Genomic DNA, 144179 nt, shown 5'->3' with positions numbered 1-144179 from the left:
GCAGACTTGTTGTATCCGGCTGGTCTTCCTTAAGGTGGTGTGTCTAGGCTCAACCAGAGTGTTTTTTTCTGATTGAGCTGGTTAACCAGCTTTGTCATACTGGTAGATTAGCTTGGTCAGTTGGTCAGACTAAGGAAAAAAAAAAAAAACTACACTAGTCGAGAGCTAAGCTGGTCAACCAACTTCTTCAACTTGAGCTGGCCAGCTTGTTGTTTCAGCAGGTGTTGTGTTTTTATATAGAAAAGGAGGAGATCTTTGATTATAATTGGACAGATTGGACAAGACCCTGTACATTTTGCCCATGTTCTGGTCAATGCTTAATTGAAACAATGCAATTGCAGAATGCAATTAGAAATGCAGTACACTAGATAATTCATAAATGTACTCAAATATGTAATCATACACATACACTATACAGTTTATCAAGCTGAAAGTAATCACTGTGCTTCTAGGGTTAAGCTGAAAACAGTCTGTCAACCAATCAGGCCTCAGCAGCCGTCACATTCAAGGCTGCATGAAGAAACACCACACAAAACAAAAGCTGCAGTTTGTCTTCGGCTTCAGACCAAGTTTGAGAATTCAGAGTAGCCCAAGTGGGAAAAAAAATACACCTCTCTCCGACTGTTTCTCTCTGCAATGCCGATATCATCAGCCATAACCAAAAAACAAGAGGTGAAAGAAATATGCTCGAGTTTGTAAGATTGCTGTCATGCCTGAACAGGCTTGAATTTCAAGAGACAGGCCTGGAACATCAAGACAATCTCAGGATAAATAATAATAAATAATACTAGGTTATTATTTGCTAAATGACTTCATTATGAAGGCTCAGCTTTGTTAGTAAAGTAATCGTGCTGGTTTTCTCACCGGTGCCGACCACCCCTGTGTGTTCATTAGATTGGCAGGCTTCACCTATTCCTCAGTATTGAATTTTGGGCAGGTTTCCCGAAAGCACAGCAGTACAGGACTGTTTGTTAAGTGCTAGAGCAAATATCAGTCTGAATAGCCTCTCTAAGAGATGGGCTTTGGGAAACTGAGCCCTGTGCCTTATGAGAAAAACATGATGTGAATTTGTGAACGCCACTTCAGATTCATAAACACGATACCGCAGTTAACAAACGTCTCGGAGGAATGGGAGCGAGTACGGAATGTAACCTCACCTCCCAGCTTAACCATAAGAGGCAGGAACACTTGTTTTTATCTCGGAGTAGAAACAAAGCGCTATGTTGTACTTTCTTATTGCAGCAGAGGTCGACGTCCTCGTCTATATTTAATCATTTGCTTCCAAAAGGTGCTTTGTGCCAAGACAGCATTGGAGAGCAAATTAAAACTCCTGCTTTTGAGTTTTAGTTGACTTGCAGTGGCAGACATGAGAAGAATTTAAATGGAATTTCATGCTGAATTATTCTCCTGTGCATTCCACAGAGCATTCCCCATTTGGAGAAGATCCAGGGAGTGGCCATGTTAGGATGCTCGAATAGATGCATCAGCTTTGCCATGATTTATTTTCCTTGACCTAAAAAAACCTTTGAGGAAACGGACAATCAGTCATAGTGCTCTGGACTAAAAGGCAGTGGTGCACTGTTCTACTGTGCAGCTAAACCTGCATGAATACGACCACTACAAATTTGCAGAGATGTATAGTAAGGAAGTAGAAGTACTTCTCTACTGTACTTAAGTACTAAAATACTGTATCTGGATCTACTGGAGGATTCTTTTTCCTCCTGCTTCAACTTTTACTTCACTGCATATTTTGGAGGAGTTTAATACTTTTACTCTGTTACATTGTTTGTTTATGTGCTGCATCGTTACTGGTTACAATTATAAAAATTATATGAATCATTTCAAACCCACTTTATCACCTCCAGAGCGCTAGATGGAGCTGTCAACAGGTTTGATGACTGCACACAGTGTTTGCTTAGTTACATTTATATTTACATTTAAGGCATTTAGCAGACGCTCTTATCCAGAGCGACTTACAAAAGTGCCTCACTGTTCACCCGAGAAAAACCTCAGCTAGTTTAGTTAGACTAATAATTCAAAGCTCCTCTAATCTTAGACTCTACTAAACACAAGTCAGTAAGAAGACCTCTCAGAAGAGGAGGGTCTTCAGTCTGGGTTTGAAGACAATGAGTGTTGGACTCTGCTGTTCGGACACCCAGGGGAAGTTCGTGCCACCACTTCGGTGCAGGACAGTAAAAAATCTGGATGCTCGTCTTCCGTGGATCTTAAAGGATGGCGGGTCGAGCCAAGCCGTACTTGAAGCTGGAAAGGGCTCTTGGTACTGATCGGCTTTTGACCATCGCCATCAAGTATAGAGGGGCTGGTCCGTTCTTGGCTTTGTAGACCAGAGTCAGGGGTTTGAATCTGATGACCTGGGCAGCAGCTACAGGAAGTTACAGTGAAGAGAGAACGTAGCAGTGGACTGACATGGCTGAAGTTCATCACCCTGTGAGTTTTAAAATAAGGCAGGACGACAGAACTGTGGTATTATTTTTGGGACGGTTTGGTGGTATGGAAAGAGACAACCCTACTTACTGCCCAGACAAAGAGAAAACTTTAGAAAACTAAAAACTGACAAAAATGGAGATGGATGTTTTTCATTGGACAGAAGTGAAGAAGAGAGAAAAGCGTTTGTTTTTTTTGTTTTTTTGGAGATTATTGAGTTTTGGATAGAGAATGTATACCCGTATATAACGTCTCTAGATTTTCACCCAACATTAAAAAACCTCTCTCTAATGACTGGCGAAAAAGGCAACACACACACATACACTCACACACACTTTACTGCACCAAGTCCTGCAGTGTGTTATTTTTACATATCTGCTGAAAAGATATACTGTTTATTTATTTGTTTGTTAAAATATTTGATATTCATTATGAATTCATAATTAGAGACATCATCAATCATCGCAGTGGGTGTTCAGTGAAGCATCACCACCAATGGTTTCATCTAATAAATTTCTATTATTGCCTTAAATGACAGTCGCAGTCTCTCTGCATTTATCATACTCACCTGCAAGGGGTATCTAGGCCTAATGGAGAATGACAGTGATTGTACACACACACACACACACACACACACCTTTGTGGAGGTAGAGTACATTACTGAACTACATTTTACTAAACATTTCTAATACAACTAAACTCTGCAGTTTATTCATGTGAAAATTATCATAACCTAAAAACTGCCTCTGCAAAATGTGAAATAATAATATTTGCCCCTGCCACAAGATTAAAGCAATGAACACACACACACACACACACACACACACAGCCAACAGAGATGTTTGTGCAAAGGATCAGCACAGAGAAGAAGCTCCAGACTGGGTGGGCTCCCGTCCTCTGGACAGTGCGGCGTGTGGGTTATCCTCTATTAAGATGCAGAGACATGGGGCAGAGCAGAATCTTGGCAGTGCAGCTATTTTAATTATGGCCTTTTGGTTAATGTGCAAATACCAGAGTTTGCAGCAGGTGCAGCAGATTTTAATCACATTCTTGGCCAGTTTAAACAGGGTGTGGACACCGGATTACCTTTCGTCTTTTGGATTATTTATTTATTTATTTATTTCAGACTTAATCATACAGAAAGACAAAAGAAATCTTTTTTTTTTCATTTAAATGTGTTACAGGTTAGTTTCAAGAGAAACCTGTTCTTCAGACTATCTCAAGATCTCACTACTTTCTAAAAGGAGAAACTCTTGATCTGGATATATGTTCACCTGCATCAGGCTCTGATAAGATCTGGAGCTTCTACAGTAATTAATATATATATATATATATATATATATATATATATAATTATGTGTGTTTGTGGATATAAATAAATAAATAAATAAATAAATAAATAAATGAGTGTAAAATGTGGCCAAAACCTGTAATTTGCAGAGTTGTCTCCTGAGTGTAGCACATGATCTGTATGGGCTACATACAGCTATTCTATATCCCAGCTATTCTGTGTTTAAATAAATGTCTCAATTCTAAAAACATTGACACATTTGTATATATTAATCTTGCTTGATATCAGAGTCATTATGTTTCAATTCTAAGTCTTTTAATTGTCCTTTTTTTACTAATTGTATTTCTAGTTTTCTTTAAGTTTCATCAGCTGTTTCCACAGTAAAAAAAACTTGTATTGCTGCAGAGAGAAATGATTGAAATAATTATGGAATTTAGGTGCATAAAAACTTACTTTATAAAGTAAGCAGTAAACTATTGAGAATTTGAGGAGGAAAATGAACAATTTATAAGTTAACAATAACAGCTGATCTGCATTAATGAAATTTGAAAAATGACGCAAAAACAGTTTCTAATGTACAAATCTGCATAACAGCAGTGTTGAGTAGACTGTGTCACTGCTTCTCTACTGCAGTATTTACACAGCACTGCCTCTTCAGACTGCTCTCATAAAAAAAAAGACCCTCAACACAGAACCACAGATCAAGCAGACTAATGGATGGAGGTCTGGTGCAGGACGAGGCCTGCCACTCAAATCAACAACAGCATCAGAAGACCAGTTTCTGAGAGTCAACATCTCGTGTGATGGGTTCTGGCAAAAGACAAAACTGATGGACTTTCAGAAATTAGTGGTGAACGACCTGCATTGAGGTCTGGTAGCGGTTCTTTCCTGAAAGCTCCCTTTCCGTCAGTCACATCTTTCTTCGGCCGAGAGTTTCCTGTAGGCTGGGATTTCTGCCACTGCTGGTAGACCTGTATGACCGTATGCTTCCATACACCCGCAGATTCAGCTCCTTCCTTCACACTAGCCTCATCATCCTCGTCCGGCACCATCTGCTGGATCCTGGAGTTACCACCACCTTGAACACGTGAGGTGGCTACGTTTTTGTTTAGGGAACTTAAACAATTTCAGGAATTCCTAAGTGGTGTGGGAGAGCCTGAAAGAGTAAAGCCCTGCTGGCTGCCAACAGTACTGTTTGAATGTGGATCTATCAACACTGTAATGTCATATTAATGAATTTGCAGGTGTGAAACGTATAGCTAACACAATATAATATCAATATAAAATATGAATCTATGTAAGATAATATCAATACAACATATCTGCTGTCCTAATTTCCTACCTGAAAGACCTGGTACCAAAGCAAAGAAGAAAAAAAGGTTTAAATTACCAGATAATTGATATAATTAAATGTAAAAATTCTTTTTGAGGACATTCAGTGATCCTAATCGGTCACCAAAGTCACCCTTATAGTAGCGGTGTACATTTATGGCATTTAGCAGACGCTCTTATCCAGCGCTAACAAAAGTGCTTCGCTATTTACTCAAGAATAACCTCAGCTAGTTTGAATAGACAAAAAAATTCAAAAGATACCTCTAATCCTAGACCTTACTAAAAACGTCAAAAGTCAATAAGGACTATGCACACCTTACACATATTCTGGGTGAGATGATTCTTCTAAAACCCAAAATCAGAATACACCCAAGAACTACCCAGTAAACCCCAATCCTGTGTATTTTTCACAGTATTTCACCTCGTTTGCACAAAAACGCCCCAAACCCACATTTTAGGGCCCAGAAAACAAGTCAAAAGTGTCCCACCCTTCCCCACACACACACAGATGCCTCAGCTGTGTGATAACTGAGGACTTCTTTATTGTGCATTTATGAGGTCCTGTAGCATTGTTATTGTTGAAAGCTTCTGTTGTTGCCGAACCACAAAAAGGCGCCACTTGCAGCAATTCCCGACTGGGGCTTTAACCAGCTAAATGACTGTCAAGGTCAGACTTTATAAAAGCGGAGTGCAGATTCTTGTGGACATTGGGTTAGTTTCAGAGTGACACAGAGAAAAACCATTTACACAGGATAAAGCCCTAATCCGCACAATGTGGGGATTAGTCCGATAAATGACCTCTATCTCGCCGTGTGGTGAAGACTGGCCAGCGTTCAGAAAGCTTAAGCCCTGATCTGAATGCACTTTCAAACCAATGCAGCTCACCTGTGATTAACAAACTATTCTAATGTTCAGACACACAACCCACACAGAAATCTGAATATATTGCCATATATAGACTTCATTTATATGACATATTAAAATATATAGAATTCTCTGATAACCAACACATTTTTCACATATTGAAAGATTTAAAACATTTTGTATAAATTGGCCACTTATTACAAACTATGGGCCATATGGGCATGTCTTGATGCTCACTGCTATCTTCCACACAGCCAACAGTCTATCTGCACTCCTTCCACCTGCGTTGTTTAAACAGCAGCGCTATTTGTGAATATCTCTATGCTGATGGGCGTGGTGGTCTCAAAATGAGGGGTGTTCAGGTCAATTTTTGGAGTTTTGCTGTGAATCTCAGCAACAGAAAACACGGCAGGAGCTCCACTGACTGAAAACAGCCTAGACAGACGTTCGTCAACGGTCAGACGGTCGTTGCTATCTTGGCAGTGAATTGTCAACACAGGCGCGTGCAGCCTGACTCTCGTACATCCCCCCACGCTTTACACCACTGAAATAGCAACCCGTCAAGGTCAGTCAGACCGCACCTGGCTCTTAAAGGGATGGCGAGAGACACGCTGATTGGTTTATTACTGCTCGTTAAACCCAAAACAAACACACCCATGATTAATTAAGAGACTCAGTACATTGAGTTTTACACATTTCAGGCCTGCACAGTAGAGTTATATAGTAGAGAGCAGAATAATTATTATATAAATAAACCGACCAATTGAGAAATATATGTATGAACATGTTTGATATTTCTGATCATTTCTGATCATACATTTTAGAATAATGAATAATTAAAAGATCTTTATTATCTATTATATTTGTTTATTGGTTTTCTGTGAGATTTGATTGTTTTATTATGCAATCTCTGTGTTAATTGCAATTTGTCCCCCGTTTTCTGAAAAAAAACTATTGATGAAAGGGACAGAGAATTGATAATAGAAAGATACAAAAGGTTAAAATGCATCTTATATAAACAAACTGAAACCATTAATATTGGCAATTAAATTATATATATATATATATTATATATAAAATAGAATTATTTTGGTATTGATATTATTGTTGTATTGATATTTCATTTGTCTACAAAATTAGAAAAACGTAATTCAGAGAAAGTGTAAGTTGAACATTAAGCTGAACTGAAAGTACCAAACTATTCCACCTTTAACAGTAAATGAACCCATTACAGTTACTTATTCCCCTCCATTATAGACCAGCTCAGTTCACAGCGCCTAGTTTTGGATCGCTTAACTAAAATCAGCCACTTCAATAAAGGAACAAAGTTCGGTGTTTAAGATAGAACTGCACAGTGAAATTATACCCCAGCTGGAAGGGCAGCTGGAATTGAAATGACACGATAGCAAGTATCTCCTTAAATACACATTAAGGTTAGTGGAATACAGAGAGTTAGAGGGATTTCACTTTGGGACTGAGTTAACTGAATCCAGTCTGCCATTGTTGGCGCTTTCAGTCTGAATAAAATTGTTCTGGCATATTGATTGTGTTAAAAATGGGCCTCCCATTCATGTGGCTCACTCCGGTTCCTTATTCATAATTTAGTTCAACACTATTCAGTTGTAAATGTTCCCTGTATGACTTACAATTCATTCTCATCACCACTGCAGAAAGGAGTGGCAATGTAAAGCTAGGTCCTCAGTTCAGGCCATAAATGTCAAAAAAAGAAGAACAACATTTCTATAATAATGCTGATTTCTGGTAGCATGTGGAGCATATATGCATATATATATATATATATATATATATATATATATATATATATATATATATATAAAAAAGCCAAACAGGAATATATATTTAATGAACTTCGATATATATTGAATGAACGCTGATATATCAGCATTCAAATCAATATATATCAATCAAAGTTTATTACATATTTCCTGTTTGGCTATTTCCAAGTCATTCAGCAACAAAAAAAAAAAAAAAAAAAAAAAAAAAACACACACACACCAAAAATAGATACACAATTTTTGCTGGACAGCAACACCGCATCACAAATATTATATTATGCATGTGTGTCCAACATATGATATGTACTTAATATACATTTACATTTATTTTGAAATGTGTGCCCAATCCTTTATGGGATTAAAATCCTTTATGGATATTTGTGCATTTATGACCATAGATCAGATTTCTATATGGGATGATCCCATTGCTATCCATCCATCCAACCATCCATCCAACAACTGACATTCACAATTAGTGACATATCCAGAAGGTTCAGGGGTCCTGGAGCAATGTTTTTCTCACAAAATTGGTCCCACCCATTGGAAATGAGAATGCAAATTGTTGTTTTACAGCCACGTCTTATTTATTCTGGTTGTTTGTAAAGACCTGTCTAATGGTAGGTTCACTTGGCTGTTTCTAACTAGATTTTTTATAAAGAAATCGTAGTTGGGCAACTTTTTGTTCGTTATTTCAGTAATTTTACCCCTTTTTTAAACAAAACTGAATGACGTAATATTATATTTGCAGAGTTTAAATACAAGCATGATCCTATGAAAATTATTGACATGTCCTTACTTCCAGAAATCTTTAGGATGTCTCTGAAGGCCCCAAGGGTTTAGATTGGTAGAAATGAAGACGAGTGGTCAAACATGACACTGGTAACCAATAAGAAATCTTGATTGTTTTTTATTGACAGTTTTATTCTTTTGGTCAGGAGCTTCCAAAGGGTCGTTTTTGTCTTACAGTCAGTGTGGGTTGAAATCTGGCCTGCAAATCCCTTCTCTGTTGGATTCCCATCCTATTTCGTCCTCTATCCCACCACAACTGGATGTTTTTTAGTGTCCACTTATTAAAGGCTTATTCTACCATGCAGGAGTTCCTGCAGCTGTGATCCCCACTGCTGTTGGTGTTTCATCTTGGGGGAATGCTTCTAGCATGAGGTCCGTTTTGATTGGACAGTAGCAGGCTGATGCTGTTGCAGCAATTCCAATGGTCAAGATAAAACTCAAGGAAACCTCTGAGCCCTGGGAGAGAAACACTGGCCCTGACAAAGACATGAGGAAGAATCTTCTCTGGGTAAAGCGCTTACACTAACATTCATCTTCCACATCATGTTACCCTGCATATCTTCATAACCATTATGTATTTAGCTAGGTAGGAGTGTCTAAGAGTGGACAGTGAGTGGACACACTTACATTTAAGGCATTTAGCAGACGCTCTTCTCCAGAGCGACTTCCAAAAGTGCTTCACTATTTATTCAAGAATAATCTCAGCTAGTTTAAATAGACCAAAATTTTAAAGCTTCTCTAATCTTAGACTAAACACAAGTCAATATGGAGACCATAATACTCGTCTTCCGTGGATCTTAAAGGATGGCGGGTAGAGCAGAGCCGTACTTAAAGCTGGAAGGGCTCTTGGTGCAGATGCCATTGCCATCAAGTACAAAGGGGCTGGCTGGCTTCATAGGCCAACATCAGGGGTTTGAATCTGATGACCTGGGCAGCAGCTACAGGAAGCCAGTGAAGAGAGGAGGAGCTGAACATGGCTGAACTTAGAAACGTTGAAGACGACCCGACCCGCTGCGTTCTGAGTAAGTTGCAGGGGCCTGATGGTGCACAAAGGGAGAGCAGCCAGAAGAGACCTCCAGTAATCAGTGTTTAAACACTCCAGCAGCACTGCTGTGTCTGATTCACATGTACCACCACAGCAACACACTCACCACCACCATGGCAGTCCATGTCACTGCAGTGCTGAGAATGACCCACCACCCAAAAAATACTACAGTCTGCTCTGTGGTGGTCAGTCCTGTGGGGTCCTGACTATTGAAGAACACATAATAATAACTAAGTAAGCAGAGAAACAGATGGATACAGTCTGAAGTTAAAGAACTACACAGTGCTCCTATATGGTCAGTTCCGATATCACAGTGTATATATAATTTCATAATGTGCTAAATTTATCATCATTATCCATCTCCTATGTTTAGACTTCCTTTAATGTATTTAGAAGCAGCACAATCGGCACTATAGACAATATACCAGCCTCTACTTCAAATAAAACTCAAAGGATGGCGTAATGTGCTTAACATCTGTGGGGGATGGCCCACTATTCTAGAGGCATCTGTCAAACTGATGGCTGCGAGAGAAAGCACACAAACAGTGGGCCGCTCAATCACTCTTGCGTAGAAAACTGGTCTTCTCAATTTCAAAAGCTCAAACAGTCCTTGTTTTATAGAGTAACTACAGACAGAAAATGTCCAAAAGGAAAAGGAAGGCAAGAGGAAAGAAATCGGATATTAGCCCGCTGGCATTCAAACAGACGAAGTAGCAAGAAAGTATAACTGAAGACAAGCCTTGGAAGGTTGCATTCCCAAAGGCCTACTGCAGCCCTTAATGGGCAATGGGTAGATGGTGCTTTAGATGGCACCCCTGTCCTTCAGAGTAAGTATGGGCAGCCTTGAGATGAGGAAAACGGATAACAAACGTAGAACCGGTCTGTAAAACCTGATGGAGATTCATTTGGTCAGCCACATTGTCTGTGTCCTGAAGTGTGGCTTTACTCGTTTGACCTTGCTGCAATGCCAGCAGTAGGCCCAGACTATAAAAAAAGTGCTTGTTACATGTTGCTAAAGTTGATCAAACACAATGCCAGTGTGTCTCTGAATGACAAGTACTGTGTTCTGTGTATTTCCGGTCCCAATTTGAGATGCAGAATCCTTCAGGTGGAAAAAAAAAAGTGTCTGGAGCACATTTATGGCCCAATAACAGTGGAGCCATGCGGCGCGATGTCTCCGACGAGCAAGAGATCACAGGACTATTGTCAAAAGCTTGACTTCATTGTGAGTCTTCCCCTTGATCTCTTCCTACACCTCTCAGTGCTTTTAAAGGCAACAGCAGGATCCAATTTCTCCAAATGTCATATTTCATCGCCAGGGCAACTGAGCAGGCCCGATCTGTATGTGCCTCTACTTTCTTTCTTTTTTCCTCTTCTTTCTGCCGGCTCTATACAAGAAGATTGCCGCTGTCCGTACCAATTAGAGCAATCTGGCCAAGGCCGTCTCCTCTTTCAGATGCAAAATATAAAAAGGTCCATCGGGGTGAGCTGCAGTGCCTATCGCAGCTTATTCTCTTGGCGATTAAGAAAAATTCATTAACATTCACAAGTCCCACATTTTTCTTGGGAACTCCAGTCGAGCTGCTTCATATTTAGGTACCTCGATTCAGTCCAAAAAAAAAAATAATAATAATAATGGACAAGCGTCCCAGGGTTTAGAGTTCCTATTACAATGCCGACCTCTTTATCGACTCTCTCTGGAAGGAGAGAGGATCACCATGGTTTCATCCGTCAGATGTGGTATTAAAAATAGGAGAAGACACTGAAGTATTACAGCAGACGTCAGTGTTGGTGGACGTTGGGAGAAATCTAACCATTGCTACGGCGTTCCTGGCATCTGCCGTGCTGTCCGGTGTCCATCAGAGGAGGACGGGTTCCAGCTCAGAGAGATTTTTCACCCATAGTCACCACTGGCTTGCTCAAAAGAGGCTCAGACCTGGATCTTTGTAAAGCTGCCATGTGGCAACAAATTCATCAAATATGAAATGAATTGAAAGCGGGTTATTACGGAGTGGCATGTGGGTGATTCTTCAGTTAGGAAAATACCAAAACATTATGTACCAAAATTAAGTATTAAATGTTTTGAACATCAAACCTCTCCCTCAAACCAGATTTTTTATAAAATAAACTTAATTTATTAAAATTATAAAGTGTGAATAAAGTTCATTAAAATAAGTTTCTCATTTTTTTTACATTAATACCCATCAAACCTTTGAACAACATATTCCCTCCCCCAACATTACCGCCATTACCACAACAGCCTGTGATTTCTGTGAGTAACACTTAAGACTGACAAGTGAGCACATCAGTCCTGAGAGATTCAGACATCTGGAAAAGTGTCATCATGTATTCCTCCTGATCATGGAGTAGATTTATTCAGTGTGATTACAGTGTACACTAATATATATATATTATATATATATATATATATATATATATATATATATATATATTTATATATATATATATATATATATATATATATTATATATATATATATATATATATATATATATATATATATATATATATATATATATATATATAATAGATCTAGTGTCCATTTTCCTAAAAAAAAAAAGGGTTATTACCACAACACATAGTCAACACAAAATATGTGATAGTAATAAGACCTGAAGATGGTAATGACTGCTGGTAATCAGTTTCACCATCAGTATCTTTTTAATTGATTTTTTATTTTAATTGAAAAGTTGGGCCCCAGGCAGCTCAGCAGATTAAGACATTGACACTGTGGCCCGAGGATCCGGACTTTGAATCCTGGCTCATGCTGCTTAGTCATCAGCAGCCGGAGCCAGAGAGAGTACAATAGGGTATTCTTGCTCTAGGTTGGTAGGCGGTGCTCTCCCATTGTGATGCTGGCCAGCACAGGTGTTTGTAGGCTGATGCATCAGAGCTGGGAATCTGGCGCTTTCCTCTGAGCGTGTGCCCGAGGCTGCCTACTGATGCTAAAGAGGCAGTGGCTGACTTCACATGTATTGGAGGAGGCATGTGCTTGTCCTCACCTTATTGGTGTCAGGAGCATTGCAAGTGATAGGGGGAAGTGGTAGTGGGTGCGTGGGTTAACTGGCCCAGCTAAATCGGTGGAGGATTTATTTGTATAGAGCTTTTTACAACTGTTGTCACAAAGCAGCTTTACATGATTAGTAAATAGAAAAATAAATTGAAGTGAAATGCAAACTAAATTTTCTAAAACTAATGTTGAATGTTTTGCAGTCAGTCAATCTGGCCATATAATCAAGGGAGTTCTTGAGAACTCAGAAAACTGCAAAGGATAAAAAGTAAGTGCAGATTTGTAATGACCTGGATTTCTACACACTAGCGCTAAAAATCTTTGTAAAGTTTACTTTGGTGATTAAAAAGATAATCCGTGCATTTTGGGGATATAGAGACATGTCTGGTGAGAATGTGTAACTGCATCAAGTACTTTTAAAATGTGCATTGTGGTCTTTTTTCAGAGCAGATGAACTTTGACTGTTGCAAGTTTACATTTAGTCAGTTTAAAGTGGCTGGACAGTGGGTAAATGTTATTATGATATACTGGTGCTCTTGGGGCCCCCTGGTGGTATTGGGGGCCCCAAGCAGCCACAAGCAATTCAAGTATCCCTTGGGCTGGCTCTACACACCGATATCATTTATTACAATATTGTCACCCTTCACCAATATTAAGGACAGCTGCTTTAAACATTGTTTTGACATTATGAAAAATGATTAAATTAAGAGTTATTTAAAAGTATTATTTATTATAAATAATGTATTATGTTTCAAAAGTTAAGATTGCAAAAAGAGCCTGTAATTAAAGATTACCCAAGTACATGAGTAAAATTGCTCCCTTATTATATATTCAGCTAAAGTTATCTACAGTTTATGGTTACATCAATAGCCATTCATATTAAGTAATTCCATCCCCTTTTTTGCGCATCCCAAAAATGTAAAGGACGACAGACCTAGTGTGCTGATAGAGCCTGGATATTCCAAGAAGGTGGTCAAGGTCATGTCCAGCTCCTTATGTATTATATTATTAGCTACTTATGTGTTTTTGTTTTGACCTACCTGATGCTAGCTAGGCTAACTTTTACCTCTTAAGTCGTCTCCTCACTGAATCCTCAATGCTTCTACATGTCTCTTTCCACCAAGTATATTAAAAAGTGAAGCTATTCTTCATATTCAGGTCTTAATCTGTGTTTACCTTGCCAACACCTCCCAATCGTAATCGCTTCGGGGTGTCTGAATGTTGGCAGGTGTGTGGGGTGCGAATGTGTGGTGGTGGTGGTGGTGATATACACACACACACACACACACATCTTCAGTCAAATCCCACTGGAGACGTGCTTGGAATCAGGCCTCGAGGCATGCAAATAAGCACAAGCACTATTTAGCTGTTTGTAGAGGAAATAATAATAATAGAGATAGCAAACACAGTCCCTCCAGAGGTATAAATTGAATCTTGATCAACATGATCTCTGAGCAAGTGCTTTATATGCACATAACTTGACTTTTCCCTTTCTGCTCTCTACTAATGGGTGAGCTTAGAGCAGCTTAGGAACCGAGCAAGAAAGCCAATACTCAGCAAAGACAATGTTCATTCGGCCGATGCCTCGTTATATATATATATATATATATATATATATATATATATATATATATATATTTTTTTTTTTTTTTTTTTTTGGTCAAAGCCGCAAGCTTGTGAGCACGGCCAAATGAGGAGTAAATTTCTGAAGCATATGTATCGACTGCCCTGGCCCCCGAATGCTGAGCACCTTGGCAATTAAATCAGTCGTGCTGCCTCCGTGGAAGCACTGATCAAGCAAAGAGGCTTTGATGCACATTTGATAGTGAAGTCGCAGCAATAAAGAGGGGATAAAGGGATTCTAAATCAAGCGTAAAATTGCAGATGGTGGCCCAGTCTACTCGGTAGAAGCGGTAAATGACTGTCATCATCACAGTCCGTCTCCACTCGACCCGTGGCATACATCATTACCTTATCAATGAGATGTAACTCGAACGCTCTTAGAAGAAAATGTTTTTTCTTCGGATTCCCAAACAACAAGCCGGCCTCCTCCTAATTCCACTCAATAGATCACTTCTTTTTTTTTTCCCCTTTCGCTCCCTTTATTAACTATAGACCTTATCGCAAGCCAGGAACAACTCATTACTTTGACGCAATGCAGATGGGCCCTTAATGTGTTGAACAAACGACCGATTGTCGGCCGTCTACACGCTGCCTTTAAACTAATTGGGACCCTGGCGTCAGATATGGCACAAAACGTACGATCATGCCGCTTAAAGTCCTGATAATCTGGCTTTAAGTCCTGGCTTTGAAGGGCAGTCCTCTTTCTTCATTAAAAGCTGCATTAATGACCACGGTGGAGAGCTGAGGTCATAGAGGTGGACTTGCCGGTTACGATGCTGACAGGATTACCCAATATGTCACTTCAGATTTAGCTCCAGAGACGACACGAGGGCCAGTGGGCTCTCCGAGAGCCAGCTGTGAAAAATGAAAAATGGCACTTTCGGCACGGAGCTAATGCAGACAGACCTGAAGCAAAAGCAGTAGCAGTTAACTTTTGCCCCTCGTCTTTGAATCCGGTTACCAGAAGAATCGGAGCTTAAAGGATCACCGCTCTACAAAGAGGGATCAAAGAAATAGTTAGCAGGACACCTAGAGAATACTGTTAGAAGTTGCTCGGAGAAGACCGACAAAGTAGTCCGTGCGAGTCCGTGAAGGTGCCTCCTCAGTGAACGTTTTCACCCAGAAAGGCCAAGTTTGCTAATAACAAATGGAAGCCACTCCTCTGAATGATGTTAAGAAATAACTAAATATCTGGGAGGAACATGTCTGAAGCACCTCCTACCAATTAAACGAGTCTTTGGCTGCGTCCAGAAACCCCAAAGGTTACCACTTTTTCCTACCGATACTCCTCCTCCACCTCCTCCTCCTCCGTGACCTGGAAACTGATTTTGTGGCGTTGTTTTCTTGCCGCCTGTCCAAATACTGAAGAAGCTGTTTAAAATTTCCCTTGAATTGGCTGGTTGGTGTGGTGCAACAGATAACACCACTACCTGCCATGGAGCTACCACACCATGTGGGAGACTGGGGTTCGATTCCCGGTCTGGGTGACTATGCTGTGCTACACCAATAAGAGTCCTTGGGCAAGACTCCTAACACTACATTGGCCCGACTCTGTAATACGAGTAACCTTGTAAGTCGCTCTGGATAAGGGCGTCAGCTAAATGCCGTAAATGTAATGTAAATTTACCCCTGGCCTACGTAGCTATATATTGGACCTGAGCTCAAATGTTCTTTATGCAGTTAATATTTACATTTAAGGCGTTTAGCAGACGCTCTTCTCCAGAGCGACTTACAAAAGTGCTTTGATATTTACCCAAGAAAAACCTCAGCTAGTTTAAATAGAGTAATCATTCAAAGATCCTCTAAGTTTAGACTAAACACAAGTCAATATGGAGACCATAATACTCTGCTATTCACCCAAGTCCTCTCAGAAGAGGAGGGTCTTCAGTCTGGGTTTGAAGACAGCGAGCGTTGGACTCTGCTGTTCGGACACCCAGGGGAAGTTCGTTCCTCCACTTCGGTGCAGGACAGTAAAAACTCTGGACGCTCGTCTTCCGTGGATCTTAAAGGATGGTGGGTCAAGCCGAGCCGTACTTGAAGCTGGAAGGGCTCTTGGTGCAGATCGGCCTTTGACCATCGCCATCAAGTACAGAGGGGCTGGCTGGTCCAGTCTTGGCTTTGTAGGCCAGAGTCAAGGATTTGAGTCTGATGACCTGGGCAGCAGCTACAGGAAGCCAGTGAAGAGAGAACGCAGCAGTGGAGTGACATGGCTGAGTTTTGGAACGTTGAAGACGACCCGTGCCGCTGCATTTTGGATAAGTTGCAGGGGCCTGATGGTGCGCAGAGGAAGACCAGCCAGAAGAGAGCTGCAGTGGTCAAGTCTTGAAGTGACGAGAGACTGAACAAGCACCTGGGCCTTTAGATTATACAGTTCACTGTATCTCTGCAATGAGCAGGAGTTTAATTCACAATTAACGCAGTTAAATGGACAGAATTGTCATAAATGTGCTGCTCTATCCAACAGCTGTGATTGGCTGGGCAGTACCAGGGGTGTGCTGAAAGCGAGTGTTGCGATTGGCTGAGTTCATCAGTGGTCAACATCATCTGAAAGAGATCAGCTGTTCCATTTCCTCAATTCAGTTACTGCACCTTCTCTTATCCATTCCTTTTGCTCCTCTCCTCGATTCCTCCACCTTCTTCCGGGGTAGGAGAGGAGCAGTAGGAAAGGAGGAGGAGGACGAGTAGCAAAAGTTTCTAGACGCATCCTTTGCAACCCTCCACCACCCAGTCACATCCCTTTTAACTCAATCATCTCCAATTCCTGGCTCCACTTACTAAAAAAAGGCCAGCTGAACTCCAGCCCAAAGTTCTCCAGGTTCTCTCCACTCTCCTCCCGAATAATCAAATGCTGATGGCGTGGTCTGAACTAGCAAACCTCTCCTTTTACATCCTAAAAAACATCCGAGGCAATGACAATATAAAATTAATCCATGTTATTTATTTATTATTTGCTCAGTAAGGTGAACGTAAAGTGAATATTTTGTCAAATTTTCACCACCCTGCTCCTCTGTGACGGTGTAGGAACATCATAATTTCTGGGTCCTTTAGCTGTCGCGTAGTCGTCACTTGGACACACAGAAGGCCACGCTGACATTTCCCTAAGGTTACCTCCAGGAGTGGAAACTGACAGCATATTGCAACAAATAATGACTACAACTACTGGAGGGAAATCTCGATTGGTGACAACAGCAGCAGTTGCGCCAACTTTCAGGACCATACGCTCAAACTGCCCTGTTGAAAAGTCCAGCTCGGATGGTATAAGCTGGTTTTTAAATGTCAAATTAAATACTGGGTCATAAAGGGAGGGAAAAAAGTACCTTATACTGGTAAGCCAATGAGCAATCCAGCTCTTCACTCTTGATCATCATCATCATCAAGCGCAGGTTTTCATTTGAGTGGAGTTGACCACTTTGGTCAAGATAGTCAAGTCAAGTGGGTTTACACGGTCGAACGAAATTGCATTTCTCCCAGAACAAAAAAAAGGTGCAACATGGAACCAAACTAGAACAAAACAGTACAGGACAGAATGCAGAAAGTGTAATATGCAGACATATGAGACATTAAACTTAAAACACAATACGATACATACTGAGTAGATGTAGTGAGTGTAAGGTGCATAGGTCATGCCGCTTAGAAAAAAGTGTGGTCATACTGGTTGACTAGCTTGCTAGGTCATGCTGCTACACCAGCCGTTGTGCCAAATTTCAGGGCATACTTGGGTAACATTTACATTTACTTTTATGGCATTTAGCTGACTCTCTTATCCACAGCAACTTACAAGGTTACTTGTATTACAGAGGTGGAGCAATGTAGTGTTAGGAGTCTTGCCCAAGGACTCTTATTTGTGTAGCGCAGCATAGTCACCCAGACCAGGAATCAAACCCCAGTCTTCCACGTGGTGTAATAGCTCACTGGCAGTGGTGTTATCTGTTGCGCCACACCAACCACCACGTGTCTAATTATTAGGGTATTAATTAGATACATTTAATGCCCTTCAGAAACACCCAGCTCAAGACCAGCTGGACTTTGATGGTCAAGTTGGTTGAAAAGTTAGTAATCCAAGCGCAAATACCCTATGCTGGTAACCAGCGTAGCATATACGTAAGTTTAATGGACTAGCCGGACACTCTCATCATGACCATTCTAGTTTGATAGACTGACCAATCAATCATAGTTGTGAACCAGCATGGTCAGGCTAGTCAATAAACTTCATCAGGGTGGACGACCATCCACATTCAGTTTGGGTAAAATGGTTACAGTGGTGACCCAGCATGGACATGACCGTCATGCCGGTCAGGTTGGTCAAGCTGGTTCGAACAGCCAAAACCTTCAAACCCGACAAAAACAGCCAAGCTGGCTAACCCGGCTTCACCAGCTTCTTTTTTTTTTCAGCAGGGTGGAGTGACGGAATGAAGGATGAAGTGATGTAAAATTATCAGTGATGGAAATCCATCCGTAAATCCTATTTGTGTGCCCCTTTTTGGCACGAACAATCCCATATAGGGGGAAAAAACACGTATTAGTAATGTCTAGAACTCTCCACTGCTCCAGTGATGGGTCTGGCCTTTTGATTTATTGTTCAATAAAGCCTAGACCTGTTTTGCTCAATTAGATCTATTTATCTAAGTAATAGTATTTCATTCAGCTTTGCCTTTTCTCTCGAGCTCCAATGATGTATGCATGTTTCGGTGAAGCTTGACTTCTCATTTTATTCAATTCCATTCAATTTTCCCATGAATCAACAGCAGAAGAGGAAATACGGATAAGCCGAAATATAAGATCATATTTTATCACTATTATTTTTTGATAGGGAGGTAATGAAATAATTGGATCGCTTTGTTGCCTAGTTATTTGTCACACAGTTACACGGCTGCCTGTTGACAGTGTTATCTGTATGTAATGCAGTGTGGTGTATGGCAGGGAATGCATAATACCGGCGTATGACATGCTTTTATTGGACTTATGGAGGCACACATGGCCAGCTGTCAGGAATTCCTCATTCCGTTCATGATGGAGCTCACCAAGGAATGTGTACGCTATCTACCAGTAGAGGCAGCATGAATGAACTTCATGCTAGCTAGTCTAGTCTATCAGCATATCAATCAATCAATAATACATTAGGCTTAAATTGCTTTTTTCCTCCCCTGTAGTTCCTCTGGGCACCACGGACAGAGTTACTTCCTAATGGTGATGCTGTCATTCAATGCAGCTCTGGAAACGCCAGCCCTGCCAAGAATCACCCAACGATCAGAGACTGATGGCATCAGTAATTGGTGTCTAAATAGAAACTGATTCCCCAAAGAAGTGTGTTTTGCTTCATGCATGGCTTAATCCTGGTCTACTGGTACTGTGAATGTGTGGACCTCCTAGCTTCTGAACATCGTGGTGCACAAGAGCGAACCCTTCGGCTAGGCTTCGCAGAGCAACAAGCGAAAATCTTCATCAAACCACATGCAACCCAAACCCCTCCCAGTACAACCAGAACACCAAGCAAATAAGCAAATTTGCATTTTGGGCTGCTTTCCGATTTCTCACTCTCCCTTAAAGCCACCCCCCCCCCAACTATTTCTTACTACACTATGTCCAAATGCTTGTGGACACCCCTTCTAAAAATGAATGCATGTAGCTACTTTAAGTTGCACCCATTCATGACACAATAGTGCAAATGCAGACGCATAACAGCTGGTCTAGTCCCTGTAGAGAAGTACTGCCAATAGAATAGGACTCTCTGGAGCAGAGAAACATGAACCTATTGGCACCATGCTGCCTAATAATGCCAGATGTGGGCTATAGAGAGGGGTATAAAGGCCCCAGCATTGAGCTGTAGAAATATATCCAACATCCTAACCACACTGACGCTGAGCTGAGTGATGCCATGGAAGAACCACTTTAGGTTCCATAGAGAGCCATGTTCGTAATAGAGACATGTCGGTGTGAAGATCCTTTATTGGTCAATTTCAAGTAATGTCTCTTTTGACCTTTAAAAGATTCTTTAAAAAGATCTCCGTTATGAACACGGTCCTCCTTTAGCATCCTTTATTTTTAAGACTGTGGCTCTGAAGAATGCTTTCTGCTCTCACAATGCTATTACAGGTTAGAGGTGCAGTTCTGTGCGTACTGGAACCCCTTGACCTGCAGTGGCTGATGTGAAGCTCAACGAAAATCCTGTCGCTCTTTGAGAATTCCCCAAGTCTTCCCTAGCCCTCAGCCATAGTCTGGATTTGTGGATGTTGGATGCTAATCTAAAATGAACCCCACACCCCCACGTGCACACACTCCATCTGTCAGTCTTCTCTGGAGACTCAGGCTACCTCTGCCTGCCCCCATGTTCCAGTCTGTGACCTACTTTCTAGACTCACCTGAGCTTTAGAAAAAAAGGTAGCATGTCAGGTTGGGTGACTCTCCATGGGCATCTCTGTCATAACTGCGGTCGAGAAAGATAAACAACATGCAATTGCTATATCCATGGCCCAAGGTTAATTTGCAAGGCCATCTGGCTTCTTCAAAGTATGATAAATATATCATTGTTGTAACAAAGCTTCATGTTGAAATGGTAACTTTATGGATTCCAAGTTATTCAGGCCTGTTTCTCCCGGTGCAATGATCACTACATGTTCACGCAATGTAAAGGACACCTGGAGTTTTCAAAAAAAAAAAAACAGCGCCATGATATTCAGATATGACTGCGAAGGAATGAATTAGATGGTTGCTGACCACTGTGATCACTTCTGAGTGAAGCCATTCTGACACTCAAGCCTTTCTGATTGCAAATAACCATCCCAGCCTAATGATTCTGTACCAGACTGTGGAACATCTGAAGAATACGGCGCTCAGTAATCATTAGTGAAGTAAACAGACTTCATCCAGAGTCATCAGGGGTATAAAGTCAACCACTATTCCCAATCAAAACACTGATGAAAGCTGACAATAACTGAATAGCCACAACTTCAGCCACAAAGACCAGTTTTCTATCCATTTGTTAGAAGCAGGAGCTCACTGGTGAGGCCACAGAAATCCGCAGAATACTTCTGAACAAATGAACATCGGTATCTTTTAAAAAGAGCAGAAAGTCCTTTCTGCTTTAAATATGGCTTGGCATGACCCACCATCTTTAGGTGGTGGAACAAATTTCTCACAAGTGTCCAAAATGCAGAATCACTTGCCATCTTCACCTCCTTCAAGAGCATTTAATAGAGAATTAATATAGCATCTATTGCAGCTTATACACCACTTATTTCAGTTATTGCATCATGTGGGGCTCACATGGGTAGAACTTGACAGGAGTTGGGTTTACGTTTTTGCTGAGATCCAGTTGGGTTTTCCAACTAGGCCCAATCATTACAGCCCATATGGTCCACATGTGAAGTGGACAACCCAAATGGGGCCCATATTTGACTCCTCTTAGACCAATCACTGACCCCGGTGGGCATCCATTTGTCAGACCAATGTGGAACCCAAGACAAAACTTTCTGGTTCCTAATTGGGCTACCCATACAGGCCCCACAGCGACAGGTTTTTGCATAGCTTTAGTTTTCTCTACATTCAGATTTCAGGAGAACTAGAAATTGGAGCGCCGGGGGCATTGCTAGTGAGGGGGTGGGTAATTGGTCTTCCAGGCTCAAAAACAGCATGTACACTTGACCAAACATACTGAACTCTCAGACAAGCGCTCCCAGGCCCAGAAAAGAAAATATTGTGAAAATGCTCCAAGTTGCCCTGGATAAGAGTCTGTTAACTGGCATAAGTGTAACTCGACCCTTCCTCTCTAGAGAGTCGCCCAGGTGCTAGTTCAGTCTCTCGTCACTTCGAAACTTGACTACTGCAACTTTCTTCTGGCTGGTCTTCCTCTGTGCACCATCAGGCCCCTGCAACTTATCCAGAATGCAGCAGCACGGGTCATCTTCAACATTCCTAAAGCCCAGGTCATCAGATTCAAAACCTTGATGCTGGCCTACGAAGCCAAGACTGGACCAGCCAGCCCATCCATACTTGATGGCGATGGTCAAAAGCCGATCTGCACCAAGAGCCCTTCCAGCTTCAAGTACGGCTCGGCTCGACCCGCCATCCTTTAAGATCCACGGAAGACGAGCGTCTAGACTTTTTTCTGTCCTGCACCGAAGTGGTGGACCGAACTTCCCCTGGGTGTCCGAATGGCAGAGTCGCTCGCTGTCCTCAAACCCAGACTGAAGACCCTCCTCTTCCGAGAGTACTTGGGCGAATAGCAGAGTGGTCACCTTACTGACTTGTGTTTAGTAGAGTCTGAGATTAGAGGATCTTTGAATTTTTAGTCTATTTAAACTAGCTGAGGTTTTTCTTGGGTAAATTGCAAAAGACTTTTGTACGTCACTCTTTGATAAGAACGTCTGCTAAATGCCTTAAATGTAAATGTAACTGTAAATGAATACACCAGCATGATCTCAGAGTTCACACACTGTCGGTAGGCCTCAAGAACAGAAAAGTCAAGTAACAGTTGGGATCAAGTCTTGTGGACAGACAACATGAAGATGAAACTGCAGCAGAGAAGAGAGAAGAAATGAGGAAAACATAGAGAAAAAAAAAAAAATCCTCCTGATCCGAAGCCCACCACCTCATATCTTTATTAATGATGTGACTGCTGGCGGCAGCAGAGAAAGATGAATTTTGAAGGCTGCAGATCCTCAGATCCTCATTGAGAAGCGCTTCACTTTGCAGCCGGGCGAAATGTCCTACCGAAGTAAGTGTGGAGTTTTTACTGAAAAGTTTAATGTTCTTGACTGGCCAAGTCAATCATCGAACCTGAAACCAACTGAGCATGCATTTCACTTTCTGAAGACAAGACTGAAATCAAAAAGCCAGTGAAACTTGAAGAAATTGAAAATGGTTGAGTTTCAGTCTTGGCAGGTCATCTGGGAATGATGCTCAGAGTCTAGTGCAGCCGAGGACTGAGAATTTGGGCAGTCATCAGGATTTGCAACCTAAATATGACTGTTTTAGTGATTTCATTTTCCAGTTACGCTCTTAAAAATGACGGTTCTTCAAAAGGTTCTTTGAGCAATGCCACAGAAGAACCATTTTTGGTTGCCTACATTTTTTGTTTGTAATGTTAATGTTTGTAAGAGATCCATGAGGGTGAGGAAACTTTTAAATTGCTTAAAGCATCTTCACCAATGGAAAAGGTTCTTCACACCCTCAGACGACTTCTAGAAATGCGGTTCTTCAGGGAAGCGAACAGGATTCTTCTATGGCATTGCTTGAGGAACACTATTTGGTTCCCTTTGTGGGCAGGGGTGTATAAAGGGTGCAGTGATTCCAAGGGACACTTACTTACCACACTAAATATCCAAAAGTTTGTGGACATCTGGACATCCAATGTATTCTCCACAAAACATAGCTGTGAAAATTTGATTGTGTTCAGCCACATCAGCATCAGCATCAGTGAAGTCTGGTACAGCTGTTGGAGGATCTGTTCGGACACTCCAACCTCATCCCAAAAAGGTATTCAATGGAGCTTCATCATTTCAGAGAACGCAGCTCCACTACTTCACAGCTCCATGCTGGGGGGCTTTATAACTATCAAGCCACCGGTTGGTGTTGGGCATGGCGAGCTTAGGCTCAAGTACAGCTCTACAAAAGCTCATCATTCTGTTGGTCAGTGCTTCTCTATTGATGTTATAGTGTATGTGGACACCATGGTAGGTGTACATTGTAGGCTTGTAGAGACTGGAAGCCATCGTTTACTCCACAGTTTATTGTTAGCAACACTCTACCCTATTATTTGGATAAATACAATAAGTGCCAAGTATGTACCAAGTACCAAGTATGGTTACACATATGGAATTTTACGTAGCAACACAAGTATGACATACACAGACTGTTAACAAAAGTATTATACCAACATAAACACTAAAAACAACACATAGAATAATAAGTTTAAAAAGTACTAAAAGTAATGAGAGCTATAAAAATCTGTACTCGCACAGTTATAAATACTGCATATTCATATATACCCTGAGTAGACATCTATATACACAAACTTATGTACAGATACAATGATATAAACATTTACAGAAAAGTAACATCTGTACAGCTTTGCAAATAATCCTAGTGCTGCAGTGAAGTGCGCTTTGGTTCAGTGAAGTTTAGAAGCTCAGTTCAGTTATAGATTAGGTTTATAGATTATAGTGTAAAGCGTCCACTGTGGTTCAGGAGCGCTACAGCTCTGGAAAAAAGTTTGCGTGCAGTGTTGTGCTGGTTTTGATGGTTCTGAGTCTTCTACCAGAGGGGATGTCCAGGATGAGAGTGCACTCCCTCTGCTGGTGTAGAGCTGAGCTCATACACTGTGTGTGTGTGTGTGTGTGTGTGTGTGTATATACACACACACACACACACACACACACACACACACACACACACACACACACATACATACATTATATATATATATATATATACACACACACACACACACACACACACACACACATACATACATTATATATATATATATATATACACACACACACACACACACACACACACACATATATATATATATATGTAAACATACATACATACACACACTATATATATATATATATATATTTATATATATAAAAAATGATACTTTGACACAATGAAAGGTCTGTGTGCAGCTTATATATGTAAATTTATTCTTCCCTCAAAATAACTCAATACACCCCTAAGAGACTACACTCCTAAATGTCCAAATTGAGCACTGCTTGTCATTTTCCCTCCAAAATGTCATGTGAACCGTTCGTGTTACTAGGTCTCAGGTGTGCATACGGAGCAGGTGTGTTCAATTTCATAGTACAGCTCTCACACTCTCATACTGGTCACTGAAAGTTCTAACATGGCCCCTCATGGCAAAGAACTCTCTGAGGATCTTAAAAGACGAATTTTTGTGCTACATGAAGATGGCCAAGGCTACAAGAAGACTGCCAACACCCTGAAACTGAGCTGCAGCACAGTGGCCAAGATCATCCAGCGTTTTAAAAGAGCAGGATCCACTCAGAACAGACCTCGCATTGGTCGTCCAAAGAATCTGAGTGCACGTGCTCAGCGTCACATCCAAACACTGTCTTTGAGAGATAGGTGCAGAAGTGCTGTCAGCATTGCTGCAGAGATTGAAGAGGTGGGGGGTCAGCCTGTCAGTGCTCAGACCATATGCCGCACAGTACACCAAATTGTTCTGCATGTCTGTCACCCCAGAAGAAAGCCTCCTCTGAAGTCTGTACACAAGAAAGCCCGCAAACAGTTTGCTGAAGACATGTCAACAAAGGACATGGATGACTGGAACTTGTCCATGGTCTGATGAGACCAAGATTAATTTGTTTGGTTCAGATAGTCTCAAGCATGTGTTGTAGCAATTAGGTGAGGAGTACAAAGATAAGTGTGTCATGCCTACAAGCATGGTGGTGGGAATGCCATGGTCTGGGGCTGCATAAGTGCAGCAGGTGTTGGGGAGTTACATTTCATTGAGGGACACATGAACTCCAATATGTACTGTGAAATACTGAAGCAGAGCATGATCCTCTCCCTCCAGAAACAGGGGTGTACTCACTTTTGTGATACACTGTGTACACACACACACACAGACACACACAGACACACACAGTATAGTATAGTAATGGATAGGTATTAGTTAGACTTAACATTTGCAACAGTTGAAAGGAAAAATGTTCAGAGTTTTGGACCAGAGGAACTTTAGGTTAAGAAGTAAATATATGTAGATACTGTCCTATGCTCTGATGATTTTGCTTGTTGCTCCATGAAGCCTATCCAGAGTGCCCCAAATGTTTGGACCTCCATGCACTCATTAAGCTGGACTCTGATATGGTCATGGTACAGTATGTGCTTGCTGGTATGACCATTTAAGGCACAACAGCATTGTCCACCACCCACATAACATCTAGGTCAGTAATGGGTTCTATGGTGGTTCCTTGTTATAGATCAATGAGGCCAAGGAACGTAGGTACAAGGTCTCTCACTGTGGAGAAGTTTAGAACAAAAACAGCCATGTTACTGTTGAATACTCAAGGTACAGGGGCATCACTAGAGGCATCACTAGAGGCTTCAATTCTGGCTACTTAACACCAAAACCAACAACATATTCGTGTGTAATAATCTTAGAATTTCAACCCTTTCCCATCGCTAAGCAGAACCTGTGAAAGTAGGTGGTGCTGTAGCTCTGTGAGCCTCTGTGTGGGTCAGTTGACTTCTTAACCATGAACACACGCCATCTACGCTCATTCACCATTTAGCCAAACTGCTTTTACATCCGTGGACACACACGGTTTAATGACTGGCTGGGTTTAATGAAGTAACAACCTATGACACAAAGTTTTAATGCCGTATAAGAAGAGTCCCGAGGCTAGTAGGCTTTGGCTAACATTAGTGGCATGGCTAACAGCCTTTTATTCCATTCTAACTGATGATCAGCAGAAGAGAACGGCGCAGAACTGTTCAGAATGAGCCAAAAGGAAATCAAACGTGGTTGTAATCCTCGCTGCCGAATCAGGAACCCACTCTGCCGTGATACTCGGCTCTATGGTGACCAAGCCTCCTAAAATCTTTATTGGGACGTGGTCATAGATACCAACCCAGCTGTACACACAGAAGGTTAACTTTTATCAACAGACACAGCCCTGACATCTGTTTATCTCTGGCTTATTCATACTGCAGCTTCACCATGGCAAGCCACGGTTTTCAAATGGATCCTTCACAATCTGCAACATAACATGCATTGCTTAGAATAAATAAATAAATAAATAAATATACAATCAAAATGAGGTAATTCAAATAAAACATCAAAGTATAAATTTAAGCGCATATATATTAATATTATACACACACACACACACACACACACACACACACACACACACCCCGTCTGCACAGCGAGGGTTCTTGCAAGTCTATATAGCCTTCTATTTTGGCCAGAATCTCAATTATGATGTATGGGTATTGCAGTATATTTATTCATTTTTTTAAGAGCAGTTCTAAGACTAGGTTAGCTTTCGCAGAGGTTAAATTAGCGAAATGGTGAAAATGATTTACTCATGTTTTTTCCACACTTGTAATGAAGATGATATAGGTGTTAAATGTAGCATAGAATGCTCTTATTGGGGATTTAAGTTATGATTTGATGTATAAATAGCAAGTGCGAGACTTGCTGAGATGCACTTAAACAAGCCCATTTACAACCCTGTTATTTGACCAAAGAACGGAAAAAACACAGAGGCCAAAAAACAAAAGCGCTGCAGTTTTTGGCTTGTAGACGGGACATCCTCTAATATTAGACACTACCAATAAAGGTGACCACTCTACTATTCACCCAAGTACTCTCAGAAGAGGAGGGTCTTCAGTCTGGGTTTGAAGACAGCGAGTGTTGGACTCTGCTGTTCGGACACCCAGGGGAGGTTCGTTCCATCACTTCTGTGCAGGACAGGAAAAAGTCTGGACGCTCGTCTTCCGTAGATTTTGAGGGATGGCGGGTCGAGCCGAGCCATACTTGAAGCTGGAAGGGCTCTTGGTGCAGATCAGCTTTTGACCATTGCCATCAAGTACGGAGGGCCTGGCTGGTCCAGTCTTGGCTTTGTAGGCCAGCGTCAGGGGGTTTCAATCTGATGACCTGGGCAGCAGCTACAGGAAGCCAGTAAAGAGAGAGAACGCAGCAGAGGAGCTGAACATGGCTGAATTTAGAAACGTTGAAGACAAGTCAAGACTGATGTAACAGTTTTGGGGTTTTGGAATCGACCCGTTTAACAGCTCTGTTTCTTTTGAAGGAGGAACAGCAGTATTTCGCTACAGTATGTCACTTCCAATAGGTCATAATTCATTAGTCAACCATGACAAGGTGCATACCGTTTCCATTCTAGGGCCCCTAGCACTAATATTTGGGTCTCAAAAAGGTCCGACTGAATTAAGTTTGGAAAAATAAAGCTGCTGCTCCTACTGTAAATGTGCTGTATAATGCATTTCTAAAGTACAGTACAGCCTAGGCAGAATAATCTTCATTATTTGAACTTCCCCAAAGCCCCTTTGCCTCTGGTAATATAAAATATGCAGTGCTCCGTATTTGTACAGTAAGTGCTTGTGTAGAACAGTGCATGACTTATCCGCTCTATAGCCCTAAAATCCTTAACAGTCAACGTGCTTTCCAGCTTTCGCTTCCTTTTAAAAGTTTCTCTCTCTCTCTCTCTCGCTCGCTCACTCTCACAGCCTCTCTATGTCTCTCTATCTCCCTTCACTGCTAAAAGTTGCTGCACACAGTAAAGGGGAGGGGTAGGGAGCAGTGATGAATGAAGCCTTCATACAAAGTGAATAGCTGACAGCTCCTGAGACTCTGGGACCAATTCATTTGCTGCGGAGCGGCGATATGCTGAGATCATTCCCTCAGATGTCCCTGAAGCGCTGTGGAGGAAGGCCTTTGACGAGGTGGCGCGAGCTCAGACACTGGAATTTTTTGCCCACATGGCTAATCACCCTCTTTCACTTCTGCATCCGTCTAGGCTGTGTACAACACTGCGCCTCAAACAGGCTGAAGACAAGGCGGGGAAATAACATCTGCACAACCCCCCCCCCAAAAAAAGGGACACTTTTGGAGCTGTTTATGGAATAATGAAGTGTAACTTCAAGGTCTGGCAGCGTAGCAGCGCAGCATCAGAGAGCTGCGGAATCACTTTTATGGCAATTCTGAAAAAGCACAGCGTTTCAATGAGATGCCACCACTTTCCAGAGTTCCTGCGACCCTTATGGCTGAAGATGAAGAGGTTTTCGCGATTCTCTTACTTCATAGACGCCGGCGCCTCTATAATGGACTGCTGTTCTTCTTTGTATTGAATCCATTTGTTTATGCCTGCGCTTGGCCCGTGGAGGAAAGAAAGAGTGTTGAATTATTGATATGGTTCTGGGTGATGCGCACATGAACCGCAGCTAGAGTGCTTTGTCTGGATGTGTTGTGGCATGTCGCTATGCTCCCTCAACTCACAGTGGTTGACCCAGCCTTGCGTATCACATATTGCCTCATTTTGAACAGTGCTAGAACAGTGCTAGCTCTCCCGGCCCATGCAGAGTCGCTCCACCACCGTCTTACAGCCTGATCTAAAGAGCGGTATATTGAGTGCATGGGGATTGCTTGGTAAACCATATAGAAATCTGAGGGGAATTTATTGTGAGGGCAAATGAAGCAGATGAGGCTCACACACACAGTGCTCTTTTACATGCTGCCTCCTAACCATCTTCTCGAAGAGAGTCGGCTGCTGGTGTTTGATAAGGAAATTTCTGATTTTCGGCATCTTCGGGAAGCAATCCCTGCAGTAATTCATTAGAGAGAACGCACAGGCCTTTTGCCAAGCTTGTAGACGCTATATGGACAAAAGTTTTGGGACAACAGCTGATTCATTCATTGTTGCTTCTACTTGTTGACTTCTACTGTCCAGGGAAGGCATTCAACTAGTTTTTGGGAGTTCAGGAGGTCAGAATGTTGGATGATCACCAACCCACACCAACCCCTCATCCCAAACTCATTCCAAAAGTACTGGATGGAGCACCACCATCATTCCAGAGAACACAGTTCTTCCACTGCTCCACAGTTTAATGCTGGGGGGCTTTAAATCACTCTAACCCACGCCTGGCATTAGGCAGCATGGTGCCACCATGTTTATCTGCCCATAGAGTCCTACTCTACTGGCTATAATTCTTTACAGGGACTAGACAAGCAGTGTCCACAAACATTTGGACTGTGTACCTTAAATGATAGAACAGTTATGGCATAGCCATAAGCACTGGTGTATTATATTAGGCTCAGCCCAATTACTGCTATTAGAGCTGCTGTATATAGGCAGGTTTTACAGTACCCAGTGAAATTACTTTAAAAATCAATAGTTAAATTATTGTAAACTATACCAATGTTACCGTATCAGTAATACCACATACTTTCCACAGAACCCATTTATGTCAGTAGGTCATACTCTCAGATTGGATTTGAGTGAGCTTAGTGATCCATGTCACAAGCACTCATATTTTCCACTTGTCTTCAAAGAGTTTCCTACACCTTAACCCCCCCAAAAAATTGTGGCCATTTATCATATTACTTTCTTATTACAACTCAGGATTAATGGCACGCTGCTGCAGGGCAACGGAAATGTAACTGTAGTTTTCAAGGACAAGGCATAATTCTCTCAGTTCTTCCGGGGATGCAAACCCACAATGTCCTGGTTACTGCACCTATAGTTTATGGTCCCTGACATATTATTGCCATTATTGCACATCAGTGTTTCACAGCACTTCCAGTGCACAGCTCAGAGAACTACATGAACTGTTTAGTATCTAGGATAAAAGAAAAGCTCAACAAGCGACCACCTGGTTGCATGAGCTTTTTGATTAGAGTGCTATAATGCTGTTTGGTGACTAGCTTTAGCATTGCATTCATTATTTTGGGTCTGCCATTTTCATACAGTCTGGAGGTTAAAAATTCATGATCTAAGGAGGAGAACTCTGGACTGTTAATCCAGGTCAGAATTGATCCTTAAAAATCACCAAAAAAAGTAGATTCAGAGGCAGAAAGTAAAAACTCTCTCCAGACTGGGTTGGGTTTTTCTTCTCCACAATTTCACCAACATCACACTTACAATTGGGGTCAAATCTGCTGATTGTTTTGCCATAACATTACCTCACCTTCCTCACTTCTCACATGTGGAGTGTGGTTGGCAGCCGGCGTGATAGTGATGCTTAAGCAGAAGTAGCAATGCTGGGAGAGGCCAGAGCACCATGCACAAACACCAAAGTAGTCTGAGAAAATCTCTCAGAGGGGAACAAGAGGCAGTCTTTGTGCTACCTCAGCCGGTCTGTAAGTAAAATGGCCTCTTCTAGGCCAGTCCACTAGACAATCCAGCAAAACCACGATCAAGTTTCCAGATTTGGTGTTTTTGGATCAGAGTTTTGAAACACTTTATGTAGACTAAAGCTTAAAAAAAAAAAACACACCCACACTTGATCCCTCAATCATGAGAACACTCTGGATGTGGCAAATTCGGATCTAGAGTTCCCAAGATTTTGTTCAAAACAGCCTTGAAAGCTCCATGTCGTTCAAACCCACAGCAAAGCATTTTTATGTTTATGATTTTTACCTTCTAAAATCTGAATTTGACACTTATGGTAGCCAGAAGGAATTGCTTAAGTGATGGGTTTTGTTGGTGTGTATGACAACACACAGCAAGACTGGCTAACAATATACTTTGTAGGCCATATTGACCACTTCATTTTTTTCCATTTATTATTTTTTGTCTAAAGGAGCTGCTTCCTAAAAACGTTCCTCACTGCTGTCCACCAATCTCATCCCCTAGACTGGGTTGGGTTTTCCTTTTCTACACATTTCTCAAAACACAGTCCGTCAAAATCTCAATGGGCTCCAAATCTGCAGATTGTGTTACCATGATATCGCCTCCCCTTCCCCACCCAATCACAGGGTTCTTCATTCAGTCATGGTTTGTGGTGTTGCGGGACATGGAGGGAAGGGCGTGGTGGACCGAAGAATCGAGCCCTTGGGTTATTTAGTCTGTTTCATTGATCTATTGAATAACGAATGTAGAATAAATGAAAAAAAAAAATCAGGAAAGTAAGGGAACGCTTTTGGGTTGGAATTATGAAGTTGCAGGAGCTGGGATTTGAACCAGCAACCGGCAGAACTGCACTACTGTGGAGAAGTCAGGCGGGAAAGACAAACAAAGGAGACAGCAAAAATGTCCCGAAAACAAAGAGGGATAGTAGTAGAGGTGGTGGCTCCCTGGTTGGTGCAACAGGCTATTGAGGACAGGGTTGTGGGTTCGATACCTGGGCTTTGCAAGCGGCCACCGTTGAGCCCTTGAGCAAGACATGTGTCAAATCTCTGTGTTTGATCATGGATGGGTTAAACGCAAAGGCCAAATTCCATCTACGGCCAACACTAATGGTAATCATGGTGGTCTTGTCTACGTAAACTATCCCACCATGACTCTTGAAGAAGAAAACACAGTGGTGGCTCAGCAGTTAAAGCTCCGGACTATTGATAACAGGGTTGTGGGTTCAATTCCCAGGCTCGGCAAGCTGCCGCTATTGGGCCCTTGAGCAAGACCCTTTACCCTCTCTGCTCCCTGGGTGCTGGAGTTGGCTGCCCACTGCTCTGGGTGTGGGTGTACTCACTGCCCCTAGCTCACTAGTGTGTGTGTTCACTACCACAGATGGGTTAAATGCAGAGGACACATTTCGCTGTACATAGTAAAGCAAAGACTGTCAACTAAGTTCCTCTTGGTTCTGCTCACACACTTTTCACTAATCAGCTTTCAGCTCGAGTAACAGCTGAACTTTTCTTCTGCTGGAGACTTTCTTTCTCTTTGCATCAGTTTCAGACCTTTTTCTGGTCCTTTGAGACTCATTTATCAATCACAGCTTCTTCTTGATCTAATTTCACGTTCCTTGACAGTTCCTTTCCACTTCAACCCTGCCCACATCACCATACCGGTCACCCCTCTACAAAGGTGCAACATCGGGCGTCTGTTTGGAGTGAGCTTTTAAGCAGAGCTCAGCAGGTGTGAGCAGTTAGTGCTGATTAACGCTGGGGCTTCTGGGAAATGAGTTTTGGGAGTCTCTCTTAGCAGTCCTTCTCGTATTTCGCTCGCTCCCCCTACTGTCAGCCGGTGGTGCCTGCTGACTCCTTCCAGTTTGAGATTCCCCAGCAAAAAAGAGAGCCTCTCAAAGCATATCCCACACATCTCAGCCCCTGTTGCCGGCCAGTGTATTATCTTTAAACTCAATTTTGTTTTGTTTTTTAATTTACTGTATTTAATTCTGTGGTGTAAAAGTGATGCTAAGAAGCACATCAACAGTTGTGAGTGACTCACTGAACCCAAAATGAAGAAAAGTAATAAAATTTAATGTCAAATCTGCACACAAACGTCATTCAACAACCATAGACATGCAAACACAAACAGGTTGGTACAGAGAAGCTGCCCGATGCCGCTCAGACATGTGGTTTGTGGGTTTAACTGAGAACGTTGAACAAATTAGACGTCATTACATGATCTGTAATCTGTTAAAGCAAGGCAAAACATACACACGTCCAATATGGCACTTAAACATCTTGTTTAGAATTGGAAAGCTTACCAGTAATAAGGAGGCAGTGCCTAAATACGTGACCATACTGGTTTAAGGTCAGTCTGAACTGAGTCTATAGAAAAATCACTCTGGTGGTTTTAACCCTGAGGTGGATTTGCACTTAGTCATGTCGTGTTAAAGCCCCGATTGATGAAACTGGACACTGCAGCATATCGTAAATGCTGTAAATTTCCATTTAGTTTCAATAAACTGGTTCTTTACATTGTGTCCAGAATCTGTGATGAATGGACCAATAGAAATGCTCCGAAATGACCTGGAATGACTTTAACTTGCATTCATTGCTGACATACATGTGCAAATGCACACATAGAATAGGACTCTCTGTAGCAGATAAACATAAACCTATTGGCACTATTCTGCCCAATGCCACGTGTGGGCTAGAGGGGCGGAAGAACTGTGTTCTCTGAAATGATGGATGATGGAGCTCCATCCAGTACTTTTGAGATGAGTTGGGTAGTTGGGGATGAGGTGCGGTGGTGATCATGCAACACCCTGACCTCACTAATGTTCTTGTCGTATTGCTGAATGCAATCAAATCCTCCTAGTTATGTTAACAAAAGCAGTCGCCTTGATTTCAGAAGAAACAATGAAGCAATGAATGAGCGATACTTGGTGTCCCAATACTTTTGTCCATGCTTATATATACAGCTCTGGAAAAAATGAAGAGAACACCCTACATGATCAGTTTCTCTGGTGTCAGTGTGTTTAAGGGAAATTAACATTAGCATTGTATTTCATAAACCATGGACAACATTTCCCCTAAATTCCAAATAAAAATATTTACTATTCAGAGCATTTATTTATTTATTTATTTGCAGAAATAACAACTGCTTAAAAACACCTGTTTAAATAATGCAAAGAATTATTATAATAATTATAATGCATAATAATAAGTTATTTGGGTTTAAACAACTCAGTACTAATATCTGAACTTCAGAAGAGCATTCAGAAATCCCTATGCTGAAATAACCTCGACGGCCAATCACAGCTCTCATGTCTCAGCCGGCTCTTCACTAGTCTTTCACATTGCTGTTGGGACTTTATGCCGTTCATAGTCTGCAAATTCAGGTAACTCAGCTCTGTTTGATGAAATGTCTGGAATAAAACGTCTGCCGTACACATAGAGATGCAGATTAAGTGGTCTGTTCATTTTTTCCAGAACTGTGAATTTATATATATATATATATGGAGAAATATAGCAGTGAAAATCGGTGGTGTAGCTGTTTTCTATAGAATCTAATAATTCAATAATTCAATGTTTCAATTAAGTCCAATTTCTCAATAATTCAACCCTCATGTTTTCTGTCTTTTTAGAAACAAGAAATAACTTAATGAACAACTGTGTCGTACACATATCAAACCACATTTAATGAATGCATATCCGTATATAAAATGGTCAATAATATTTGCCTCGAATGAACAGAGAAGATAAAGAAGAAAAGAAGCCAAAAATACACAAGGTTCAAACCCTCACAGAAACGTTCTTCAACAAGAAAACGGATGTGAAAGAACACGGCGACCTCACAGAGCATAACTAATCAAGACAGGAGTCTTTCCCCTTCCTCTCTCATCCTCCAAACTCCAGGATTACAAACATATGCCGCATTTACAGAAAGAAAAGAGAGGGGGAAAAGAGAGCCGGCGGCTCCCGAGTCTCGACAGATTTGCAGCAAATACAAAAAAACACCCGACGCAAGTATTTACAGCTGAAAATGATTGATCTGTTACAATATGTGTGAAACTAAGCCTCATAAAATAACACGAGCATGACAGTGTGGATGATAATAAACACATTAATTCTCACATTAAAAAAAAAAAAAAAACACTTCGGGTGGATTATGTCGGGATTTTTTTTTCCTTCCCTTTTTGTCCCTCATTTCTGCCAAATTTCTGTCCAATAGCATTATCCAATAGAATTTGTCCACTGCAGTCTCACGCCGTGCTCTGATTGGTTGCTTTGATTTCCACGGAGGCCCTCTCCTTGCGCCCGCCATACTCGCCGATGAAGGAGCCGTCCTCGTTAAAATGGGCATCCTCGTCACCGTAGTCCACCATGCTGTCCCCGCTGTCCCCTCCCTTCATGTCCCCTGTTAGGGAGTGCTGGCTGCCCTTCAGGGGCTTCTCATCGTTGTCACTGATACAAAAAAAAAGAAGGGGGTTGAGAAAGGGGTTGGGGCGACTGAGAAGGGCTGCTTCTGGTTGAGGTTAAAGCCGAAACCACCCCCTCCCAACACACAAGGCATCACAGTGAAAGGGATAAGTCAGTTAGCAATAATGCAAATGAGATCATGCTAACTGTTCCCCACCAGAGTGTGTTTACATGCAGAGTGAGACCCCGATTATGGGCAAAAATCTGCTTATGGCAAGTGCTGAAGGTCATGGAGTGTTTACATGCACAGTGTGATTACTCTAAACGTCCCGTTTACATGGGCTCAGTGGACGAGTATTATTTGTGACATATTTGGAGCCAAACATGCACATATTAAAAACCAACCAATAATAATAATAATAATAATAATAATAATAATAATATTAAGAGGTAACGCTGTTTACACACCAAGGTTTATGAAAATATTGAGGGGAAAATTTAGCTCTGGGTTTTGTTTACTTCTAATTAAGACTCTAATCCAGTTAAAGCAAATCACAACAGACAGAAATTAAGATTTTGGTCTTATTATTTTTGTGAATATTACTGAATAATTAATAACATGTATTCTCATAAACTGTACGCATAAAAATGTGTATAAAAAAAAAGGTTATATTAGCGCATTTGGTCAGTTTGCATCCATTCTTGTTTACCTGTATTATTTTTTTTTTTTTTACGTAACAACAACAGCAATCCCACAAACAATGCAACCAATGACCTCACTTTCAAGGATACCTGCATTAACTCATTTATATTTTACAGAATTTTTGATTTTCAGATTCTATGATACATAAAAAAGAATAATCTATTGTTCTATTACTCCTAAAATTATTATTAATGTATAAAGAACAATCACCAGATTTGAATTATGTCAAAAGGTAAAGATTAAAAACAAACAATGAAGATAAATGTGGTTTTTTTTGTTTTTTTTGGGGGGGGGGGGCAGTGTCACAGGGACTATATATATATATATATATATATATATATATATATACTTTCTCTACATGTAGGTTACCTTAACATGTACATTACATAAAGAAATACCAAAAAATAAATTATTATAATAAAAAATTATATATATATATATATATATTACAATAAAAAAACATTTTTGGTAACACTTCTGACTTCGGTATTTTTGATTGTATTCTAAATAATATTCTTTTCAGTTTTAATATTCTAATAATTAATATATACACATAGAAGATTTTATTTCATTATATCTTTTTTGTGTTAATGTGTGTGTAATTTTTTATCTAATAATACCTTTCTGTTTTTTTGACACACAGAAAAGTGTGTAAAACAATGTATGATTTTGGCAGCAGGGGTGTCAAAAAATGTCTGTTAAAAACGATAACCCCTGAGGCCAGATAATTACCCATTTTTTTGTAACACACATTTTCTGGCACCCTGCTGCCAGAAACACACCAGTTTTTACACATTTCCTTTTTTTTAATCAGTGTATGAAGTAAGAACAGTAAAGAAGAACTACACGTTTTCTCTTTTTAGTCTGCGAATGAATCATCTGAAGTACAGTGCACTGGAGGACTCCTCATTTCTTTCACTACCTATGGGAAACTGCAGGTGTGCGAGAGCTCACAGCAACACCTGCCTTGGACTCGATGGGAGGCTTAATTTAGCTTGATTTGTGGAGGGGGAAAAATTAAGACAGAAGATTTCTGGAAGTGCTCGGCACAGTGTGAACTGCTGTGTGCAGTTATTTTTTCTTTCTTTCTTTCTGTCTCAGACCCGTGCGCTACATTTCTCCACCCTCAACATCTACCCTTCATCTTCATCATCCTCCATCTTCATGCGTTTGTTTCCAGCCTTAGATAATCTACAGCTTGGAGGGAGTGCATTGGCATTGCCCTGTTTGGGACTACACACAGAGAGCTCAGAAGAGGCTGTTATGAATTGGATCACTGAAAGATTAATGAAACGAACATGGATATCGCTGCCCCAGAGATAAGTGCCTTTCAATTAAACCAGATGCCCCCCCACGCTTTACCCTCCCCCTCCAAAAAAATCATCTCCTGCCGAGTGAGTGTTGGGCAGACTCCATTTCATTCCATCCCAAAACCCCCCAAAAAACAAGTGTTTTAATTTAACAGTGATGCAATTACTCCTAATTCCTACCACAACACTCTAGCTACCCACAAAGCACTGCAAAATAACAGCACTGCATCAGCAAGGCCGATGCATGAGCAACGGAGGGGTCCCTGCTGTTGCTTTGGCACGTACGTGTGGTCGTTACTCAGCTCGTAACGTGTCCTGAGCTGGAGCTGGCCTGCTGGTCCACGTTTAGCTCATGTACATTAGGCTCTCTTTTGAACCGCAAGAAAAGGACAATAGAACAAACACAGTGACCGTTACAAGAGAAGAGTACAGAGACATCGAGGACTGTGGTCAAGCAACAGGACAGAGGCTGTGAGCTACAGTGAGTTACCATACCATACGGTAGAGCCTTGGGTGGCTCATTACTTTCATAGAGGGGCAACTTAATAAAATACAGCAATATGCAATGCTGAATGTCCTGCTGCCCTGGTTCACAACCACTGAAGTGTAGTTTAACCCCTTAAACAGCCAATGGCCTGCCAAACAATAGTTAGAATATAATAAAATATAATATAATATAAATCAAATTTAATTGATCAGTAATTTGTAAAAAGACAAAAGAATTTACAAAGAAAACCTAAGACCCCCCAGTGAGCAGCCAAAGACCACAGTGGCAAGGAGAACCTCCCTCAGAGCTGGAGGAAGAAACCTCGTGAGGAACCAAGACTCACAAGGTGGACCCGACCCACCCTCCTCTGATCAGAACTATTTATTAATTATTGATTAAAAAATCACCAAACCATCTATAGTGTTGAACTGCTCAGGTGTGCAACATATTCATAATCATAATATAATAATCATGGTGTAGAATAACTTAATATAGTCATGGCAGTGATGGTCAGAGTAATGAGAGTAATGATGGGTAATAGTGGTGATGTTAATAGTGGCAGATAGTTCAGATATAGGTAACAGTTTCTATAGTCTGTTGTTACTGAGTCTTGCTGCATTAAGGGGTTAAAAAGAAAATGTCTTTTTGAACATATTTAAACATCCAGCTGCAGATGATCAGAACATGGTTGGAGAGGATTATTCTGGAGGAGTCTGGGGTCTTATTTAAGCCTTAGACGTTTAGTCTGGTCTGATCTTGATGATTGAAGTGAGGGGTGAAGAAGATCACCATGGCCAGATCCAGAGAGCTCTCTGAGGCCTTCAGAAAGAAGGGTGGAGATGCAGATGGAATTATTGGAGATGTAATTATCCTGTGAGGACAAAGTTCGAACCCCCTCATATTTATTACTGCTTCAAATGTGTAGAATTAGAATCAGCTGCAGATGATCAGAACATGGTTGGAGAGGATTATTCTGGAGAAATCTGTCTTGTTTAAACCTCAGATGTTTAGACTGGTCTGATCTTGATGATTGAAGTGAGTGAGGGGTGAAGAAGATCACCATCATGGCCAGATCCAGAGAGCACACTGAGGCCTTCAGAAAGAAGGGCTGGAGAACATGGTTGGAGAGGATTATTCTGGAGGAGTCTGTCTTATTTAAACCTCAGATGTTTAGTCTGGTCTACTCCTGTGGTTGGTTGATTGAGGTTTTTTGATTGACAGTAAGGGTTTCCGGGTTTCCTCCATGCTCTCCTCCCATGAAGATCAGACCTGTTCAGTCTCTTTCTGATGGTAGATGCTGGCTGTGGAGCTACCTGCTACCGACATTTTGAATGGTTGAAGGCTACTTTACTCATCTTGAGGTTCTGCTTTTGGGCTGAACTTTCTAGGAGGGTCTGTCCTGAACCATGTTGGTCTTTTGTTGCACTTGTAAATGATTTGGCGGACAGTGGAACGTCTGATTGCAGAGAGCTCTCTGGATCTGGCCATGGTGATCTTCTTCACCACTCACTATAACCATCAACAGCAGACCAGATTAAATGTCTGAGTTTTTTCTTCGGTTATGTGAGTCCATCTATCAGTATTGATCACATGATGATCAAATGTCCAGATGTTCCAGATGTCAAATGTTTGGACACAGCTGGCTGAATGTGTACACTGGAGATACACGGGTATACACCGTAGTTAGGATGTCGTGGCTGGGGGGGTTTCAAGAAGGCCTAAGTTGCTGAACTGTGGCAGTGTGTGTATGTGTGAGGCTACAGTATGTTAATGTACATTGTTGGATATTAATGCATGTGTTGAAGTGTATACGTTTAACCTCTGGGAAATAACTGGAACAGCATTTGCAGTTTAGGTATTTTTGACAAGATCTGACCCTTGGAACAGGGTGCTTATCAGGGTTGTAAATCCATAGGTTAAAGGTCAGTAGGCAACAACTGGTTAGGAGAGTTGACCATTGACCATCACAACAGGATACACCCTCTTTGTATATATAGATACAGATACTGACTTAATACACACACATTTACTCAAAATTTACGCAAAAGCCCAATAAATAGCCTTACTAGCCTATATGACCCAATCAGCTCCTTTCAGTTCACTTTACAAGTCAGGCTTACTTGAAACCCCCAAGCCACGACATCCTAACCATGCTGGATATCCGTGTCTCTCCAGTGTCCTCTTTTTTTTTTTAATATGGTCACCCTGGCATTTGGATCAAATGGTTTTAAACATTTACCCAGGTGTGTCCAAACTTTTGACTGGTACTATATGTAATCCTAAAAGTGTACATTAAGTACACAGTAGCCACAGCCACAGGTTCTCATCCAGAGCTCTACATGTGAATGATGTTGCACAGGTATTATTGTAGTAGTATTGGTGTAGAGTGGTGTGCTTGGCCAGTTGGGCAATCGAAGCCCAGTCTGCCAAGAGGGGGTCAGTGTTGTTACCCACCACACTACACCAATCGAAGCCCAGTCTGCCACGAGGGGGTCAGTGTTGTTACCCACCACACTACACCAATCAATTAAACCTACGTTCCTGCTTTTGACAGCTCCAGCATTTCTGTCTGGGAAGGACTGAGACTTCGCCCTACCTGTATTCACAGAAGGTGTCATCGTTCATTCCTTGAGACTCCAAGTCTGGATGGAGGTCTTCCTTCTCTTTCACTGAGGGAAGAGGAAGAAATTAGTCCTTACCGCAAATTTTCATTACCGCAGTCAGCTCCTAAAGCAAATGAGCCAATAAATGAAAAAGGAATCACATGTATGTGAATGGATCCATCCTATAGAGTCATTAATACCGCCTTGATGTAAACACTGTAATGAAAACACTGAGATCAGATTTTAATAAGTTATTAAAATGAGAAATTAGGAAGCTGAGGTTTTTTCACGTTCCTCAGGTTTTTCACACAGTGCTCTGACAGTACTTCCAGTTCTGCTAGTGGCAGATTATCCAGCGCCCATCTCCTTTAACAGGAAATTGTGAAAAAGACATTCTGGGACAAACACAGGAAGAGCTGTAGCATTTCTAACGCACTGCCTTTGCAGCTTTTCAATCATTCGCTTCTTTGGCATCGACGTGTCTGTGTGAGCGTTTTGCATGCCAGTCCCATTGTGAGTCTGACTCTATTTGCATCCTGTAAATAGAATGTGTTAGACATGTTAAATATAAACGCACCACTTCATTTTCCACACCAATGCAGCCTTCAGTGGAGTATAGCAGCCAAAGCAGCCATTCACTGATTCCATTCTTCCCTTTCTGTGGTTTTGTCTGCCCTTATTTTCCTTGTTTTCCTTTCCTTTAACCCCTTAAATCCCAGGAGTCCCATAAGTGCTATGTACACTTTATGAACACATCCTATGTACAACGAGTCCCTCTTATAAGTAACATCACTTACATATAACCTTCATAGAAGTGTTGAATAATTAATAGTGTAGTGTAGTATAAAGTTTAGTATTAATTATTTAGTATTTTCACTGCATTCTAGCCTCCTATTTACACATAAATAGATACAGCTCTGTTTTTTGTTTTTTTGTTTTTTTTTTAATGAAGAGACCACCCTACATGACCAGTGTCACTGGTTTTATTATTTATAGACAGTGTGTTTAGGGAAATTAACATTAGCATTGTATTTCATAAATCATTGACAACATTTCCCCTAAATTCCAAATAAAAATATTACTATTTAGAGCATTTATTTATTTGCAGAAATGACAACTGCTCAAATAATGCAAAAAAATGATATAATAATTATAACGGAAAGAAAGTTATTAGTGAAATTTAAAAATCACAGTACTAATCTGAACTTTGAGAGCATTCAGAAATCACTATGGTGCCAATCTGCCAATCACAGCTCTCATGTCTAGGCCGGTTCTCCACTAGTCTTTCACATTGCTGTTGGGACTTTATGCCATTCATAGAAAATTCAGCTCTGTTTGATGCAATGTCTGGAATAAAACGACTGCCGTACACGTAGAGATATAGATTTAAAAAAAATAATTTAGTGGTCTCTTAATTTTTGTCCTGTATATATATATTTATATTTAACATTTTTAAATATAAAGATGCCAAAAGGGTTTATTGTATATATATATGAATATAATTTTTTGAATATAATGAATATATATATATATATATATATATATATATATATATATATATATATATATATATATATTTTTTTTTTTTTTTTTTTTTTTTTTTTTTTACTGCCCACTAAAAGATTCTTTAGGTCCTTCTATAGCCTCACTCCAAAGAATTGTAGCACTGTAGCACTTAATATTGTCATAATTTCCTAATAATGTAAAAACACCCAGGAATTGTGCTCTTAACGTGGTCAAAACTGCAGTGAAATCTAATAATGTATTACTAATTTAAAGAATGTAATAAAATAAGGTTGACTGTTGACTGTTAACATAATACCACTTTTACGAATAATGTACCTGTAATACCTGAAATTACATTTAATACATTTCTTACAACTTTAGGTTGATATTGAGATTAAAAGTTTATTATTTTTTGGACTGAGTTAAGTGCACATTTTTTCCCTGGATGTTTCTTTTTACATTATCAAGAAATTATTACAATATTAAGTACTATAGCACACACACCGTGTTGTCATTCTTAATTGTTTTAGACATTGCCACCTTCTCTGCACCTTCTCTTTTCTATGTTTTTGTAAAGGGTAAATGGCAGATATTACAATGGAACATTTATACATAATACAAATCTGAATAAAAAGCTATATAACTCAGTTGTTGCGTTTTTGGAAGCAGTTGGACTGGGGCAGAAATAAAAACATACTTTTATCTGATAAAATATGAAAACATACCAATATCTTCTAAAGAATATTATTAAATTAGTTGTTGAGAAAGTCCGAACAGAACGTCATGGTCAGATTCATGATTTTGAGACCTCTCTGGTGAGAATGTTTAACTGCATCGAGCATGGCGGAAGTTTGACCATTGCAAGTTTACATTTAGTCAGGTTCTTTGGCTGGACAGTGGGAGAATGAGCAGATTAAGGCTGAGTTTCTCATATCTCCATATCTCCACATTCTCATATCTCCATGTTTACAGTGGCTCTCGCTGTAGCCATTCTGTTTGCAAACAGTGCAAACAGTGCTGGGTCCATTTTTAGAGGCTGTGCGTGTAACATATGTATGTAAAAGACGAGGCATGGCCAGGAAAACTCTTATGACGACCTACCAGACCATATGTCTGTTTTTAGAATAAATATATTTATGAGGGTTGGGCAGGGACGGTCACACAGCACACTGATACCATTTATTACAATATTTTTTCAGAAACAATACAGCTTTCAGTTAAAATCTTAAAAAATCTTAAGTACTGCTGCTTTAAAGAGCAAATTTGTTCACAACTCTGCACATATAATCATTGATTCCATTGCCATCATAAACTGAATTAATCCCTAATAAAAAAAAAACACTGGAGAATGTCAGAGCCTTGTGAAAACTGCTTTAAAAGTGAGTTTTAATAGGAAATAACTTTTTTTAGGATCAGTTGGTGAGTTAGGCCCATTATTATTAGGCAGTAAAGGCGCATAAGAGCTGTTATGTTAGCCAGAGCTGATGGGATAACTTAAATTATGGCTTACATTTAATTCAACATCTGAACAGAACTCTGAACTAATGCACTCTAGGATTCTTAAGGAGTTTTCCTTAAAAGAGTGCTGTCTGAAATATCTGGAAACGTGGACCAGGCCTGAGAGTACTTCAAGAACTTGCTGTGCCCTATGGGGTAAGTGGTTGTTGAGCCTTGACAGCGAGTGAATTCGAATGGGTCGATAGAGCGTCCGGCACATTTAGAACCGAGACAGCAGGCGCTCACCTGAGTACTTCCCTCCTTTGTTCCTGTTCACAAAGCAGGCAATGAGCACGATGAGTGTGAGGAGGGCCACGGCACACATCAGCCCGATGAACCAGCCCTGGTTGGAGATGCCTCCGTGGATGCTGGCCAGACCTGCGGGACACACAGGCGTTTGTTCACAAACTCGGGCTCGACCTTCCCCACCACGAGGACACCTGATTGACTGCTTACATTGACAAAGCCGGGCCGACGGCATACGGAGCGTCTAGCGTCCGAATGGAAACGTAATTAATATTAAACAGCCGACCTGCTTGTCTAATTAATCAAGAGGAGACGCCGGTAAAGCATCATTCCTCTGTATCGAGTTTGGTAGCAGAGCGCGTTCTGAAAGATGAACAAGGAACGATGTCATGCATGATAAGTATGTTCAAGGACAAGAACTTGTGGACGGGACAAGATGGAAAGCTAACAACAACAACACTGACCCATCACCACTGGACACCTCTCCCCGCCCTCACCTTTAGCCCTGGTCCTGATAACGTCTTCAAAAATGCTAGAATTATCAAGCCAGCTTTTAGTCATAAGCCGTACAGTATATTCTGTCCCGGGCTCCAGCTCCTCAATGACCAGGAAAGTCTTAGAGGAGTTAACCGCCTCGGATATCCTCCAGTTACCTTTACCTAAGGGAGGTGCATAACCAAGTAGGTGTTAGTAAACCAGGAACATGAATTCCTACAGCCACAATCATTAGTTAAGACATATAGAGTTAGTATTAGCTGACAACAACAAAAGCTGAAGGGTTTACTTTTACTAAGACCTGCAGACCTGCAGTGATACCATTGTTTCCTGCATAACTGGTAATACCACATAGGGACTTCATAACACATTAATAAGCACTGCGTTATGTATTATATGTGTATGACATGTTGAATAGTATTTATGAACAGCATATGTCATCAACTACAAGAGGTTTTAAGAAGTAAATGATATTGAGTTGACAGGACAGAGCATTTATAAGGCCTACATAAGACCTTTGCCTACATTAACACTACATAAAGGCTTATTCCATCAAGTGTTAGTTGTCACAAATGCTGAAATTGTCATTCTTGCAGTCATTTTACCTGTCATTTCACAAGTGTTTATAAGCCTTTGTAGCAGTTTATATAGGTGTGCATCAGTTGTCCTACAAGGCTTATGTATGCGGGTATGAACGCTACCCTTTATACACATTCATAGTTGCTTATAAAGATCCATGTCAGTTTTCTGAAAGGCTTATCCATTAAGATATTGTATACCATAGCCTTATATACTTTATCCTTTATAAGCCTTTATCGATGTTACATATACTTTCAGTTTTCCTGAAAGGCTAATGTACTGTAAGTAGGTATTGTGCAGCTTCATCTTCAACTCTACCCTTTATAAGTGTTTATAGTTTTTTATGAAGATTTGCATCAGAATGCATATCATTGAAGTATATTGCAGCCTTATTAACGTTACCCTTCATAAGCCTTTAATGATGCTTTTAAAGATTCTGTCAATTGTCCTGAAAGGCTTATGTACTATATGTAGGTACTGTGCAGCATGAACTCTATCCTTTATAAGCATTTATAGTTTTTTATATAGATTTGCATCAGTTGTCATGAAAGGCGTTTCTATGAAGTATTTTGCAGCCTTATGAATGTTACCCTTTATAAACATTTATAGATGCTTATTAAGATTTGCTTCAGTTGTCCTGAAAGGCTACAGCAGGTTACTGTCTGTAAGGACTGCGCAGCCTTATGAATGCTACCTTTATAAGCCATTATAGATGCTAATATATTTTCTGCCAATTGTCCAGAAAGGCTTATGTACGGTATATAAATATTGGGCAGCCTTGTAAGCACTAACCTTTATAAGCCTTTATAAATGTTGATATCTTTTCTGTCAACTGTCCTGAAAGTCTTATGCACTGTATATTGAGATGATGTAGCTTGATGAATGCAACCCTTCAGTAAAGCGTTACCAATTACAGTAACAGGCATTTGTTCCAAGCTTTAAATGGAGTTTATAAAGCTGAGGCCTAGTTAAAAACATCATTTATCAGTTCTATGAAAGATTTATAATTCTAGACTGATGTATTTTCACAAGCATTGAGTGGAGCTTGTGTGGAGACTTCAGTTTAAGGCTAAGGCCCCTTGTGTGAATATAAGGTCATCTTACAAATACAGACAGAGGTGTTGTCCATTAAAATGAGCTATTCAGTGCTTTTCATGCATATGAATGTCCCTATGCAGGTATTCAGTGCAAAAAGGGTCACCACATAATCACTAGATCACACACTGCTCCTAATTTGGCATCACATGACTAAATACACAGCAGCTGTTGCAAATGACCCAACAGTGTTAGCCTTGTTAGCTGTATAGTCATGGTAGGTGAAGAATGGAAAGATGAGCTTACGGTTGTTCATGTATGCAACATATAACTCTGAATCCGTTTGTTCCTTCCCCGGAATCCAGCTGATATTTGCAAAGTTGTCACTAACTGAGGCGCTAACGTTCAAAGCGGCCGGTACTGACAGGAGGGAAAAAAAGAACCAAAGGAACAGAAAGAAAATGGAAAGAGAAAGGAGAGAGAGAGAGAGAGGGTTAGTGGGTGAGGAGAAAGATCTGTGTTTGAGCAACAGCTCGGTTAGTTAGGAAGAGCTTCTGGAGGAGAGCAGGTCTGTTTTCATCTCCGTTTTAGCATACGGCTCTATCAAAGATCTGACCTGAATAAAATATTGCTTATTAGCATAAGTGGAGCACCTCTGTCCAATTGAAAGATTTCTTGCCATGGAACATTGTGGAGTAGAGTAAACCTCCGAAATAGCCACCGGAACAGAAATACAGAATGACTGCTTTTTAAATGAAATCGCTAAGAGAAAAGATGGCATTATAATGTCCAGGTGAATTTGTAAGCCCTATGCCAGCCATGCCTCCTCCGCACATCATTCAGGAGGTCCATTGCGTTGGCAACCTGCTGAAAGTTTTAGCCTCCTGTTGCTAAATGACTAATTGATGACCTGGCTCAGTGAGGTAGCCGTCGGATTGGTTGTGCGCCGTAAAGGCGATCGCAGATTCAAACTGATGGGTACCTCATAAGCCATACCATGCCTGAATACTACTGCAATAGTGAAGGTATGAGGTACACTATGTGTCCAAAAGTTTGTGGACACCCCTTCTAGCGATTGTATTCAGCTACTACTTTAAGTTGCACCCATTGCTGCTGACACAGATGTGCAAATGCACACACACAGCGTGTCTAGTCTTTGAAGAGAAGTACTACCAATAGATTAGGACTCTCTGGAACATACAGGCCTATGAACCTATTAGCACCATGATGCCTAATGGCAGGCATGGGCTAGAGTGGTAATATTAATATTAACTGGGCTTTTGATTCTAATAAAGAAATATATAAGAAGATAACAGATACTGTATATGGATTTATAAACTTTTTGGACTTTTACATTTTACATGGAAAAGGAGGCGCAGTGAATGATGGGTGCTGCTCCATGAGGTGGGGGTGGTGATCATCCACATCCTGACCTCATTAACACTTTAGCAACATCTAGTAGAAAGCCTTCTTTCCTGGAGAGTAGAGACTTTTCATTTATGTTTGTTTGAATGAATGAGCAGGTGTCCCAATATTTTTGTCCATATAGTGTATAATCATAATACCTGGCATTGACAGCTCGGTTTACTGACTGTACTATAACAATGGGTTTTAAACCTAAGGTCAGGAGCTGTTGAAGGGTCATGATGATGTTGTACACAGATGTGCAAAATGCTAGCATTATTAGCACTGTCCAAGGGTAGCACTGTTAGCAATACCAGCACAGTGCATCCAAACACCATGAAAGGATGTAGAATAAGAATTACTGAAAAATCCTCAACTGTCCTGAGTGAATGCTGGGTTGTGGGTTTGGTTCGACCATGGTTTGATCATGGCATCCTTGAGTTTGAAGTTTAGGCACCACAGCACTGCGAGCCACAGGCACTAGTCTGCAGCAGTACATCGGCTAATTGTTTTCACCCCTTTCAGGTGTTCCAATTAGGCAGAGTGTCTCGAGCTGTCAGCTCGCCTTAATGTACATCTCAATCATGGAGCATCTTCTCCTGAGGGCCAGACGCTCTAATCACATCCATCGCACCCTCTCCTTAGGTGAGGTTTCTTGCCGACACGTCTGCAGCCAGGGCCGCCAGCGTCTGCCCTGCCCGATCACAAGGCTCGGAAATGTCACCCTCTAATTGAGGACGTGTTTCTTTTCTCCCTGTCACATCAGCGATCGCGTAAAATCGGCGGCTTGCTGTGATGCTTTGGTGTCACAAGAAGGAGGGGGAAGAAATGGTGTGGGGGGGAAGGGGGCTATAAATATCGAGCGCTGCCTGGCTGGGGCTTTGTCACTTCGCCTGCGTAGAGCGGGATTAAATGCTACAGGAAGCATCTGCTGGCGCAGCGGGAGAGGAGTGGGCCCCCACGCCATGCTGTGTCCTGCAGGGCCTAGAAAACCCGAAAAGGAGCCGGAGGGGGGGGGGGTGGCAAGGCGGCGAAAAACGGTCTGATCCACAGCTTTCAACAGCCTCCACTTATCCACTTAAGTAGTGCCAGCTGACTCTCTATGCAGACCCCCAACCCCTACCTCTCTTTTACCCCCTCTCTCTCTATTTTTCTCTTGCTCTCTCTCTCCTAAAGCTTTTACCTTCAGCTGCTACACATCAGTACTACCTGATCAGACCCTGGTTGTTTTGGTGTGAATGTGCTGGTAAGGATATTACAGAGCATCGCCAATCGATGCTGCATATGGGATCTGTCTCAGACACTGGGAATGTAATACCATGTGGTTTCTCGCCTTAAAGCAGATAACCCAGAAGGTAAATAGCACACATCTTCTCATCACAGTCCATCTGTCCATTATCTGTTATTTTAGGGGTCAACTAATATGGAAGGTGGGTGCGCTGGTGGGCTGGTGCTGAACACAGTTTGGTCTTTTGCTGGCTGCAGTCGCGTACCTAGGATCTTATGGGCCTTGATCTGAAGGTATACCACTCCAGCCTCTATAGTCTAAGGATATTTACATAACAATATTTACATTATTATTAATAATAATAATAATAATAATAAGAAGAAGAAGAAGAACTGTACTGTGTCATATTGCACCTGCTCATACTTTGAGAAGAGTTTATCCTGCTTTTGTTGGAGTAACTCTTTCTACTGTCCAGGAAAGACTGTGATGATTTGATTGCATTCAGAGTGTTGGATGATCACCACCTCACCAACCCCTCAAGTCTAGGATGGAGCACCATCATCATTCCAAAGAACTGATCCACAGCTCAATGCTGGGGGGCTTTATACTCCTCTATACATGCCTGGCATTAGGTATAGGAGGCTTTTCTACTGGGACTAGACAAGCTGTGTGTGTGCATTTGCACATCTGTGTCAGCAATGGGTGCAATTTAAAGTACCAGAATGCAGGCATTAGGAGGGGTGTCCACACACTTATAGTGTATGTGATACACCACTGCCCAAATAAAATGGTTATATACACACTCTTAATAAAAAAGGTGCTGCAAAGAGTTCTTCAGGCGATCCCATAGAAGAACCACTTCTGTGAAGTGTGAAGAACCTTCACACTGACTTTTTTAAACCTTTACAAGGATCTTCACACATATATGAATTATTGATTTTTACAAAATGCTTCTTTATGCAACCAGAAGTTCTTATATGGTATCAAATAACCCTTAGTAGCAGCTTTCTTTTATAGTGCACTTATTGAGCAATTTATTAGGAACATCTACTCATGCATTTATCTACTCAGCCAATCATGTGGTACCAGTGTAATGCATAACATTATGCAGATTCAGGCAATGTTCACATCAACCATCAGAGTGGGGGAAATGTGATCTCAGAGATCATGATTGTTGGTTTGAGTATGTCAACATCTGCTGATCTCCTGGGATTTCAGCTCTACAGTCCCTAGAGTTTCTCAGAATGGTGGAATAAAGGAAACACATCCAGTGGGCGGCAGTTCTGCAGTTCTGCAGATGGAAATACGTTCTTGATGAGAGAGGGTCAACAGAGAATGGTCAGACTGGCTGGAGCCGAAATAAAGGCTACAGTAACCCAGATACCCACTCAGAATGAACAACACCTCCAACCTTGAGAAGGATGGACTACATGTCCTACTGGACTACTAGATGGATTCTCTTTATAACCTACACATTTTGGTATGTGAATGGAATTACTTAGAATGAATGAATATTATAATTAATATAATGATAAATTAATACATTTCTTATCATTTACTTTACCAAGGGTCAGATGGATGAAACCAAGAGAGGGATAAAAAAAGGTGTCAGGGTGAAGTGTATAGTGTTAATTAAAGCTAAATGATGTTGTTGAGAAATTAGATTGTTCTGTAGGCCACAGCTGTGCAGTGGTGTTAGTATCTATATGAGGGGCCCAGTAAAGATTTTAGAGGTCATTATGTGTGCCCACAACCCCTACAGAGGTTATGCCACAGTCCTGATCAAATACACCCACTAAACCAGGTAGATAACAGCTAGACAACTGACTTAAATAAGGTGTGTTCAAGCACAGAAACCATTCAACTTTGCTGGACTAATGCCTTGCAGGACAGAAAATGCTGACCCCTGCTTTACTGGGTAGTTTAAATATATGCAGTGTGCTGATTTACATAGTAATGATGGTTCGAAGGCTTTCTGTATCCTAAGCCATATATAGTCCAGTGGGTTTTGGGCTATGCACATTTCGATATAGACTCGTGTTAATACCTATGGAAGATAGAGTGGCTTTAGCCACAGGGGAGACAGTAGATGTTCTTGGAGGAAAACGAGTTCTGGACTGTCCTGGAAAGAAAGATGATAGTTTGAGTTTCTCCACTGCATTGTCATAGCAAACTAAAGTTCTACATTTTCAGAAACCTATGTAAGCCACTCTAACTCTAACCCTAGACTCTACTGAACTGAGGTACTACTGAGCACAAGACAAATCTAGACTGTAGATTAGGAAAATGGACTGTTTGCAAAATATTGGTTGGCATGCTTCTCAGCCATTAACAACTGACACAAATCAATAAAACTCAACAACAAGCCTGTAGTAAGTAAGAAAAATAAAGATGCTTAAAATGGTTCTTTAAGTGATTCCATAGAAGACCCACTTATGTTTTCATAAAGAACCATGTTTGTAATTGAGATAGCGAGAGTGTAAAAAAGAGTGCTTGATCTTAAGGTACTTTCCCAATTTAAAGAAGTATTATGTAAGAATTAGTATTCCATGCTCATGGGCTCCCCCTACAGTTAGGAAGTGTAAATCGACATAACTTAAATTTAGGTTGAAAATCAAAGTTGCACATCCGTCAAAAAACAAGACTAGGTGGACCTCAAGCTCCAATGTTAGACAGATCTCAGCTAATCATGCTCATAAGGGGCTCTAGGTAGAATCCAGATGGGCATGGGTTCTGAGTTGGTTTGTACATACTTGGGCTTCCCAAATGGGCCCCATTGTTGCAGCCCACCTTAATCAAGGTGGGAACACCAAGTCCCATGTTCAGTGTACAACCAAAATGATGCCCATCCATATGTGGGTCCAACATGGAACCAGACAATAAGACTTTCTGGTTTCCAGTTGGGCTACCTATACAGGCTCCATATGGACGTTGGCATGTGACTTCTGGAGGACGCTTATTTTGGTTACTTAAAATTTCAACTTAAAACCAACAAAATCAGCCGTTGTCTCTATTCTTTCTAACTTTGATCAACTGACAACACAACCTACATTCAGCCATATTCCAACATCTATTGATGTTGGTGCACAACTGGGTATACTTACTACAAGTTGCCTTTGTACCACTGAGCATTTTACATAGCCTGAGCTGAATGTTTGATGGACATAACAATTACGTCTAACTTAGCAGACATAACTGGTGACTTAACAGAACCGGAGACTTAACCAGAACTTTGCAAACAGTCAACTAAAGGAACACAGGACTACTACTATCTACTGCAGCACTACATAAACACTGTGTTAGTTGATAGACATCTAGTAGCATATGGTTTGTTAATACTGGACACACTGAATTTAATGGCTTCTCTATTCTGTGAAAGTAGCAAAGTAGCAACAGTACAAAACAGACATCTACGACTGCTATCTACGACTGTCCAGCAGTGGACTTGGATTTTACTATGACCAAGGAAACAGCAAGCAAACAAATCTTGTTTACTACTTGTGTGCTCTAGCCTCCATAGCATGAAAAAAAACTATGGAGGAAGAACTACATCTCTAAATTAGTATCTTAGCGTAATCCATAACATCTGCTGCATTAAAGCAATACTATCCCAGTGTGATCTACAGCTATACGGAAAGTAGAAAACTTCATACTGATGTTGAAAGTGGGCACATCTGTTGAAGCTGGCAAAACAAAAAAAAGAGAAGGCATGAAAGAGGCATCTTGCAAACGATGGCAGACACAGAAAGCAGAGAGCATGTACTTTCTGTTGAAAGCAATGCAGACTACTAGAGCATCGTGAGGATAAAGCACCCTAGCAGGCAGCATTGGAGAAATGCTCAGCTCGTGGAAACTGGGATGCTGCATTTTGCATTCCTGCTAAAGAGCGAGAATAAGCTAACAGCGTGTGAGATGGATTTATCCTGTGTTCTTCTTCTATTGAGTCCCACAGTGTTTCTAATGGTCTGTGGTTGATAATAGAAGGAAAAAAAGAAAGATATCAACCTACATATCAAAGAGGCAATTCATTTTCCTGCCTGTTTTCTATTACTGTGCAGTATATTAATGTGACGCTACGGGATTCTGACTTTGATGCTATCTTTTGTGTAGCTGTGCGAATCCCCAGTCAAGTAAAAAGCATGCCCTGCATTTTATCAATCATCTTCTTTTTGTATTTAGAGATTAAAAATTGCATTGCACGGACATTTAGTTGATTATCACCTCACTATCACATTCGAAATGACCATCCACCATTTCCCTTTCCAAAGGTGACGTATTACTTCTTTTTTCCCCCCTTTATAAAGCTTTCATCCTCCTCCTGAATCAATAAGCACTTGGTCTTCCTCGACAATGACAAATGAGCAGCTCCCACTCTGCTGTGATATTGTTTGGCCATAAAGAACTGCTTAGATGGGCATATGAAAAGCTTGGTGGGATGGGAGGTCGGAATAATGTCCCCTCGCATTCCCTGGGATCGATGCCCAGAACAGCAAGCGACTCGGCCATCCATGTCCATCAGAGCACCAACGGGGCTCTGGCCTGGCCTGGCACGGCCTCCAAAGTGGCCTCCCGAAGCCAGGATCTCATGGATGTCCCGGGTGAGGGCCGCACGAAGCCCACACAATGCCCTGGTTTCCACTCACGTGCTTCGGGGATGGTGGTGCACTCCTCGCTGGCCGGAGGTCCGCAGCCTACTCGCGTGCAGCAGCGCAGGTAGAACCTGTAGCGGCTCACCGGCTCCAGGTCCTGGAGGAGCCACTTAGTGGTGCCGGCACCGGTGATGTTCACAGATTGGAGAGGCCCCAGTTCCTCTGTGTTGTTAACTAGACAAGAAGATGGAGAGAAACTCGTGAGACACTGATGTTCACCAGACAAGATGGCTTGTGTTTTTTATTAGACATAAGACAGTGACTGTGTTTCTCAGCCCAATGCTTAGGGCTGCCTGATGGTTCCACATTCCACATGGCCCTAACCTATGCTCTAAGCAAAAAACGATCGTAACAGTCTGTGAAGAAGACCCTTAAAATAGAGGTTTTCCATCACAGAGAAGAACCATTTAACCGGACAATGAACCATTTAGATACTCCAATGATTCTTTGAGTTGCCATGGTTCTATAAAAGACTGATTTCCACTCCCTTTCTTACTTTTAGGAGACTTTCTGTGATGGGATCTGGGATTGAAGGTAAACGAGGAACACACAAGTGTAGGCCTCAAGGACTGAGTAGATAAACTTTGGTTTCCATTGTTTTTTATTTTTACATTAATGACCTCCCTAAAATATCCTCATCTGCTCTGACTAGCTCCAGTGATAGATTTAGCATGAGCTTCAGCATTATCTAATCTGAATTGGCAGCTTTATTAGCTCCTTAATAAACTAAATATGTTTAATGTAGTGAAAAATCTCTGATTTGGTTAATGTAAACATATGTTATTACATTTTAACTTGGTATAACCAGCAGGACCTGGACTCTAACATTGTATAGACATTGTATTTATTTGAAAAAAAAAGTTTTGTCAAAAACCCAGCATTATACAGACCAAATGGAATTTGGTTGGAAATCAGTCATTAAAATCCAACACTGGGTTGAGATCAAGCTCCAACATTAGACGGATGTTGAATTATGGTAATTTTGGACCTGCCATGGTAAAGTTTTTTTTTTTATTTTAAACCATTTATTGTCCAGAAAAAAAAAAAAACATTGCAAAAAACTTTATTGTTGTAATTTTATGATGCTGCTTTAATATTTTAAGCCACTGCTATAATGATAATATACTAGCATATTAATGCAATTACACCCTCTTAAAGAGCAATGAACGTTTGATAATTATGAATTTACCAACATTGAAACTGGAATATAAAAATGGTTAAATATCATAAATAAAATAAATGAAATAACCATGTTTTTTAATCAAAGTGCATTCTCATCACATGCCTCTCCTTGCCAAGTAAACACAATGGGTAATACTGAGGTCCATATATTTATTCAATACATCGATGACATAATTATCTTGATAGACCTAAACAGCAGACCTAAAACTAACAAGGTTAGAATTCCAGGTTGTGTGGACATTGACATTAATAAGTTTAGCTGGGGTTTTGGCCAGAAACCCTCGCAACTAAATGTTGATATTTAATGTCAGTATGACACTGAAGTAGTCCTGTCCTGCATTATTTTATTATTCCATTAATCTGATCAACTACTCAGCTATTTCTAAAGCCCTTCATTATTGGGATCAGGTGTGTCATGGCAGGGAAGAGTTGAAACTGTAGGGTATTGGGTCACCAGTGACCTTTCTACATACAACTGCTTACTGTTTAAGAATAAACAGATACATTTATGTCCCACCAGACTGGATATCATTTGCTGTTCTGTTCCAGAGTACAAAAATGGGGGCAAAATGGGGGAAAGCATCTTTTTTACAAAGACACCTCTGAAAGCTGACATTGGGTAGGCATCCTATTTAGGAACAATGAAAAGAGCTCTGAGAAGTTCACCTCACTATTTAGGAGCTAAAACTTTATAATGAGGCTTCACACACACATGCACACACACACTTGGATGTCCATAACCTAGTTTGAGTTGCTTTTGGAGACTAAGCACTACACATGATAAATCAGAGGACTCTTAAAACGAAAAAGGTGCTTCACATAGTTTTTTGAGTGATACCGTAGAAGCACCACTGCTATAGCATCACACAAAAGCATGTTTGTAATGGAGATGTGTGTGTGTGTGTGACCTTGTAAAGGTCTAAAGATCCTCCCTTTGTTGTAAACCTTGTTTTTAAGAGTGTACTACATCTGTTAGACAGTCACTGTGCTTTCTGCTAGATTGTGTGAATGCACATATGGCAAGAATGTGACTGACTGGGCCACTGCCATCAGAACACCAAGCCTGAGCTGCCTCAGAGCTCCTGCACACTCTCCAAGGGGCTGAAATGCTCTACACATGTTGTTGCAGACCAGCCCAGCATGGGTCGGGTCGGTGGAGGGTGAGACGTGGCTGGCGATCGCTGTAGGCCAGCCTGAGGAGGCGTAAAACCAGCTCCATGGCACAGAGATGGAAAAGTAGCAATGTGGGCTAAAACACCATCTGTTTTGAACCTATTTGGATAGATATTTCTCCATATTTCCCTCTGAAGACTGTTTCTGTACCATAAAACCCTCAGTTTTCATGCTAGCTATGTTTAACTGCTCCCGAATTTACTCCGATATTATTTGAATCTCCTCTTGGTGGCGTAATAGAGCACCATTTGGAAGCAAATTTTGAAGCAACAACTCACTGTGAGAGCTAGCTAGACTGAAGTACAGCCTGCAAACATGGTGGAAGTAGTTTCGGACACTATTACTGTAACTGGACACCCTTTTCTAATGAATGCATTCAGCTACTTTAAGGTGCAACCATTGCTGACACAGATGTGCAAATGCACACTCACACACACAGCTTGTCTAGTCCCTGTAGAGAAGTACTGCCAACAGAATAGGACTCTCTGGAGTAGATAAACACAGTGAACTTATTGGCCAGGTGTGGGCTAGAGGGGTATGAAGCCCCCCCAGCATACTTTTGGGATGAGTTGGGGGTGAATGAGGTGAGGAGGTGATCACCCAACATCCTGCAATCACATTCTTGCAACAGATCTTCATAATCCAGTATAACGTCCAGTATAAAGTTATAATTTATGTCACACTAAACTGGACACAATTGCCTGTTTCCAGTGTGCAAAAATGGAAGCGAAATGGGGAAAAGCACCTTTTTACAACATCCTGACCTCACTAACTTAGGGCTACCTGATGGTTCCACATTCCACATTGCTTTAACCTATACTTTAAACAAAAAGGGTTGGTTGTATGACTCTGAAAAGTGGCCAACTGACAGTCACTGTGTTTTTTGCTAGATTGTGTGACGCCACATATGGCAAAAATATGATTGACTGGGCCACTGCCATCAGAACACCAAGCCTGAGCTGCCTCAGAGCTCCTGCACACTCTCCAAGGGGCTGAAATGCTCTACACATGTTGTTGTAAACCAGCCCAGCACGGGTCGGGTCGGTGGAGGGTGAGACGTAGCTGGCAATCGCTGTTGGGCCACAGCTGAAGGCCAGCCTGAGGAGGCATAAAACCAGCTCCACGGCACAGAGATGGAAAAGTAGCAAAGGAGGACAGCCAATTTGCTGCTTCCAGAGTACAAAAATGGAGCGAAATTGGGAAAAGCACCTTTTTACAACATCCTGACCTCACTAACAAAAGAAAAGCAATTAAAAACCCCCTCAAAAGGGCTTCATAATGTAGGATAACGTCCCAATACTTTTGTCCATAGTATATCATCGCTGTTAAGTTATATTAATCCTTCTAAAATTCTCAGAACACTTCATATTAGCTGATGACAGCAAATGTGAAGCATGTGAGCAGGGTAAACACCAAAACTGGGTAGCAGGGTGTCGTGGAGGACCACTGGACTACAGTACTTCAAAGACAGAAGTCAACAAACTCATTCACTAATATTCTGCAATACGAGGATTTGCTTCTGTGCTCCACTGTTGTGCTGTGTGTGAAGGAAGATGGCACTCTTTAGCGAAGCACCCAATAGAAATTCAGTAGTAACAGCAAACGGAAAACGTGCCAAAACATTACATCAGCTGTCGGCGTCCATTAGACAGGTTTCGCTGCTCTGCCCAAGTTCAAATTTAGTTCATTCACTTCCAAGATGAGTCGCAAGTCTCTCGTCTCCCCTCGCGACGTGTTAAAAACACAACCACTGAATATTCCCACCAAGACACGCAGCAAGTGTGAAATACTGACTGCGGAAAAGCTCAGAGCAGCCATGCTTAGCTCGCAAGACATCTGTGTGCAAGTGTTTTGAGATCCAGGAGCCGCTGCTGTGTGCCACACGGACAGCTGGGTACATTATCTCCAGCATTTCATACAGCGAATCCTTCGAGGGGACTTCAAAAAGCCCACTTCAAAGGGTGCACGGTGGCTCTCGCGCTCTTCCCCTGATAAAAATGTCCCGCCTTTTAATATGTAGCGTGGCACTTGGCCATAGCGATCAGCTGCATCATCAAACACAATTAGCTAATGAACCCTCCCAGGCAGTGCATATTATAACCAGCTTCATCATTATTCGCACTTGAAGGCCAGGAGCGTGTTGAGCAATATTCATGGCCTGGCCGCTGATCCGTGCTGAGGAAGGGTCATGAAGTGAGAGAATGGTCTGCTTGACCCAAAAACGGCAAACATGAATGCCAACGAATGAAAGGGGCCTGTTAGCATGATCTAACTTTTTAAAAACGCCAAGTGCCTCCCCATAGACTCCGTTTATTAAGTGTGTTTACATTCACGTCAATAATTATACCATCATTATCGGAGTCTGGTGCTTCTCTTTTTCGAGTGGTTAAGCAGTCAGCAACTCCCTCGATCAAGCTTCTCACTTCTCATCTACGCTACACGTACAACAGTATTCAGACACCCCCTTACTGCACCCATTACTGACAGAAAGATAGATAAAGGGCAAATCTGACAAATCCTAAATACACTATGTGGACAAAAGTATTGGGACACCTGCTCATTCATTGTTTCTTCTGAAATCAAGGTTCTTAAAAAGAGTTGATCCTGCTTTTGCTGGAGTAACTGTGTCTTCTGTCTACTAGATTTTGGAGGCGCATTACTGTAAGGATGTGATTGTAGTCAGCGACAAGAGCGTTAGTGAGGTCAGGATGTTGGATGATCACCACCAACACCACCACCACCACCAACAACAACAACTCCTCAACCCATCCCATCAAAAATACTGGATGGAGCTCCACCATCCATCATTCCAGAGAACACAGCTCTTCCACTGCTCCACAGCTCAATGCTGGGGGGCTTTATAATACCCCTCTAGCCCACACGTGGCATTTGGCAGCATGGTGCCGATAGGCTCATGATGTTTATCTGCTCCAGAGGGTCCTATTCTATTGGCAATACCTCTCTACAGGGACTAGACACACTTTGCTGTGTACATTTGCACATCTGTGTCAGGTGCACGTTTAAGTAGCTGAATGCATTCATAAGAAGGGGCGGCCACAAACCTAGACTTTGCGCATATATTAACATATATTTTCATATATGTTCTCATTATCTTGAGCTAATAAAGTAGCTTGGGTGGTCCGAAAGACAGCGCATGCTTTGTTATTGATCAGTTAGGTCCATTTCTCAACCAGTCAATGCTTTAAGGGCACTCATATGCTATGAAGAGTAAGCATGGCTTGAGTCTGACGCTAATCCACAGGCAAGTACGCTTCTCATTGATGTTCTGGGCTGACGTCCTTTCCTTTTATGTAAAATTATTATTCCCACATGAGCTTGAAGATCAAAAACTGCATTATTCTACAGAACTATATGGGGCAAAATATGCAGCTCGCCTGATTTATCATCATTAAGCCCTAATTTACCACCAAACCAGGCGTTGATCTGAGGAGAACTCTAAATAATACTAGACTCCATGAGGAGAACTTTGGAGATGTTCTAATGATGAACACAGTGATGGAGAACCACCACCCACACTTATCAGCGATTTACTGAGGAAATAAACTCAGTACTGTATATATATATATATATATATATATATATATACACTAACATGTTCATGTTGCTGTTTCTCTTCACCTCAGCCACCATCCTCTACAATTATCCCTGCACTATCCCATAATCACTAGCATTACGCAGACTGTTGCTGCTGTAACCTGCACTGTGTTTGGTGTTGTCTAGGCTCATGTGCAGATGTCTCTCCCCACAAAGCTCCACAGAGCAGACCCTGATGCCATCCTCGATGGCGATGGCACAATGATATCTCCTAGTGGCGAGACACGGGAAGCACTGGGTGAAGCAGAGAGCAGCCGGAGGCTTAGTGGAACAGCAGCGGTATTGACGTACTCAGCTGGTATTGCAGGATGTAGCCAGTGAGAAATCCGTTGGCCTCCACTGGAGGAGACCAGGCGAGTGTGACTGCATGCTTCTGAATATCTGTAGCCCTGAATGCGGCAGCCTGGTCTGGAACTGCAGGCGAGAGAACAGAAGGTACATTGAACCATTTTGGAGATCAGATGTTCAGACACTGTCAGAAACAAATGCTACGAGAAATGGTAGAGTTTCTGCACCGATGTCGAGATAGTGTAAATTGAGCCTGAGAAACTAGAACACGGTCCTTTAAAATATTTAAAAAAGAAAAGTTTACTGAGTTTACTGTCCCATGAAAAAAAAATCTTTTGTTTTTGTTTTTACACAAAAACCTTGCATCTCCATTTTAGATTTTTCTTTGATTTTGGGGGGTTAAACAATTAGATAAATAGTAAATAGGGTGAGGACCACGTTTAGGGTTACGGGAAATTAAGGTGAACTTAAAGGAGCTGTATGTGATTTTCATTCAAATTAATACATTTTGTAAAATTTAGCAAATTTTACGTGCTGGGAAAAGGTTTAGGGTTCGTACTCAGCCCAGTACGAACTCAGCTCTGTACATGGGAAACATGGGCTCAGGTCGAGCCACACAACACTATTCCAGCCAATCAGCAACAGGGGGCGTTTGTGCTTGTGTACAGGACAGACGAAAGGGAGGGGCAGGGGAGACTGTGTATCTGGCACTTGGCTCCACGCCCTGGTACACGCCCTGAGAAACGGCCAAAAAGGAAAAGTCCCAAAATCTGACAAACAAAATCCAAGAAGAAGAACATGGGTGAAGACGTGTGTAAACACCGGGACTGAGAATGTTGCTCTCTACCTGCTGGACAGGAGAAGAACGTTATTATTATTAATAATAAGTTAGTACTTATTTTTGCTGTTTTACAGAAATAGGTCAGTGTTATTTTGCCCCGCTAGCAAATATTTGTGATTACTAATCAGGAGCAACTGTAGCAACAGCTTACTAATGCTAACCTAGCTAAAGCTAATAACTTACCATGTCATTGCTCCCTCTAATGTTATATCATGGTATTTGATCACACAAAATTTGTAAAAGATTGATTTTATGGCCACAAAGATCTAAAAACATGTTTGCTAGCACAGCAAAATGAGTGTAATTCATGTATAATTCAAAATGCTACGTTAGGTAGCGTCGCTGGAGGAGGCCATTAGCCGGCGTGTTAACACTGTGGTAGCGATGCAGGACGAGGGTGTTAGCTGGCGCCAACATCGCAATAATGATGCTGGATGAGGCCGTTATAGCTAGAGTGGGACACTGCGGTAGTGATGTTGGATGAGGCCCCGTTAACCAGTGTATTTTGGATGTCGTGCTTGCGTTTGCTGTTTTTTAGTCTGAAAGCCTAGTGCTGTTACCTTGGCAATGCGCATATATTGAACTGGTGGGTGGAGCTTCTGAAGGAGCACTAAAAGGAGGGGTGTATTTGTGTATTGGGGTGTATTGTATGGTTTTGCTGCTGAGTTTAAATATCAACAGCCATCTCCAAAATCCTGCCCAGCGCCTTATAGCCCCAATAGATATTTAGTTAAAAGTAAATTAACGGTAAGTTAAAGATCCAAATTTCATGATGAAATTGGCCAATAGAAATGACTTCAATTACTTATAATAAGCTATTGGAGATACAAGTGACACAAATACACCAAAACACACAAACAAAAAATAGCACAAAAATGTCCCATGATTAAAGGCACTGAACTGAGTTTATATACCAAAGTACAGTTTAGTCCCTTTTTCCTGAAAACCACTAAAAGTGCCTCTAATAAGTTTGTTTCTTCGTGCTATAAATTCAATATAGGCATTCCAGCATCTCCTACCTCCCTCTGGCGTCTTAAAATTGACTGGGTGGCTCCCTGGTCCATTGCCTCGCCCATTGAAGGCCATAACAATGAGGCTATATTCAGAGAAGGGCCGGAGCCCTGGGACCAGAGCATGATTTCTGTCCCCAGGAAACATCAGCATGTGTTTATCGCCATGAGTCTTCCTGGAGTCCAGTAGACTGCGCAGCCGCCACCAGTTCACCTGCAACAATGAGACCCAGCAGTTTGATATGCAAGCAGAGTAGATGTGATCATCTAACAGAACATCAGTCAAACGCTGTTTATTACTGAATGACCTTTATATTAATGAATACACTTTATATATCACTTTATAGAATTGTACAACTGTATAAATGTACAACTTAAATCTACCTAAATCTCAGTTCTCTTTCTAATGAAGTGACTCTGGCTCCTCAGGGCCCCCACTGTAAATGTACAAAGCATGTCTTATAAAGATCTTCCCAAAGTCTAATAAACGTCTGCTGTATTTCACCAGTATCTTTTTCCTCTCCATGTGGAACGGGCGGTCCTCAAAATGTGGGTCATGTTTACATCAGCATACCGCCGACCAATCACGAGTATAACATGGCTCGGCCCTCTCTTTAAGTATGAGCTACCTGAAGAGTTAATGCTAAAGCTAAACCTGGTGAGCTAAAGCTCGAGCCGCAACTGGTGCCCCGTCGTCCCACCCATCGAGGCACCCGTCCCCTTACCCCTTCACTGTGGAGTCTAGCAGCTGGGTGCTGGGATGGACAGGAGGTGCCGACCCAGAGCAGTAGCCGGGGAGATCCGTTAAGCCGCTGCCCACCCGTACCCTGGCTTACTGGCACAGCGTGAGTTAAAACGGGGCAGCCGCTCCCCAAGTCGCGGTTTGAGCTTCTATCTATATATGGGCTGGTAACTCGGTTCCAGATATTAGAACCTCAGTAAACCCTGAAAGATCTGTGAAATCACAAGACCACGCCCAGGCCGTTCATCAGAGTGATGTGAGGACAGAATTTTGGTGATTTCTGAGGAGTGTTTTATCAAATTCCTATTTCTACTATTATACATTGAAAGAAACACAAGCTGATGGCAGACATAAACACTTTGTTAAACCAGCAAATGAGTCAAAAGTATCCACATTCATTGCTCAGGCAGAAGTGGAGATACTAGGGTTTAAAAGACTTCTATAGAAGCTGAAGTATCAACTGAAGCTTTTTACTCCAGTAAAAGTGTAAAAGTACTGGTTTCAGAACGACTTCAAGTAGAAAAGTAAAAGTAATGGAAGGAAAACAAAGGCCGAAAGCTTAGGCCACGCCACAGGGGTCTATAGTGCACTACCCCCCTCACCGAAACCCCATTTCTCTAAAAGTCATAGTGAGGAGAATGATCTATTAAAATGTTGATGTTAAAAATGTTGGGCTGCACTAGGCTCCTGTTTCAGCTGCAGATCTGCCCATTGAAAATGAAGCATTTCAGTAATATCAGCTCTATTAAAGGAGCGTCTCTGTGCTCTACTGAGCATCAACATGAGCTACATGGAGGAAAATATGAGGAGTCGTTGTCTAGAAGTTCTGTAAAGCTGCAGAAAGTCAGACTTCAGAGGCGTGTGATCAATAAGCTTTATTGGAATGTAAATGTGGGGCTCAGTCGGGACGTTTCACTGCAGCTCTCTTGAGTCTCTGCCACAGACACAGTCTTCATACTAGACTACAGACGTCTGCTGTGAGCTTGCTGGAGAGGGACGGGACGTGTGCAGGTGTGATGGATCTCTTATAAACCAATAGGGAGTCAGAATGGTGTGTGTTTATACTTCTCTTCCAATCACGATCAGACTCACACTTTCCGGATGGAGAGATTTATCTGGAGGGGTTTTTTTTATTGATGACGAGCCGGAATGAAAACAAAGGGAAATGAAATAGGAGGAACGAGGCTTTTTTTAAATTGTAAGGAGGAGAAAGTTCAGATAATTGGGTAAAAATGTAATTAATTACTCCAGTAAAGTATAGATAACCAACATTTCTACTTAAGTAATATAACAAAGTATTTGTACTTGCTTACTTGACACCTCTATAAACCAGTACTGTGTGCACAATGCTCTAGAAGAACCACTATTGGTTCCCTGAAGAGTGAATGAATAACTCCTCAGAGTGCCCATTAATATCAAAATGTTGACGAACCTTTTTAAGATTCTTCACATTAACACGACCCTTCAACAACATACTGATCAAGAGCATCGCTCTTGCAGAACTCTTTTTTAATGCCCTTTGTCTCACAAGAAACAATGAATGAGCAAGTGTCCCAATACTTTTGTCCTTTAAGTATATGCATTATTTAATCAGGTCAATCTCAAAAGCTACCTAACGCAGCTGCCTGTATTAGTACAGGATAGAGCATTGGGTTGTTTACTGCAAAAATAGCAATAAAGCTGCAAGCAGAAAGTCCACAGCAGATACCGGGCCTGAGGCCGTAACCGGTGGCTGGTGGAGGTGTGGAGGGGGCCTAAGGGCATTCTGGGAGACAGACTGTAACCTGGGGTTGCACAAAGGGTGGCGGGCCTTTAAATGAGGGCTAAAAAGCAGGAGGGTGAAGGATTACCCTGTAGCCTCCTAGATGTCCATGGAGTTTGTCCTTGTGAACGCGGCTCCAGCTGACCTTCACCATGGTGTTGTTCATCACATCCACCTCCACGTCATCTGGAGCTGCTGATGGAACTGCGCTCACACACACACACACACACACACACACACACAAACAAACACCAGATCACAATAAAAGCTCCCATATAAGCTACATTTGCTGCTTGTGTGTCAGGATTAGGACTGAAAATGCTCTAGCCACTACGTTCTACAGGCAGGCCTAGATGTGTGGTGTAATTGTGGTATGTGCGACACAGCTGGTAATAAATGTTTATGTAGGGTCGTTGAACAGTATGTCTTTTTTGTTGTTGTTGTAACCCTTTAAACTCCAAAGGCATGGATGTGGGCCCATACTGCAAGTCCTCATCATCACACCATTTAAGTAACATATTAGTTTCATAGAAATAGTATTAGTTTTATAGATAGACTAATTCATTTACAGTTACTGAGTCATTTATACTAGATAATGAATCATTTATTGTAGATCTCACTCCACGTAATGAATGATTTTATTGTACATACTGAATCATTAATACTAGAAACCAAATCATGTACTGTATTTATACAGCATAGTTTTTACTGGATAATGCATTTTTAGTGTAGATACTGAATCATTTGTACTACATACTGAATGGTTTAGTGTAGATACCACATCATTCATACTAGATACTGAATCACTTTTTATATATAAAGATTTATTCAAGACACTGAATCCCTTATTCGATCCTTAATCCATTATTATAGATATGATAGAATCATTTATTATTAACATTGAATCATTTAGTAGATACAGAATCAGTCATTAAAGATATTGAATCGTTTATTACAGGTATTGGATCATTCATTAGACAGATGATCAGATATTATAGAGAATTAATCATTTGTTCTAGACACTGAATCATTTATTAGATACAGAATCAGTCATTATAGATATTGAATGGTTTATAATAGATATTGAATCATTTATTGCCAATACTGAAACTTTTAGCAGATATGAAATTCCTTGTATATATTGAATTATTTATAATATATATGGAATAATTTATTAGCATTTACAGCATAATTTATTCTAGACTATGAGTCATTTTTTATAGATATTAAATTTCACTTATTAGCTAGAGAATCAAATATTGTAGATATTGAATCATTTATTATATATACTAAATAATTTATTGGATACAGAATGAGTCATTATAGATATTGAATCATTTATTGCAAATGCAGCATCATTTATACTAAGTAATGAATCTTTTATACTAAATACTGTTAAACTACTTTTATACTAAATACTTTTAACTATGTTATGTTAACTATCATTTAAACTACATAGTACATTGTTTAAATAATATATATGAAATAACTGAGTGTGCATACTACTGAAGATACAGAAGTATAATAAATATAAAGGTACTAAATAATTTATTAGATATAAAATCAAATATTGTAGATATTGAATCGTTTATTATATATACACTAAATCATTTATTAGATACAGAATCAGCTATTATAGATATTTAATCATTTATTGCAAATTACCATCATTTATACTAAGTAATGGATCTTTTTTACTGAATACTGAATCAAACTAGATCATTAATCTAAATGTTTAATCATTTATAGTAGATACTGAATCATTTAAACTAGAGATTAAGTAATTTAAATAATAGATATGAAATAACTGATTAAAATATATTAAATATAAAGATACTAAATAATTTAAACATACTAAAGAAGGGTTTAAAATTAAAAGAAAAAAAGCCCAGCGATCGAGGGGTTAATACCAGCTGTTTACACATTCCAGTTTCTAAACCCTGCAAATGGGTTTATCTAGGTGAAATACAGGGTTTACTATCCCACTTCTAAAGGAGTCCACCTTAAGAAAGCTCCTAGCACTGCTAGCAAATAGGGGCAGACCTCAGATTCGGAACAAAGGAAGAGGATCTACAGTCAGACTGAGCAAACACAGGGGAGAACGTAGGATAGCAAGACAGATAGAAACTGAGCGAGGAAAAGGGAGAGAGCGAGCGTGTAGACTAATCCTACTACACAGAGAACAAGTGACCTGAGATACCATCGGGAGGGCAACTCCAAAAGAAAACTGAAGGCAAGAAGAATAATTAGAGCTGAAGATGTAAATAGCTCACAGCCACGTTAGCATTTCATTTGTCAGTCTGTGGAGGGGTATGACGCCTTCGCATAAGAAATCGCCCCCCTGTGTACTATTTAATATCCTCAATAAGGCGAAACGGATCACCATACCAGGCCTAGCATGCGGATAATTGTGTAAAGCACAGAGAGTGTTTTATCAGTGGGGTGACTGCCCTCCAGGCTTGTTGATATTCCTCTCACACTTTTAATGTACTTTCGGAGGGGTAGGGGGTACTGTTTACAGAGCATTGCCTATTTGCAGCAGAACACGAAATGGGAGGGTGGAGTGTCAGACTGTATCTCACAATACCTTTCCCATTTGGTAAACATACAAAGCGATTCGACAAGCAGTGGGCATGACGTTAACACAGCCGCTCCAAAGCCTTGGTTCTGGAGAACATTTAGATGTTTGTTTGTTTTTTCAACACACCTGACCCCACGTTTATAAAGCTTTTCAGAGGACAGTGCTGTGTATAGACCACCATGAACTACCAATCATGTAAATACACCCTCATTTATATGAATGAATCTTTGATACTAAATACTGAATCAGTTATAGTAGAATGAATTAGTTAAACTACATACTGAATCATTTATACTAAATAATGAATCAGTTAAACTGGATAATGAATCATTTATACTGAATACGGAATCAGTTAAACTAGATACTGAATCATTTATACTAAATAATGAATCATTTAAACTGGATACTGAATAATTTATACTAAATACTGAATCAGTTCAACTAGATACTGAATCATTTATACTAAATACTGAATCTGTTCAACTATGCATTAAACCATTTATACTAAATAATGAAACAGTTATTGTAGATACTGAATCGTTTAGACTAAATAATGAATCCGTTATTGTACATGCTGAATCATTTATACTAAATAATGAATCAGTTAAACTGGATACTGAATCATTTATACTAAATACTTAATCAGTTATTGTAGATACTGAATCATTTATACTAAATACTTAATCAGTTATTGTAGATACTGAATAATTTATACTAAATATTTAATCAGTTATTGTAGATACTGAATCATTTATACTAAATACTGAATCAGTTATTGTAGATACTGAATCATTTATACTACATACTTAATCAGTTATTGTAGAAACTGAATCATTTATACTAAATACTGAATCAGTTATTGTAGATACTGAATCATTTATACTACATACTTAATCAGTTATTCTAGAAACTGAATCATTTATACTAAATACTGAATCAGTTATTGTAGATACTGAATCATTTAAATAATACATATTAAATAACTGATTGTGTATACTATTTAACATACAGAAATATAATAAATATAAAGATACTAAATTATTTATACCTACTAAAGAAGGTCTTTCATTTCCAGCCAAAATAGCCATTAAATGAGTTAATTTATCAGAAAAAATGTAATAAATAAAAATAAATCTGATATCTGAGAGGCATCACTGTCACACAAAAACCTTGTATCGTTTTTCATAATGTGAATTTGGCAGTTGTTCTTTACATTAAAAAAAAAAAAGATAAAAAGACCAATAGACCATTTTTGGAGATACAAGGTTTTTTGTGTGACAGTGATGCCTCTCAGATATCAGATTTATTATCCATTTCGTTCTTTTTAGCAGGCACTTTAGCGATATTTCTGCAGGGATCTACAGGGAGATTTTCCCACATTTCCAGAGTTCAGTCAGAGCAAACACCTTCAATGACGTTGAGGTCTGGACTCTGGGGTGCCTGGTTTATTGTTCTGAGAGCAGCAGCAGCTTCTGTGTTTGATTTCTCTGTTTGCTTTTCTTATCAAGGTCTTCCTGATCAGCTACACGTCTTTTCAGACCCACAGTGGTGAGCTGTCTTCTCATAGCTCTTCTAGGTCGTCTATTTTTTTATTTATGTTTTTTCCTCAGGAGTCGACTTTCTATTTCTAAATTCAAAGAGCGGGAGAATTGACTCTCTGGGAAATTCGACTGCCAGCCGTAGTTATGAATAATGCTAATCACCGACCCAGTTTGAGGATCTCCTCTTTTCTTCTCCTTCCTCGTACAAATGGATGGACGATCCTTTTTTTTTAATCACCTCCGAAATCTCACCTGCACTCTATTGGAGAAATGAACAGATCTAGAATCTGATGTTTTGAGTAGGGTCATTCTTAATCTGACCCTAGATCAGCACTCCTAGTCTGAAAAGCTTTATAAATACGGGCCCTGTTCTAGATAATCCAGCCAATTGACATGCAGAAAAACATGCAGAAAGGTGGTTCTCTACAACCAAGATTGGAAACTACCATGATAAAAGTCAGGTGTCCGCATAAAAATAAAGGTGCTACTATAAAATTAAGGTGCTATTCCTCCCTACTTTAAAGAACCATGTTTGTAATAGCAATCGAGTGAGTGTGAAGAACCTTTAAATTGGTACAGAACCTTTAAATCCAGTCCCGATTCTTTAGACCTTTAAAAGGCTTCTGTACACTCACACTCGTTTATTTTTAGGAGTGTGTGTGTTTAGCGTACAGATCAGAAGCAGGGCATTGTGTACTTACAGTCTTCTCCGGAGTAGGCGACTACTGTTCTGGGCTCCGGAGCCCAGCCGGCATGGTTCCTGGCCTGGATCTTGACCTCATAAGGGGCGAATGTTGGTGTGTTCTTCACCACAAATGAGTGCCTCTTCACCATGTGCTCATGCCAGTCCTCCTCCACACCCTGTCGCCGGTAGCTCACTTTATACTCCAACCCAGGCCCGTTGTGTTCGATAGGCGGCAATGGCTAGAACATGACAGAACATGCAACGACTGAGATTTCATAGAGTTTCAGATGAAGCATGTGTAATCTGGGTGTTGGATGGGACTGAGAATACTGGCCTTACTGGAAATGGTTTCACAGTAATGTATATTTCTACATAGTCTATTTGTTATGTTTTCAATTTGAATACATTTATTATAATTTATAGAAATGAAATACATTAAAATAAGATATTTAATCATGGATCTAGATGTTTTCTTTTATCTTTATATAACTATTTATGTTTTTTTATTATTATTGATGTTATGTATTATTATTGATTATGTATTTTCACTGTATTATTGCATTTGTGCTTCTTTTTATGTATTAAAAGTATTTTGAGGTAATATATATATATATATATATATATATATATATATATATAATAATGATAATAATAATTTTTACTTTTTTTTTACATATATTTGGACTTTTTGACTATTTTAAATAACAATATAATTATTAGCATTATCATCATCATCATCATCATCATCATCATCGTGTTGATATGTAACGTATGTTATTATTAGTATAATAATAATAATAATAATAATAATAATGATTATTATTATTATTATTATTATTATTATTATTATTGATGGGCTCTTTTTATCAATTTATTTGAGTTGCAATTTGTAAATATACAATATTTTTGAGTATGCATGTGTGCATGTATTATTATCATTCTAATTATTATAACTTGTCTTGCATATCCTTTCCTGCTTTCTCTCCTAAAAAAGCCTCCACCTAGCCAATGATCTTACACAGGCAGCCACAATCAATAGGTTAGAAACCCATGACGTCATGTGTTGAAGTGAAGGAGCTTCTAGGGGAATCTTAGCGGATGTTTATGACAGGATGGAAAGGAAGCTGAAAGCTAAACCACGTGCAAATCACTGTCAGAAAAGTCACTAAGTGCATGCCTTCCCCCACCAGAGCACTCAGGGTTCGACGCCGGCTGACCCCTCAGCGCCGCCGTGATTTAACTGATGTCCCTTAAAGAGAACATGGTTATGGCTGTGACTGTAACGATGTGTTCAAACACTGAAGCTCATTCACTCCTATCGGCTAACAACCCTGCTCCCCAGTCAGGCTTTTAAATCATCGCAGACCTGAAATGAATTCACTGTTGGCTTTTAGCCACTGCGATGTACAACAGCTAACAAGGACTTGACAAAACGTGGAGGTAAGCCTGGGCTCCTCTAACAATGGGCCAGCAGCAGAAGATTGAATGAGATACAATTATCTATAAAAGCATGCTATTAATAATAAGAGACCTCATAATTCCAGGAAGCACAGTTCTATTACCAATGCGAGAGAGAGAGGCAGGTAATAACCCACAGAATGGAAGAGAATCATCTATTCAAATAAAAATCGGAATTTATTACTCGCGTCCTGCAAGCTCCTACTTTTTAATCAAAGGCTCGCGCCGGCTGCCTGGGATGGGGTTACTCTACGTCTGGATGGATCACTTTCACAAAGGGCTTTGTAAAGTTCCCAACTGTACAATGGTGCAGATAAGGCCGTTTTTATATGTAAACCCTCTTTTTTCTCGCTCTTATCGATAATTGAAGCTGAAAAATTGATAACGTTTGTTTGCGCTCTTCCTTTGAGGAGTAAATGGAATTTGAAAATATTAGAAAAGGGCTTTTATCTATTCGTCCCTCCTCCGGTACTTTGAAAGTTAGCTACTCCCCAAAGACTTTCAGTGCAGAACACTCGGGCTCCTACCTCCCAGTTGATATCCATTTCATGTGGCAAATGACCTTCGATCTTGATATTTTCAGGGTTCTTGTCAGGCGCTTTGGAAAGAGCAGAAATATGGATTTAGTTGGCAGTGAAATTGTTAGCACAGGGTCAGGAGGGAGTTGCAGAAAGAGAGGGAGAGGAGAGAAAAAAATGGGCTGTGAAATACACACATTAGAGAGCAGAGGTCCAACGAGAGGGGGAAATCAATTATCTCCCAGGTTTGAATGTTTGAAAGTTCAGCGAGCAGCGGCTCGGGCCTCTATAACTGCTGTTATAACAAGAAGGATGAAAGGGTATGTAAGGGAGCATATGTAAAAGCAGGAGGAGCAGTGGGAGGTTCCGAACCTGAGGCCGGGGTTCTGTATCTCTCGCTGGCTTCGCTGGGACGTCCCTTCCCCACCTCGTTCACGGCCGAGACGCGGAAGCCGTAGTCCATGTGGCCGTGGAGCTTCAGCAAAGCCGAGTGGTGGTTCCCAGGCACGCGCATCAGTTCCTTCCAACTGCCGGGCTGCCACTGGCTCTCCTCGTACTCGATGATGAATTCTGATGGGAAGAGAACAGAAGGTGGCCGATCAGAAGACCCAGGAGTGACCCATAGGTTGAGCTGGGCCTAAATACAGCAGAGAAATGATGTGGAAGGTGTTTTTAAGAAGAACTGGAAGTTTGTCATTAGAATTTGAGCTGAGCAATAGTTGTTATTGTCGTTGTTGTTGTCATGATATTATTGAAAGAAAATTAATTACATTTTTACCATCCAATGGAAATAAAGATACAGAATATACTAATTTAGCTCAACCCAACCCTTTATACATTATAAATGATGCATCATCCATTGCAAATAAAAAAGGTTTATTAGCAAAACGTACAAACTATCAGCTGTTTGCAATTAACCAATGAAACAAGAGCAATTGAAATATCTTAACACAGCGGCCGCAGGGGCCCCGAGTGGTCCAGCGGACTAAGGCGCTGTCATTATGATCAGAGGAGAGGACAATTGGCCTAGCTCTCTCTAGGGTGGGTAGATGGCGCTCTCTCCCCACATCATTTCTATTAGTGCTAGGCATCACTGGCGCCTGCGGGGTGGTGCGTTGGAGCCGGGTATGTGACGTTGGTTGGTTGCCCGGTGATGTTGCATCGGCAACAGTTTGAAAAATATGAGGCTTGGCTGCGATGGGGGGGTGGGGGTTGGTGTAATATGTACGGGTTGGGTAATTGGCAGTCAAAAAATCTGATAAAATAAAAAATAAGCAAAACAAATCCAAAAAAATACCCACAGTCCTTAGTACTATGTAGAGAACCCTTCTGTTATTATGACCTGCAGCAGATACCGGCTTCTGGCAGCGTTCCTGAGGAATCCTAGCTCATTCCTCATGGGCACTGGCCTCCAGTTCACTGATATTCTAATATTAATGAATACAGCATTTGAGCTGCCTGATGAAAAGGAAGACCTCTTGTAGATGGGTCCTTATAGATCCTTTTAAAAGGGGCTCTGCAAAGCATCAAAAGGGGGTTCCACTATTTCACCATAAGTCAAGGAACCATTTTTCAGCCCTAACTAGAACCTTTGCTTATTAAATACATAATTCAGTGCTTATACACACCATACAGCCAACACAGTCATAAAAAAGGAGGTTCTTCAAGGTTTATCTAGTTAAGATAATGGATCCGTACAGAACCATGACAACTCAAACACTTTTTGAATTTTATGAATTTTAACGCCTAATTAAATGGCAGAATATTTTCGTAGAGGGTTCTTCGTAACTGATTGCTTTTAGCAACATGAGTATTAGTGAGGTCAGAATGTTGGATGATCACCATCCCACCTCATCCCAACTCCCTAACTCATCCCAAAAGTACTGAAATGAGCACATCCATCATTCCAGAGAGCACACAGATTCACTTAGGGTTGGGCAATATAGCTGAATATCACAGTATAATATTTCATTGTAGCCAATACTGATGATTATTGATCATTTGAAATGACATATTTACACAAGAAAAGTCTATTTAAACTTATTTCTACAAAATTTAACCACCTTAAAAGTTCTAGGTCTATCTAGTACACGGCCAAACAAGCTCATTCCCCCTTGTGCATTTATGAGCGCAACAGGGTGGGGGCGCTGTGGGAACTCACTGATTTGTGATTTTGCTTTGAAAACAGGTGGGTTTAAAAAAAAAAAGCCCACTGTTTAGTTAAAAAGATAAGTTTAGCAACATATGCTTAGTTTGAATGTCTCAATGGCTGCAATGGTGGTTGGTGTGGCGCAACAGATAACACCACTACCTGCCACAAAGCTACCACACCATGTGGGAGGCTGGGGTTCAATTCCCAGTCTGGGTGACTGTGCTGCGCTACATCAATAAGAGTCCTTGGGCCAGACTCCTGACACTACACTTACCCACCTCTGTAATACGAGTTACCTTGTAAGTCACTCTGGAAGAGAGCGTCTGCTAAATGCCATAAAAATGTAAAATGTAAATGCATTTTGCCTAATTAAATTGCAGACATTATGAAGGTGGTTCTTGATAAAACATTTAAACAGGGTTCTCCATAGCAAAGACTGGGGTTCCACAATTGTTATGAGTCAAAGGATAATTTATTCAGTGCTATATAGAAGCTTTTCTGCTTAGCGTGTAAGTAAGCAGATTTCAGATGTAATAAAAATACAGTAGTCAGTGATAAATACTGGGAGACTAATAGAGAGATTCAGGGCCTGTGTTTGTGCACTCAGTAAACAGCATGCGTTTCCTGTGTGTGTGTGTGTGTGTGTGTGTGTGTGGTGCAGAATACGAGCTGTGGTGGGTTACGGGAGGCCTAATTACCCGTGGTGGTGCTGTTATGGTCATCTCCTGGGATCCATTTCAGCTTCACGGTCCTGTCTTTGCGTTCGGCCAGCACCACGTCCTCAGGGGCGTCGGGTACGTCTGAGACAAGAGCACAAAGCATTGCTTTGACCGAGCACAACAACAGCTACAGCAACACACAGCAAATAGTAGTCTGACGAGGACACATCTGATTCCAGAGCAACTTCAAAGGAATAGGTCTTCAAAACCAAACGTTCAGAGCTACTTCTGGCCTCAGAGGTCATTGTAATACTGAATAATGAAGAGAAAAAGAGTCTGGTTTAGAGTTTGGGGACGCTTGAGCTGTGAAACCTTGACAAGACTAACCAGCTTTATTTTAAAGAAGGTATTTATTCATACAAATCTCTGCAACGGTGCTCCCCTGGGAAAAAGCCAAGCCCTACATACGCTAAAAGGACAAAAGTATTGGGACACCTGCACATTCACTGTTTCTCCTGAAATGAAAGGCTATTAATAAAGACATTCTCCAGCTTTTGTTGGAGTAGCTGTCTCTACTGTCCAGGGAAGAAGACTTTCTAGGCGTTTTTGGAGGAGCATTGCTGTGAGGATTTGATTGCATTTAGCAACAAGAGCGTTAAAAGGGGTCAGGATGTTGGAGGATCACCAGCCTACTTCCTCCCCAACTTCAAATCCCATTTTAAAAGTATTGGAATGAGCACCACTATTATTCCAGAGTACACAAAGCTTCACTTAGGGCTGGGCAATATAGCTGAATAATGTATCCATTTAATGTATAATTTCATTTTAGTCAATTTTGATAAGTATTGATAATTTGTCAAATTTCTGTTTCCGTGTCTATCTAGTACATGGCCAAATAAGCTCATCCCATGTGCATTTAACCTCCTGAGACCTGGACTTTTGCTTGGTGTGCATTTTTAATTTCTCCTATTTGGGATTAACTACACTTATTCTTTGTACAGGAGGTCCACAGCTCAACACTGGGGGGATTTATACCTCTCCAGCCCACGCCTGGCATTAGGCAGCATGGTGCCAATAGGTATTAATGATTAGCTGCTCCAGGGAGTCCTATTGTATTGGCAATACGTCTCTACAAGGACTAGATAAGCTGTGTGTGTGTGCATTTCTGTGTCAGTAATTGGGTGCAACCTAAAGTAGCTAGATGCATTCATTAGAAGGGCTGTCCACAAACTTTTGGACATGTAGTGTATCTGACTGTTGAGGTCTATTAGATGATTTTAGACTGAAAGGACAGAAATAGAGCCAAAGAATGTTCAGATCTTATGCCGATGTAGGATCTGCCCATGTGACCAATGACAAAGCAGTACAGATGCTGTCACCAATGTGTTGCTAGTTCCTGCCCACCACTGCTGCCTACTCTCTTACTCACCCAGTACTGTCAGCAGCGCCACTGCAGTGTCCTGATCTACTGGACTCCTGGCCACGCAAATGTACACACCCTGATCTCTGAAGCTCACATTGATGATCTGGAGCATCTCGTCGTCCACCACATACCTGTCAACAATCAGAGAAAAAACATGCATTGACCAGGGCTCCCCAGGACATATATGAAGAGCACTAGGAGCTCTCAGGCCTCTTCTTACCCAGTACTGTCACTGTCATTGAGGGCGACACCATCTTTCTCCCAGATGATCTCATAGTCCTCACTGAAGGACGGGTCTACCTCAGCCAGGCAAGTGAACTGGGCCGTGGTGCCCACCAGAATGCGCAGGTCTTGAGGAGGGTCGACTATTCTGGTGGGAGCTGAAATAGAATTTTAGTAGATGACGATGTTTAGTCTGTAGCCCCTCCCCCTCAATTTGTTTACTCTTTATTCCCATCTGTAGATTAGAGCACCCCCTATTACATCCTATTCCTATTCTCAGACTTCTGACCATGGGTGCTGTGGCGTTGATGGGATTCATACTTATGACCTTCCAGCTCTTAAAAGCAGTCAGTTAGACAGTTGCTCCACTCTAGAGCTGGGAAGCTTTGTACAGTGCTGCATCCATAAGGAAAGGTGTTTCTATGGAGCGTAATTTCACAGCTCTAGACCGGCCCTGCGGTCTAACTGCTGCTCATCATGTGTGAGGAGGTCATAAGCTCGAATCTCAGCAAGGCCTCAGAGCCTGTTTTTGGGGCTCAGCTCAATATGGATTGTTGATCCAAATGAGCTGTAGAAGAAATAAAAAATGTGGATTAAGGTGGTCTAACTTTATCAAAAGCTTGAGATCAACCATAACGCCCCCTCTTTCCAAGTTCCCAGAGCAACTGAAATCGACTTCTGCTACTAATTAAAACCTTGCCCTCACTTCTAATAGCAGATAAAAGCCAGTAACAGGCAATTAGCAACAAACAAATAAGGTTTCATTCATTCCGTGCTACTTTCCAGACAGGACAGCAAAGCCGGATCATTAGAAGCAGTCATCAGAGACTTCACTGCCTCACCTTTGACCTCCAGCACGGCATTAATGGCAGATTTGCCCTCTGTGTTCTCGGTGAAGCAGGAGTACTCTCCCTCATCCCCTCTCTCCACACTGTGGATCTCCAGAGAGCCGTTCTTGTACACACTGAACCTCGGCCCCTCCACTGCGCTGGCACTGTCCACCTTAGACCTGAAAAACAACCAGAAACCATTAAGTAACCCACTTACCTCTGCTGCTTCAACACACTGGGTGGGATTGAGGCTGTGCAGCAGGGCCCAATTCATGAATTTAGCAGACCTGATTTTTTTTGTTGTTGTGATTTTACTTGAGCTAACAGTTACAGGTCATCATAATTAACAATGAGCTTAATGAGCTCGGGAATATCTTTATTGTTATGGGAAAAAAAAACGTTTCTAGAAAATGTCAACTTTACAAGAGGAGAAAAAACAAACCTTCTGAACTTTCAATTGAAGTTAATATAAAAATAAATTATTCCAAGTCATTTTGGAGCATTTCTATAGGTCCATTCATCCTAAATATTGTGTAAGATGTTTAGTCTGTGGCTCGTCCCACTTAATTAATTTCTACTGTATTTAATCAGTTTCAGCTGTAGCCCAATTCATGGATTTAGCAGACCTGTTTTTTTGTTGTTGTTTTTATCATTGCAGTGATTTTACATGAGCTAACAGTTACAGGTCATCATAATTAACAATGAGCTTAATGAGCTTGGGCATATCTTTATTGTTATGGGGAAAAAAAGTTTCTAGAAAATGGAAACTTTACAAAAGGAGAAAAAAAACTTCTGAAATTTCAATGGAAGTTAATATAAAAATAAATAAATATTCCAAAAATTATAAAAATTATTCCAAGTCATTTTGGAGCATTTCTATTGGTCCATTTCTCATAAATATTGTGTAAGATGTTTAGTCTGTGGCTCCTCCCACTTAATTCATGTCTACAGTATTTAATCAGTTTCAGCTGTAGCTTGTTTATTCATGTTTTTGAGGCTCAACTCAGTATGTACTGTTGACCAAACTGAGATGCAGAAGTAAAAAAGGAGAATTAGGAGAATTTTTGATTAAACTAAGTTGAATTAACTCAAAAAATGCACTGTAATCAGTCACTGCATCAGTTTAAGTTGGACTGAGCTCACATTTTCAGGTCAATCATTTGGATTTTATAGCAGTCCTGACAGAGTTAAGTATAACGTGTAGTTACATTACTGGGATTATTATATTATTGGGAAACTATTACAATATTAAGTGTTAAAATCATGTTAATCATTAGAATCATGTTAAGTTACTATGAGAATCTTGGCATCCTTTTGATAAACAATGTATAATTTGCACTAGCAGCTTTCAACTTCAAACTATTCCTTTCATAGAAGGCCTATACCCACAGGACAGATCTCTCAGTATGTTAGAGAATGCATGAGGCCGTTCATATATTTCCCGCTGACAAAGCACACACTGTACAGGCATGAATAAGCCTGTTTACACGGTGTGGCCTGCGCTCTCCCTGCAGCTAGTGCTGTTAAATAAACTAGGGCAGCAGAGCGCTGGCCTGTGAGAGCCGTGGCGAGGCTGCTACAGTAGGGGCTGCAGTGCTCTCTGCTGGCCTGAGATGAGCTCTACTTACCAGGTGATGGCTGAAAGTGGAGAGCTGAAGACTTTGCAGTGCATGATCACTCCTTTCCCCTCCACCGCCGAGTACTGGAGGCCGTCTTCAGTCAAGATCAGTGGCCGCAGGTCTGCAAAGAGGAGGGTAGTTACTTTTTATTTATTTATTTACTTTATTTTCTTTATTTGAAATCATACAGTGGTAATTTTACAAAGGTGTTCTTTACAGTGGTATTTTTACTTTCTTACTTTTTACTAGCTAATTACTAATTATGTAAAGCTGCTTTGTGATGACAACAGTTGTAAAAAGCTATACAAATGAATTTGACTTGACTAGTTATAAAAAAAAACTTCAGGGACAGAATATTGGGTGAAGCTAAAAGTATCATCTAAAATAACTAACTAAATAAACAAGTAAGTACATAAATAAATGTATACAAATTAATAAATTAATTTAAATAAAAATAAATAAATGGATTGATTAATGAATTAATTGATTGATTAATTAGAAATAAATGTATACATTTATATAATTATACAGTTAATGTAATAAATTAATTAAAATAAATGAATTAATATGAAATAAATAAATTCTATATTTTTCCCAAACTTTTTTTCATACCCAAATGTTGAAAAAGATGATTCTTTCTATCAAAAAGATTCCATAATAATATCATACCAATTCACTATTGATAGTGTGTCTGGCTTAAACACTTCTTAATGGCTGTTGTTCTAGCAGCTGCATTTAGTATTCCAAATAATTATTTGGTTTAATTGTGAATAACTTGATCTATCAGACAAATTCAGTCTATTTTTGTTTTGCTCTAAATTGATCTTAAGTCATGTACACACTCTTTCTTCTTCTTTATTCAGATGTCAATAAATATATACTGTATTTACATGTAAGACATTTTACTGAAAGTAGCTTAGATCTTATGAACTAGAACAAAGCTGGGTTCCAGATTTCTCTCCTATGTGTTTATTCTGTATATATGTATTTGTTTATTTCCTCATTAAAATCCTAATATTACAAATAAATACAAACATTGTGCTTTTACATCACTGTGTTCATTAAAACATCTCCAAAGCTCTCTCTCTCTACCATAGTTCTGAGTGTTTTCTCTCTGATATGCTGACCATTTCATTTTATTTTGTTTATTTACTGTTTCTCCAATAGTGTAAAACTAAGATGTTGAAACTACATCTATAAACTGATTCGATGCGACTGCGCTATGGCTTTATGTGCTGGGTTTCTAGACATGGATTAAGCTTAATGTTGCACTAAATTAAAATGTCAATGGAGAACAACTACTGGAAAACCTATCATTTATCACTGAGAGTGAAGTTGCAATAAAATGAGCATCCAGAATTCTTCGTATTTAAAAAGCAGGGACACAGACATTAATACTATACCGCCTTTTTCATACTAAAACTGTTCTGTATGGGTCTGATTACAGATTCTAATCACTGTCATTGCTTTTTCAGACCGTACACCAGACTATTTGTACTCCTAAGCCCTTCCTTCGTTTTCTCCTTTCTTCTCTCTCCCCATGTGCTGTCCATTCGTGGTTGGGTGCTGGTGCTTGCCTGCCCTCTGGATCAGCTTTGTCCCTCTGTACAAACCCCCCAGCTTTGCTGTGCTCCTCCTAACCCCTTTGTTTTCCCTTCCTTTATGTTTGCTCTCTCTCTCTTTAAGGTCCAAGTGTTAAAATGCCCTGTTACTCCTGTTGTGTCCCGGTACCACCAGACCTGGATCTCCACTGCCCTGCTGCCCGCCACTAAGCTGTCCTGCTCTAGATTTTCACATGAATACATTCATATATTCTTAGCTGTGCATGTGACTGTTTACCTGTATGGACTTTCACATTTCACTCACATTCACATCATTCATTCATGACTTGATGTCACTCATTTTCTACAGCTTAATTCACTATTGTGAATATTATTCTAGTTGTGCTGTTGTTCAATTAGAGGACGATGGGTTTCCCTTTTAAATCTTGGTCCCTTTCAAGGTTTATTCCTTTCAATCTGAAGGAGTTTTTCCTTGTCACCGTCACCCTTGGCTTGCTGAAAGGATGCTTGGACCTGGATCTCTGTAATGCTGCTTTGTGATAACATTCGTTGTGAAAAGCGCTATATGAATAAATTTGAACTGAACTGAATAGAATATAAATATATGGATAATTATAGCACTGCAGGTGTATGTCTGAGCTTGCCTCTTTTGTGCTCTGCTCCAGTTGGCTTTCTGTAGTGCAGTGTTATCAGTCCAGACCAAAATCTGACCTTTGGCCAGAGAATACTACCATCCTGCTCTATCAAAAGGTAGATATACGTGACTAGTATACGGTGGGAATTCTGGCTACAGGGAAAAATACAGCTATATATATATATATATATATATATATATATATATTTTTTTTTATCTTCTTTCTCTTTTTCTTTCTCTCTCTGTGTCTTTTTGAAAGGTGAGATAGAGCTCAGTCTCTTGTTTTATCTGCTCAGATGAAAGCAGCACATGCTTTGCTTACTGTGTGTGAATAGGAAGGGGAAGGACAAACTTGTTAGCATATAAAAGAACCTCATTTCCACAGGAGGAAGCTGAGGGACACAGGACCGTATGGGCCTTCTCATAACAGAACATCCCTACAGTGTAGGTATCTGTGTGTGTGTGTGTGTGTGTGTGTGTGTGTGTGTGTGTGTTCAGCCATTGTGTTGCATGCTCTCTCTTCCTCTCTCTCTCTCTCTTTCTTACACACACAAAACCCAGCCCAACCTTGCTGGCCATATCAGTGCTCTCCTTATGTCCAGGTCCACACCAACAAAGGAGCAGGCGTTTATTCTTTGCTGGGGTAACACTGCTGTTTTCCGGGGCTTTCTGTTCACGCTTAATAGAGTGAAGGCAAGCCTTTCAGCATGTCAGGGCAGATCTGCAGATTCCACAGCAGTAGCAAGACTCAACAGCGTATTTTATTCCTAGGCCTCTTAGAGTTTATGTGGCAGTGAACCTGCTGTCAGTACAGTACACCAGTGTGCGCCAGTTTAAACTGGTCTGCGCTGAAATCAGGGCTCAGAGGTTCTTTTACTTCTATTCTATTCTTTTGTGTTCTATTTTATTCTGTTCTTTTCTATTCTGCTCTATTCCATGCTATTCCATTCTATTATATTGTGTTATATTCTATTCTGTTCTATTATATTCCATTATGTTCTATTTTATTCTATTATGTTCTATTCTACTCTATTTATTTCTATTCTGTCATATTCTATTTTGTTCCATTCTATGCTCCTCTGTTCTGTCCTATATGATTCTATTCTACTTTATTTTTTATTTTATTTTTTATAGTTTTATTCTACTCTATAATTTTCTATTCTGTCGTATTTATATTATTTCTGTGTTATTCTATTCTATTTTGTTCTATTCTACTCCACTCTATTCTATTCTATGCTTTTATATTCTGCTCTATTTTGTTCTATTCTATGCTCTTTTATTTTATTGCACTCTATTATATTCTATTCTGTCCTGTTCTATTTTATTCTATTCTATTCTTTTCTATTCTGCTCTATTTTGTTCTATTCCATTATGTTTCAGTCTTTTCTGATCTATTCTGCTCTATTCCTTTTATATTTTCTTTTATTCTCCTCAATGCTCTGCTATTCTATTTTGTTATATTCTATTCTGTTCTATTGTATTCCATTATGTTCTATTTTATTCTATTATGTTCTATTCTGCTATATTTATTTCTATTCTGTCATATTCTATTTCGTTCCATTCTATGCTCTCTGTTCTGTCCTATATGATTCTATTCTACTAGTTTTCTTCTAGTTTTATTGTACTATACTCTATAATATTCTATTCTGTTTTATTTATATTATTTCTTTGTTATTCTATTATATTCTGTTCTATTCTACTCCACTCGATTCTATTCTATTCTATTCTATTCTATTCTATTCTATGCTTTTATATTCTGCTCTATTTTGTTCTATTCTATGCTCTTTTATTTTATTCCACTCTATTATATTCTATTCTGTCCTGTTCTATTTTATTCTATTCTATTCTTTTCTATTCTGTTCAATTTTGTTCTATTCCATTATGTTTCAGTCTTTTCTGATCTATTCTGCTCTGTTCCTTTTATATTTTCTTTTATTCTACTCAATGCTCTGCTATTCTATTTTGTTTTGTTGTATTCTGTTCTATTCTATTTTATTCTCTTCTATGTTCTATTAGTCTAGTCTGTTCTATTCAGTTTTATTCCTTTTATATTTTATTCTATTTTATCCTATTTCTACTTTTATTCTACTCAATGCTCTACTATTCTGTTCTATTCTATTCTGAACACAACAGCATATTCTAATAGCTTTTCAACTTACTATTTAATCTGCACATTGTCTATAGAAATGAACAGAATTAAGCCTATTTTATTGTGTCCACTGGTTTAGGGATAATATGTTGGGGCTGGAACACAAATCAAATCCTGGATTAGCTCTCAGGGCTCAACTACTTGATTTGTATTTCACTTCATAATCCTGATTATAATATACCAGTTGAGTGTCTGTGGTTGAGGGGTGGAAAGCATTCGATAGTATTTTTAATTAATTTTTTAAGACATATTTTATCTAAACAACAAAAGGTGTAAATCTGCAGACAGTAATGCATGTCTGAATAAAATGATTTTGAAAATGATTATGTGACACTCGAGCTTAGTCTATTCATCTGTCACACGTCCTATTAAGATCACCACAAATGGAAGGCTGTGATACCACTGTGAGCTCTTTCATGAGGTTTCTCACCTTAACTAAAAAAAAAACACAGTGACAGAAAAGCAGAATAAATAAATTATCATTTCAATTTCCATCGGTTCTGATCTCTTATTTATTAAAGGCAGGCCTATTTTCCACCCCTAAGGTTCACTGCAATTATTTTAAAGGATAAAACTGATTCTGATAAACAAAACAAAGTGAGGAAAGAAACTCCTGGCACCCCTGAGCCAGTACTCACTCATGATCATGATGTTAGCATTGGCCAATATGGTTCCATGGGAGTTGGAGGCTTCACACTGGTAAACTGCGCTGTCACTGGGACTGGCGTTGTGGATGAAGATCGTGTCATCGTGGACTCTTCGGTTGGTTGATGGAACCTCTGAAATAGCGATCAGTTCAAATTAGCTTTGCATTTATTAATTGCATGCTTAAAAACGATATAGCCAAAAGTATGTGGTCTTCTAATTATTGTGTTTAAAATCAAGCATGTATCCTTGAAGCCTTAGAGACTAGGGTAGTACTGAAGAACTCAGTAGGATGCCACCTTTGTCATAAGTCTTTTGTGTCAGTTTGTGAAACCTTTGCCCTGCTAGAGCTGCCCCAGTCGACTGTAAGTGTTGGAATTGTAAAATGTAAGCATCTAGGAGCAACAACAGCTCAGCAATGAAACCTACAGAGCAAGGCCACTGAGTGCAGAATTGCTTGCTACAAAAAGTATCCATATTAACAACTAAATTATCTTATATTGGGATGGGATGTCCAATAGTTACATACAAGTATGGTGGTCAGGTGTACACATACTTTTGGCCATGCAGTGTAAAAACACTTAGTCTCATGTAGGTAGGCAAATGGTTTCAAACCATTTCTCTTGGTATTAAGTGTGTTTTTGTCTATAAAAAATTATATATCATTAGATTTAGTGTATGTCTTAAGATATTTTTAGTTAATTAGGAGAACCAATCAGCGCGTCTCTCGCCGTTCCCTTTAAGTGCGGTCAGTCTGACCTTGGCGGGTTGCTATTTCAGTGGTATAATGCTTGGGGGGGAGGGTATGAGCCTCGGGCTGCACGCGCCTGTGTTGACAATTCACTGCCAAGGTAGCAATGAGCGTCTGACTGTTGACAAACGTCTGTCTAGACTGTTTTCAATCAGTGGAGCTCCTGCTGTGTTTTCCGTCGCCAAGATACACAGAAATACTCCAGAAACTGACCTGAACACCCCTCATTTCGAGACCACCGCGCCCATCAGCATATAAATATTCATAAGTAGTGCTGTTGCTTAAACGATGCAGGCGAAAGGAGTGAAAATAGACTGTTGGCGGGGTGGAAGATAGCAATGAGCATTGTGATGCACCTTGCTTAGGGTGTAAAATAGGGCCCTAGGTGTTTAAACCACCTTCTGGACCAAATCAGTTTCTGATTTTTAATATTTTTTAATATTAGATAAAAACTACTTGATCTTCATGTCAGAAGAAAGACTTTGAATGTTTTGCCAACATCACATAAAATAAAACCAACAGCAATTACAGTGTTATTAAATATAATATCACAAAAAACTTTTTATCTTAGATATGTGACAAGTACCTCACATTTTAAACAAGGTCAAGGTGTCCTCAAAACAAGTGGTGTACACAGGTATGACTACAAGTATTGCTTCTCAGGTTGCTGTTTAGATGATAACATACTGAGGGACTATGCTCAGTGGTGCAGGGACAAATGCTGTCATACCGCTGAGAGGGCGTCCGTTCACTCTCCATGCCACAGTAGGTGTTGGGCTCCCCGACGCTGCACATCTGATGATGACATCGGCGCCAATCATATTCAATTGACTCCTGGGTTCTGCCTCCCACTTTGGAGGTTCTGCACAAAAGAAGGACATCATAAAATCTCCAGTATTTCACTATGATCTACACTACTGCAGCATTTAAAAACAATGACTGCCCACAGAAATGGTTCAAAATGGTCAGCAAGGAGTGTGCATACCTGTAAAATAACATTAGAATAAACTTAAATAAACATAAAGTCAGTGGTCAGTGAGAGTGTCTAACTGTAATTAACTCGATGTAACATCAGAATAAACCCAGATAAACATAAAGTCAGTGGTCAGTGAGAGTGTCTACCTGTAATTAACTCTATATAACATTAGAATAAACCCAAATAAACATAAAGTCAGTGGTCAGTGAGAGTGTCTACCTGTAATTAACTCTATATAACAATAGAATAAACCCAAATAAACATAAAGTCAGTGGTCAGTGAGAGTGTCTACCTGTAATTAACTCTATATAACATTGGAATAAACCCAAATAAACATAAAGTCAGTGGTCAGTGAGTGTGTCTACCTGTAATTAACTCTATATAACATTACAATAAACCCAAATAAACATAAAGTCAGTGGTCAGTGACAGTGTCTACATGTAATTAACTCTATATAACATTAGAATCTACCCAAATAAACACAAAGCCAGTGGTCAGTGAGAGTGTCTACCTGTAATTAACTCTATATAACATTAGAATCTACCCAAATAAACATAGTCAGTGGTCAGTGAGAGTGTCTATCTGTAATTAACTCTATATAACATTAGAATAAACCCAAATAAACATAGTCAGTGGTCAGTGAGAGTGTCTACCTGTAATTAACTCTATGTAACATCAGAATAATCCCAAATAAACATAAAGTCAGTGGTCAGAATGAGCTGTTGGTCAGTAAGGTTATTGAGATGCTGGTCAGAAGATCCCAGGTTTGGGTGCTGATCTTCTCTGTGAACTCCAGACACTGTATGGACGTGTTCAGTTCCACCAGCAGATCACCTGATCTACCTCAGCAAAGGACTGATTGGATTAACTAGGTGTTGAATGGGAACTGGGAACACTGGCCTTTCTATACTGACCTTTCTTTTTTTTACTTAGTTTGGGATTAAATTTAGGTTTTAGTTGTAAGGTTAGAAGAAATTAATGACATAGATAATTTACATTATTTAGAAGTTCTGCAAAGATAATGGCCGTAATGGCTTTCTTTGCCACAATCACATATTTCCCGTAACTGCAAACCCTCTGCTACGACTAAATAACACAACATTTGAACTTGATAACAGGATGAACCTATAGCCCTAATTTCATCTCAGCTTTTGATTGTGATGGTGTATCTCACCTTCCACCGTCACATGGAAGTAATGCACAGCCTCTCCGTGAGCGTTTTTGGCCTTGCACATATATTTCCCTCCATCCTCTTCTTTCACGTTCTCTATGGTCAGGAGCTTGCCGTGATTCTCCACCACCACCCGGTCAGGAAGCTTTTGCCCTACCTTGGTCCACTCGATCTTGGGTGTTGGGCTGGAGAAGTAAAGGCCACACAGAGTGACTTATTGACTCCAAGTGATGGACATTTAATAAATAATGATAACACAAAGAACTGAGAAATATAGTGGTCCTCATATGACCTTTAGAGAGATGTTTGGAGAGGGATTGCACTGGGCTGGAATGAACTGGACTTGACAGTAAATGGACAGTGCCCTAACTGACCTCGTCTATTTGATGCCCAGAATGCTGCAATAGAAGACGGCTGAATTCTGAGGATACTCACCATACTTTCAGCACTAATTAAATTTTATATTTTTTGTTTACATTGGCACAGACAATACTATCTTATGCAGAAACATTAGAATTTAGACAATAAAAGAATAATAAATACAGTAATTCTGTCTTTTTTGAAAAAGACTCTACACTATAAATATCTGTTTGTTTTTAGTTTTTCCAAAAATCATTACTTTTTTAATATGAATATTAATTTAAATGTTCAATCATCTACAGCTTTGTTCAACATTCTGGAAACATTTCTTCTTTTGATTTTAATATATGTTGTCTGTACAACTTCCCACTTAATATATGTTGCTACTCATTTGCTATATTAGCATTATTTAATTAGTAAACAATAACTATTAATAAACATGTAAAGTTTCAAAGTACATGAGTAGTATATTAGTCCTATGAATATGATATTATTATGAATTAGTATGACAATCATTTCATACATAGTCTGCCTCCAAACTGCTTTAAAAAATCTGGTTATATAACAAAATACATAACTAGATCAAATAAAGTTTTCGAATGTTATATTCATGTAACAAAATGTAATATTATTAAAATCACATCAAGAACATTACAAAATCATCTAATAATATGATATATATATATATATATATATATATATATATATATATATATATATATATATATATATATATTTATTTATTTATTTTATTTTATTTTATTTTAAATTATTATTAATTTTTTTTTTTTACATGATTTTAATACATTGGCTTTCAACTGATAAAAAGGGAAAGGTGTACTCACAATCCTTCACCAATGCATTCCAACAGCAGTTCATCCCCTTTCACCAGTTTTGTGTTAGTTCGATCACCAGAGGGCGACAGAAGACTGGGCTTTCTCTCCAGAATGGAGTTTGCTGGGAAGGATGAGGGAGACCGTGTGACAAGGAGGATTATAAGCGCACAGTGTCTTATGTGTTCTTTATTAATGGAAGAAAGCTAATAGTTAATAAACAGAACAACAGGCGCCTCAGCACAGGTAACAGCACACTCCACACTGTTATACAGGCATTTAAATGAGTGTGGCCGCCAGGCTATTCTAGAAAAGCAGCCATAGTGAACACCACTCACCAGTGCCCCTACCGCTACCAGAGTCACCCATTGACTTGACTGAAATGGAGAGATGAGGAAAAAGACAGACAGAAAACACATGGATGCAGAAATAATAATAATAATAATAATAATAATAAATGATCAAACAATAAATGTGATGAGTCGTTTTCATGTGGATGCTTTAGATATCTGAAATCTGCATGGGAGAATGTTTATTATTACTTATATAGTTATGAGAGTGAAGAACTGAAGCGTGGGCTTACATATAGATCCGTAGGGGTTAAAGTAGGTGCATTCACTTACTGCTGGTGACGATGACGGACATTGCCGTCTTTTGGACAATAGTGCGTATACGGGGGAAAGCGGCAAAGCAGCAGTAGTCTCGCCGGCTGTCTGTCTGCACGGCATTGGAGAAGTACAGGTTTCCGTTCAGGCCAACAGACACTCTCTCGTCCTGCTCAATGTGCTGCAGGCCTTTGTGGGAAACAGACAGAGCGCAGAAAACACACTCACCACTTTACAAAGCCATGAATTAATGCTAGCAGATGCACAGCCGCTATGCTTGTATACACATACGGGCTAATAAGATTTGTCTTGATTCAGTTACAGCACATCCTGCTGCATTGAGAGCTTAGCTCTACATTACTGATCCCTTCAAATTTCATTTCTTGTTAAAAGCAATGAAGCAATAGGATGATCATTAAGAGGATTTCTCAGGATTTCTCATTATTATATGTGTAAGAACCCATGTATGTGTAAGAAGTGCACAGTCATGTCTCTCCAGGATCAGCTTTGAGAACATAACCTTCAAAAGATCTGTTTGCTCAAAGTCTAAAACTAAAACTTACCAATGGTCATCCAATAGATCTGCAATGGAGGAATTCCTTTGGGTGGATTGCATTCCAGAATAACCGACTGACCCTCTTCTACCTCGATTGGCTCGATTTTCTCTTTTGGGAACTTTGGAACATCTGGAAAAGGCAGCAGAAACATGGTCAAGGCCGTGTCAAGAAATCATGCAGACGCAATAATAAACCACGCCAGCAGGGGGCAGCAAGCAGCCTGGTTCTCCTCAAAAAGCAGGAGTTGATTTACAGCACTTTCCCAACCTTGATCCCAAAGCACAGTAATAACACACGCCATTACTGCTGCACCACCTCATGTCAAACTGCACTGAGTGACGGAAAAGCGCCCGTGGTTTGTCACCAGTACCCCCTATGGCCTGGTTCCATCGGCAGAAGATTTATGGTGGTGGTTTTTAGAGCACTGTGAGGAATGTATCTTGGAATGTGATGAAGAGACTAGTGAGTCCATTTTTCACTGGCTTCATCCTCTAGGTCCACACACACACACACATACACACACAAGCTTGATAAAGAGAGAACAAAGCTCAGGGGTTTCGTGGCGGGCGAATACGACAGACCTCCCCCCCAACACTCCCGACCCTCCCAAGGGCCGGATCGGCCATTTCAACGGATTCCGCTCTCTAAATCACGCTGAGAGAAGTGTAATGGAATCCTGAAATGGAAGAGTTATACGGTACTCACTGGGAACGATGAATTCGATTTCCTCTGACATGGCCGTGCCGAGCTTGTTGGAGGCGTAACAGCGATAGATGCCCTGGAATTCTGTGAGGTTGCCATTGTTCGGGATCACAAAAGTGCCAGAATCTTCTTCGGTTATCAACCTAGGGTCCAGATAGGGGTCGAAGTCTTGCCCATTTTTTGTCCATTTGAATCTTTAGGAAGAAAACAGAGAAGCTTGAGCGTTAACCCTTTCTTTAAAGAACCGCAGCAATGCAATACGACGCTCTAAGCTCTAAGGTGTGGCGCAACAGATAACACCATTAACTGCCAGGGAGTTATTACAGCCTGTGGGAGACTGGGTGGTCCGGCTACTGGACCTGTTCAACAAATCAACCGCAGCATTAGCATGGTCCTGCTACTGGCCTGTCCAACACTGCAACCACAGCATTAGCATGGTTCTGCTACTGGGCCTGTCCAACACTGCAACCACAGCATTAGCATGGTTCTGCTACTGGGCCTGTCCAACACTGCAACCGCAGCATTAGCATGGTCCTGCTACTGGGCCTGTCCAACATTGCTATCGCAGCATTAGTGTGGTCCTGCTACCCGGCCTGTCCAACATTGCAACCACAGCATTAGCATGGTTCTGCTACTGGGCCTGTCCAACAAGGCAACCACAGCATTAGCATGATTCTGCTACTGGGCCTGTCCAACACTGCAACCACAGCATTAGCATGGTTCTGCTACTGGGCCTGTCCAACACTGCAACCGCAGCATTAGCGAGGTCCTGCTACTGGGCCTGTCCAACACTGCAACCACAGCATTAGCATGGTTCTGCTACTGGGCCTGTCCAACACTGCAACCGCAGCATTAGCGAGGTCCTGCTACTGGGCCTGTCCAACACTGCAACCGCAGCATTAGCATGGTTCTGCTACTGGGCCTGTCCAACAAGGCAACCACAGCATTAGCGTGGTCCTGCTACCTGGCCTGACCAACATTGCAACCACAGCATTAGCATGGTTCTGCTACTGGGCCTGTCCAACACTGCAACCACAGCATTAGCATGGTTCTGCTACTGGGCCTGTCCAACACTGCAACCACAGCATTAGCATGGTTCTGCTACTGGGCCTGTCCAACATTGCAACCACAGCATTAGCGAGGTCCTGCTACTGGGCCTGTCCAACATTAAATGATTGGTAATCATTTGGCCCTGCAGTGGAAAAGAGGCCAATGCTTCCTGGCATAATGATTCCCAACATACTTCAATCCTAAGAAATCACTGTTAATTAATACCAGGTTGCTACAGTAAGCTTACGTTTAACTATGTGACCTTGGTTACTGCTACACTTCCTCATAAGGCCAAATACCATCAACCTGACTTCCTTTTAAAATGTGCAACAGACAGCAATCTGTATGCTGACAAGAGTTTCACAATTAGGGTGGGGATCTCTCAGATGACTTCAAATACTCAGATGAAGCTTTGAAATGCTGAAGAGGATGCTGGGTCTTTGAATGCATGTGTGAGTGCATGTGTACTTGTATGTGTGTAAGTGTGTGTTTGTGAAAGTGTGTGGGTAAATTCCCTCCATATTCTGTATATCTTTTTAATTGCACCATCACAAGTTGGTTGTTACCATGTAAAACAACTGCTGCCGTATTCATAAACCTGCTTATCTCCTCCTGATTCAGGATATTTAGAACATTCTGCATATCTACAATATTTCTCTGTACTTACTTTACATAGCTCTGTATATTTACTATATCTCAGTATATTTACTAGATTTCTGAATATGTACTATATTTTTGTGTATTTAGTTCTACATATTTACTATATTTAATTCTATATATTTTCTATATCTCTGTTTATTTACTATATTTCTGTGTATTTACTATATTTAGTTATGTATATTTCATTTACTGTATGTACAGTAGGTCTGTATATTAACTATATCTCAGTACATGTACTATATATAGTTTTATATATTTACTATTTACTATTACTGTTTACTATTTTGTTTGTTTATTTACTATGTTTATATGTATTTAGTACTACATATTTTCTATATTTAAGTATATTTTCTATATTTCTCCGTATTTAGTACTATATAATTTCTATATTTAGGTATATTTGCTATATTTCGGTGTATTTAGTACTATATATTTTCTATATTTAAGTATATTTGCTATATTTCTGTGTATTTAGTACTATATATTTTCTATATTTAAGTATATTTGCTATATTTCTGCTTACTTAGTACTATATATATATATTTCTGTACATTAGTGTTATCCTGCTGTAAAATGATTGGTCAGGACATTCATGAACTGACATGTTGTGCAAGTGACAAATAAACCTTAACTTGATTGTGTGTGTGTGTGCATGTGTGTGTGTGTGTTTGTGTGTGTGTGTTTGTGTGTGTGAGAACATAGGGCTGGAAGGTTGAGTACTTACTCCGGTTCAGGGTTGCCTGTGGCTTCACACTTCACGGGAAAGCTTTCATCAAAGGGGAAGGCGATCAGAGAGGCTGGAGCCTGCTCCGTTATGGAGGGCAGCTGTTCAACTGGGTAAAGACACCACACAGTCACTCACACTGTGGAAGATCACTATACAGCAGAGGTCTAGCAGAGTTCTACATAGCACACTTGTGTGCTTTAATGAATGGTCATGGATGGTAATGTGTGGGTTCCCAAGAGGACCTAATGTGACCTTAGGCCCTGATTCTCAATCAGCAATTCTCTGCAGTCCTCAGGTGAAAGGAGTTCGGCAGTCTGCGCAGAATGGTGAGCGTAATCATACGCTGGAGGAAAATCATCAGCCGGACTGTAATCATAATCAATGGTTGAACCACGGCCTAAGGTCAAGTAAACAGTGCGCTGGTGATTACTGACTGAAGTGTGTAGTGAGTCTAATGATCAGTGATTGTGGATGAGGGCAATGATATATTAACGAATGTCGGTCGGTAATCTTATGTCATGTGTCTACTCTTGAGAAAATGTTTGTTTATTTTTAGCCAGGAGAGTTCAACAACAAAAAATACAATGTAATCACCCTGGATATTCATTAAAAGCTACTTATGGATCCAATCAAATGCTTGTTAGGCACATCTGGCTCCATTTCTAGGACTTAAAAGTAGTTTTTCAGCAGAAATGAGCTATAAGATCCACCAATAATAGAGCTACAAGCACTTAAACCACAAAACACTACATAGCAAGGCTAGTTAACCTCATTTTTGAGGCCTAAAAGTAGCTATCAATGGATTCAAGGGATAACCACTCTGAGTTTTCAGAGCTTTGGGAGTTTATGTACCACTATTGACTGCTACTACTCATAGGACCTTATAGGAACCAGCACAACTGAACTCCGCCGTCCCTAAAAACAATGACCACTGATTGCTTCTGCAAAAGGGTTACTGTGATAAGGGCATTTGCACAGTATATCAACAAATGTCCACTAAATGTCCAAGCATTTGTGGACAAACACCTCTTCTAATGAATGCATTCAGCTACTTTAAGTTGCACCCATTGCTGACACAGATGTGCAAATGCTCACACACACACAGCTTGTCTAGTCCCTGTAGAGAAGAAGTACTGCCAATAGAATAGGACTCTCTGAAGCAGATATACATGAACCTATTCGCACCATGCTGCCTAATAATGCCAGGCTTGGGCTAGAGGGGTGTATATAAAGCCCTCCAGCATTGAGCTGTGGAGCAGTGGAAGAACTGTGTTCTCAGGAATGATGGTGGTGGAGCTCCATCCAGTATTTTTGGGATGAGTTGGGGAGTTGGGGATGATCATCCAACATCCTGACCTCACTAACTCTGTTGTCACTGAATGCAATCAAATCCTCACAGCAATTCACCCTAAAACTCTAGTAGAAAGCCTACTTCCCTTGACAGTAGAGACAGTTACTCCAACAAAAGCAAGATCAACTCTTTTTAACACCCTTGATTTCATTAGAAATAATGAATCAGCAGGTGTCCCAATGCTTTTTGTTTTTTTAAATGCTAATTTATTTTAGGCAGGAGATTCCAACAACAGCAATTACAATGTAATCACTCAGAACAGCCTTTAAAGCTCCTTTTGCATCAAATCAAATGCTCGTTAAGCACATCTGGCTCCATTTTCAGGACTTAAAAGCAGTTTGTGGCACAAATTAGCTACAAGGGCCACTGGGGATACAGCTACAAGCTCTCAAACCATGAATCACATGACCAGCCATGTCAGTTACACAACACTCAACCACAGATGCCGCATGAGGGATGGATCAATCTCTAGATCAATGAATGCACTAGTGACAGAATGAGCAAATCTCAGCATTAGAAAACCAATGGCTGATGATCCAGGTGGGACAAGGTCATGTGATTGATCAGCTGGCCAGACAGCCATGAGATTAAAAAAAGAGAGGATGGTGATGGGCACAAAATCTGAACTCTGTGCTAGTATATTACAAACTTACTGTTTATGCGACTTAAAACTAGAAACGAAAAGATCCGGGCAGCAGCAGCAGGGAGACACAAACAAACAAACAAACAAACAGGTAAACATGCAGAATTCAGAAGATTCAAGTGAAGGCAGCAGAAAACAGGCACATGCTCCACAGAGTTCCTGATAAATAATAAATTAGGGACAGGATCGGCTTAATCAAAATTAGGAGTGAGTATCTCCAGAACAGAACTGCACTCTAGATGATATTCCTGAAGCCCTAAAGATATACTGAATTGTGAATAATTTAATACCAAGAAAAAAAAAAAAACACTTGGATGTGGTTTCCAAGGAAACAGCAAGATACTAAACAGCGTAATAAATTATACCTGCTTAAAGCACGAGGGAACCTGCATATGAATGTACACATTAAATCTGACTACAGTTCAGATTATATATATATATATATATATATATATATATATATATATATATATATATATATATATATATATACACACACACCACTATAGTCCCTATTATAATGAAAAGCTGCTTACTTGGCCAGTTAATATTAGAATAAGCACTAAAATGAACAATCCTACAAAAAGGGGTGGTGGTGGTGGTTCTCCATCACTGTGTTCATCATTAGAACATCTCCAAAGTTCTCCTCATGGAGTCTAGTGTTATTTAGAGTTCTCCTCAGATCAACACCTGGTTTGGTGGTAAATCAGGGCTTAATGATGGTAAATCAGGTGAGCTGCTGCTGCTGCTGCTGCTGCTGCTGATGGAGTTGAACACATCCTCCACGCTGTGCTGGCTGGACTGGGGGGCGTCCAGGAGAACCCTGGAGGAACCGAGCTCTGTTCTTTAGACTAGCTCACCGACAAGCTCTCACTACTTTCTTTCTTCAGAATGAGAAGCTCTTGATTCTCCTTTTTACTGGATTTAAGTTCACCTGCTTTATCTGTTCTGATGAGATCTGGAGCTTCTGGAGTAAAAAACTCTCGCTGCTGTGAGAGATTGTGTTAAATGATGGGCTTAAGTGCATATTTATATATAACCTCTATATATGTCATATTTTGTACATTTCCATATGTTACATTCAGTACATAAACAGAAATCCTACAGAATATAACAACATAGAAGCCATGTAGTTATATAAACAGTGCTGGGGAACAGAGCTATAGGTATTGAGAGCTGGCTATGAGTCATAACTTACCCTCTAGTGGAATGTCCAGTGCATTGGTGAACTGAATACAGCTAGTATTGAGGAACACGCCCAACAGCAGGGCTACGCCCAGTCTCCACGGTAACCGCATCTCTGGCCACACCATCGGAGCTGAGTGGAGGAAAAGCCTGGCGTGGGCCAGCTCTCAGTGCATCTCACTCCAACAGTAACAAGGGATTCGTGACCTGTTCAAGACACACACACACACACACACACACACTTCTGTTACCACCCACATGACAGATGCTCACACTCAGTTGGCACCATATAATCCTAAAGGTCTAGGTGCATACACACACACACACACCTACATCATATTCTCAGACAGTTCCCCCTCCCAGTGCTTACACACACTCATACACACCATATGCTCACAGTAAGCACTCAGGAACACACACATACATAGACACACACACACACCATTTATCACCAACAGAGCACACCTGCATCAGCAGTTCCTACCCACACTCTTCTTTGCTCAAATGGAGGGGCATCTACATATTAAAGCTTTCTATTTGTGCCCCCCGGAGACAGATATCGCATCTCTGTTTATTTGTTTGTTGTTGGAACGAGTGTGAGTCGTGTATTTTTTCCTTGTCTTCCATTTCATAATGCAAAATACGAAAAAAGGCATAAAAATAAATAAATAGGGGCCTCCTGTGGCTATGATAATGCACAGCAGATGCTGCAGAAATTATTCTGCATTATGAATTCATGGCACAATAACAGAGACAGATTCTGATTAGCTGGATACAATGGCGAGAACAGAGGCATAAGGCCGACGCCGCTTGCTTTCAGTGCACAGCTGCCTGAATATTCAAGTAGGTACACAGAACCTTACTGTACCAATTCTGTTGGAAATGAGCCGTGGCTAAATGTCAAGTTTTTTTTCCTGACATGAAGGTCTTTTCTTTGTGTTTCCCATTCTCTAGATTGGTTCTAGCGCTCTGAAGGCTCAGTAGTTTCTGTAACCTTTCGTTATCTGACAGGCAGCAAAGGGCTTGTGTGAAGGCAGGCAGGATACAAGCTCTTTCTTCAGTGAGGGTTGTTACAAAGCTAAAATGCACCGCTTTTGACCAGGGCATCATTTAAGAAGCCGGATCATAGATTATCTATGAGCTTTGGAATAATACTGTAGTGTGCATTTGTACAATTAGCATGGGGGTAGTAAGTGGTTTGAATGTTGCAAGCATTAAAAAGTGCCTTAATTGTCATTATACTTATATACATGTACAGTACGGGTGAGAAAGCCTGAGTCAGAGCCCCGATTGGTCCAGCAGGCTAAGGGGCTGTCACAACGATCAGAGATCGCTGGATCGAATCCCGGTCATGCTGCCAGCCATCGGCAGAGAGCACATTTGGCCTTGCTCTCTGCAGGGTGGGTAGATCGCTTCGCTGCGGTGCTGGCCGTCACTGCCTGTAGGCTGGTGTGTTGGAGCCGGGTATGCAACGCTTCTCCCCTGGCACGCTGGTTGCCCGGTGTCGGGGGAGAGTACATACGGGTTGGGTGACTGGCGGTCTAGAGCACCGGCTTGTCCTAGTTTGAGTTAAGGGACTTAAGTGGCAGCTTATTGGACCTGTCCGAGCTCAGAAAGACTGAGTTGGAGCATATTTAAGGGCCACAAACCAGGACTGGCTAGTTCTAGTTTGAGTTAAGGGACTTAATTGTCAGCTTAGTGGACCTGGGTATCAAACCCACAACCCTGTGATTGGCAATGCAGTGCTAAACCACCACTAAACCACCACTTACCCCTCAAAAAAGGCATGCTAACTAATGCTAACTTCCACATTTAGCCTAAATACACAATAGTGAGCCAAAGTTAGGAGCTAGCATGAGCTCACAGTGACCAGAGCTAATTAGCTTTCGTTCATAGTTTGCTGCATTAGGGCGAAGGCAGGCAGGACACAAGCTCTTTCTCCAGTGAGCGCCTAGATTTCCTAGATCATAGATTTGAGGTCTGTGGTAATGCTACAGTGTTTTGTGGTCATAGCAAGTTGTTAGAATGCTGCAACCTTCAAAAGGCATGCTAAACAAGGCTAAGGGCTAACTGATGCAATTAGCTTACATAACTGTCAGTGAACCACAGTTAAATGCCTTAAAACAAATTAGATTTTTTGAGAAAATCAGATTTGGGCCACTTGCTGTGTGAACATACCCGAATTAGCTTACATTTATAATTAGCTGCATTAGAGCAATGACCGGCAAAATACAAGCTTTTTCTCCAGTTTTTGACCAGGCCATCGTTTAAGAAGCTCCTGTACGAGTCAGATCACAGATTAGGAGGTATTATTCTGTCATTATTGACTTATATACACTGATCAATATTGATTAGGTCCCATTGGTGCCACCATGACAGATCTGATCTTTCAAGGTATTGGCTCCACAAGATCTCTGAAGGTGTCCTGTGGAATCTGGGCCTCTATGAGCATCACTAAGCCTCAGGTGTCCATGATTCCAGTTCCATTTCAATGATTGTACCTCCCTGGAGCACTTTTGGACAGTTCAGGACAAGACCCAGTCGTCTAACCATCACAGTTTGGTTCTTGTCAAAGTGTCTCAGATTCTTACTCTTGCCCATTTTTTTCTACTTCCACACCTTCACCATCACCTTCAAAAACTGACTCTCTGTTCACTTGCTGCCTGATAGATCCACCCCTGTAGATAAAGCTATTCAATGTTTTTCACTTGGCTTGGTTAGCTGGTACTAATGTTATGGCTGATCAGGGGACTTTTACAGTACAAGCGTAGAAAGCCAGGGTCAGCCATGCTACTACACCCCTGGAGCAGAAAGGCTTATGCAACAGTGGCAGCTCAGTGGACCTAGGTATGAAACCCACAACCACATGATCAGTAACCCAGTGCTATAACCACCGAACCACCTCTTACCCCACAAAGAAGACAAGCTAACTAAGCGATCTGTACTAAAGATTTAGTATAAATTCGTCAAATTAGCATGTGGATAAAGTGTTGCAATGTGTAAAAGGCATGCTAACCAATGCTACCTGCTGTAATTAGCTTACATAACCAACAGTGAAGCAAAGTTAGGAGTTAGCATGATCTCACAGTCATCAGATCTAATTAGCTTCCATTCATAGTTTGCTGCAGTCTTTCCTGCAGAATCTCCGGGGCATCTGTTGATTAGCTCTCTTCATAGAGGCTGTGACCCAGCTCATTAGATTGCTTCCTTTTTGGCTCTAATTAGTCAAACATCCGAAAGCAAAAAAAGCACTGACGACAACAGAAAGATCATTAGTCAAAGTCAGAGAGAGAGAAAGAGGGAGGAAGACTGTGAGCTCAAAATGCCCGTCCTCACAAAACATCTCCATCCTTCCATAAAGTTCTCAGAAATGTTAAATATAAACAGACATGACTTCTTCGGATCAGTCAAACCTAATTAAAGCCAAACAGAAGGATTTGGTATGCGAAGCTTTCTGGGTTCTAAGCTCTTGAGTGTAGCAACGGGGTTGTAGCACTACAAGATAGCCATGCTCCACCGGCTTTCCACTTTAACCCCACCAGCCGTTCCAGCCACAGTGTGTCTTGTATTGCAGCACCCGTCCCTCTCCTCTACTTAATCTGCTCTTCCAGTTAACAAACCCAATAGGAAACACCAGAGGTCAAACACCAGGGCACGGAGATGTAATTGAATAATTGACCAGCGTGCGAAAAGGAGTCGATTCCCTTCATCTCTCTGGTGGGGGCCTCTTATTTTCCAGACGAAAATGAACCCCGCTCCGCAACCCTGCATTTCTTGATAATGGTATTAACTCTGTCTAGGGGCTTTTGTTGAGTCGATGCTGCTTGCTCTGACCCCAGGGCTGACCTATGTGATGTCAGTGGAAGAGCCAGAGACAAGGAGGGGGTTGGGATCTGCACCCTTGTAATCACAATGGATTCTTGCATGCTCCTCAGACCCTGAAACCCTGCCTTAAGTGCTAACACCTCTCTTTTACACAGATGGTGGCTAGTGGTAGTACCCAGATTAGAATCAAAAGGTATGCTGCTCTAATTGGATTGTGCTCTGCGGGACCATTTGGCAAGTCGAAGAGGCATTTTGCAATCTCCATCCAAGGCAAATAGGTCTGGGTTTGACCTCTGGGAATTTTGGTCAATCCAAAGCCATTCAGATGGATTACATCTCTAGTTGAACTGCTCCGGAACTTGAATTGAATTTGGCCTCTTCTCCTTATTGTTGAACATCACCACACCTCAACCATCTGGCTGTGGACAGCTCGTAAACCACGGATCTGGACACGAGGGACATGGGAGGTTCAGACAAGTGTCCATTCTCAAGTAGTAGAGCTGCTGTCTGTGAATCAGTTGAATCAAGCCCTGCTAAGTACCCTGTGACTCGTTCCAGTATGGAGGAGGCAACGGCCCAATGAAGATCAGTATCTTTACACAGGGGCCCCATCCTGGAATCAGCAAGCGCTTCTTAATTTACTAATAAATGCTAAATAGCAGAACTGATCCAGAAACAGCCCTCCTGCTCAGCAAATGCTCATAAAAGGAGGACTGAGGCCTACTTAAGGACCTCAGGCTGTTCTCTAATCCTCTCGCTCAGTGCCGGAGGCTTACGCCCGAGCCTGCCGAAGCTGGCAGGAGGTTAAAAGCTGCCCAGCGTGGGAAGACCAAGGTGACCTTTGACCCACGCAAGTTCTGGCACTGCCTAGGCACAGCAGTCTCAGGCAGGTGCCAGAAGAGGAGGAGAGGAAGATGGAATCTGGGGCAAGGAGAATCCGGAGCTTTTCAGCTGATGGATGGTATCCTCTCTCTCTCTCTCTTTCTCTCTCTCTCTTCCTCTCCTACACTTCTCTTGGATGTGCCCTGTGGATGACTATAAATCAGCAGAGTGGGAAAGCAGAGGAATTAAGGTGACATAGACGGAGGCACAACGTGACTGCTTAGAAGCTCAGCTCACTGGTGGTGGGTTCAGAGGAAACCCAAGACGCCCACTCTCAACACGGATCAACAAGGATCCCTCAACATCTCAGGGCTGGTGCTCATTGCCATTCTTCTTCCCTTAGACTGTGCAAGTAAGCAAAGTATCCTGGGATCACCTTTTATCAGGAACACAGCCTGATGTGACAACAGAGCAAAGCTCTCTGCTTTCTGCTGTAGTTATTCCATTATTTAACACCTGCATTCGGCAAAGCTGCTGTATGACTGTCCCAAAGGTTATATCCAGCAGGTACTGAATGTTGTCTCCAATTTGAAGTGAGAAAAAGCTTAAAGACTCAAAATTCTTAGTTTTTATTTGTAATGGCTTCTGAAATATGATCTGAGTCATAAAAAAGTCAGTAAAAACAGACCATGTTAACGTCTAGGATAATGACCTCTTGAAAGAAAGGCCATTGGAGTCAAGTGTTCCAATCAGTTCAATCATAGAGGGTTGACATTCTTTGTCGTCATTTCGGAAGCAACGCAAAACACTGGTCTCCTTTTCTTCTGTGCAACATAGTCTGGTCAAAAGACATTTCAGAGGGAATGTTGTTGAGGCCCATGGTTCTGTAATACAAAAGGATTTCTGAAACCCTGAGCCTCCATCAGTCAACAGGCAGGCCGATAGTTTACAAATGGGGGAAATTCTGCACCATGGCTGTTCTTTCTAGGAGTGGGCATTCTTCAAAAATCAGTAAAGGGCTCACTGTAGAATCACAACAAAGGCCTCTACTAGGGCGAGGGCCAAGGTTCTGCGGGCATTTCCATTGTGCAATACTGAGTTTTTGGAGTACGCCTTGTCCTCTCTTTTTAGAGATTGCAAATTAGTAAAGATCGGATGTGTAAATTTAAATGTCAAATGCGTGTAGTTAGTACTCCACAACCCGGGGTTGAGAACCACTATCCTACACTCTAAAAAATAAGGTGCTACAAAAGATTTTATGAGTGATGCCATAGAGGAAGCACTTTTGGTTCCATGAAGAGCCATTTTTGTAAAAGAGATCTTTAAATTGAGAGCTTTTCATTGATAAAGAACCTTTACTTTACCTGTATGGGGTCTTTTAAAGGTTCTTCACACTCACACATCTCTATTACAACCAAGAGTGGTTCTTCTATGGCGTCCCTCAAAGAACCATTTGTAGCAGCTTTATTTTTAGGAGTGTACCATGAGACAAACATGGGACCAGAGTAGTGATCAGTACTGTGGAGAAAGCCATTGCTCTCCTAGAACCTTTACTTGAGACAATCTGGAATTCCACAGCACCGTTGGAACACTGCTCCATCAACACGAGTGAAAATTGCCAATGTAAAATTAGAAGACACACCAGCACCAACACCAGAACCTCACCCCAACTATCAAGCATGATGGGTGGAGTGTAACAATGTGGTGCTATCTTTTGCTGTCTAGATCAGCGGAGTTCCAACTCCTGGAGGTCCTGGAGAACCCCCTGTCCTGCACATTTTAGCGGTTTCTTGCTCAGACACCCAACCTTCAACATTAGAAGAGCTTGTTATTTAACAGATTAGCTGGGTTGGGAGTAGGGTAAACCCTGTTCCGGGCAGGGTGGGGAGTGGGAACCACTGGTTTAAACCAATTGTTTCACAAAGACAAAAACAGACAAGGCTCTGTCAAACGTCCTGCTGTCTCATACGTGTTGTTTTCATCTATTACTGTAGACGAGATTGCATCTGAAGAGCCAATCAGGCAATTGAAAAAAACCCAGAGCACTGTATATATCCTATTTAACTTTGTGTGGATGCCTCTCCTACACCCAGCACTAGTTGAATGGTGTTGAATCGCCTGTTGGATGGGGAGTTCTGGGTTTCTATGCAGGCTGCTAATGAGATTAGCTCAATCCTGGTCTTGTCAGACTGCCTTAGAATATTCTACAGAGTGGAGAGTCTTGATAGGTTTCTATTCCTCTCACACTCTGCATTAAGCCCCTGATTCTGATTTAATCTCTTCAACATAACTAAGACATGTCTAGGATTAATAGCACTAAAGACCAATTAGCAATCTTCCTTCAGTTTCTTGTGTTTATACTAATTATAGCATGTCATTGTCTCGGCCAATTAAATTACTTGTTTTGTTTATTTTTTCACCCAAATGAGATAAAGTCTCAACTGAGTAAGTTTCTTAATGGGATTTCGAGCTCGTAGACGTCTGCGTTCAGTGGATTATAGCGCACTGCTTTAATATAATCACATCATTTAAGCCTCTGTTTATGAGCCACCATTGCTCCATGATTATACATGAATATTATTTTGGAGAGAGCATCTTCTCATCAATTTTAAAGCATCTACAGTTGTAAAGATGTACTGCCTAGGAGAATCTGAACCCCCCTACTGAGCTCACCATGACTGCTCGAGCGCTCCAGTCATTGCTACTGCTACTCGTAGAACGTCTTCGCTCCGACCCCTGACAAGTGGGACTAAAACAAACAAGAGGCTAACTGTAAAATCATGCTTTGGCTTCAACAGGCACTAAGACACAGATGGCTCATTTATTATTAAAACTCAACAGTCGTGGAAATAAAAAAAAAACAAGAAACAAGGCTAGCTAATGAGATTAGGAAACGGGAGCGATATTAAATAATAACCTCGTCTAATTGAGAATTTGGCCCCGTTTCACGCCGCCTTTTCACACGCGTGCCGGAGTGGGAACGCTTCAATTACCAAGACATTAATACTGCAGGAGCCCGAGCATGGAGCGGGTTGGAGGGAGGTGGAGGAACGGGGGATGGGCGAGGAATGAGGGATGGGATTTGGGGAAAGGAGGTATGTGGAGGAATGTGGCTAGCAAGTGAAGAAAGGCGTGGGCGTGGGTGAAGCTGTGAGCGAAGGTATTGCGTGGGAATAGGAATAGGAAAAGCGGGTATTATCGGGATGACGTATGTAATCAATAGCTGAATGTATCAGGAGAAGGTCATAAACCTGTTAAATATAGCCGGGTGCGGGTGGAGGGATTGCTGAGGAGAGGCTGAATTAGACGGAATGAAGATGGAGGAGGTATGGGACAGCGTGGGCGTGGATCATGAACCCGCTCTAAATAGGCGTGGAGCGAGGGATCGGGATTGTGCCGGAGTGGGCGGTGGAGACTGCACAGAGATGAACAAAGCAGAGAAAAGCAATGGAGGTATATAGTGGGGTAGGCACATGGAGCGATGGATGGAGTGGATGGTGAGGGGATGCAAGAGAGAGGCGGTGAGATAGATAGACGACGGTGCTGACGGATACATCCTGAGCCGGAATAAATGAACAGTGGAGTTCCTGACCTCAGCTCCCAAGTGACAGGATGACGAATGACCTCATGACCCCAGTGAAAGTGCACTGACCAGTGACGGAGATGGACGGGTCCCTGGCCTCCAGCAAAGCGCAATTTAAAAGCCCCATCAAGTCCAGAGCTTTTCCCAAATCAGTAACCTGCAAAATGCTCTCTTTTGATTTTATGGATCAGGCGTTCTCCAAGCAAAGGGTCAAGCTTTCCCCTTATCCACCCCCCCCTCCCCCCTTTGTGCAATACTGACTGTATTCAATATTCAAATTACTGGTTTTGGAGTACGCCTTGTCCTCTCTTTTTAGGGCATATAAAGATTAGATTTGTGAAAAAACAAAAATGTCGAGATGTGTTGAGAACCACTATCCTACACTCTAAAAAATAAAGGTGCTACAGAAGGATTTATGAGCGATGCCATTGAAGAACAACTTTTGGTTCCATGAAGAGCCATTTTTGTAAAAGAGATCTTTAAATTGAGAGCTTTTCATTAATAAAGAACCTTTACTTTAGCTGTATGGGGTCTTTTCAAGGTTCTTCACACTCACACATCTCTATTACAACCAAGAGTGGTTCTTCTATGGCGTCCCTCAAAGAACCATTAGGAGCTTTATTTTTAGGAGTGTACCATGAGACAAACATGGGACCAGAGTAGTGATCAGTACCATGGAGAAAGCCATTGCTCTCCTAGAACCTTTACTTAAGACAATCTGGAATTCCACAGATTTCCACAGAATCTGGAACACTGATCCATCAATGCATGAGACAAAAGTTGCCAATGTAAAATTAGAAGACACAGCACCAGCACCAGAACCTCACCCCAACTATCAAGCATGATGGGTGGAGTGTAACAATGTGGTGCTTTTCTTTTGCTGTCTAGAGCAGTGGAGTTCAATAACTTGGCTGTTTACTACTACTGGAGGACCCCCTGTCCTGCACATGAGACAAAGGTTGTCAATGTAAAATTAGAAGACACACCAGCACCAACACCAGAACCTCACCCCAACTATGAAGCATTGGGATAGTGGTTATGTCTATTGGATATGGATCAGGCATTACCAAAGCAAAGGGTCAAGCTTTCCCCTCACCCCCCACCCACCACACCCATCCTCATCATACCTCACAGCAGAAGAAAAACACCTACCATAATTTCTCATTCCCTAACAAGCCGCTTAACTCTCTGCTGGGCCATATTAGTAGCAGCGGCAATGTTCATCTTTCTAAAACGTGGATGCTTGCTGAGAACATTTAGGAACAGCAGGCATCTAAACTGCACTGTGTGACTGGAACGCTTTTGCTTTTCAAAGGTTCGCCATTCATGAGCCGAGAGTCTGGGAAATGGTGAATCAACACTATCAGCTTCACTGTACTTTATAGAGCTGTGTTGTTCAAGTCAACTTGGGAAAAAAGTGGCATTACCGCTCGGGGAAAATAATAAATTGCCTGTACAGCAGAGGTCACATGCAAAGGCAGTGAGGAATGAAAGAGATAGCTGTTCAAGGTCTCAGCAATCACAGATGCAGTGGGATCAAGTAGAAAGTGAAAGACAGAAGAGAAGAGAAGAGAAGAGAAGAGAAGAATCGCAAGAGAAGCGAGAAAAAGGGTGACGTTAAATTTGCAGGTACTATAAATGTGAGCAAGAGATTTGCCTGAGTGTGTGAGTGTGTGTGTGTGTATGTGTGTGTGTGGGTGTGTGAACACCAAGGAAGAAATGATTTTCTCCACTACTTTTGTCCTCCATCCCTTCTGTCTTTGAAGTCTCTGAGTCACTGAAGAGAGCTGCATGCCTGGGACAATAATCATATTAGGCTGTGATCTGTTCTATAGTGGCTTGAAGTGGGTTTGAGAGGGTGGGGGTGTTGGGAGCGAGCTCAAAGGGGTAACTGGTAGGCCAGAGCCCTTGCTACATTCATCTGACAGATGTTGGCAATCTCCCAGGATGCGACTCGGCCGCTGTCGGGAAAAAGATGGAGCGAAATTGTGTCCTAGATCTGACTGATCCCATCCATCCCATCCGTCAGGCCTAAAGCCAATTTACGTTTGGCACCTACGAGGGGAATTGTGATTTCCCAGTGCTGATGTAGGGAATCAGTGTGCTGAATTGAACCTAGCTGCATTTTTTTTTTCCTGCACATCTGTTCTGGTATCTCCAGAGAGGGACACCTGTGACCATTGGGAAGTCCTTCGAGCTTCAAGTATGGCTCGACTCAACCCGTCAAAATCCACGGAAGACGAGCGTCCAGGCTTTTTTCTGTCCTGCACCGAAGTGGTGGAACGAGCTTCCCCTGGGAGTCCAACACTCGCAGTCTTCAAACCCAGACTGAAGACCCTCCTCTTCTGAGAGTACTTGGGCAAATAGCAGAGTGGTCTCCTTATTGACTTGTGTTTAGTAGAGTCTAACCTTAGAGGTATCTTTAAATTATTAGTCTATTCTAACTAGCTGAGGTTTTTTTTAGGTAAATAACAAAGCACTTTTGTAAATCGCTCTGGAGAAGAGCGTCTGCTAAATGCCTTAAAAGTAAATGAAAATGTAAGTTTGGGAAGCTTGGAAATATCTCTGGTGGGCTGGTCTGTTTTGTTGTGTATAGTCTAGACGGTAGGCAGCACGTCCTGCTGTTTGTGTGTAAATGGTTAGTTATGATATCAACCAAAATGTCACTTCTTTATCTGCAGTGCTGCAAAATCGACTGACCTTTACAGTTATTGAGTAACTGGTAAGGTTGGGGACAATGATGGGGGCAGTGCAGAAGAGAGAATGTGATTACTGAGCATTGATGCTCTTATCCAGGGTGATTTACAGGAGACAGGCGTGCAGCTGGGAGTCTTGCCCAAGGAGTCTTGTTGGTGTGCTTTGCCAGAGTTAGCTAGCAACAACTTTGTCCATAACCTACAGTGCTATTGAGCACCAATCAGTTGCTGTACAAATCGCAAGGGTAAGTAGGTCACATGTTCCTCATTGTACTACCATAAATACAGTATATGGTATAATATATTATTATAGATCACAAATATGAAGATCACAACAGCCATGTTTACTTGAGTTCTGACTGATTAGAGAAATGCTGCTCCCTTTGCTCAACAATCTGGTGATGTTTACAAGCACACTACAAGTAATCAGGTCCAAAAAGACTGGTGGCAGAAAGCAGTACCCAAGGAATTCACAAAGTTTAGTTGAAAATTAAATTTCCATATGATGCGACATATGTGAACCATATGCCCGAGGACTGAAGTCTGACACTCTCTCACATCTCCAGACAATCTGTCACTATTCACAGATGATTTTGCAAGACAAGACAAGTCACCCATGGAGCTGATTATTCACAATGTCCACGTCACAAGACGTGTAATATTATTAAACATGCTTGATTTTGTCGGTACGTCCAGACGGAAAAAAATGTTTAAATGAACTGTCCTGACCAACATATGAGCAAATGTTTAGTATAATAAAGTGTCCAATGTTTGGACCTGCCAATTAACACACCCCCTAGCACTAGCAATGCTCCCGACACTAGCATGGTAAGGACTTAACACTTGTCTCCTTCGAGACAACTCAGCAACGCCAGCCACCACCTCTTTTCAAGTGGCCACCGATGCTCCACAGCCGTGTGGCTGACATGCTTGGAGGAAAGCGGCGGGTCCCCAGCTCCACCATACAAACTGGTGGGGCTATTCTCTGCTAATAGAGGTTTGTAATAACACTTTCGGACCACCGAAAGTGGACGATAGGCTGTTTTAAAGCATAAACTTCTTCTATGCACGTCAGTTCTGGGCTCAAGCCATGTGGACCTTCCATAATGATGCAAAGGATCAGCCACCTTGTTATTTGGAACAGCCAGAATTGGAGTAGTCTTCGTCCCAGTCCACCCCTGCAGTGAAATACCTATTTGAACTTCCTGTGCTGATGAGGGGTGACATCTGGATGAACTCTTTGTGACAGCGTGTTTAAAAGTTTGGTGGGTTGTAGTGGATGTTCTGCGCTTCTTCATCGTTCCACTGTTTACATGAACCACTTGATCTTTTATCTGGTTTTCAGACACAGTATCTGAGAGAGTCCAGCATCACAGGAAGCTTTCTGACAACTGTCATTGTCGAGCCAGCAAACTGTACCTTCGCACAGTCGCACCAAAGAACACGACGCACCATCCGAAGAGGAAAAGCACACACGCGAATACATGCTTCATAACTCTCAAAGCAGCATTAAACAGCATGTCCAAATGTTTGTGGACATCCCTTCTAATAAATGCTTTCAGCTACTTTGCTGATACAGATGTGCACATGCACACACACATAGCTTGCCAAATCCTTGTAGAGAAGTGCTGCTAATAGAATAGGACTCTCTGTAGCCTATAGCCCCCCGCCCCCCAGCATTAAGATGTAGAGCAGTGGAACTGCTGTGTTCTCTGGGATGATGGATGGAGCTCCATTCAATATTTTTTGGATGAGTTTGGAAAGTTGTGAACACCCAACATCCTGAGCTCACTAACTGCTCCTGTTGCTGAATGCAATCAAATCCTCACAGCAATCCTTCTCCAAAATCTAGTAAAAAGGCTTCTTCCCTGGGCAGGAAACACTGTTACTCCAGCAAAAGCAGGATAAGCAGGTGTCCCTATATTTTTGTTCACATGTGTATGTAAGAGTTAGTATGTTTTGCTCATGGGCTCATGGGCTCCCCCTACAGGTAGGGAATGAAATTCACTTTTTCTCCACTGCAATAAATACAAATCAAACTTTGTGCACCCCTTTGTGGACAGCTGTACACATGCATTTGTTGACAAGCTGAGAGATACAGAAGCAGCATGTTAGGAAATAATAATGCTTCAAATGGTTCTTTGAGGGATCCCACAAGGAAACCATGTTTGTTATAGAGATGTGTGACCATGGAGAACGTTTTAATGTCTAAAGGATCTTCACTTCATGTAAATGTAAAGTTTCTTTAACAAGTTTAACGTTCCTCTACACTTGCACATATCTAGATCTTAGAAATTTTAGAAATCTATCACTGGTTCTTCTATGGCAGTGGTTCCCATCCCTGGCCCTGGACGACTCCCTGCCCTGCACATGTAAGTGTTTACCCTGCTCCCAGTACACCTGATGCAGCAAGTCAGCTACTTAACAAATGCTTCATGGTTTGAGGGTAGGGAGTCGGAAACCACTAAAATGTGCAGGACAGGGGCTTTTCTGGGACCTGCTTTTGGCATTACTCAAAGAACCACATTTACTGTTAAGCTTGTTTCATAGTTTTATAGCAGCAGTGAGTAATCCACATTAGTTATGGATAATAAAAAGGCTTAAAATGAGCTTAGTTACTGTTGTAATAATTATGTAATTATACAGCAATGACTTATGTACTTAATACATTAACATTTACATTCTCTATTAATATTTTCTTATTACTTGGTCCATGTCTGCACTTTTGACCTTTTTCCCCTGTTACTTAGATGTCAATCACTGACAATATGAGAATATCATGGATATTACTTTCTTTCTGAGACAAAAGCAGTAACTTTATAACAATTTCAAATGCTAATAAATCATCTCTTCTACTTAAAAGTGCAAAACTAACCTTCAAATCTGCACCTCCCACACTTATTCCTCTGCCGCTTTCAACAACCCACAAGTAACAAGTAATTAACACCCAATTACAGCACGTTTTTATCATCACCAGCAACACCCGCAAACCTCCAAGAGTCAGCCTAGGGTTAACCTCCTTCCCGAGTTGCCCCAACTCTGCCCATAACGCACGTGCGGACACCAAACCCACTCGCACCGCTACAGTAATCCCCAGCCTGAGGCAGCCTTTGGAAAACACGCTCAGCCTGAGCCACAGAACAGAAGCCTGAATACTCACAGGACTTCACTTCATTCTCCGCTCTTCCCTCGTGCCTCCGGGATACCCATTCCCAGACCCGGAGAGAGGACAGTGTGGAGGAGAGCGAGACGAGAGGGACCCTGGAAACTGCCTGTCTGTGTGTCGATGGTGCGCGGAGCTGCATATGGGAGGCACAGGGGAGACATATGTTGCCAAAGCCTTTCGCCTGGCAAAGAAGCTCATTAAGCGAGTGACAATCACGCCGCACAAAGCCTGATGTGAGGGCTATTCACTTCACTGGGCGGGCAGGAAAGAGAGAGAGAGAGAGAGAGAGAGAGAGAGAGAGAGAGAGAAAGAGAGCTAGAGAGAGAGAGAGACCACTAAAGGAATGTTGGATAGGGAAGTTTATGCTTCCTGCATTTGCATTTCTTTGCATGTAATCCACCACCCAAACAGATCCTGCCAATCCCAGTTGCTGTAGACATTAAAAAATGGTTCATTCAAACCATTCATCTAAATTTACTCTTCTCCAGAGTGACTTACAACTCAGAAAAGATCCTTAGCTAGTTTGTAGAGACTAGAATCTAAAAGATCCTCTAATCTTAGACTCTACTAAATACAGAAGTCAGTCTGGAGACCCCAACACTCTACACACTCTAGTCTCTGCACATTAAGTCCTCTCAGAAGAGGAGGGTCTTCAGTCTGGGTTTGAAGACAGCGAGCGTTGGACTCTGCTGTTCGGACACCCAGGGGAAGTTCTTGTCTTCTGTGGATCTTAAAGAATGGCGGGTCAAGCCGAGCTGTACTGGAAGCTGGAAGGGCTCTTGGTACTGATCAGTTTTTTGACCATCGCCATCAAGTACGGAGGGGCTAGCTGGTCCAGTCTTGGCTTTGTAGGCCAGAGTCAGGGGTCTGAATCTGATGACCTGGGCAGCAGCTACAGGAAGCCAGTGAAGAGAGAACGCAGCAGCAGTAGTAGTAGTTAAAATTAAGGTTAAGATTTGGTTTAGGTGTAGATTAAGGTGTAGTTTAAGATTAGGCTTAGGTGTAGATTAAGGTGTAGATTAAGGTTAGTTTAAGATTAGGTTTAGGTGTAGATCAAGGTGTAAATGAAGATTGCGTTTAGGTGTAGATTAAGGTGTAAATGAAGATTGCGTTTAGGTGTAGATTAAGGTGTAAATGAAGGTGTAGATTAAGATTGGTTTTAGGTGTAGATTAAGGTGTAGGATAAGGGTAGGTTAAGATTAGGTATAGGCGTAGATTAAGGTGTAGATTAAGATTGGGTTTAGGTGTAGATTAAGGTGTAGATTAAGACTGGGTATAGGTATAGATTATGGTGTAGATTAAGATTGGGTATAGGTGTAGATTAAGGTGTAGGTTAAGGTGTAGTTTAAGATTTTTTTCATTGCTAGAGGTCGCTTTTCCTCTGAGAACACGACCTTATGTAGACACTTTCACTGTGAGATCAGGAGGGGATTCACTTACTTACTCATAGCGGTGTTACCCACCTGGAATTAGGTTCCACTGTGAATTATGAATTATGGTCATTTAGAGAAAGGTTCTTCTACACTGGACTGGTCTGGAACATTCTACACAGTTAAAAAAAGGTAGCAAGCAGAAAACGCCTCAATGAAAAGCAGTGAAACCAGAAGAAGAACTAAGAACTAAGGAAAACGTCCGAAGTCGACAAATTGCAATCAAACTGCATTCGAAAATCTATACAGTAAGACAAGCACTAAACCACTGACTCAGCCATGACTGGAAAACATTACTAAATCAGAAGGATGGAGTCCAGGCCTAGCTGTAAATCACTGCAGAAGAACCGCTGAGGAACTGTGGAGCACTGCAGTCGGGCACAGACGTAATAGCGTCGCTGTGAGCTCATGCACATTTGTGCTTAATGTGGTGTCTGGTACTATAAAACCCAGCGCTGTTGCAATGAACACAATCTAACGCTCTGCCCCAGTTCTCCACCACGCTCACAAACACAGCCTTCAAGCAGGCGGCTGCTTACACTCCACTAATTGCCACCAGTTGGTGGGCAGCAACAGTGGTCCAGCACTGCACAGATGGGACCGGGACCCTTGAAGCCCACGTAATCTGCAGACTCGGCTTACAGCAAAGGGCTAGGAAGGCTAGTAACAAGCCAAGAGAGAAAGCCCCCAGCCCTCTCCCATGACAGTGGGGAGAGGAGGGGGTTGGGTGGTGGAGATGGAGAAGAAGCTGGATGATGTATGATGCGTGGTGGACGACACGCTGTGTAACGGAGAGAGAGGGGGAACGAGAGCGGAATTGGAAACAGGGAGGAGGGGACTGGGGGTCATGCTTGAATTATGCTGATACGGGTCGTTAAAGAACAGAACGAGCCTCAAACACGGCCTTTAAGGGCAGCGGTTGTCTACGCCAGCCTCAGAAGAAACCAAAGGGGTCGTTAGTGGCCCAGAGTTTTTGGTAGATCGTGTTTGTTAGCTTTGTAAAGTGTGATCACAGGAGGTGCCATCAATTACTCGGAATATTGTTACATTTACAGGCACCATAAACACTCTTAATTAGAATTCAATTATAACGAATGTATTAACGCGGTCGCCATTCTGAGGTTCCATTAATTTTATCCTCTGTGACTGCGGCTAATTACCTTTAGTAATATGAAACGCATGACTGATCTTGCTGTATTTTTCCATGCAAATGTTTTGCTTTGCATGAAAACAGATGCTCTGATCGCGGCGACTGATCAAAGCTATAAATCACTTACGGACAATTCTAATGAATGTTATTCCCTTTTGGAATAAGACACTGTAGGCCCTGGTAAATAAAACCTGTTCACGTACCTTCAGACTCGCTCTTGTAGAAAAAAAGAACAGCTCTGGGAATTTATCCAAAAGCGCTGAACTGCTAAGTACATCGTTAACTACCTGATAAGGATGTTCGTTAATTAATTAACGAGCTTCACAAAACCTCTGTAAGTAAATTACTACTAATGCAGTAACCCAAGTAACCCAAACTGTTTGTTATTCACAATGTACTTATTGACATGTTTTTTTTTTTTCCTGCAGTTGCACCTAAAAGCCAGGGGGCGCTAATTTATGGGGGAAAAGATCTGCAGGTAATAAATAATCAAACCAATACAAAATGATACTTAAATAGTAACAATCGTTTTTATTTTTCTTCAAAGTGGTTGGTGTGGCGCAACAGATAACACCACTACCAACCAGTGAGCTACCACACCACGTGGGAGACTGGGGTTTGATTCCTGGTCTGGGTGACTATGTTGTGCTACACCAATAAGAGTCCTTGGGCAAGACTCCTAACACTACACTGACCCTCCTCTGTAATATGAGTAACCTTGTAAGTTGTTCTGGATAAGATCATCAGCTAAATGCCATGAATGTAAATGTTTAAACACTGTGGTATCTGACCCCAAGACATTAGCAGCAGGTTCTTTACGTCCTTTAAGTTGTGAGGTGGGACCTCCATGGATCACATCATGATGTACAGCCCCCTGTCGCTGGTTCACTCGTTGTCCTACTTTGGCCCACTTTTGGTAGGTACTGACCACTGCATACCGGGAACACCCCTCAAGACCTGCCTGCCGTTTTGGAGATGTTCTGACCCAGTCATTGTCTAGAACATGACACTTTGGTTCTTGTCCAAATGTCTCAGAATCTTACGCTCGTCCGTTTTTTCTGCTTCATCACCTCCTTCATCACCTTCATCAATATATCAATAAATATTTAGTAACATATACTAAGATTGATCGTGTTTGGGAAACTCACCTCGTAGTTTAGTAGCCACTGATCCCCGTTTAACCCAATAACACAAACAAGTCTTAATTGATGCCCGAAACGTCCTCGGCTCCAAAACGTCCATGTCCTCCATTCATGTCCGGCTGAAGGAGGAACGAGAACGGGCTTTGGCAGGAAGACTGTGGCTCGTTTGATAGTGGGGGCAGATTGCCAAAAGCAGACACTGAGAACACTCAAAGCAACGCAGTGCCAATCCGGTGCCAGAGCGGGGCCCACCGCGTTCCCTTTAAGTGCTCGGAGGATGGAGCCGCCATTATGGGCCGTACAAACAGAGGGAAGCCTTATGAACTTTGCACAAGCACTTATGGCGGAGAGCGGCGGAGGAGAGCGAGAGGAGATGGAGAGACTAGAAAGTGGGGAAAGGTAGAGGGGCAATCTGCCAGCCCCTCCGGAGCTCGGCCGGGCCTAACAAACCTGACATTGTTCTAGTACTGCCTAGGGGACCACTTCCCTTCCCTTCCCTCCCCTTCCCTCCTCTCTTTTGCTCTTTTCTCTTTCTCGCTTTAACCCCCCCACCCCACCCCCCTCCTGGTCCCCCCTCCCCCTGTTCTCTGTGATTCACAGTGAGCTGGTGCTCTCCTGCAACCCGGCTTCAATCAGAGTCATTTGATCTGGCATTCACAGCCCTGTAAACAACCTCTACACTCTCTTTATACATCACTTGGCTATATCAGTGGTGCGAAAGCATGCCCACATGGACGGCTGCTATATATCGTCACTGTCAGGCAAAACCTTGTATCTCCATTTTTGCTGTTCTTCACTTTTTGACATAATGTGAATCAGGCAGTTGATCGTTATGGTAAATGGACCAATAGAAATTCTTCATATATATATATATATATATATATATATATATATATATATATATATATGAAATATGTATATATATGAAATATGTATATTTAAATATGTATATTTATTTTAATTTTTTTACATTGACATCCATTGAGAGCTAAGAAGGGGGCTTCTCTGTAACGTTGCCGTTTTAGAGATACACAGTTTCCTTAAGGCTCATTCATGCTCAGCTTAAATACACATATAAAATATACATACAGCTACGGAAAAAGGCTTCTGTCCGTACTCTTCATTTTTTTTTGCCCATATTTGTATAAATGAGCCTTTAAAGCAGAAATACATATTTTATCAATTCCGCTTCTGTTCAACTGCAAAAGCCTTAGCAGTTAAACTCTTACATATCTAATTTGAAGTATTAGAAGATGATCTTCCTTAAGTTTTTATAGTTCAGTATCCAGTGTCCAGTCAGACAATCAAATCCAAAACATAGTTTGTAAAAAGACATAACGTAGCAGCTGTGTACTGATAAATAGTAAACAAAATGAAGGGGAGGAGCCACAGACTAAACGGCTTTCACAATATTTAATATCAATTTCAGCTTCAGCTCATTTATGAATGTTTTAGAGGCTCAACTCAGTATAGATTGTTGACCAAACTGAGATGCAGAAGTAAATATGTTAGAATCCTTGATTAAACTAGGTTGAGTTAACTCAATAAAAAATGCTCTGTAATCAGTTACTGTTACTGTATCAGTTTAAGCCTGTTTTCTACACTGTATTTGTACCCAGTTTCAGCCTCATTCTGATTAGGGTCGCAAAGGACTGTTTACCGTTAATTCCTATTGGGGGAGATTCATAAAACTCAGCAGTAGCTGCCCTACACCACAAAGTCACCATGGATGTGGTATGTTCAGTATGTTATATATCTATTTCATTTTTTGTTTATATATCCTTGGTAAAAGCCAATCAGCAAGCCAAAGCCAATTGACGGCTTGCTTAGTGGTCATTGGGTGCCAAAACTGAAGTGCTATTTTAACTCCTTAAACCCTTAACATATGCCCACACTTACATGTTTTACCCCTACAACTTATAACTGCAGTTCTGTATGAATTCCACAGACCCTACAATAGAACCTTGTGGGACGCCACAGAATATGCTCAACTAAAATGAAATAATTTGCAGTAGTTTCTGCATTACGCTTAATAGAGGTCAGAAAATCAGAGCAAGAAATCATATTCTACATAGTTCTAAATGAAGTAAATATACTGAAATAATATGGCATATTATTTAAGCCATATTATCAGAGGTTAAAATAATATGTTGTTTAATTATTTGACACACTATTAAACATTATTAGGTAATGGTCACTCAGTGAGGTGACTTGTTTCTAGCCTTTAGAGGTTTTCTGAGCAACACAGTCTCAGGTCAGTCAATCTCAGGTTTCCCTGCAGGTTAGAAAAGCCGCATCTCTTGCAAAAACCAACATATCCTTCAGCCAAATGTGAGGCAGGGGAGCACAGGTGTTCCCCTCTACAGGAACTCACCTCCCAGTAACCTTCAGGCCAGGATGCAAACCTGCACAATGTGCTCACCTGGGTCCTGATCAACCCACTCCATCCTGTCTGGTTGATCTATGCTTCAGCATTAGAGCTGGACTCTGAGTTAGGCTGATTGAGGCTGAGGGATGAAGAGTGGGTGACGGGAGGCAAAGGGTCAGCAGCAGGACAAGGCCAGCTTCACCAGACCGAGAGAGAACGGCTCCTGCTGGCTCTTCACTAATCCGGCCTACAGTGATTAGACATCTGAGAACCTTCCAAAGTTGTAGCACAGCTAGGGGGGTAAGGGGGCGGGGGGTGTAGTCCACTTTAACAACGCTGGAGTTAACTTTTAGTGCTCCAGTTTTAATATGACAGTAGACTGGTTATAGAATCAGGGTGGGAGTCAAGGGACCCCACCCTATAAAGATACCAAGACTAATTCTGAAATAAATAAATTAAAAATTACAAACCAAAGTTATTTTTTAACATGTTAAATTGGCTTTAATTAAAATGCCAGTATGATTTTATGCAAAAATTTGGGCACCCGTGGTCAAATGATTGTTTTTATTTGTAACTACAAAAACACAATTCTGCAGCATTGAAGTAACTGTTCAGTATCTTTGTTTAACATATTGCACATTAAAATGGCAAGTGCAAAACAAATTACACCTTAAATTTATTATATTCTTTATATATATTATATTTATACTTTTATATTTTAATACATTTTAATGTACAGAATTTGTTCAATTAGTCAACATATCAGTAATTTAAAGGGAACACAGGCTTTAAAAACCTGTATGCATATTATTATTAAATGCATTATTGGAATGAAACTCTTCAAATATGGATCAAATAAATATTTTTACCTTTTATTACATTTAAATTAAAATTTAATCTACATAAAATCTATAATAAAAATCTGCAGTTTTAAGAGAATTTCCCCAATCGTTTCAATATTCAGTCAAAAATACTTCATATCAACCTACAACAAAATGTACACAGCTACAAATTCTTCATTAATTACAGATTATTTTTTTTAGTATGTTAAACTGGCTTTCACTTACGCCCCTACTGTTATTATTACAGCAAATAACAGAGCGTGTAATATTTAATATATTATCCAGAATGAAACCTTTCAGATATAGATCACACAAATATGAATTAATTCAATATAATCCATCACAAAAGCAGAGAAGAATTGACCTGAGCTATCGTTAAAGTACATGATTACATAAGTAATTACAATGTAAAAGGTATAAAAGGTGGCACACATGATAAACAGGCTGTAGGAACAACTGCAACAACTTTCATCCTATTTATATTGTAATATAAGAATAGACTGTGTTTGAAATCCACACTGTAATGAGAACATCCTTGATTGTTTAATGAGCAAACAGTCAGAAATAATTCATATCAGTTGTTATCACTATCTCTGTCTCATCAGCAGGCCAAAAATGTAATTTCCAGAGAATAGCTTCACCAGTTTGCAGAGTTTTGCAGAAGTCCCTGTAGTTACTGAGTAATACACCTAAGTGTGTGATAAGCCTTGGAGGGTTAAGGGGTTAAGCTTATCGTTCAGTTAAAAAACACAGCAGGTTTCTACTTAAAGCTAAAGGTGAACGTATTTGTCACTGTATTCTGTGGTAGTGAACACACACACACACACACACACACACTAGTGAACTAGGGGCAGTGAGCACACACACATCCAGAGCGGTGGGCAGCCAACTCCAGCACCCGGGGAGTAGAGAGGGTGGGCCTTGGAAGGGCCTTGCTCAAGGGTCCAACAGTGGCAGCTTGCCGAGCCCGGGTATCGAACCCACAACCCTGTCATTGACAGCCTGGAGCTCTGACCTGAGCTGAGCCACCACTGCCCTTATAGCTGTAAGTGTGACACTGTTCACTCAAAAAATACCCTTAGCTAGTGTGTAGAGACTAGAATCCAGAAGATCATCTAATCTTAGTCTCTACTAAATACAGAAGTCAGTATGGAGACCATTCTACTGTTCACCCAAGTCCTCTCAGAAGAGGAGGGTCTTCAGTCTGGGTTTGAGGACAGTGAGTGTTGGACTCTGCTGTTCGGACACCCAGGGGAAGTTCGCTCCACCACTTCGGTGCAGGACAGAAAAAAGTCTGGACGCTCGTCTTCCGTGGATCTTAAAGGATGGCGGGTCGAGCCGAGCCGTACTTGAAGCTCAAAGGGCTGGTCATGGTACATTGCCATAAAGTATGGAGAAGCTGGTCCATTCTTGGCTCTCTTGGCTTTTTATCCAGCTCATTCAGCAGGTGTTTCCATTCAGGGCTTCAAACATACAGCTTGTTTCTATCTAAGCAACTCACACATGACATAATGACCGGATATCTGATGGGCACTCTTCATGAACTCTAACGCCATATGCCTCTCCTGTTGAAACACCCGAGTCTCAATCGTGGTTGTTTATATGCATTTGCCCATTAGCCTTGACACTTTAATAGCCTCTAAATTGTTTCCAGAGTCGGGTTTATAGGTGAGTGCAACACACAGGCCGCAATTTACCACTGGATCAAACACGTCCGGCCCTAATTCTACAGTTTACTCACGCACAGAAACAGATAGCGGTTGCCTCTTTGGTGCGCTCGGAGCACTTTCGCAAAAAGGCTGTCATCTACTCCAGTTAGCAGAAAGTGAAGTGTTTTACATCACGGGGTGAAAATGAAGCACGACGCTCGCGCTTGGAGTGCGATACGGTAGTTTGGAGGACTGTAATCCTGTGAGAGTTGGGCGATGTCTCCTGTCGCCTCTTTCCCTCCCTTCCTCCCTCTCTCTCCCTCTCTCTCTCTCTCTCTCTCTCTGTCTGTTTATCTCTGTCTCTCTCCCTCTCTTCCTCACTTTCTACTGGCAGGCTCGATCACAGATGGCATCCCCTGCGATCATGGCAACAACCGTCATGTGATCAGTCTTCCTGATTAGCCTCCCCGCCGTAGGCCTCGTGCAAACAAGCGTCTGTTGCACACACATCACTGGCGGTGGGAGCACTGATGCTAGCACAAGCACCAAACACAAGATCTCGTCCAGATTCACCTCAGAGTGAACGTTTTAGTCAGTGAACAGAGAAAACTGAGTTTTCAGCTCCAAAAAGTCACTTTTAACCTAGAGTACAATTACAGGACAATTACACACTACTTCACTACTGTACTTAAGTACTAAAATACTGTATCTGTATCTACTGGAGGATTACTCTTTTCTCCTACTTCCACTTTTACTTCACTGCATATTCTGGATGAGTTTAATACTTTTACTCTGTTACATTGTTTGTTTACATGCTGCAATGTTACTTGTTACAGTTATAAAAACAGTGCAAATTATTTCAAACCCACATTATCACCTCCAGAGCGCTAGATGGCGCTGTCACCGGGTTCGATGAAGCCGCCTCAACATTGAGCAGAACAGGCGATCGAGCCGTGAGCTCCGCTGCTGCAGTGAGGACATTAATGCTACAGCTCTGATAGTTTATCTCCAGATGGAAGAAGAAGAACCACCAGAAGAACCTCCTCCATCTTCACCTCCTGCAAATACTCGTATGTGCTGAACGGCCTGAGCTCTTTCAGCTGTAGTTGAGTTTACAGAGAGTGAAGCTCAGGGGTTTGAGCTGCTCTCCTCACTGGTTTTACAGATGAAGCTCTTGTATGTGGCGGGTTGAGTCAGGTCTGCTCAGCTCTCTCTCTCTCTTTTGGGCGAGAGAGTTTGTTTAGAGAGTGAACTGAAGACTCGTGAAGTTCATGAACTCTGTCTCCTACAGTCCTGTCCTTCTACTACAGCCAGAGGAACTGAGACAGGCCTTCAGTCTGAGCATCTGAACTAATAGAAACACTGATACTTAATTATTTAATAATACTAATTATTTAGGTCCTTTAATCTATTCAGTATCTACCAATTCATCAGTGTCTGCTAATATTTAGTATCTAATAATTATTCAGCAACTACTCATTTAATAAATAGCAATTATGTAAAGTAGCAATTATTTAGTATCTACTATCTATTCAGTATCTACTAATTATTTATTAACTAATAATTATTTAGCAACAAATTATTTACAAAAGTAGTAATTAAGTACTAATTATTTAAGAAGTAGTAATTATTTAATATCTACTATCTATTCAGTAACTAATTCATTAAGTGCTAATTATTTTTAAATCCTCTTATAATTCAATAAGTACTAATTCAGTATCTACTAATTATTATATTATATAGAACACAGCACTGTACTTTTACTTTCAGTGCTTAAGTAGTACTTTTTGCAGTACTTAAGTACAGAAAATGTTGAATACTTTAGTGCTTGAGTACTTTTACTCAAGTCTGGGTCTCTAGTCCTTTATACATGTGACTGTAGTACAATAGTCTATTAGCATGAGAACGTCTCTTTTGGTCTCTTTGGTCTTAAACAAAATTCTAAGGCTTGAAAGTGAGACAAATATTAAAATCTGTAAAATATTACATAAAATATCTAAATATTATGGATGCCAAATGTCACAATTTCTTCATAATACATCATAATACAACTCTAATACAGCTCCAGGGAGTGACAGCAGACCAAACCAAGAACCCTAAAACAAAGGTTCTGCATGACGATGGATGTGAACACCAGACTAGAGCAGAAACACCTGGAACAGGAGGGGTGACCGAGTGCTTACAGGTGAGAACACTAATGACAAGGTAAGACCAGGGAGGGGAAGTGGGATCAGGCATGGAGCCAAAACAAAAACAAGTGGAGTTGCGACAGGGTGGCGACCTAGACAGGGTCAGGAACAGAAAAGGGCAAACTCTCCGTTCTAGAGGAACGTACCCAGTCAGAACCGTTACAGTGGAGGTGAATGAGGCCAGACGTCTGAACCTCTGAAAGCTCCCCCACAGGACGTGATTACACCTAGTGGTTCTGAAGACCAGCTGTGTCCTACAGCACAGTTATAGAGAACAGTGCATAGTGAAGGTAGTGAACGTCGGCCTTCCTGAGCACAAATCTTCAAACCAAACCATCTACTTCAATGGATTATGGGTTTTCCATGTTCTTTTAGTGCAGTGTAGTGTAGTTTAGTTTGTAGTGCACTGTGGGATTGTTACAGTGCACTGAAATTTCAGCACTACATTGTCGGACCCCACTACAAAATGGCAAGATCCTAAAATAGTGCACTATATAGTCAATAGGGCGCAGTTTTGGACACAGCTACTGTTTTTAGAGAAGGTTCAGGCCTAAAATGTATTATATAGAATGCATCCTTGGTGGAGGGATACATGCAGGTCGTGTAGCCCAACATAGTCCCCCCCAAAAAATGAATGTTTATAGGACTTAGCACTATTGTAGCAATATTAGCATTACATGTAAAACTCAGAAGTCATGGGTAGTAACGGCACCCTATTGCAAGAACTTTCGCGTCCCAATTGTCTACTTATTGCTAATTCTAGCTAGTTTTCGAGTGTGTAGTGTGTAGTATAGATAAAAGTGTCAATACTACATATACAAAGTATATAAAGTGTTGGGTATAATCAAATGTCCAAGAGTCGGTTTTGAGTGTGAGTATGCTGGTCAGTATGCTGGTCAAATATCCCACAATGCAATGTGAAATGGAAAGGGAGGAGCTACTCACATCTGGAATAGTAATTTGAAAAAAATGCAAGTGATGCAAGTGCAGTTTTAGTCCATACCTTACAGTATTGGTTGTAAAACTCATGTCAGGTCATGGGTGGGTTCACTGATGGGATTGGACCGCAATTTCCCACCAAACCACTTTGATTTGTATCTGAACAGCTGAATTATGCAGATCTTCTGGTGGAATCACTAGAATTCCCCTTTTTCACATGTCCCCAAAAAAGTGTAAGCTGTTTAGCCGCCTCTGCTCGTCAAGTACAAAGAGAAAATCATTGCTAGCAACATGCTAACTCCGAAAGACAGCACGTTTCAAGCTTCCTTCCACCGTTCAGTCACTTGTACTCTTGACAAGTTGAAAATGAAGAGTCCTGTTGAAACCCATTTTAATCATGTTACCCCAGAAATCAATAAGCCATTTCCCCCAGGGGTCGGCCTCAACAAAGCCGAGGGTCTGGACCCCAGAGGTATTTTGAGTGTGTACACAAGCCGATTGAGAGTGGCGAACAAACACGGAGTCGCAGAGACAAATTCATTAAAATAACCGTCCAGTCTTTCAGGAGAATGGACGTGCGTAGCAACCTAACCCTGCTAAACCTTCTGTGCATACACTTACAGCTCAGAGCTGTCTGAGTGGGGTTAGAGCGACAGACCGTTGAGAGCCAGGATGGAAAAAAAAAAAAAGAAAAAGAAAACAGACACAGCTCAAAACTGAAGTGGTTCGATAGTAATTTAATGGAGCAGCCCTGCAGGCATTGTGCTGTGCGGATCATCACCACCATCTTTCCCACCTGCCAGAGGACGAGAGCACTCCAGGCAGAATGAGCACAAACCGTTACAGCAACAAGCACCTCCAGTGCTGCAAAATCAGATTCCCAACAAGTGAGATTAATGCTTCTGGGAAGCGTCCATATCTTGCCTTCTCCTCCCCCCTCCTCTATAATGAGATAAAACACAGGCTAATTCTGGGTAGCAGGCCCAGGATACCAAGATCTAGCAGATGCCTTTTAAGGAGAGATGAGGCCGAGGCTGGAGGCTCCATGTCTGCGGGTGGCTGGAGGTCAGGCCCGTTTTTTAAGGGCCATGTTGTGCTGTAATACACCTCCTAATCCAGCAATGGAAAAAAAAAAAACACATCAAGGATCAGCCTCGCTTGAGCGAGCTCCTCCTCTCCAACGTTGAAAGGTCCTCCACACTTGAAGGAAAGAACAAGGTATACGAATCGGCATGCGAGTCACAACCGCAGCAGGCTGAGGAGCGCTGTGAGTGGAGAATGCTGGGTGAATATAAGTGTGGTATACGGGTGTGTGAGTGTTTCTAGGAGAGAGCACTCGCTCATGCAGCGAATCGACATTCTTCAGATGAGTCAATGTTGTGAAAGCGCGAGAATATCGTATAAATGATTGCTCACCCCTCGCAGCAGTAAACAGCGCTTTATGAACTGTTATCACACATGCATGTAATAGAATACACCGAGTGAGAAAATCAATTACTGCTTACACTGACACGCATAAACCTCGTTACTATTCCCTCCGTTTTAACCGAAATAAAAACGAGCGCTTCTCAGCTATATAAGGGGCCTTGCTTGTGGGAAAGACGTGCTCTTATTGTTCTCAGAGAGCCGCAGCTTTTCCCTCCCTGCAGCTAATTACGAGATGCCAGGTAGCGGAGCCCTGCAGGCGGTGTTTTATAAGGTGTTTTGGGAAATTGCATTACTATGCAAATGTCCCTGCTGGCTTTGTGGGATTGATTGTGTCAGTTAATTACTTGCTACCTGCAACGGCACCTTATTGCAAAAACTTTCGCTTTGAAAGACCAAGCGGAAAACAAAAGGTTCTACTGCAGCCTTCACTACAAACAGAGGAACTAGGGTTTATTGGGGGTGCGTCCCAATTGTCTACTTATTGATAATTCTAGCTAGTTTTCGAGTGTGTAGTGTGTACCCAAGTGTCAAAGTTGGGTATAATCAAATGGCCAAGAGTCGGTTTTGAGTGTGATTTTGCTGGTCAATATGCTGGTCAAATATCCCACAATGCAATGTGAAATGGAAAGGGAGGAGCTACTCACATCTGGAATAGTCATTTAAAAAAAGATTTAAGTGATGCAAGTGCAGCGATGACGGGAGCAGAAGAACTTGCAGTGAAGTATGATATGTTGGCATAGCAACGCCTCATCACTTCCCAGTACTATGTTACTACTAACCTGCCGAACCCATGACTATTAAGATTTAGTCCATACCTTACAGTATTGGTTAGGGATGTCCCGATTAGATCTAGTGGATCGGGATCGAGGCTAATGCAGGTGTAGTTTAATGGATCCGGTATCGGCTATTTTAATCCCAGTCCAGTTCCATTTCTTAGTTTTAACCACTTTTTGGTTGGTTCTTAAGTGTGGTTAGGCTGGGCAATGTAATCCAAAATGGAAAGGGAGGAGCTAGTCAGTTATTAGATGAAATTGTGGATAATGATGCAAGTGCAGCACTGACGGGATCAGGAGAACTAGCAGTGATGTACGTTGGCATAGTAACACTTCACCTTCCTGTTAGTACCAACCTGCCAAACTCACTATTAAGATTAGTATGTAGTATGTAGTATTAGTATTAGATCTAGTGTATTGGGATCAGGCTCGATTCAGGCATAATTTAATGGATCGGGTACTGGCTATTTTAATCCTAATCCAGTTCCAGAGTCTTTGTTTTACTATGGTGCTTGGAGCCATCTGGTGTTCTTAAGGCATCATTAACAGACATTATCCTCAGCCGGCTGCAGCAGCAGTGTGGACGTTCTCAGAAGGTAAATAAAGGAGTTGAGGTTCTGCAGTGTGGAGCTATTTTACAGTGGAACCTGAAAACAGACCATAATATCTGACCCTTTCTAAAACCCTCACTGAAACGCTCTGTTTTACCAGCGGGAGAACCGGAGAACCGCTCGCTCGCCTTTCTCTGTTTATAAACCAGCCCTGAAGAACCCAGAACCGAGTGGAGGGTAATGCTAATGCTAATGCTAACACACGCACGCTATAGAAACCCCAACCACACAACAACAACAACAGATATCAGTCCAGAGTGTGTACCACTACACACATATACGCAGGATGTGGCTAATGCTAAAGCTAACACATACACACTATAGAAGCCCAAATCATAGCACATTCCACAGAGACTAGACAAGCTGTGTGTGTGTGTGTGTGTGTGTGCACATTTGCACATCTGTAGCTGAATGTTTTCATTACAAGGGGTGTCCACAAACATTTGGACATGTAGTGTACACTATTTTCACTTTTTTTGCAAGTAATGAGTCGCCAGTGACCGAACCTTGGTGTGCTATAATAGGCCAACAACAGGCATCCCCACAAGTCCTGCTGTGAGGAGCTGTAACATTATCAGGCACCTCTAAACAGTACGAGCCACCACAGTAAAACGTCCATTAAATGTTCGAGTGTCCGTTGATATATGGGTCAGCAGAGGCTCCCCCACCCCGATGTTAATCAGCATGAAATCATTTATAGCAGCCAGTAATTCAGACAGGGCCAGGAAACCCAAGGTATTCCTAAACACCGCCTGTAACCGTAGTGGCCCTGTTTTACAGTGCAGAGACCCCCACGGCCTCATGATCTACTATACAGCAGCACCTGCAGTGCACATCTGGTGGCTTTGAACCCAGTGAGCCCAAAGCGCAGGCAGTTTCCTTATATCCACCCCGAGACTTGACCACATAACCATGTAAGTGTCCACTTATGTCTTTTAAGACGCCGAGCTATCCTGTGGTTTTACGGCCCACGTGCTGGTTCCCTGGTCTCAGAAGTGAAACATCTCACCTAAGCTGTTTTATTGGATGACACCGATACAGCTTGTGCCAAATTCCACCCTTGTTATTTCTAACATCGTGTGCCTACAAAGAATCCCTATCCCTGGCTCTATCTCCATTCTGACAGCCAGGATAGCCTGGATAACCTGTACAGTCCCAGACAATGGGAACTCCTCCTGGAGCTCAGTGTTTAAGTTTAAGAGGCTTGAGTGTGGCACTTGAAAGGGGTTTTTCAGGGAGGGCACGTATGTCTGATTCACACGAGGCATGGTGAGAGTTATCTTTCTGGAGGCTTGAAAAGACAGCCGGGGCATTAGAGAGCCGAATGGGAAAGGCGTCTTTGTCGCATCAAAAGCGGCAGCCGGCAAAGTGAACGGTGTCGCTTTGTGTTCTACGGAGCGTGGGCGAGAGTTTGTTGCGATGTTGAGATGTTCTCATAGGAGGAACCCTCTTGAGAAGGTCTTTGGGAAGATTCCCAACATCAAATGTTTCTTTAACTGTGCGCTCGCATTACACAAAGTCATGCTTTCTTTTAGACGCACGATCAAAAATAACCTTTACATTTACATCAAAGACATTTAGCAGACGCTCTTCTCCAGAGCGACTTACAGAAGTATTATAATAAATGATTAGATATTAAATTATAGATCCTATATAGTATTATATATAATACACTATATAACACTTTATGTCATAAACTGCATTGTATTGTCGCATCCAACAGGTAAAGATGCTGATACTGTCTGATGTTAAAATCTTGAGCATCACCTGATTTGAGACGTCTCCTTTAAAATCTTCAAAGCTGGGGGACTATGGTGCTGTCACTGTGATCAGAGGGTCGCTGGTTCGAATCCCGATCACTCTGCTAGCCATCGCCAGCCGGGGCCCCGAGAGAGCGCAATTGGCCTTGCTCTTTCTAGGGTGGGTAGATGGCGCTATCCCCCACGTTCCCCACATCACACTGTGCCTACGTCACACGGCGCCGGCCGTCATTTGCTAGACGGTGCGTAAGAGCTGGGTATACAGCGCTTCCCTCCAGGGGCATTGGTTGGTTGCCTGGTGACCAAAAAGAGGAGTGGCTGGCTGTGCATGTGTCGGAGGGGGCGTGTGTTGGTCTTGCCCTCACTAGTGTCGGGGGTGTTGCGTGTGATGAGGGGGGGTGGGTATGCATGGGTTGGGTGATTGGCAATCTAAATTGGTGAAAAATTAGAAATTAATAAATTAATATTATTAATATATATAATAATAATCAAATAATGTACCAAGCTGATTTGACTGACCAAAGATAAAGTAAAAGTAGTTTAAAAAAATGTTTAGACCCCCCCACAGGAAGGTCAGAGTGTACGCTGGTACTGAGCATGACCAAGCATGACCATCACACATCGTAATATCTAACTGATATGAAAATCTGTATGAAACACTGTATAAACGCTTTTCATTCAGCATTATTCATTGATGCCCTGATAGAAACAGAACACAAACGAAGAGCCTCCACTGGCAACCCTGCAGAACATCCGGTGTCTGTTCCACCTCAGGCTCCAATTTGGCGACTAGACTCTGCCTTCTGCCAAAACATTGTGTCCTAGGCAATCCGCTGCATTCATTATTTACGAGAGCAGAATTCAGTTGGAAAGCAGAAGCAAACGCCTCAATTATTACGAATCAGGAGAATCGTTTGCGGCCACCCTCTTAACCAACAACATGTCCAAATGTTTGTGGACACCCTTGTGAATGAATGCATTCAGCTAATTTAAGCTGCACAGATACACAGCTTGTCTAGTCCCTGTAGAGAAGAAGTACTGACGATAGATTAGGACTCTCTGTAGCAGATAAACATTATGAACCTATCAGCACCATGCTGCCTAATGCCAGACGTGGGCTAGTAGAGGGGTATAAAGCCCCCCAGTGTTGAGCTGGGGAGCAGTGGAAGAACTATGTTCTTGGGAATGATGGTGAAGCTCCATACAATACTTTTGGGATGAGTTGGGGAGTTGGGGGTGAGGTGGACATCCTGACCTCATCCTGACCTCACTTACACTCTTGTTACTCAATGCAATCAAATCATCACAGCAATGCTTCTAGTAAGATCTAGTAGCAAGCCGTCTTCCTTGGTCAGTAGAGACAGCTACTCCAACGAAAGCAGGAGAACTGAACTCTGTTTAAGTGAATCCCTTGTTTTCAAAAGAAACAATGCATGAGCAGGCGTCCCAATACTTTTGTCCACCTAGGGTTTAATGCCAGCTGAAGCGAGTGAGGCTGGAATTAGAGAGTGCTGAACATGCGTGATGGATGATGGTCTGAGGGTTGAAGAGGTTCTAGGGCAGAGTGGGGTCAGTGAGACTGCGGTCAGCGTGCATACTGTAGGCTAGTTGAATGGGAGTTAATGGTGCGCTGGGGAGATTTGCCGGGACTCGACTGAAGGACACCAACCCCCCCTGTTCGATACGGGTACGGGTCTATTCAGCCTGTGGTAAACGAGGCCAGAATTGGCTGCCCTGGTTTGAAGTGTGAGCCAGGCATGCTATAATCTCACTGGATTTACAGTTGCTTAATCATGAAATTAGAGCCGGCACTGGTCATTAGGTCTGCATACCATTAACACTGACCTTCCATTTGTGGAAGTAGGATGACACTTCCCAGTGAAATGATCCGTAAACAATGGGGTATGATGGCGTCTTGTGGTGGGATATTGCGGGAAGACAGCCACACTGTAATGGATTGATTTTGCAGTAGTTAGCTGTTACATGCTAATAAGGTAAAGCTACCAGATCTGTGTACAGTCTGAATATTGTAATGGTGGGGGAGGAGCTTCCCAGATTCCTCTGAGCCATTGTTACATTTTCTTATCTTCATCTTCTTCATGTGACTTTTTTATCATTACTTTGTGAACCACACATACTGTAGGCTAATGCAAGGAAGGGAAACTCTGAGGGCTGGAGTTCTGGGTGGTTTCAGCTGTTGAAGGAATTTTGGATCGGTATTATAAGCATGTAATAGTGGAGAGGAGGACATTTGGGCGTGGTCATAACTAAGGTGAATAACTGAATTTAATAGCAGGGGAAGAACTGGAATAATGGATGGCGCTTCAGCCAGTACTGTAGGATGAGTTGGGTGGGTCAAAGATGGTTTGCCGATCAGGATTGGGTCAAAGATGGTTTGCTGATCAGGTAAGGTGATGATCTCCAACATCCTGACCCCACCAACACTCTTGTTGTTCAATGCAATCAAATCCTCACAGCAATGCTCTAGCAAAATCCAGTAGAAAGTCTTCTTCTCTGGACAGTAGAGAAGAGAGAGTTACTCCAACAAAAGCAGGATCGACTCTTTTTAACACCCTTGATTGCAGAAAAAATGATGAATGAGCAGGTGTCCCAATACTTTTGTCAATACTTTGTCAATATTGGTCATCAGCTTTGTTTTGTACTTTGTGAAATGTATGGGATTTATGTAACTTATTTGTCCTCTATGGACCTTCTACCCAGTGGACGTTTGTTCTCCAGTGGACCCCTGGACTAAAGTCATCCAAAAATGACCGTACTGTTAAAGTGAGCTACTGGTCAGGCCTCTTAGATACAACACCCCTGAGTGTCTTATCATTCCACAGTTTCTACAGCGACCGAACTCTCCCAGATCCCTCCCAGGACTTTTCATCCGAATGCCAGAAGAGATGGATGGATCTTCTTCTGACAGTGCTTTTGTTTAACTGAACTCGTGTCTATTGGTTGTGTACAGCTGAGCAATCACGCTATAGCTGCTGTGTGAATAGCGAGCGCACACACATTGTATACCCCTGACAAAGACTTCAAAGATGAGAAGAACTAGACAAGACAAAAGACTGGCAGGCAGGGCCTTGTAAGCCATGCTGCAATACACGCTGCTATGGAACAGCATCTTCATACAGTAACAAAAGGAGCATATTGTCCTGGCCTGCTGGAAAAGCCAACCACAGCTCATAGAAGTATGTGTAACAGATTGTTTGCTTGCGCCCAGATACTCAAACAGCGTGCTGGGTCACCCTCTATCTTAGAGGTCAATGAAGCTTGTACTGAGCAGCTGTTGCCCAATGCAGAATGTTAGTTCTGGTAGGCATGTAAGCTTGTAATAGTAGAGAGGAGGACATTTGGGCGTGGTCATAACTAAAGTGAATAACTGAATTTAATTGTAAGTCTAAAAGTAGAAAACCATGCCTAGTGCCAGGCGTGGGCATTGATCACATCACAGTGGAAGAACTGGAATGATGGATGGAGCTCCATCCAGTACTGTAGGATGAGTTGGGTGGTTTGCCGATCAGGTAGAGTGATGATCTCCAACATCCTGACCTCACCAACACTCATCAAATCCTCACAGCAATGCTCTAGCAAAATCCAGTAGAAAGTCTTCTTCTCTGGACAGTAGATTTCAGAAGAAACGATGAAAGAGCAAGTGTCCCAATACTTTTGTCAATACTTTGTCAATACTGGTCATCAGCTTTGTTTTGTACTTTGTGAAACGTATGGGATTTATGGAACTCGTTTGTCCTCTATGGACCTTCTACCCAGTGGACGTTTGGTCTCCGGTGGACCCGTGGACTAAAGTAAATGACCAAGGTCAATGAAGCTTGTACTGAGCAGCTGTTGCAGAATGCAGAATGTTAGTTTTGGTAGGCAGGCCACGCCCTGTCCCGGTTGCTTTTAACTGATCTTTTTTTTTTTTTGTTTGTTTTTTAAATACAACATCAAACAATACAAATAAGCCCAAAACAGCGGTGCATTTAGTCTCCAGAGAAACTCGGGGGGGGGGGAAAGTACAAGAAAAAATAAGAAAAGTTGATGGCAATAGAAAATAGGTTAAGTCCCCAGACAGAGCTCATGAAAATTCATTTATGCTAAAAGAGTGAGATCCATGCCTTTCACCTTATTTAAAAAAAGACATTTACCAGAAAAGACCCGCCTGTTGAGGTAAATACACTGTTTAAAATATTATCCCAAATTCTCTCACATGTTAACCCACGGTAATTGAGCCCCCTGCTGTTCGGGTGAAGAGGCAGAACAAGACAAATCTTGCTGAAGCTGCTTCTTTTTAAGAAATGTGACAAGGGACAAACCCACCCCGCCCACCCGTCCGTGTCTGGGTGATGTCAGATTTTCATTTCTGTCGTCTCAGGAAAATTCAATCCATCTGAATCGGAGCGAGAAAACAATACACTGTGTAGCGGGTTATCTCAATATCCTTGAAGATAACACAGCAGCCGTACTGCAGCAGTTGAAATGCTATAGAGGAAGATGTGATCATATTTAATAGACCCAAGCACACACACTGTCAAATCCATGGCCTCCTGTTCTACGGGTGGTTGCCTTATACTTGCTTAGATGGGTGCAGGTGTTGCTAAGTGGCTGTTAGGTGGGTCTTTTAATGTTGCTAGATGGATGCTAGGGTGTTTCTAGGTGATTTCTTGGACGTTTGTTTTTTATCGAGTTCTGTAGGTGGTTGCTATGTTGTTGTTAGGCAGTTGCTGTGGTGTTACACACGCTGGTTGCCACACGCTGCCACAGACCGAACATGCAGGAGCTTCTAATGTAGGCGATTACATGGATGCCAGCGTGCTGCTAGGTGGTTGCTATGGTGTTGCTAAGTGGCTATAATGTTTATAAAGGTGCTATGCTGTTTCTACATGCCTGTGAGTAGTTGGTATCCTATGTAGTTGCTATGGTGTTGTCTATGTTTTTGTTTTTAATCACACTTTTCCGGTGTGAGTGTCTTATATTCATGAGTCTGCCAAACATTTCTAACGCTGGAAATTACATGAAAGCTATAGTGTTGCTAGATGGTTGCTATGGTTTTGATAAGTGGTTGTTATATGGGTGCTATAGTGTGGCTAGATGGATGCTATGGAGTTGCTCTGTGGTTGCTGGGGTGTTACTAGGGCCAGTTGCTATGGTATCCTACGTGGTTGCTATGGGATTGCTAGGTAGTTGCTATGGTCTTGTCGATTTTTCATCCCACTTTTCCGGTGTGAGTCTGCCAACTATTTCTAATGTAAGCAATTAAGTGGGTGCTATGGTGTTGCTAGATGGTTGCTATGGTTTGCTAAGTGGTTGCCATGTGGGTGACAAAGTGTTGTAAGGTGGTTGCTGTGGAGTTGCTGAGTGGTTGCTATGGTGTTTGCATGGGTCTTCAAATGCATACGCTTATAAAAAAAACAGCACAGCAGCCTTCCTGCAGCCTCTGAAATCTGGTCATATTTAATACACACAAACACACACACACACACACACACACACACACAGACACACAGACACACAGACACACACACACAGACACACACACACACACACACACACACAGACACACAAACACACAAACACACAGACACACACACACACACAGACACACAGACACACACACACACACAGAGACAAACACACTCCCATATCCAGGTCCTCCTGTTCTACGGGTGGTTGCCATTCGCTAGCACAGAGCGATCACGCAGGAGCTTTGATGTCCTGTATCAATGAGTCTGCCAACCATTTCTAATGTAGGAAATTAGATTCTGGTTGGAATCTCGCTCTTTGAAGGTAAAGGACGTCCTGCTAAGCTCATTTTTATGAAGAGCTGGAAGGGCAAGGCTGAATCTGGGCCAACAGAAGTGAAGCACTCAGTCTGTGGATTTCATCCCGAAAGAGTCAGAAGAGTCAGACTTGGCCTCGCAAAGCCTCAGATAAGGACGTAATTGCTTTGGCTTTCCCCTGCCGTGACTGCGCACCGCTCGCTCATTAGTGTGCAAGGCAGCGCGTCTCCTGACTACAGGGTGTGAGAGAACTCGGTGACAAACTGGTACCTGCGTCTCGGTTTCCGTCTTCAGGAACACCCTTCAGTCAAAACAAAAGTAGCAGCTGAAGTCGCTCCGGTGGGATTATACTGAAACACGGTGACCTTAAAGGACATGGCCGATGCCTTGATTAAGTAAATATGTAAGAGGGGTAAATAGCCGCTAATAGGGCTAATTAGGGATGCCCTGAATTTAGAGTTTAAGGACTAGCTGTCTTTCTAAACAGAAGTACCCTCTTAAAAATAAGGGTGGTGAAATGCTTTTTTTGAGTTATGCCCTGGCAGAACCATTGTTGAGGTTTTAAAGGTTTAAAGAAGTGGATGAAAAGGTTCTTTACCCATTTAAAGCTTCTTCACACGTATGTTTATTTTTGTGAGCAAAGCTGGTTCCCATACAGTATCCCTCAAAGAACCCATGGTAGCACCTTTATTTTTAAGAGTGGATGTACAAAATACAGCCCCTGTCCCACAGCTGGGCACAGACTAGAGCTGGGCAATATGACGATATTCAATCGTATCGTGATCAATTTTGTTATCGTGATACACATTATGCTTTTTTAAGGATATCAAGGATATTGTAAGTGCTTAAAAAAACTGATCAGCTGCAGGTTTCATTACTAACAGTGTCATTAGACTGGGTTAATTAGATGAAGAGCAGCAGATGTTAGAGAGTATATATAGTATGAATAGTTTTTTTTTTTTATCTGTTGCTACTGATGTATTTAGTCTGTAATTACGTGTATCATGATAAATATCATGTATTGTTAAAATGTCTTTAAATATCATGGTGTTGTAATTTCACCATATCGCCCAGCCCTAGCACAAACATTTATTACACACCTCTATACACTTGTCTGCGTTGTACTCACTGTAGCTATGGAATAATAAGCCTTAAGTGTAATATAGTTGAGATTTTAAGGGCTTAAATACTATTATTTGTATTATTACTATTATTATTATTATTAGTAGTAGTAGTAGTAGTAGTACTATTGACACCAAGTGTACCACTACACTGTAAACTGTACTAGTTGGGTTGACTTATACAAATATTGGGCAACCCATTTCTAAATACACTGACAAATTAATGTTCAGTCTACACGTTGATTTAAAATGATATAAATGAAAAATGTACAACATAAATGATAAAGTGTAAGTAAGATTTGCAGTATCTGGAACTCCCTCCACTGTACATCAGCTGTGTACTATTCTCTCCACATTACATTTACAGCCCTCAGCAGAGGCTCCAGGAAATCCTCTAATCTTAGACTCTACTAAATACTTAAAGTCAGTCTGGAGACATCGTCCTCCACACACTCTACACTTCTCACACTCAGTCTGGGTTTGAGGACTGCGAGTGTTGGACTCTGCTGTTCGGACACCCAGGTGAAGTTCGTTCCACCACTTCGGTGCAGGACAGAAAAAAGTCTGGAAAATGGAAGTCAATGTAAAAAGATTTCAGTCCAAGTCATTTTGAAGCATTTCTATTGGTCCATTCATCATGAAATTCTGTCATAATAATAAGAATGACTGTCAAAATCATCAAAAAGTGAAAAATAGCAAAAAAGGGAGATACAAGGTTGTCGCGTGACAGTGTAGATATGCTGTAGATATCCAAAATAAGTCCATTCAACTCTTAACATGACTAATGGAGTCTAATCATCTTCAATGACTGCACCCTAAAAGAATGCGTAATACTCGGTAATTACACATAGCGCCTACAATTGCAATATAATGAGTTGTAATGTTGTCTACAGACGTCCCCTGGAATGCTGCTGATTGGCTGAAATGAGCATGCCGGCCTTTGAGGAAGTCTGCAGAAGCTTACTGTCATCAAAACAAGCGAGGACTATCACCAGACCCCACACCGCTCCAGGAAACCCATCCGACTTTTTTTTTTTCTCGAAGACACATTCATGTTTCCCGCAGCTCGGAGACGGCACACGCAAGAAGCCACAGAGGCACCCTCGACCATATCGTGACATGGGAACCTCCATAAAAAAAGGAGCAGGGGCATTAGCATTTTGGAAGGCTCTGAATGAAAGTGCTTGTTCGTCTTCCTGTGCCTCCATGAAAGACCCCATTAAAAGAGACGCTTCTAGATCCCTCTGCTTTGCTCATATTAAAAGTTGGGCCTCGGCAGAGCGGGTTGAAGGGTTAGCGCGAGCTTTCTTCGGTGGCTGTTTAACTAGAAGTGGGAATGTTATGCATTTCAGAAGTTTCACTTTCCCTCACTTTTGGTTCATCAGTCAGCCGCGGGGTTTGGCAGGAGGCTGGAGGTGTCCTGGAAACGAGGGCTTTATCTTAAAATTATGAGGGGAAGGTAACAAGCGGAGTGCACAAACACACTTCCTGGGAGTTTATCTGAATGCAAATGTCAGGTCTTTCAGCCTTACTAAAGACTTCTCATTACAAGAGGAGCTCTGAGGACGAGGCCCACTGGGCTGAATGGTCAGAATCAGATGTCCGATTATGGGTTTATAAGCACAGTTCATTAAGGTTCATTATGGCGTACAGTAGCACAGCACAGAACACAGAGCAGTGGGGCGACTTAGGTAGAATATCCTTTGTGGAAACTTCCTGTCTGGATCCTTCCTTCCTGCTCCAACTCCACCCCCTCATCATCTGTTCCACTTGAGCCTTGTTAATGTTTAGCATAGCCTGATGCAGGGGTCTCCAGCCGTGCTCCTGGAGAGCTACCATCCCACAGACTTTGGAGCCAACCCTAATCCTCCCCACCTGATCCAACTAATTACTGCCTTCAGAAGTCCTTGATTGGCTGAACGGGGACTGAAAGGGACTGAATGGGGTTTGTTAGATTTGGGTAGGAGTTGAAGCCCGCAGGAAAGCAGCTCTCCGGGCAGAGGGCTGAAAAGACCACTGATCTAGTGCCTTCTAGCTCTGACCTTTGCCTCAGTTTACAAGCCTTTAAGTCTTCTTTGCTACCTCTAATGCAACAGGGCCCAAATTTACTGTCCTGGGGGACAAAGGGTACAATGTCTGTGGTGTATCGAGGGTCAGAAAGAGGGCCAAAGTCGGCAGGTTTCAAATCCCAGTCATTCAAGGTTTTTAAGTATGCATTTTATACAATAACTAAACTACTTAAAACTACAGTACAAATTAAACATCTTCATGGATCAACCTTAGCCAACTAGCCATAGCTTGGGCAACCCTTTTAATATAATGGCTGTGGATTTTAGCCATAGGGGAAACCTTCATGCTCCTTTAGGCCTTTGAAGAAGTTTACAAATAAAATTCTGACAAATAAGTTACTTACAAATAAATACTGATAAAATATTGTCAATCCTTCAGAAACTGGAAGAATAATAGGACTGACTAGACAACTCACTAGGCCTGCTCAACATTGTAGGTTTGGCCCTAACTGTGAATGCAAGCAATAATTAAATCACATTTCATTTATAAATCACACAGAATTTGTTGATAATTATCCCTTAGGATATATAGACAAAAGTATTGGGACACTCGCCATTTATGCATTGTTTCTTCATCTGGCTTTTGTTGGAGTAACTCTCTCAACTCCAACTATTCCTCATCCCCAACTCATCTCATTCAAAAGTATTGAATAGAGCACCAACACCACCATCATTCCAGAGAACACAGTTCTTCCACTGCTCCACAGCTCAACGCTGGGGGGCCTTATACCCCTCCTCTAGCCCACACCTGGCATTATTAGGCAGCATGGTGCCGATAGGTTTATGATGTTTATCTGCTTCAGAGAGTCCTATTCTATTGGCAGGACTTCTCTACAGGGACTACATTTACATTTACGTTTAAGGCATTTAGCAGACGCTCTTCTCCAGAGTGACGTATAAAAGTGCTTTGCTATTTACTCAAGAAAAACCTCAGCTAGATTAAATAGGCTAATAATTCAAAGATCCTCTAAGTTTACACTCTATTAAACACAAGTTAATAAGGAGACCAAAGTACTCTTCTCTTCGCCTGAGTACTCTCAGAAGAGGAGGGTCTTCAGTCTGGGTTTGAAGACAGCGAGCGTTGGACTCTGCTGTTTGGACACCCAGGGGAATTCTGTGGATCTTAAAGGATGGTGGGTCGAGCCGAGCCGTACTTGAAGCAGGAAGGGCTCTTGGTGCGGATCGGCTTTTGACCAAGTATGGAGGGGCTGGACTAGACATGCTGTGTGCATTTGCACATCTGTGTCAGTAATAGGTGCAACTTAAAGTAGCTGAATGCTAACAGTAACAGACGGAACTCATTAGAACTGGAGGGAGATTGAGACTGGTGATTGGTCTTTCAGCCTTGATGAGAATTACATGGTCCTAACTCAAGCTAAAGCATGTAAAGCATGTGCTATGAGCTAGACCAGGTGTAGCATGGAAATGATTAAAGTGCTGAGAGAGACGAGTGTGTAATAAGGTAGAGGAGTACGTTGCCATGCCCTGCAGTCACTTTTTTTATTTCCTTCAACATGACGAACTGCGGCTTCCACCAAACTTCCAGTTTCACACCAGACGATCGCGCGGTGTCACTTTGTAGCTCTTAACGGATTTGATCCTAATTCCTTTTAAGAGCTTTGCAACAAACAGAGCAGAAATCCCCTTCTGCTGTCACTGGCAGTGATAAAGGCTGCCATTGAGCTCAGCTCCAAACCCATGCTGTGCGGACTCAGCGGGGCATTTGGTCAGTTCAGCGACATAACGCATCCTCACCCCACCCCCCCCCCCCGCCCCCCACCCTTCCCACAGCAATCGGCCAATCACCGTCAGACGGTCATGTCAGCGAAACCACCATAAAGTCCGCCTACTTAACTGATCAAAGGGTGATTCATGTTTCAAGTAAAGCTTAACACTCACCTCTTGATTTAAATCATGCCCCGAGGGTCCTAAACACCGCCAGTTCTGATTGGATGAGACAACCCTGAGGCAGAACTGTAGAAACTCCTCACGCTCTCGCTACAGTACTGTTCTGTGCTCTATTGGGTGTCAGTCATATTATCTTCTATTGAGGTCACTAGATTGAAAATGAGGTCGCTAGGGGAGGGCGAATTGATCAAAGTGACCCCGGACTAGTTATTCGCTGATCCAACAGCCTGTAACAGAGGCTTGATCCATTTAGTTCTGGACACATTCCATTTTTTTTTTTTTTTTTTTTTTGCTGTAGACACGGTGGGCCTAGCAGTGTGGATGTTTCACTGGATAAGCAGATTAAAGTAGAGTGATATGGGGGTCGATCAGATTTATCGTACTGGGCCGAGCTGCAGCTCAGATCTGACCAGTTGATTTTTTATTTAACGTTAATTACACAATTATTTAATTAATTACTAGGGTCTGACCAATATATCGATTGGCCGATATATCGATTGGCTCTATTGATAGCACTGGTTTTGTCACTGCATGCAAACATACTGCTGATAATTACCAACATTAATAATCTGAGGAACCCAATATGAATTATGTTTTCATCAGAGGCAGGTGGTTTTAATGTTATGGCAAATCTCTGTACAGTTTTTTGACAAAAATGTGTAACACTGGAAAAATAAGAAAATTAATAGGTAAGATTAATAAGCGCAATGTAAATAACACAATCAGCCATATCATTAAAACCACTGAAAAAGCAGTAGTGTCCTCAACTCCCCAACTCATCCCAAAAGTACTGGATGGAGCTCCACCACCATCATTCCAGAGAACACAGTTCTTCCACTGCTCCACAGCTTAATGCTGGGGGGCTTTATACCCCTCTACTAGCCCACGCCTGGCATTATTAGGCAGCATGGTGCCTATAGGTTCATGTTGATAGTGTTTTTAATAAGGTGTTTATTTAAGTGTTTATTTTATGTAGTGTTTTTAATAGTTTATTTTATATAGTGTTTTTATAAAGTGTTTATTTTAGTGTTTATTTTATGTAGTGTTTTTATAAAGTGTTTATTTTAGTGTTTATTTTATGTAGTGTTTTTATAAAGTGTTTATTTTAGTGTTTATTTTATGTAGTGTTTTTTATAAAGTGTTTATTTTATATAGTGTTTTTATAAAGTGTTTATTTTAGTGTTTATTTTATATAGTGTTTTTTATCATGTGTTTATTTAGTGTTAATGTTATGTATCCCAGTCATTCAAAGTATTAAAGTATGAATTGTATACAATTACATCAGGCCATGTTGATCTGCTCCAGAGAGTGCTCCTAACCTTTTGGCAATACTTGCTGTATATGCAACAATGGGTCCAACTTAAAGTAGCTGAATGCATTCATTAAAAGGGGCGTCCACAAACATTTAGACATGTAGTCTGTACAGCTATATTTTCATGCACTTCTAGGGGTTAAACATCACTCCAATGAAAACCATCTCCAAGCTAAAGGCGACGGAAATACCTCTCCCCTTGGACAGCTGGTATGAGGCCACTAGTATCCGTGGCATCTGGGGGACTGCGTGGCAGAGCGAGATCATGCATAGCTTGTGCACGGCAGCGTTTCATCAAAGCGGGCACAGTTCTATTTAAAAATGGCTCTGGATGCACAATATGGATTTACCATTAAGGTGAGTCCTACGCAGGGAGGAGCCCTGCCCAGAACAAAGGATGAGCTGATGGAGAATAAAATGAGAAATGAAAAGATAACAGAGCAAAGACTGAGACAAATGAGCCATGCCCTTCCTGTTAGCACAAGCCAGAGCTCTCAACAGTCTGGAACCATAGAAACCCATTAAATCTCTAATAAGATCAAACCAAACCACAGGCGATGAATCACAGGGTGGGGGACACCATTAAAAACACGCCTTCACCTTTTGACACCCTGAGTTCTGCATGGCAGCGCTGCTTGTGGATCCGAAGAAGGAAAAGTATTGATCTGCATTGGGCGGGACACCCAGCAGCTCCAGGCTAATTATTATTAATGTCTGGGAGTGAGACAAAGGGGTATCTGAAGGGGTCGGAAGATGATGTATGGAGTTTGATGAACTGAAGGACATACTCAAACTCTGGGGAACTCAATAAAACAAGCCTGGTCATTTTCCATATTTATTATCACAGTTATTACAAATATGCCACTTTACTATCACTATCACACTTTACTAAGTGTTTTTTTTAAAGGGTGTTTATTTTATATAGTGTTTTTATAGTGTTTTTATAGTTTATTTAATAGAGTGTTTATTCTATATAGTGTTTTTATAATGTGTTTATTTCATTAAATGTTTATTTAATATAGTGTATAGTGTTTTTAATAAAGTATTTATTTTATAGAGTGTTTATTTAATATAGTGTTTACTTTATAAAATGTTTATTTGACAGAGTGTTTATTTTATAAAATGTTTATTTTATAGAGTGTTTATTTTATAGTGTTTATTTTATAAAGTGTTTATTTAATATAGTGTTTTTATAAAGTGTTTATTTTATAAAATGTTTATTTGATAGAGTATTTATTTTATATAGTGCTTTGTAATAAAGTATTTATTTTATAGTGTTTATTTTATATAGTGTTTTAGAAAGTGTATATTTTATAAAGTGTTTATTTTATAAAGTGTTTATTTTATAGAGTGTTTATTTTATGGTGTTTTTTAAGTGTTTATTCTTACATGAACGGTTGCAACTGTAACAACTGCAAATTCTCTCCCATGATCAATAAAATATTTCTGATTCTAACTCTGATTCTGATTCTGATCTGATCTGATTAGGTTTGTAGGACATTCTTTGGCATTGGGATGGACCAGAAGTTCATTAATAAGGTATAATAATGCTGAAGGCTACTGAAAATACTGCAATTTCAAATACTGAACTTTACCAACGCCGTCCAGCACTATTTCTGTCATCAGCTCACTTTTTTTTAAAGGAGCTCTGTGAGTTAAATGGTCCTCTCAATGTTAGATTTAATGCTTGTCTCAGGCTAGGCTGCTCTAATCAATTATCACTATAGAACAGTGAGGCTCTGACCAGAAGTCAGAATCGATTACACTCCTAAGTATGGGATATAGCAAAGTTCTCTCACACTCTTCAAAACTACAAGCGTTAAATCAAACGGTTATCGATTCGACAGGGTCTATTTGAAACAGGGAGAGCACAGGCGGTGAGGGCAGTGACTGCAGACTTCCAGCTAAACTGCCCATTTTGGTTTTGAAAAATCTTTATCCTCCCCAGCAAGCCATCAGAGCCTGAGCAGTATGCAATTGTGAACGCTGTTGGTGAGACACAAACGCAGAGGTGAATGGAGTACCACTAGCGGGACGCAAACATTTGGGTAAACACGGTTGATTAATGTGCATTGTCCCCGTTTTGTATTGACTTGCTCCATTTTCAGCACCACCAGCGACAGCTTGATGAATGTAGATGGTCCTACTCTGCATCTCCATGTTAATGACGTCAGTGGCCATCTCTCCACAGTCAGCATCTTCAATTCTGGACTGCTTCGGGCGCAATTAAGAGTCTGAAGAATAACTACACCATCAGCCAGAGAAAGCCGCCCATCCCCCAAATCAAACACAGCCTCCAGTAGCTGCTCCTCCTCTTCTCCAGTCTTACCGTCTCAACAAACACCATTCCCTTTCCCCACCCTAAATGGAGATCAACATAATACCACAAAGTAGCTACTTCCAGAGGGCCCATCTTGGATGCGGTTGCAGTATATATCATGGTATTGTTTGTTTATATACCAGAATCAGCCAAAACATTAAGACCACTCATAGATAAGGTGAATTGTGTTGATTATTCCATATCAGCAGTGCATGGGAAGCGTCTTCCGGGAGACAAGTCATCCCAAAGTCTAAATGTCTGCTGTATTTCACCAGTTCGCTCTCCTCTCCATGTAGAATGGGCGTTCCTAAGACTATCATGGCTCTGTCTCTCTTCTAAAGCTTGAGCCACAACTAGGGGAGCCATGCTTCACTGCAGAATTCACTGCCGCCCAGAATTCTCTGCTTCACTGCAGAATTCACTGCAGACAGATCTCCTGTCCTTCCTGTGTCAGGACAGGAAGGACAGGAGATCCCGATCCAGTATCGTAGTCGGGCAGATCCGCTACCTGCCGCCCAGCGAAAACCCGGCCCAAACGGCGCAGCACGGCGAGAAGCGTAGAGGTGACGGCGTCAGACAAGAGCGTTGACTGGTTAGGTTTAGGGTTAGGGTTGGTGTTGCGGTTGGGGTTGGGGTTAGGGTTAGGGTTAGGGTTAGGGTTAGGGTTGGGGTTAGGGTTAGGGTTAGGGTTGGGGTTGCAGTTGGGGTTAGGGTTAGGGTTAGGGTTAGGGTTAGGGTTGGGTTGCGGTTGGGGTTGGGGTTGATGGTAGGGTTAGGGTAAGATTTTTTTGGGGTTGGGGTTAGGTGTAGAGTTAGACTCCATAGAGAATCATGTACATTCAGCTTGGAGTTGTGAATGTTTGGAAGGACCACCCACGAGATGTTCAAGGGTGAAGACCCTCACCCTCACATCCACACACAGTTCTTTATGGAAGTAAAAGTGGTTATTGCACTTTGCAGCATCTTCGTGGCAGCATCTTCAAATCTCACTTGAATCTCCGAATTTGATGCATTTCACACATAAAACCCTTCATTTTATTTCTGTTCTGCATCTCAGACCTCATAAGATCCTACTGACGAATCATTTAAAATGGTCTACTAGATGAACAGTATAGCGCACGTCACCCACTACTGTACAACCATTTTACAATGCTGGTTTAGAGCTTTTCAGGAGCTAGCATGTTCACACACATGCCCCATGGCCAATAACTCATGCTCCTGCATTCTCCATGGTCTCCAATGAGTGTTGTATAAACTGCAGATGCAGCAGAACGCAGATATTGTAGTCTCTGGGCCTCTTTTCCTTAATGGTGGCTTTTTAACGATGGTGGGTGTGGTGTTCCCCCACCCGGCCCACGGGCTTCCAACGTTGCTGATTGTGCTGTCTGTCTTCATTCAAGCCTCTGGCATGTAGGAACAAGCTAAATGGCTAAATGTCCCTGCAGTACATCTGTGACGTCGCCTATATATTGGCTGCGCTCTTTGTTTTCTCCGTCTGAGGGTCTCATAGCTCAACTCCTTGCTCAGATCATATTGATGTTGGGCTGTTTTCCGCGTGTACCACACAGTTTAAAGCCTCTAGTGATCGGCGCACTTTAAATGATGAAGTGTTCTTCGCTTCTAGTTAGCGCACATTGATTTAGCATGTTAATTAGTTAGTTTCAGCGTTTGACGGTTTAACTGATTAACAGTGATTTGCTGAAGGTATTGAATCACTAAAGGCTGCACATCGGAAATTAGACTGATTGATTATACTGCAGCTGTGATCTTGTCTAAATGCAAAATTTGCTCTCTTTCTTTCCTTTATCAGCCTCCCATAAAGAGGCTTCTTTCACAGCACTTGCCAAATACCACTATCTAGCCGCAAGCTTCAAATCCATTTCCTGCCCAGGTTTGCCCTTTAATATGTGTCAATATGAAAGAAGAACAGGGGCATTGTTTATTACCGACAGCGTGGAGTGCAATCATCCGTTTCCAGCAGCAGGCCTTTATGAATTCCCAGCATATCTGCTCACTCCACCTGTCCTTCATCCATATTGACAGGCGGTTCTGGCGGCTATAGCTTGTATGGCGCCCTGTGCAACCCCCCCTCTTCATTTCATCTCTTATTATTTCCTTTTCCCCCAAACTGGCCACCTGATCACTTCCTTTCAGATCTTTTCCTTTGCATTTCTGTTGCTCGTTTGATACTCGGCCATCAGTATTACCCTTCCTCAACGGTTTCAACCAAGAATCAAGACTAAACCAGTCCACTTTGGAGATAGGGCCTACTGTATAACCTCCTACCATCTGGGAGGAGATACTGGAGCATCCGTACCAGAATGAGTCGGTTCAGGACCAGCTTCTTTCCATTTTCTATCACTCTGATGAACTAAATACTAAACCCATAAAATACACAGCACATATACTGCCCATATACTACCCATATACTATCCAGATATCACCCACATACTGCCCATATACCACTCATGTATTGCCCATATACTACACATATGCTGCTCATATACTACCCATGTACAGCCCATATATTAACCACATATTGCCCATATACCACTCATATACTGCCCATATATCACCCACATACTGCCCATATACCACTCATATACTGCCCATATATCACCCACATACTGCCCATATACCACTCATATACTGTCCATATATCACCCACATACTGCCCATATACCACTCATATACTGCCCATATATTAACCATATATTGTTCATTAACTGCCCACATACCACCCACATACTGCCCATATACCACTCACATATTGCCCATATACTACCCATATGTTGGTCATATTCTGCCCATATATTGCTCACATACTGCCCATATATCACTCATATACTGCCCATATACCACTCATATACTGCCCATATACCACTCATATACTGCCCATAAATCACCCACATACTGCCCATATACCACTCATATACTGCCCATATATCACCCACATACTGCCCATATACCACTCACATATTGCCCATATACTACCCATATGTTGGTCATATTCTGCCCATATATTGGTCATATACTGCCCAAATACCACCCGTATTGCCCATATGTTGCTCATATACTACCCATATATAGCCCATATATTACCCATACATTTTTCATATGCTGCCCATATATCACTCATATATTGCCCATATACTGTCCATATGTTGCTCATATTCTGCCCATATACTGGTCATATGCTGCCCATATATTGCACATATACTGCCCATATGCTACCCATAAGTGTCCATATATTGCACATAAACTGCTTATATATGTCCCATGTCCTGCCTATGCACTGCCCATTTACTGCCCATATACTGCTAATATACTGCCTAAATACAGCCCATTACTTCACATATACTGCCCATGTACTGGCCATACACTGCATACACTAGGATACCTACCATTCACTAATACATACATATTATTTGTCTGTCTCTGTGTCTATATAGTGACCTATATCATGTTATATGTACATTTACATATACATTCTAGTATAGTATGATAGTGAAATAGTGGCAAATGAAATTGTGGGCACCCCATGACACCACTCCCTGGAGGATGCCGGCCTGGGTGGCGGCCCATGTCGCCTATACCTAATTCCGCCCCTGGTAACAGGTAAGGCTATCTGTCCCTAATCTTTCTGCATTTCCAAAAATCCCTTTTCCATCACATTTCAGAGCTGGTAGTTTTCTCTGGCTCAGTATAAGTGATGGAATGCTTGTGTTAGCATTCAAGGCTAGTTCTGCTTAGCTCCCACTATGCCATCCACACTTCACAGCACAAAGGCAGGCTGACGTGACTCCACTGCCAATGCTAACACGCTCACAGCAGCATCTGACAGTAGGGCGGCTACCGATCCATTTTCTATTATTTACACGGCAGTGAGGATGAAAGAAGTCATTATGGCAACAAAAGGCTTCTGTGTGCTAGTAATGAAGCCTTAAGTCTGTATTAGGCTTCAGTGGATGGGGTAGTTTGAAGTCCCAGATTACGACGCTCCATTCAGACAGAGTCTTTGTGTCTGCGGTGGGTTTGTGTACTCTCGAACAATTCTACACTGACGATAATCGCCGTGTGTTTGCTATGACGTACAGTAGGGCGTTCCAAGGGCCTTCAACTGGCAAAACTAAGGGAGTCCTAGGTCACCATGGTTTGTGCCGTGAGGAGCCCTGCCAAGTAGGAGTATATCAAACCCCAAGACTGTTGTGTTCTAAGAAAGTTACCAGCGAAACAGTGTAGTGACTGTTCGGAGGACAAAATCAAAGGCTGCTTTAGCCTGGTAGAGCATGTCCGATTCCAGCGAGGGGAACGCCGAGCACTGGGACATGAATGGAGAGGGGCTTGCGTGAGTGCCCTTCATGCCCTGGCAGTAAAAAGCCAGAGGAACGGGGGAAGTTAATGGATGAGTTGGCACCCCAAATCTGAATCTCAGGTGTCCTACAACACCGCCTGTGGCAATACACTATTCTTAGTAACAAATTGTATATATATATATATATATATATATATATATATATATATATATATATATATATATAAATTGTATATAAATTATATATATACATTTTGAGCCAAATGTCTTTAAATAGTGTCATTAAATGTTTTTATAGTTCTTTAAATTATATATATATATATATATATATATATATATATATATATATATATATATATATAAATATATACTTTAAATTTATATATATATATTTTTTTTTAACCAAATGTATTAAAATAGTGTTATTAAATGTCTTAATAGATCTTTAAATTATATATATATATATATATATATATATATATATATATATATATATATATATATATAATTTAAAAAGCTATGCAGAAATGTGGTCATTTAAGGGTTATTTTTTATGATAATTAAATTATTAAAATTAAACTATAATAATTAAATTATTAAATGTGTATGTTTAAATCTTTTGTCAACGGTTCTAGTGGAACCCTTTGTACTACAGAGAACTGCTTTATTTCTCTGCTTAGAAACTTTAGGTTTCATAAGGAATCATGTGTGCTTACATTTCCGTGGTCCACACTGATTTGATCAATCTAATATCTGCATTTTCCAATCATTCAAGTTTAACAGGTTAATGGAGAGGACATATTGGTGCTGTCACGCAAAAACCTTGTATCTTCATTTTTACAGTTTTTTTTACTTTTTGGCATAATGTGAATTGGGCAGTTGGTCTTGACTTTGTGTCAAACTGTAGAGACGAA

At 41.2% G+C, this 144179-nt stretch overlaps 1 protein-coding gene across 1 annotated transcript; it reads right to left on the bottom strand.

Annotated features, from left to right (window-relative positions):
* Positions 1–33105: 33105 nt before the first annotated feature.
* On the bottom strand, positions 33106–108351 carry chl1b (cell adhesion molecule L1-like b). The gene is given in 31 exon segments (XM_072684919.1): positions 33106–35502; positions 40554–40626; positions 43810–43941; positions 50598–50672; positions 52204–52233; positions 53194–53373; positions 59461–59583; positions 61318–61522; positions 63901–64016; positions 68636–68858; positions 70605–70675; positions 70968–71165; positions 73446–73547; positions 74836–74960; positions 75050–75209; positions 75894–76060; positions 77510–77621; positions 82484–82624; positions 83972–84103; positions 85392–85573; positions 86594–86705; positions 86920–86958; positions 87205–87375; positions 87750–87872; positions 88449–88639; positions 90880–90988; positions 92887–92904; positions 94075–94218; positions 94221–94268; positions 108148–108207; positions 108210–108351. Coding segments are annotated over 31 exon segments (3906 nt in total). The 3' UTR covers positions 33106–35300.
* Positions 108352–144179: the final 35828 nt, after the last annotated feature.

Source organism: Salminus brasiliensis, chromosome 7 (assembly GCF_030463535.1).
Source record: "Salminus brasiliensis chromosome 7, fSalBra1.hap2, whole genome shotgun sequence".
Classification (NCBI taxonomy): domain Eukaryota; kingdom Metazoa; phylum Chordata; class Actinopteri; order Characiformes; family Bryconidae; genus Salminus; species Salminus brasiliensis.
The sequence above is the reverse complement of the archived record's forward strand: the minus strand, read 5'-3'. Positions and strand labels throughout refer to the sequence as shown.